The sequence below is a fragment of the Somniosus microcephalus genome, chromosome 3 (genome assembly GCF_052327205.1).
Source record: "Somniosus microcephalus isolate GS21.2 chromosome 3, FLI_Smic_1.0, whole genome shotgun sequence".
Lineage (NCBI taxonomy): Eukaryota > Metazoa > Chordata > Chondrichthyes > Squaliformes > Somniosidae > Somniosus > Somniosus microcephalus.
Genome location: NC_140989.1, coordinates 192,140,897 through 192,285,075, shown reverse-complemented (window position 1 = coordinate 192,285,075; position 144,179 = coordinate 192,140,897).

Sequence of the window (144,179 nt, the reverse complement as noted above, 5' to 3'; positions counted from 1 at the left end):
CTTCTGTGAGACTATTACAGCTTTTAAAATCTTGGTGAGGTGTTCGGGGAGAGGGGGAATGACATAACCAAAATGCGCAACGAATCACTGCAAATCCGTGAAATTCTCTTTTACAGTGAGGTGAACGGTGGAAGGTACAGGAATGGGGACAATTCGCGGTTGTGCCACTTGAACTTCAGCCCTGTGTTTGAAACAGAAGCTGCTGTCACTGACCGGACACCACCCGTGCTGTCCGTGGTGGTAGTGAGGCGCTGCAGTGGTAACACAGTATGTCCCACCTCCGATATATGCCACCTGCGGGGGCACATGGTCTTTTGCCATTGCCTCCATGGTGCAATTTATCGGCTTCGCGCTAGCGGCTCTGAGCCCGCACTGTGGTTTCAAAAAGGCATTCAAGTGCTGGGGACACAGGATGATGTGTGCTCCCCGGCTCCGACACCCCGAGAGGTCGGTGCCTGTCATCGTATGCTCCCATCTGATGACATAAGGCGGGACCACTGCATAACAAATGTGCGCACCCCCCTGTATGACTCCAATGTTCTCCACCCTGTATACCGGGGCGGGCTTTGCTGTGGGACCCAACACCGGCATCCTTACCACTATTCCCATGATAGTGTGATTCGAGCGTCTGCAGTCCACTGGGACTGGGTACGCCTCTGCAGCTAGTCTGAGCTGGCGCGGACTTAATGCATTCTCAAAAGGGTGGAGCGCTTGCAAGTGCTTGTTGCTGATCCAGGACGGGACCAAACCTTGTTTTAAATCCTCCAGATTACTGCAGCCCTCGCCCAGTAACCACGCCCCGTATAGCACACAAGCCTCGTTCTGCGCAGTCTGATCGGACGCATTCCGATCCTCCCTAATGAGTGCATTTACCATTCTAGCGTGTTTCTCCAGCTCAGCGATTATTTCTTTTAAGTGTAGTGTCATGGCCTGATCCTCATGTAGCTCAGAACCCACTACCTTATTTTCGTTTGTCAGTATGTTCCTTAACTGGGCCTTTAAACCATTGACCTGTGTCTGCAGCTCCACGTTGTCTAGAGCGTTGACAACAGACGTCCCGGTATTAAAAGCAGTGAAAATGTCATTTACAGTACCCCTCCTTTGCCTCCCTACCCGATCCAAAACTTCCTGTGGTGTAGTGTACAATTTTGCCTTGTCGATGTCGGCAAAGTCAAACTCGTAAAATTGTCTGAACATTCTTGTTAACAGGACCTGGTACAATTGTTCCATTTCCTTGGGACACCACTCCGGCAATCGTACCTCAGTGAGGTTTAAAATCATTGAGGCCATTGCGTAGTGTACCCCTTGGTACAGCATCTGACCGGTGGGTACCAATACTAAACCATTCCCGGGTCCCGTTGTGGTGGCGGGGCACCCTTCTTTCTGGGCTAGTGCTACCGGAATCGTGGGCAGGGGCTTTCGTGGGCGGGTGATGAGTTCAGTGGCGTTTACCGGAGTCGGGGAGAATGGGACTCCGCACGCCCGGGTGCTGACGTCCCACCTCATCCCTTTCCCTGCATCCTGCCACTGCCTCTGGAAAAAGATGGATATGCCCTTGGGGCAAACGCGCTTCGAACCCCACATGCAGACATATATCCCTTCATCTGGTTCCCACCATTTGTCCCAACACACACGTAATTGTCCATGAGTCCCCGTAATTGTCCGATGGGTATTGTTACCCAGTCGCTCCCACTCGATTGTAGAGTTCTTCATATTCTTTCCCAGCTTTCGGAGCCACCACCATCTATTTAGCGGTACGTCCCCATTACACACCAAACAGATCCTCTTTCCCACGGTAACGCTGACTCTGGGTGCAAGGATCCTCACCCGAGGACACAGTAACGAAGTCTCTTGGTAGGCAAACCCGAAATTGCTGGAGTATTCTGTAGAATTCGACCCCAGCCATCCTGGCCATCTCCCTTGGTGGAAGTAGGTGGCGGTTTCCTCAACCTCTCGCTTCCCCGTCCCATCCGTCGCGACGGGGGCTGTGTCCCCGGAGCATCCGAACACGATGATGTCCTTGGTGCGGCCTCGGTAGGCCAGCCCGCACCCGATCGCCACGAGCACCACAAGAATCCTCTCCATTGTATTCCTGGTTTCTGTAACCGATAAGATGATGTAGCCAGGCTCCCAATAGGTGCTGGCTTAATTAAACTGACGTCCGGGTCCCCTGACCCTGCTTCCAAACAAACACACATACTGGGCAGACTTAGAAAACTACCTATTAAAACATCCCCATCATCTTAAACTTTACATACCTTAAACTAACATTAAAAGTACTTAACTTAACCTACCTAAACCTAAACTTAAACATACCTAAACCTATGTACAGCGCCGCCCTCCTTCGGGCGGCCTACCTAATTCCTGTGAGGGCTGCAGCGTGCCGCTCCCTGTGGCGGGGCTGCACTGACCTTCGGCTTTGATCCCCCGCAGCCTGTCGCTGCTGAACGGGAACCGTGTCTTCCTGGGGCTACCCTGGACCGAGGTTGGGGAAAATACGGAGAATCTGGCCAAGTCTTTCTGGGCTGAGGCATCCGAACCGACCTACGAGGGGGCGCCTTGGGCGAGGCTCCCAGGGCTAACGGACCGGGGATCGGGACCTTCACCATCACAGCCTGTGGTCCCACCACAGCTGCCGGCTCCGGCTCCCTTTCCTCAGGCTCCGCCCCCCCGGGGCCGGGATCTGTGGCATCCGACTCCACCTCACCTGTCCCTACAGGTGGTGAGTCTCCGCCCCCAATCCCTACCTCCCCTAAGCTTGAGTCGAGGGCGGGATCTTCGTCCTCCGACTCTTCCTCCTCCGTGATCGGGTCAAGGGCGGGGTCGAGCTGTTCGGGCTCTTCCTCGTCCGAATCCCAAACTAGAGGGGAGACCTCCCACTCCGATGGGATGACTCCTCCCTTCACGCAGGCTACAGTTCCAGCCTGTGTGGTCTGTGACTCTGTTGCAGGCTGAGGATTTTTGTCCTCAGACCTGGCCCCTGTTGTTGGCCCTTGTGCACCCGGCTTAAACAGTTTACACCACTTCCCACTAAACCACTTGTTGCGTCGGGACACCTCCACTGTGCGAGTGGCGTAGACCGGCGGATTTTGCACCGATTCCGGCTCATCCTCTTGGTCTACGTTTCTCTCGCCAGCGCATAGGGTTAGACCGAAGAATTTTACTTCTCGCCGGCCAACCCGTGCCTTTGTAGGGGTTTCCTTAACACTCTCTATCTCCTCCACACTCGTACCCCCTCCCCAGGGACAATGATTTCTCAGGTCCACGTGGATCCCGTGGGCTACCAAGAAATCAGACCCCAGGACTCCCGCTCCACCTCCCGCCTCCCACTTCATCAGGATACACTTCCACGTGGTGCGGAGTGGCCCTAAACAAATGGAGAGGGGAGGGGAATGTGCGCCAGCCTGTTCTTCGCCCGTGAAGCCCAGCAGACGATATGGGACCCCGGTGGACAGAGGCGAGGCGGTGGGGTTATCTGTGTGAATTATGGTGCACGATGCTCCCGTGTCCAACAGATAGGTTTCCTTCACCTCCTCTACCTCCATCTCTACGAGGGGTCGTCTCCATGCATCATAGCGGAGCAGACACAGGTAGACGGGCTGCGCCGACTCTAGTCACTTGGGTACAGCGATCGGAGTTTCGGGAGCGCCAAGGCCGGTGGCAACAGCTATCTTCCCCTGCGAGGCCATTAGAGACCGCATTGCCTCTAAAACCGACTCGATCGCATCGGGATGGATCGATACATCGGCTCCTTTCTCCCGGATGAGCGTTTGGGCTGGGGCTGAGGGAGTTTTTCCCTTTAAATCCTTACAGGGATTTTTACAGTCCCAGTGCCAATGACCCTCCTTCCCACACCCGTAACAACTGCTCTTGGCTTGGGGAGGGCGATTCCCCTCCTGATGCCATTCCTTTTTAGCAGGAGCTGCAGGCCTCGCTTCATGCACCTTTCCCTTTGAGGAAGGCACATCCCTACTCTTGTTGTTCCTGTAAACTATCGTGAGCTGATCAAGTACTAGTTCCTCTGTGGAGCGGGGGTTAGTGGGGTCAAACCATGTTTTGGCCTGCTCCCTCACCTGTGGCAAGCAATTGGCGACCAGGCACCGGAGCCAATGAGCCCTTTGGTCATTATTCAGCCCGGCCCGGGCCGGCCCGCCCTGGCAGCTACGCCGATACACTGGCCACAACCTTACGGCGAAAACCCGTGGGCGTTCTCCCTCTAGCTGTATCGTCCTTTCCAATCGGAGGAACGGACTTCCGTCACCCTCCCCTATAATCTCCAGGATCTCGTCCCGTAACTCCTCATACGCCTTGTGCCCTCTCTTGCTCTCGTCAGAGAGACACTGGAGGAGCGAGCTGTCCAGGGAGAACAACAGCATTTTGGACTGTTCAACCCCGTCGCAGTCATTAACTGCTGCGGTCTGCTCCACGTCCCTAAAATGGACGGAGTAACCCTTTTATCTGGGCTGTCTGTGCTCCAACGACTTGGCCCAAAAGCTGGACTTGCTTCTTGTAGCACATCAGCCAGACCGCCTTTTCTACAGATCTTTTGTGCTCTTTGCCTTCTGTCCATTTGATGGCTGTGTCTAGCGGGCGCCTATCTCTTAATAGGTCAGATATCCACTGTTTTGTAAGGTTTACCTTCCCAAAAACATAGTCCGCTATTCTCTCATCCATCACATTTCGTTTATTCAGACCGCGATCTAAAACACTACATTCCTGCTGCCAAGGTCCTGCCGCGGACGCCATCTCTGTAGGGGGTTTCTCATGCTTGCTCTGGTCTCCTGCCAGGCTTCTTGCAATAATTACCCTTGAGTGGTTCGACCCACTCTTCCCTACGGTTGTAGACCTTGGACTTAGGTGCAGGGAACTGTAGTGCAGAGAAAACTCAATAGGCCAGGTTGAATAGCACGAAATGGATGCTTTTATTGAACAGTTTGCAGCATTATAAAATACATGTCATATGCACAGATTAAAGCAACTACAAGCATGCACACATCTATAAACTTAACTCTATGGAAATGGGGAACACTCGGCACATCGTAAAAGGGGTAACACATTACAACTACCCTTAACCCCCTCCCCTAGACCTAACTAAGTTTCGATTTGAGGAACTCGGGATCATGCTCACCACTTTCAGAATTGCGAAAAGGGGTTCACAGCCTTTTTGGCACAGCTTTCCGTCGTCACGTGGATTTGGAAACTTCTGGCGCACCTTGTTTTCCTCTTGGTTCTCCCGTGATGAGGCTGCCGATACAGCCTTGGTGAGCGCTCGCCACGGATGAATCCGTTACCGACGTGACTTTAAGAACTGGATGCACATGGGTGAATCCATTACCGATGTGATGTTGAGACACTGGAGTGCTGGGCCCGGAGTGTCCTCTTTCTCCGGCCTGGATCGTCATTTTCCCCGAGGGTGTCTTCTCCTTCGGCCTGGGTCGTCGATGATCTCCCGACAAAAGTACCCGGGCCACCCTCGTCGTCTTCCCGTCGTGGCCGAGCCTTGCCTGGCCGAACGCCGACCACGTTCCGAGACCGAAGTGCTGCCTTAACCGAAGAGTCTGTCCCGAAGCGTTGAAGAAAATGAAAACCGAAGTGAAGCCCCGTAGAAGTTCCGAAGCTACTCCCAAGCGTTGGGCGTACTGATGGACTTTTTCAATCCATAGTTATACCTTTTTGGAACATTCTTATCTCCCGCCAGATCATAGTCCTGTCTTTGTAATAATTTTGGCGGGCAGAATTCTCTGCAGGAGTGTTTTGTCTTCATAACGGGAGCCGGTGATAGTTTAACTGGCCTTCCTGGGCTGATAATGTCTTTGCTTTGTCACCGTAACTTGGTTTGTATATTGATCGGTCTGGAGATTGCCCTTGATGGTTGTTAAACGGCTTTTCTTTGTACAGTAAATGGGTTTAAGTGTTCGTTCAATTGTCCGCCCATTTCTTGATGGGCCTCATCCTGCTACCCAAAACTGTCCTGTACTTATAATCTAATCAATATGTATGCTCAGTTCCCTGAGTTTCGGTTTCCCGAAACTGGTTTTCGCGGGCTTAATGTCCTCAATCCACAAGCCTGTCTGGCTTGCAGTAACAGAAATTCAAATGGTCCCAGAAGCTGGTCACGAGGTCCGGCGGCCATTTTGTGTGCCCTTTTATCAAAGGTTTCTCTGTACAAGCTTCTTTTGGTCAATAAAACTGTCTTATTAACCCAATTTTACTCCGTGATTATTAATGAAAATTTCGAATCTTACACTACCAATAAATCATAGTTAACTTTGTGGCAAAGGAGAAATTGCTCTTTACTTACTCTAGTTACAAAAAACAGTGACGTTTTTGTTGTTATCTTCCAAGGGAACTTCATGTGTGCCAATTCTATTCCATTCAATTTAAGTCAAGTATCTCCCCTGCAGTAGGTAGATTTAAAAACATGATAAATTTCCTGGCACAGGTTATTCAGCTGTGTGAATTTGTATTGCACATTTTAACAAAAAATACACCAATCAGCAAATGGTGACTCCAAATTACTAAAGTAAAAGTCTAGATTTTACAATCAAAGGAATGGGATAGAGTTCTATTATCAACTCCCCACCCCCACGTCCCTGCCTCTGCACTTGCTTAAAACTTTGTTATATCTCTAACTTCTCCAGCTCTGACGAAAGGTCATCCACCTGAAACGTTAACTCTGGTTCTCTTTCCACAGATGCTGCCTGACCTGCTGAGTATTTCCAGCACTTTCTGTTTTTTATATTAGAGATCCATTATGCTGGCTATTTACCTACTGTTGTGTCTACCTCATTTCTACTGTCGCTTGCAGTGGCCACAGTACCTGCTCACAGTTCAGTGTAAATAAGATGAAAATGATGTTATGTGCCCCACTTTCCATTGTTTGTACCTCATTTGCACTATATCCTGTTCTCGTCAATATAAAAACACCAGTCAGGGTTGCTTGCTGTTGTGTATGTCCCTTTAAGGGAATAACTGGTCTCAGACTGCAGTACCGGCAGTGACCATCCCTGTATAAAAGGCCCTGGTAGGCTTCTGTAGTTTCAGTTTCCAGATTGTCTCCATTCAGTAAAGACTTGTTAAACCAATTCCTGCATTCCATGTCTCCATTAACACACGGATTTAATACTGGCGACGAGTAAGAAACGAACTTACCTGCAACTCGGCAGCACCTCAGACGACGTTATTGAAGGTCGAAGCCAGAAAAGAAAAAAAAAAATAATCCAAAGAAACTCGAGAAACGGGCGTCGACCGTGGGCAACCGCCCTCCAAATCATCGGATTGAAAACTTGCAGGGGAGACTGTCAAGAGCCAGGCTTGGTTCCCCAGTCTGTGGTTTCCCAGCTAATCGGGCTGGTGGCAGGTAGTGCACTGATCCTTCCTGGGCTGCGGCGGGCTAGAGCTCGATCGGGTGGCTCTGCAATGGGGCCGGGCAGTGAGTCAGGAAGCAAAGAGAGAGAGAGAGGGTGGAGCACACAGGGCGCGGCCGGTGCTTCGCAGCCGGGCAACGTTTGGACCTAAGAAGAGGGAGGGAAGTGTCCCAGAGGGTCCGCTCCACGACGGGAACAGTTAAAAATAAAAATACCGCGGAGAGCGGCGTTGACAGCAGCGGCAGCGGCGGGAAAGCGCGGGAGGCGCCATCTTAACTCGGCGGGGAAGAAGGAAAAGCGCGGGAGGCACCATTTTGATCCATCGGGGACGAAGGAAAAGCGCGGGAGATGCCATCTTAGGTTTTCAAGATGACAAAGACTGGCGCTATCACTGCCTTCGATAATGCAATAGAAGACTGGACCACGTATATGTAAAGAGTCGAGGTATATTGCGAGGCAAACAAAATAGCCGATGAGAAAAAGGCATCGGTATTGCTAAATTTAATGGGTGCAAGAATGTATGGCCTGTTGTGGGACCTGATTACTCCAGCCAAACCGAAGGCGAAGAGTTTTAACGAATTGTTGCTATCCTACAGGAACACCTAAATCCTACACCGCTGCTGATAGCAGAAAGATTTAAATTCCAGAGGAGAAATCAGCATAAAAATGAGAGCAATGCTGATTACCTTACGGAACTACGCAAGCTATCAAAGCACTGCCAGTTCGGAGCAGGACTGGCAGATACCTTACGGGACAAATTTGTCTGTGGACTCCTGAGTGAAGGAACCCAGAAGAGGTTACTCTCAGAGAAAGAGCTGACGCTAGATAAGGCTTTCAGTGTGGCAGTATCGTACGAAGCAGCAGCAAGGGGAGCTGTAGAAATACAACAAAAGCCACAGGAATACGGCACCCACAAAATGACACGGGGATTTGCAAAATGTTATCGCTGCGGCAGAACAACCCATGACCAGAAGGACTGCTGGTCCAAGGACAAAATATGCAGGCAATGCGGAAAGATGGGACACATTGCACGAGTTTGCAGGTCTGAGAAGAAGACCAATGACAATAAAAAGGCTACTAAGGAACCGTACAGGAAAGTACAAAAGATGACGGACAGTAGTTCCGAAGACCAGATGAGCGATAGTGAATCCGGGAACAAGAGACTAAGCTGTCTCAAACTTCACAACGTAATCGCAAAAGAGGATCACCGAACCATTTGGGTCACCCTCACGATAGCAGGGTCTCAATTCAAAATGGAATTGGATACAGGATCAGCTCTAACCGTCATGAATCGACGAGACTACGAGCGGCTATTCTCACACATACCCTTGAGAGAGACATCCATTGTCTTGAGGACGTATACGGGGCAAAAAGTATACCCCAGAGGAAAAATAAGGGTGCCTGTCGAATACAACGGCAAGAAAATACGGAAATTGTATCTCTACATTCTGCAAGATGGTGGACCACCGTTATTGGGACGTGAATGGATCAGAAAGATAAGTTTAGACTGGCACTCCATTCAGGCACTGACGGTGGCTGGTAAAAAGGATGACGACGTCACTCCTGGACAATTGTCAACAATCTTAGCTGATGCCAAAGAGGTATTTCAACAAGAACTGGGCACTCTTAAAGGGGTAACCACCTTGATAAAAATAGAGGAGAATGCAATTCCCAAGTTTTTCAAAGCAATTCGCCCAGCCGTCGAGGCAGAGCTGGAGAATCTGGAGAATGCAGACGTGTTATCTAAGGTAGACTGGAACGAGTGGGCGACACCCATCGTTCCTGTCATGAAGAAAACGTTAAACAATAAGTCTGAGGAGCCAAGGAAGGTTCGCATCTGTGGGGACTTCAAGGTGACAGTGAACCCAGTCCTTCACACAGGACAATATCCTCTTCCAAGGATAGAAGATATCTTCACCTCACTATCCGGAGGGAAGCGTTTTACAAAAATTGACCTAGCACAAGCATATTTGCAGATGGAGGTTGAAGAATCCTCTAGGAAGTATCTCACGATAAACACTCACAAAGTATAATCGACTGGTATTCGGAGTAGCATCAGCTCCGGCGATATGGCAAAGAGCGATGGAACAAGTCCTGCAAGGGATTCCGAGGACTCAGTGTTACTTGGATGACATCCTAGTGACAGGTGAAGATGACAGTGAACACCTTGCCAACCTAGAGCAGGTGCTCACTAGACTACGTGAACATGGGTTACGAGCCAATTGCCCCAAGTGCGAGTTTTTTAAGAAACAGATATCGTATTGTGGCCACGTGATTGATGAAGAGGGGTTGCATAAGTCCCCTGACAAAATTGAAGCAGTAGTTAAGGCTCCAGCGCCTGAAAATGTGTCACAACTGAGGTCATTCCTCGGATTGGTGAATTACTACCATAAGTTTTTGCCGAATTTTCCCACAATTCTGCATCCACTGAACGCCCTACTACAAATGGGAGTAGCATGGAAATGGAGCAATGAATGTAAGCGGGCCTTTCAGAAGAGTAAGGACCTAATCACTTCAAGAGAAGTATTGGCTCATTACAGCCCATCACTACCGATAAGACTGGCGTGTGATGCGTCTCCCTACGGCATTGGGGCGGTACTGTCACATAAATTCCTTGATGGTTCTGAGAGGCCGATAGCTATTGCGTCACGCTCGTTAACTTCAGCCGAGCGTAACTACGCCCAGATTGACAGAGAGGCCCTCAACCTGGTATGGGGGGTGAAGAAGTTCAATCACTACCTGCACGGTCAGAAATTTACTCCACTAACTGATCACCAACCTCTCATCTCCGTTTTCAACCCTCAGAAGGGCGTACCGATAATGACGGCACAACGGCTACAGAGGTGGTCCCTTTTCCTAGGGGCACACCAATATGACATCGAGTACAAAGGAACTAAACAGCATGGGAATGCTGATGGATTGTCGCGCCTACCGTTGCCGACAGTGGAAGAAGAACTGGCAGTGGATCCAGTGGAGTTATTCCACTCGACTATTGTCGATTGTCTCCCTGTGACGAATGCAAACATAGAAAAGGAAACACGAAATTACCCGACACTCTCCTGGGTCTATGATTTAACGGTGAAGGGATGGCCAGCACATGGCGAACCACTGCTGCCAGCATTCTCGCCGAGAAGAGAACAGCTGTCAGTGTGCAGAGGAACCTTGATGTGTGGATCCAGAGTAGTAATTCCACCCAAATTGAAGGATAGAGTGCTCAATGAGCTTCATGAGGATCATCTGGGAGGGGTATAAATGAAGAACTTAGCCAGAGCGTTTGTGTGGTGGCCGGGAATCGATAGAGAAATCGAAGAGATGACCAAGAGCTGTACAGGATGCCAGAAGGTCCAAAACGCCCCACCACAAGCCCCTCTACATCCATGGGAGTGGCCCTCATCTCCATGGCAAAGGGTGCACATTGATTTTGCTGGTCCCTTTATGGACTCGATGTTTTTAATTGCGGTGGATGCATATTCAAAGTGGCCCAAGGTAATAAAAATGTCCTCAACCACCATAGAAAAAACTATCACAGTCTTACGAACCATATTCGCCAGGAATGGGCTGCCTGAACAGATTTGCTCTGACAATGGACCACAGTTTGTTTCTGAAGATTTCCGGAGGTTCTTAAAGAACAATGGTGTTAAGCATTACACATCCGCCCCATATCATCCAGCCACTAATGGATTGGCCGAGAGGTTTGTTCAAACATTCAAGAAGGCTATCAAGGCAATGTGTAATGAAGATATACCCCTACAACACAAGATGGATAACTTCTTGTTTGCCTACCGGAATGCGACACATGCGGTTACCAACCAAACTCCAGCCATGATGTTCTTCAATCGAAGACTACGATGCCGCTTGGATTTGGTTAAGCCAAACATCAGAAGAGATGTGGAGAACAGGCAGTTTCAGAATATGAATGAAAGGCCGACCAGTAGTTTTAAGATAGGTCAACCAGTTTTGGCCCGGGACTACCGCACAGAGAAATGGCAGCCAGGAACGATCTGTACACAGCAAGGACCACTAATATATACCGTGGACGTTGGAGAAAGCATTGTAAGACGCCATGCTGACCAGATTCTAGAGTCACTGGAAAACCTCAACTCCACACCACGATCTGATACACCCGCCGATGAAACCGAAGTAACAATTGCATCTACCGCAGAATCGGTGACATTGGAAGCAGACGAACCAAACAAAGACATTGATCCCGACTCAACCTTGCCAGAAGAACCTAATATCCCAAAGAGGCATTATCCAGACAGAATCAGGAAGCCTCCTCAAAGACTGAACTTATAATTGCTTAACTTCAACTAATGTATCTAGCAACCGTAATTGTAATTGTAATTAGTTATTATTTAGTTGTTAAATGAATGTTATGTACTGTTTATCTAAAAGGGGAGGAATTGTTGTGTATGTCCCTTTAAGGGAATAACTGGTCTCAGACTGCAGTACCGGCAGTGACCATCCCTGTATAAAAGGCCCTGGCAGGCTTCTGTAGTTTCAGTTTCCAGATTGTCTCCATTCAGTAAAGACTTGCTAAACCAACTCCTGCATTCCGTGTCTCCATTAACACACGGATTTAATACTTGCCACTCCAGAGAAGGTGGAAGAGCATCTAAAGAGTGGCAGATATAAATAATTTGGACCTGCTTTTGATATTTTTTTCAACTTTTTCCTGTAGCCAAGTACATTTGTTAGCTGTCTTTATGTCATTTGGTGTCATTTTTCCTTCCAACTGTTTACACTGAGCACAATGACTTTCCTATTGGGAATTTCCTTTGTCTCGCTTTCAGTGGCAATGTATGAAAAAAGGCAAAGAAGTGGATTTTAAGGAAGGTCTTCAAGAAGAAGCGAATTCCAGAGTGTAGGGCCTATACAACTGAAGGTGCAGCTGCCAGTGGTGGGGCGAAGGGAGGGGGCATACACAAGAGGCCGGAGTCATAGGAGCAGAGATTTCAGGGGAGTTGTAGTGCTTGCGTAGGTTTATGAAATAGGGAGCTGTAGTGTATGTACTCATCTACCTTTAAGGGAACTATTGAATGTAACCGTTCACCTTTAAGAGGACTACTTTCGGGTGGCACTATTTGGTTGGCTTCTGTATACTGTAATACCGATAGTGGCCACACCAGTATATAAGTGTTGTGGCATGATTGCTGGGGCAGATTCGCCCGGACCTTCGAATAGTAAAGACCTGTTTGTTTGTTACTTCTGAAGTCTGTGTATTTATTAACTGCACAACCCACAGACTTTACAGTGGCGACGAGTCCGATCGTACCCTGTGGCAAGATTACCAAAAGCAGCGAAGAACGTCGAAGAGAGACAACCGCCCTCGTCGTGCCACCAAAAGAAAACACGAGGCTGCAACAACAGAAAGCAGGAAGACTAACAACAAAAGCTGTATCAGCAACAGGCACTGACTACCCTTCTGCCACGGTGCGGAGTGAGCCGACCAGCAAGAAACAAGGCGGCCGAAGAGACTGTGAGTAGGGGAAGGGGTAGAAGTATCCGGAGGATAAGGGCAGAGCACTCGACCTTGGTCGAGGGGGAGCTGTGCCGGCCAAAAGTCGGGTCCAACGGCGTCGGGTGACAGCCGGACCGCGATCGGCGGGAACAATCCGGGCAGCGACCGCAGCCACGAAGCGCTGAGCCTGCGAGTAGGCGCGGGAAGAGAAACCCAGCCGCAGCCGGGGAGGGAAACACCGGTCTGCGAGAGGGCTGGGGAGGTGAACGGGAACCGTGCGGGTGAGAGCCGGGTGCGGAGAGAGAGACTGCGAGGAGCCAGTCCAGCGGCTGAGCTGTTCTCCACCAACGGGGTACTCAGAGCCAGCAAATCCGAACGTGCGGGAGTGAGAGAGAGACACAGCCGAAAACGGGGTGAGAGACTGCGCGAGAGCCAGTCCAGCGGCTGAACTGTCCTCCGTTAACGGGGTGTACCCAGCGCCGGTAGAGCCGTGCGGGCGGGAGGAAAAGACAGAGCCGAGTAAGGGGAGCTGTGCGGAAGCCAGCCCAGCGGCTGAACCTGTCCGCTGTGGGGAAAGCGTTCCCCTTCCACCAGGGAAGAAACGCGGGAAGCCGCCATTAGGCGGGGAAGACGATTGAAGTGGGCGGGGCGAGAAGGAAAGAGCGGGAAACAGCCATTTTCGCAGGAAAACCGCCATCTTAGAAATAAACAAATAAATAAGAATACTTGAAGAAATACTTGTGTTGTACCCAAGGAAAGAAAGATGCCTAAGCGGGCGGACATCAACGAGTTCAATTCGGAGATAGAAGACTGGGCCACGTACGTAGAACGTATTGAGATACATTGTAAGGCTAACAAAATAGCTGAGGAAAAAGCTTTAACCTTACTTAACATGATGGGTGCGAAAACATTCGGGGTGTTGAAGAATCTTCTCTCACCAGCTAAACCGGCAGATCAGACTTTCGATGATATTGTAGCAGTGCTGAAGGATCACTTGAACCCCACACCGTTGATGCTGGCTGAACGATTCAAATTCTACGCAAGAACGCAGAGGAAAGACGAAAGCAACGCGGAATACTTGGTCGAACTGCGTAGGATAGCGAAATACTGCCAGTTTGGAGGGAATCTGACAGAGGCACTGCGGGACAAGTTCGTATGCGGATTGTCCAAAGAAGGAACGCAGAAGCGACTACTGGAAGAAAATGACCTCACACTGGACAGGGCTGTCCTCATAGCTGCATCGCATGAAGCCGCAGCGAAAGGAACGGCGGAAATGCAGCTAAAGGCGGCGGCACTAGGGGTGGACCAAATTACTTCGAGCACAACAAAATGCTACCGTTGTGGGAAGACAACACACGACCAGAATCAATGCTGGGGTAAAAACCAAGAATGCAGGAAATGTGGCAAGATCGGGCACATAGCTAAGGTATGCCGGTCAGGAGCAACGCACAACAATAAGAAGTCACCACAAAAATGGTACGGGAAGGTACAAGAGGTGACTAAGAAGAGCCTGAGGGAACAGAAGTCGGTCTCACACTCCAAATGCAAAGGACTGGACAGCCTGAGAATTCACAACGTGAGCAATGAAGCTGACCGACAAACTATCTGGATAACGCTACAGATTGCAAAGGTCCAAGTAAAAATGGAAGTGGACACCGGATCGGCGTTGACGGCCATGAATAAGCATGACTATAAGAAATTTTTCAAGCATATTCCACTACGGGATACGGAACTAGTACTACAGACATACACGGGGCACAAGGTATTCCCCATCGGCATGATAGAAGTCAAGGTGAGATACAAGGATAAAGATCATCACCGGTTGGACCTGTATGTATTGCCTGAGGGAGGACCACCACTTCTGGGACGGGAGTGGATCTGAAAAATAAAATTGGACTGGCAGTCACTAAACACCATGACGGTGGATTCCGAAAAAGAGGATGTCAAACCTGAACGGTTGTCCAGAATATTGGACGAAGCTAAGGAGGTATTCCAGCAGGGACTGGGAACACTGCGAGGGATTAAAGCAAAGGTTAAGATTGCAGAAAATGCAAGCCCAAAGTTTTTTAAGGCCAGATCAGTACCTTACGCAATACGACCAGCTGTGGAGGCAGAACTGGAAGAACTTGAACGATCAGGGGTTCTGTCAAAAGTGGACTGGAGTGAGTGGGCCACGCCCATTGTTCCCGTCATGAAGTCCTCACCGAGTAATAAGCCAGGGGGACCGGGGAAGGTCCGTATCTGCGGAGATTTCAAGATTACTGTGAATCCGGTGCTTCACACGGTACAATACCCGCTTCCGCGGATTGAAGATATCTTTGCTTCGTTGGCTGGAGGGAAACATTTCACGAAAATAGATCTGGCTCAAGCATATCTACAGATGGAGGTCGAGGAAGAGTCACGCCAGTACCTCACCATCAACACTCACAGAGGCTTGTATCGCTACAATAGACTGGTCTTTGGGGTAGCTTCGGCGCCAGCAATTTGGCAGAGGGCCATGGAACAGGTGTTACAAAGAATTCCAAGCACGCAGTGCTACTTAGATGACATTTTAATCACGGGAAAAGATGAGGAAGAACACCTCACGAATTTGAAACTGGTACTCACCAGGTTGAAGGAGTATGGCCTTCGGGTTAATCGCAAGAAGTGTGAGTTCTTCCAAAAACGGATCTCATACTGCGGTCATGTCATTGACCGAGAGGGACTGCATAAGTCACCCGAAAAGATTGAAGCAGTTGTGAAGGCCCCCGCTCCAGGAAACGTATCTCAGTTAAGATCATTCTTGGGGTTGATTAATTACTATCACAAGTTTCTGCCGAATTTATCCACGGTACTGCATCCGCTGAATGACCTGTTGCGGAAAGAAACACCATGGAAGTGGAGTGAAGAATGCAAAAAGGCTTTTCGCAGGAGCAAGGAGTTGATTACCTCTGAAGAAGTGTTGGCTCATTTCAACCCAGCATTACCCCTTCGTCTAGCTTGCGATGCTTCCCCGTACGGAATTGGGGCAGTACTCTCGCACAGGCTACCAAATGGCTCGGAAAGGCCAGTGGCTTTCGCGTCCCGATCATTGACACCCGCGGAGCGAAATTACGCCCAAATAGATAGGGAGGCCCTCAGTCTTGTGTGGGGTGTGAAGAAATTCAACCATTACCTACAATGTAAAAAGTTCACATTGTTGACAGACCACCAGCCGTTGGTGTCCATATTCAACCCAAATAAGGCCGTTTCCACCATGACAGCACAAAGGTTACAAAGGTGGTCCGTGTTACTTGGGGCACACCAATGCGAAATTGAGTACAAAAGGTCTAAACAGCATGGAAATGCTGATGGGTTGTCACGCTTGCCATTGCCGATGGTAGAAGAAGCGAGTATAGTGGACCCAGTAGAGTTGTTCCACTCATCCATAGTGGAGTGTCTACCGATAACAAACTCAAAGATTGAGAATGAGACAAGGAATGACCCGACTCTTTCACGAGTCTATGATGTAACGGTGGAGGGATGGCCAGCACAGAGCGACCCAACACTGCAAGCATTTGCACAGAGGAAAGAACAACTGTCTGTGTGTCGAGGAACCCTGATGTGTGGATCTAGAGTGGTGATTCCACCCAAACTCCAAAAGAAGGTGCTAAAGGAGCTGCACGAAGGACATCTGGGGGGAGTAAAGATGAAAAATCTAGCAAGAGCGTTTGTGTGGTGGCCAGGCATTGATGGAGATATAGAGGAGATCACGAAGAACTGCCTAGGATGTCAGAGGGTTCAGAACGCGCCACCCCAGGCTCCTCTGCATCCATGGGAGTGGCCCTCATCGCCTTGGCAAAGAGTACACATCGACTTTGCTGGTCCATTTATGGACTCGATGTTTCTAATAGCGGTGGATGCCCACTCCAAGTGGCCGGAAGTAATTAAGATGACCACCACCACGACGGAAAAAACCATCGCAGTGTTAAGGACTATGTTTGCTCGGAATGGCCTGCCGGAACAGATCTGTTCTGATAATGGACCACAATTTGTGTCCGAAGAATTCAAGAAATTCTTAAAGAGCAATGGGATTAAACATTACATGTCAGCCCCATACCATCCCGCCTCCAATGGATTGGCTGAAAGGTTTGTCCAGACCTTCAAGAAGGCCGTAAAGGCCATGAGTAATGAAAATATAGGTCTGCAACATAAGGTGGATAGCTTTTTGTTAGCATACCGAAATGCGACACATGCGGTCACAAATCAAACTCCCGCAATGATGTTCTGTAATAGTCGCCTAAGATGCCGGCTGGATTTACTAAAACCAAACGTCAGAAGAGACGTAGAGAACCGGCAATTCCAGGGCATGAACGACAGGGTCACTAGATCTTTCCAGATCGGTCAACGAGTTTTGGCCCGGGACTACCGTACTGAGAAATGGCAGCCTGGAACTATTGGGAAAAGGCTGGGACCATTGATGTACACCGTGGACATTGGAGACAATATAATAAGGCGCCATGTTGACCAAATCATAGGGTCCACCACAAATGGGCCACCGACTTCACCACCTTATCCGGGTAATGTTGAAACTGAGATACCCAGAACACCTACTTCCGATCTAGTGATACTGGAGTCAGCTGAACCTGACACGGCTTTTCAAGCCGAATCGACCTTGCCAGAAGCACCTCCTAGCCCGCCTGAAATGACGACACCACTGCGGCGTTATCCTGACAGAATCCGGAAACCCCCGGAAAGACTGAATCTATGAACTGTCTTACATAAACCTGTATATATGTTAGAATGTATGTTCACTATGGACTTAGTAAGTAATAAGCTAAAAAGGGAGGATTGTAGTGTATGTACCCGTCTACCTTTAAGGGAACTATTGAATGTAACCGTTCACCTTTAAGAGGACTACTTTCGGGTGGCACTATTTGTTTGGCTTCTGTATACTGTAATACCGATAGTGACCACACCAGTATATAAGTGTTGTGGCATGATTGCTGGGGCAGATTCGCCCGGACCTTCGAATAGTAAAGACCTGTTTGTTTGTTACTTCTGAAGTCTGTGTATTTATTAACTGCACAACCCACAGACTTTACAGGAGCGGCAAGGCCATGGAAGAATTTAAACACAAGGATGAGAATTTTAAGTTTGAGTCTTCTGGGGACCAGGAGCTAACATCGATCACTGAGGTCATGGGTGATAGATGAAAAGCACTTGGAGCAGGATAAGATATGGGCAGCAGAGTTTTGGATGAGATGATGTTTATGGAGGGTGAAAGAAGGGAGGTCAGCAGGAGATCATTCGAATAGTTGTTTACAAGTGACAAAGGCCTGGATGAGACTTTCAGTGACAGATGGGCTGAGGTAGGAGTGGAGGCAGGTGATGTTACAGAGATAGAAGCAGGTGGTCTTTGTGATCGACGGGGTATGGGGTTGAAAGCTCAGCTCTGGGTTGAATCAGATACCAAAGTTGCAAACAGTCTTGTTCAGTTTGACACAGTGGCAAGGTAGGTGGATCAAGTCAGTATCCAGGGTATAGACTTTGTGGTAGGAGCTGAAAATGATGGCTTTGGTCTTCCCAATGCTTTGCTGGAAGAAATTGTGGTTTATCCAAGACTGGATGTTGGGCAAGTGGTCTGACAGCTCGGAGACATTGAAAGAATCAAAAGAGGTGGTGGAGAGGCAGAGCAGGGTGTCATCACCATACATGTGGATGCTGACCTGATGTCTGCAGATAATGTCACCAAGGAGCAGATGTAGCTGAAGAAAAGGAGGGGACCAAGGATGGATCCAGGTTGTGGTGCAGGGGCAAGAAGAAAAGATATTGTTCGAGATGCTCTGGCTCTGATCAGATAGTTAAGGATAGAAACAAGTGAGAGCAGTCCCACCAAGCTGAGCAACAGAGGGAGGCATTGAAGGTTGATGGTGTGCTTGACCATGTCAAAGGCTGAAAAGAGGTCAAGGATGCATAATGCGCCCTGGTCACAGTCATAGAGAATGCCGTTTGTGACTTGGGTTAGGGCTATTGTGGGAAGGTAGAAACCTACTTGGAAGGATTCAGACAGGGAGTTGCAGGAGAGATGGAAGATGACAACATGTTCAAGAACTTTGGAGTGGAAAGGGAGTTTGGTGATGAGGTGTTAGCTTTCAAGGACAAAGGGTTGAGGATGGGTTTTCTGAGGAAGGGGATGATAACAATGGTATTTAAAGGGAGAGGTACTGCTTCAGAAAAGGAAACCATTTATGTCAGCTAGTATGGGGGCTAGGAAGGAAAGTTGGGTGATCAGCAGTTTGGTGCGAATGGGGTCAAGGGTGCAGGAAATGGGTTACATGGCTGAGAATGGCTGATAGAGGGCATTGGGGGAGATGGGAGAGAAATTAGAGAGGTATGGAGGTTTAGAGTTATGCAATATGGAGGTTTGACCTGGTGGGCAAAGGGAAGGCGTGAAGCATCAAAGGCACCAGATGATCTCTGTCTTGGGGATGAATAAATCCTTCTTGCACCTGTTGTTAGGAGGTGACAGTGGAAAGGGGGAAGGAGGAGACACTTAGGAGGTGGTTGATTGTGGAGGAAAGAAACCAGTGGTTATCTTTTGTCTCCAGGATGATCCTAGAGTTTACAGTAGTTTGGGGAGTTTGAAAATGCAGTTGTAAGCGACTTGGGGAGAGATTTCTCCAGCGGCAGACGAAGAACAAAGTGGGCATAGAAGATAGTAGGGGGAATGTGCATGGTGAGGGAAAAGGAAAGTGGTCAGCGATGGCCTTGTCAGTGAGGTCATAGGAAATAGCAAGGTTGAGGGGGCAGCCATGAATATGGAACTATCATGTTTCATAAAATACCTTATATGTTGATCTATAGAATCCCATTCCTCATCTGATATTTACCCCGCTCTGAGTCAGAAGAATCATGGATTCAAGCCCCATTCCAGAGATCTGAGCACAAATTCTAGGTTGACAATTCAGTGCTGTACTGAGGTAGTGTTGTCAGATGACCCTCTCAAGTGGACGTAAAAGATCCCGTGGCAGCATTCAAAGAAGAGCAGGGGTGTTCTCCTGGTATATTGGCCATTATTTATCTCTCAACCTACAACACTAAAACTGATTATCTGGTCAGTTATCTCATTGCTGTTTGTGGTTCCTTGGTGTGCACAAATCAGCTGCCATGTTTGCCTACATTACAACAATGACTATACTTCAAAAGTATTTTGGGACATCTTGAGGATGTGAAAGGCACTATATAAATGCAACTTCTTTCTTTCTTGGGTTTAAGAAGTAAAATATGTAAAATCAAGTATGAATTTGCTTGAATAGTAGGCAGAGTAATTCCTGATAAAGCCATGTACTGTGGTATGGACAGAGGTTTAATTTAATCAATCTCCCCTATGTTTCACATTTGGAGCATGTTTTATGCTACCTTTGATTTGTCCATTGATATTCCAGTGCAATTTCTTCAAAGCTTGTTTCTTCTCCTACCAAACGCCTGCATAAAATTCATCAATCATGTGTTCTTGTTCCAATTACCTAAGTTCATCCAGCATACCAAAATAGTCTTACGAATGGAGAGTGTAAAGGGGTCAATTTCTGCAGGGGTTCTTGCACTCATCCACCAGAACACCATTTCTCTGGTGTTCCCACAGCTCTTCTGCTGATGTTACAGTGGGCGAGCAGGAGAAACCCCCACAGAAATGTAACACCTTGATGTGTAGGGAGGAAGAAGGCTTTTCTTTATATTGAAACAGCAGATAAGTGAACCTAGTTGTGGTAAAGCAATTTTGACTATTTGTGTTGCTGTCTAGTTTTATGCCTGAACAGTGGCTGTCATTTGGGTTGCAATTACTGTGCTATTGTCTGATCCAGCTGGTTGATTAATCAAACATAGTGCCATTAACAATGTTACACTATGACTGTATCATCACAGCATGAATAAAACCATATGCCTATACAAAGTATAGACTATTGAGTACAAATGTTCTTCAGGTAAAATGAATTAGATATTTAACAGTGTGGCAGTGCCACCAAGGGACTCTTATATCGATGTACATAATTATCTGTAACAGAATGAATCTGTACCTGTATTCGTTTTACTACATGTAAATAGCGCGGTCCCTAGAGGGTTAAGACCAAACGTGATGACGTCACCACGTGGGTCACGTGACGTTCCCAACGGCGGGAAACGTGCTGACGTCATGATGTCAGAGGGAGGAGCTCTCTCTCTCTGTCCTCGTGGAGCCAGCATTGAGCATAGACCTGTTTGTTAGTTCTCCTGCGTTTGATTGTTACTTCTGCAAAACAGTATTAAACTTCATTTGGTTAACAGACTGACTCGATCTCAGTCTTTTGATTAGGAATCTGACAATTCCTACAATAGTATATTTCAAAGGATGAGTATGCCAGAGTTTATTTTAAAAAAGTAATTATTTTCTCAGTGATGGAATCAAAAAAATTACATATTTTACATTAACATGATTCAATTTTCTCATTGAATTATCTTTTAGTATCTTCATTAAAGTTTTTACTTCAAATCCTCAAGCTGTCTCTAAAGCCTGGGCTTTGACTGGATGTTGGAAAAAGGATTTGACCACATTGACTTTACAGCATACAATATGTGCAACAATAGGAGGATTTGAGAGTTTATTCACTTTTTCCAAAAGACTGAAAGAAATTAGCGTTTAAATTCGCAAAACTCATCCTTAAATACTTTAAAGTAGGAATGCGAGAATGGGTGCTAGCAATGGTGGGCGAGTATCTGAGGGTGCAAAAGGAGCTGCAAATGAATCGGGGGAGGAGGCTGATGGGTGAGAGCATGGTGGGAAGGTGCTGTTTAATGGTCTAAAAGGGGGCTAGGGTAGCTTAGGTCACATTCTCCTGAGCTGCTATAACATGCGCCCCTCTATAATGCCAATGTCAGATCATCACAATTCTCCAATAATGCAGACTCTGCCTCCCAATGCTCCAAAACCCCTTCCCCAGACTTGCTGGATGCCAGCCAAACTCAGACTGTCCCTTTCCCACTCCCAGGGTTTGTCTCCGTGCTCACAAATCCCTCAACCATATTCCCAGTACTCTATGATCCCAGGACCACCCACGGTGCTCCCAGATCTTGAAACCCTCCCCACCCAAATCTTCCAGATCTCAGGACCCCTTCTCCATGTTTGCAGATCTCAGGGGTTGTCCCAGTGTTCCTGGAACTGCCCCCAGCAAACCCATTACAGGGCTCCGACACTAAAACCTCCTTAAAATACTGCTCGACTCTCAGACCCCGTCCCAGTACTGCCAAAGCCTCAGCCTGCAACGATATGCTGTCAGAATTCAAGGCTGTCCTCAAGTAGCGACAAGTCAGAGTCCCTGGTAATACTACTTGACACATCACCGGTATTCATGTAAAACCTCTGACTCACTGTGAGCAATGCCATGAGACATCTGCCAGTAATTGGTGGTAAAATAAAAAAGTGGTGGTAAAAATGTAGTATTAGCAATTCCACTGTAAGTAAGGGAGGCATATGCTCCTTTGAGGATATTAACCAGATATTTTTGTTGCCCTCATTTTAAGAAAAAATGCTTTGTTAGAACAAGTGTTCCTGTTAAACTATAAAATAAACAATTTGTCCTCTAATTTTCTCCCTTTATCTCCTTTCCACTTTGGATGGTTTCTGCCTCATGGTCAGGTACAATTTCTTGGGTGCAGGTACCAGATCCAAGAAGCCATTCTTCATGTGTGAGCCTGAGCAGTGAGCAGGACAGACTGTTTGATTAGACAAGCAAATGCAATCCTATTCCCTGACATACACAAGATGTGCAATTTCCAGAAAGGGGCACTTGATAATGGCCAGGGCCTAGAACCCTGGCTGACATTCTGCCCCTCCCCACCCCATGGATAGGGAGGACAATTGTAGTGCCCCACCAGTACCCTGACTGAGATCAGCGAACTCAGCACACAGGAATCAAACCTAGGCCTGTTGGGTCAGGATCACATCAGCCACCTTCTTGTCAAGTGGTAAAATATAATTTCAATAACATTATGGCTTAACTCTAAATTAGAAATCATCAGTTTATAGAAAAGACAAAAAAAAAGAATTTATATAGCGCCTTTCATGACCACCAGATGTCCCAAAGTGCTTTACAGCCAATGAAGTACTTTTTGGCATGTAGTCACTGTTGTAATGTAGGAAACACGGCAGCCAATTTGCGCAAAGCAAGTCCCCACAAAAAGCAATGTGATAATGGCCAGATAATCTATTTTAGTGATGTTTATTGAGGGATAAATATTGGCTAGGACTCCTCCCCTGCTCTCCTTCGAAATAATGCCATGGGATCTTTTACATCTACCTGATGCCTCAGTTTAACATCTCATCCGAAAGACGGCACCTCCAACAGTGCAGCAACCCCTCAGTACTGCACTGGAGTGTCAGCCTCGATTTTTGTGCTCGAGTCCCTTTAGTGGGACTATGAACCTACAACCCTCTGACTCAGAGGCGAAGATGGTGCCTGTAAGAATTTGCAATAATTTACAGTTCTGAAGATTAATTTTTTTGATTAAAGAATCCCTGGGCATTGTGCTTTTAAATTTCCAGGGATAAAAATGGCTTTCACCACATGGCCGAAGACAAAGGGCAATGCTTTGTTTACAAAGTAATTGAATGCTATTAGCATTTGTTTGTATATCGAGTGGATACATCTAAACTGCAGAAGAGACTTTTGGATCTTGAATGGGAACCGTTTAAGAACTGAATGGGCTTAAATCACCTAGCATTCTGGACAATAGAGCAGTTGTATTTCCCTTTTGTTTCAGCCCAGGGAGCTCCGGAAGACACATTAACCCAGTCCAACCACTCTGAGTTAGCCAATCACAGCTTTCTCTTGTGTATTGGAACCTTTGGGTGGGAATTTTGCACACAGCCCTGGCAGGGCAGAACAGCAGGAGCTCACCAGGTATATAAGATAGCTGCTGAGAAGCTATCACTCTTTTTACTTCCTGGGATCACAGGTGAGCCTCTCTCTCTCTCTCTTTTTTACTTCGCTGGACCACAGGTGAGCAGGGTGTTCTGACTCCTCAACAAGGCAACCTAGCAGGAGTTTGGGGTGGTGATTTAAGGGAATTGCTAAGATTGTTTAAATAACATTGTAGTCATTTTATCCCTCGTTTTCGCCGTCTGCAACCCCCTGTTATATAGTTTTACTGTAATTACTGTGTTCGTGTGGTATAGTTTATTCTTTTGATCGTAGCTTATTTAGGTAATAAAACTTGATTTTTCTCTCATCCAAACCACTTGTCCATTTTAATATAATTAATTATAAGTTCCTCCACTCAGAACTGAAGGAGGGGTAGTGATTCGAAACCGCTGTTTGTAAATTGGTTTAGAGTGCAGCAGCAAAAGGCTGCTGACCAGGTGAATTGCCGTAAACCAGGTGAAAGGTTGGAATTGGTCAGAGCTCAGAGGCAAAGGCTGCTGGCCAGGTAAATTACCATAAACCAGTTAAAAGATGCCCCCCTTACAGTGCCAACTAAGCCACACCTGACACACAGATAATGACAATTAAAAGTTTAGATTTAAAACAACTGAACAGAAAGTAGAAGTAAAACAATTCCCATAGACTTGTTGAACTGTCCACTTAATTTCCCTCAAAGTAAATATGCTAGTTATGCTGGTACTAATTTGCTATTTGCTCACTTAGAACTGGACCCTTACTTTCAACTAGGACAGCATTTTATGAAGTGGGCTCTGGTTCCCAATTCACCACAGTAAACATTGTAATTCATTAATCTCTTTTTTTGCTCTTTCAAAGCTATGCTAAATCACTACACAAGTCACTCCCCAGTGCTGTGTCAAATAGTATTACCAGGGACACTGACTTGTCGGTACTTGAGGACAGCCTTGAATTCTGACACGCATGGTTGCAGGCTGAGGCTCTTGTTATCCCTTATCTCCACCCATACTGATTCGACTTCCGAGCCGAGATCCTTTCTCTACTGTCCTTATGTCATCCTTTATTATCAGGGCTACTCCCCCACCTTTTCCATTCTGCCTGTCTTTTCAAAACGTCAATTACCCTGGAACACTTAGTTCCCAACCTTGGTCACCTTGCAACCACATCTCTGTAATGGCTAGCAGATCAAACCCATTTATCTCTATTTGTGCCATTAGTTCATCTATCTTGTTATGAATGCTTCATGCATTCAGATAAAGGGCCGTTAATATACATTTTTACCATTATTCCCTGCTTTGACTTTATTCCCTGCTGCACTGCTATGGTTAAATGCTCTGTCCCTTCCTGTCCCACTCTGCTTATTTTTACCCAAATCGCTACACTGCTCTATTGCCTTGACCGTTCTCTTTAGATTTCTAAATTTCCCCTCACCTGACCCCGCTCCCCCTTTTTTAGTTTAATCCTAGATCTCTACTACAGAAAACAGTATTATCAACATGCCACATTGAAGTTCGACCCAAGATTCCAAAATAAACAAGTAGACTTATAGAAGAAGGTACAACCCAAGCATAACAGCACAAGCTATGTATAATGACACCGATAAAGGTCATGGCCCAATTTTTTTCCCTCTCTCTACCTGAGCACAACTTGTTGTTACACTGTGGGAATGCTGTCTGCCTGAATACACCTGAACCTGTCTGTATTTAGTTCAGGTCATTTAGATGCCCTGGATGTTCGTGCCCCACCCCATACCCTCCCCCACCCCCTCCACTCATTAGAATAGGTGTGCACCAAAACTGGAGGATGAATCTTGACTGTGGGCTTTACGGTCTTCCACCTGCTGATTTTGGACAGTGGCCAGATAGCCTACAGTCCCGTTGAACATCCTTGCTGATCTAAAATAAAAAATAAACTTACCTGTCTGGAGGTTTCTGGCAGCCCCTTCTCCGAGGCTGGGTGCTACCTCAAAGGCCCGCTTGCAGCTGCTTTCTGGGAATCCGCCAGGTGGAAAACCTTCAAAAATGAGACAGAGTTATCATTTTTGGCTCATTTGCTTACAGGAGAGATGCATAGAGTTCAAGAGAAATATATTCTACTAAAAAATAAGAACAAATTAGCCAAGAATGAGATGCCATTGATAAATAAAGAGATGAGGATAAGATTGAAGCTAAAGAAAAAGACACAGGTAAGAAATTCGTTACAGCCAAGGAGTGGGCAGTGTTTAGACCCCCAGCACCCCTTCCCCTTCGCCTGACACCTTCCCATGCAAGCGCAGGAGATGTAACACCTGCCCCTATACCTCCAGGGCCCCAAACACCCCTTCCAGGTGAAACAGCGATTTACTTGTACTTCTTGCAATTTAGTATACTGTATTCACTGCTTACGATGCGGTGTCCTCTACATTGGGGAGAACAGACGCAGATTGGGTGACCACTTTGCGGAACACCTCCGCTCAGTCCGTAAGGGTGACCCCGAGCTTCTGGTCACCTGTCATTTTAATTCATCGCTCCATTCCCACTCGGACCTCACCGTCCTTGGCCTCTTGCATTGTTCCACGGAAGATCAACGTAAACTCGAGGAACAGCACTCATCTTCCGATTAGGCACTTTATAGCATTCCGGACTCAATATCGAGTTCAACAATTTCAGATCATAACATCGGCCCCTATTACATTTTTACTTATATTTTTTATCCACCCCTTTGTTTTGGTTTTTCCCTCCCCCCATTCCTTTTTTTTCTCTCTCCCACATGGCAACTGTCTCTCATTCTGCCAGAACCTTTCACACCTAATCTGAGCTGTCTTTTGTCTCCACTAGTCCTATCACCATCTCGTCTCATTTTGAATACCTCTTAATGTCTCTTCACTTCTTTTGTTCTCTCAGCCCTGCCTTTCGATCTATTTCATTTCCTTTCCAGTTTTGAAAAAGGGTTAGACCCGAAACATCAACTCTAATTTATCTCCACAGATGTTGCCTGGCCTGCTGAGTTTTTCCAGCATTTTCTGGTGTTTAGACTAAAAATGGTTAAGTAGCACAAGTTGAAAATCATCTAGTCTGCACGCAAAATTCATCCTCACTCATTAAAATGATTGCAGTCATGATTCTCATCTAAAAGCCCAAGCTTATTGACATGACACTGAAAAGATGGACCAATATCGGGGGCAGTCTAAACACAAGTAATGATTACCACAGGCTTTTTTCACTGCTTGAAGGAGAGGTTCATTGATGTTGCAGCATCTCATTCTCAGCATTGTTGGGTGTGCAGCGGCCTCAACAACCATAAGAAGGACAAGGAGAAGGAGCACTTATTTTCAAATCCTGATAGCTGATCGTCGCCCCAGGAAGAGAGCCCGGAGGTTTTCCGAGGAAGCTTGGAAGGCATTGGTTTTAGCGGTGGAGAGAAGGCGGGCGGTCCTGTACCAACTGGCAGGAGGCCCTCACCACAAACCTGCCGGACTATGTGGAGGGAAGTGGCACACCACGCCATGGGCAGCACTGTGGTCCCCAGGACTCTCACACAGTGCAGGATGAAGTTTAACGAGCTCACACGGGTGGTCAGGGTGAGTGAAGGCTTCAACAAATGCTACATGCCACCACCTGTACCACAAACTTCACACACTGCTCAATGCACCACACCCCCAGCACTCACCCACCAACAATTTCTACCTAGCAAGACTCACACCTTGCACACAATGCCAGCTATTCAACTTTGGCAAGCACAAGAACACAACAAATAGGAGCAGGAGTAGGCCATTCGGCCCTTTGAGCCTGCTCCGCCATTCAATGAGATCATGGCTGATCTTCTGCCTCAACTCCATTCACCGGCCCTATCGCCATATCCCTTGATGCCCTTACTAGTCAGAAATCTATCGACTTCTGTTTTGAATACACCCAATGACTGAGCCTCCACTGCCCTCTGGGGTAGAGAATTCCAAAGATTCACCACCCTCTGTGTGAAGAAATTTCTTCGCATCTCAGTCCTGAATGTTCTATCCTTTATCCTGAGGCTGTAGCCCCTGGTTCTAGACGCCCCCACCAAGGGAAACATTCTCCCAGCATCCACCCTATCAAGCCCTGTAATAATTTTGTATGCTTCAATGAGATCCCCTCTCATTCTTCTGAATTCAAGAGAATACAGCCTAGTTTACTCAATCTTTTCTCATACGACAGTCCCACCATCCCAGGAATCAATCTCGTGAACCTTCGTTGCACTCCCTCTATGGCAAGTATATCCTTCCTTAGGTAAGGAGACCAAAATTGTACACAGCACTCCAGGTGTGGCCTCACCAAGGCCCTATATAATTAGAGTAAGACTTCTTTACTCCTGTACTCAAATCCTCTTGTAATGAAGGCCAGCATACCATTTGCCTTCCTAATGGCTTGCTGCACCTGCACATTCACTTTCAGTGACTCATGTACAAGGACACCCAGGTCCCTTTGAGCATCTGCATTCCCCAATCTTTCACCATTTAGGAAATACTATGCCTTTCTGTTTTTTCTACCAAAGTGGATAACTTCACATTTATCCACATTATATTCCATCTGCAATGTTCTCGCCCACTCACTGAGCCTGTCGAGATCCCCCTGAAGCCTCTTCACATCCTCTTCACAACTGACACTGCCACCTGGCTCTGTATCATCAGCAAATTTGGAAATGTTGCATTTAGTCCCCTCATCCAAATCATTGATATAGATTGTGAATAGCTGGGGCCCAAGCACCGATCCTTGCGGTACCCCACTAGTCACAGCCTGCCATCCTGAAAAAGACCTGTTTATCCCTATTCTTTGTTTTCTGTCTGTTAACCAATTCTCAATCCATGCTAGTATATTACCCCCAATTCCATGTGCCCTAATTTTGTTCACCAACCTCTTGTGTGGGACCTTATCGAAGGCCTTCTGGAAATCCAAATACACCACATCTACTGATTCCCCTTTGTCTACTCCACTAGTTACATCCTCAAAGAATTCCAATAGGTTTGTCAAACAGGATTTCCCTTTTATAAATCCATGTTGACTCTGCCCAATCTTACTATTAGTTTCTTCCATGAAGGGTCAGTAGTTATTAGAATTCATGTGATATGTGTGATATGTTTTTAAATAAATGTATTAATTGTGTTTAGAATATTTTGTGGGCTCTCTCATTTCACCTTTGTGCCCAGGAGGACGCTGTGATATGGCATGAGACAGGATTGTATGATGGGGATGTGGTGAGCTACGGGGATCTGGGGTTTCATGCATGTGAATCAGCATCTGATGAGCCGGTCATGGACAGCCCAGTTGGAAGGCCGATTGTCTCACTGCCTCCACTGTAGGTCCTGGAGCATGACGTCCACTGCCAGTACAGCCCCCAGACTTTTCATAAGTGCTGTAGGTTGGAGCTTTTCAGAAATAATTATGGAGTTTTGTACTTGCCACAACACTCCCTGATACCAAAGAACCTTGAAATGAATAAAGAAAACTTTTCCAGTAGCAGGAGGTAGCACACAGCCACTCAAACTTCAAAACCCTGTCAGGTCCACGTGATTAGTGATGATCCCTTTAAAGGAGCCAGCTTCTTGCTGCTGCACACCACCTCAACCTGTCATTGTTTTCTCCAGCCGGTAATTCATTGTCTGTAGCGAAGTTGCAAGATCGGGCATCAAGTGAGCATTGCACACTCACTGATGTCACAATCTCCATAATGACGAGGTCCCCGGTGATCACGTTCGGCAGCAGCACTACCGGTAACACCGATATGGCATGTGGCACTGGAACCGACATCAGGTGGCGTTAAAGCTCTCAATGGCATTTTAGCGCCATCTCATGGTGCTAATGTGTACCACAAACCACACAAGTAGACAGGAGAAATGCAGTTGATGTGGTATACTTGAACTTGAGTGTGTGGAGTCAGGGGCCAGGAGGCAGATGGATTGAAAGATGACCAGGAGTTAAAGTAATTTATCAGACTGGCAGAAAATGGGGAGTGGTATCCAATAGAGATCTGTGCTGGGAACACTGTTGTTCGTCATATATATATAAATGATTTGGACTCAGAAATTTAGGTATGGTGTTGAAATTTGCAGGTGATAACAAATTGAGGAGGGTAATATTGGAGGACTGCCCCAAAATACAAGAAGACATCAACAGGCTTGAAAGGTTGGCTGGTAAATGGCAAAAGAAATTCAATGTAGCAAAGTGTGAGATGGTTCATTTTGGTAGGAAGAATAAAGAGACCACTCAGTCGTTGGAAGGCAAGGAACTAAATGGGGTAGAGGAGCAAAGAGATTTGGGAATACAGATAAATAAATTGATAAAAGTAGCAACACAAGTTGATAAGGCCATAAAGAGTGCAAACAAAGTACTGGGGTTCATTTCTAAAGAAACAGAATACAAGAGCAGGGAGGTTATATTCAAATTTACATAGAATCCTAAAATTTGTGCATGACCATGTTTGGGCGTGCAGGGGGACACAGTACAATCCCTGCACCTGAATGGTGAGGCCCAGGTCACACCCAATATTGGGCCTCGGGCATCATTTCCATGGAGCCGGTGTGCTGCACAGGGCTCTCAGCGAATCATAACTGAAGGTCAGGCCATTGCTGGCGGTGCAGCGGCCCTCAGGTAAGTGAGGAAAGGTGGGCGATTGTGACTCAGGCCGGCCAGGGGTGCTCGATGGAGCATTGGTAGCCAGGGGGAGTGACTTGCGTTCTGTTAACATGGAGTCAGGAGGAGCAGTCCTGCTCTCCCCTGTAATGATATCAGCAAATAGTGATATTATTTGCCTGTTTGATTATGATGCCTTAACAGCATGTTTGCAGGTATTGATTACTTATGCCTGACCAGCAGAGGTCATGTGACCAAGACAAGCAAGGCAGTTTAGTTTAGTTTCAGTTTCGTTCTAGATGCATCACTAGCATCGTGTCTCCTGTAAATGCTGTATAAAGAGTTGAACAGACTTTAGATTAAAACTCATTCTCTTTCATGAATGTCTCATCATTGAACCCACAAAGAAATCAATACATGGTGTCAGAAGTGGCTGAAAGAGATGAAGAGAAAAAATCTGAAGTTAAATCAGCTCTCCACAAATTAGCAAGCCAAAAGAGAACATCGTTGCTTACCATTGGAGAATAGCTAACAAAGTGAAAAAATGGAAGGTTTACACCCACCGGTGACGCTTCAGTTGACAGGTAATGTGGCTGAAAATTGGAGGAGATTCAAACAAAGTTTGGATTTGTTTTTATCAGCAATCGGAGCTGACGAGAAAGGTATTAAAAGGAAATCGTCACTGTTCTTACATGTCGTGGGTGATGAAGCGATGGAGGTGTATAATAACTTCACATTCGCTGCTGATGGAGACAATATGAAGCTAGATAAAATAATGGAACAGTTTGAGGCCGACTGCATACCTAAATGAAACGTGACGTTTGAGAGGCATAGATTTTTCACATGTGTACAGAAAACGGGTGAGACTATTGATCAGCATGTGACTGAACTGAGAAACCGAAGCAAAACACGTGAATTTGGGGGACTGACAGACTCGCTGATAAAAGACAGACTGGTGTGTGGTATTCCAGATAATGGTCTAAGGGAAAGACTGCTAAGAGAGCAAGATCTAGACCTGGGAAAAGCCATAGCACTGTGTAGGGCTACAGAGACTATGAAGTTGCAGGCAAAGGAGCTGTTCAGTGACAATAGCTGCAACGTGGATGCAGTGAGAATGAACGGACATAAACCGTTTAACAAAAAGAGCGCCAATGTGAAAAAAGAGGCATGGCCAGCGAACGAAAATGAAAGGGACAATCGAAAGTCATGTAGTCGATGCGGTACACAGCATCCACCAAGAAAGTGTCCAGCATATGGTAAAACATGCAATAGTTGCAACAAGAACAACCATTATGCCCATTGCTGTAAGAACCAAGCGCAACAAAGCAAGGTCCATACAGTAGATGAAAGCGAGATAGAGGAGTTCAATGTAGATGTTGTGTCTGAAAACAAAGAAGAAGAAAGAGACTGGATGTTGAAACTAAAAGTGAATGACATACATATTCCATTTAAATTGGATACTGGAGCACAAGTTAATGTGATATCAGAGAATGATTTTAAGAAAATTAGACCCAGACCAAAGATACATGGAATAAAAGTGAAAGTGACAGGATACTCAGGTACTGATATACCAGTGAAAGGAAGATGCATTGTCAAAGTAACACACAAGGGCAGAGAGCACACGCTAGCATTAATCGTGGTGCCAAAGGATGTGCAAGCCATACTTGGTTTAAAAGCCTGTGAGAGACTGAACCTGTTAAAGAGAGTCCTCGTTGTAGAAAGCGAAGGAGAGACAGTCTATGATGAACTGAATGTTGCGTACACACCGGGTAAGCTGATGTAAACAGCAGACACGTTGTCCAGAGCTGTTGACCCAGGAGAGCCCGCAAACACAGTGTAAAGACTGATGTACAAGGCAAAAGACAGTGGAACTGACTTCTACCAGAGCATGCTTGTATACCGCACAATGCCGCTCGAGTGTGGTATGTCACCAGCCCAACTCCTGATGGGACGTCGGCTAAGGTCAAACCTACCCATCCCGGAAAACCTCCTGAAAACAAAAGAGGTGGAGAAAGCGAGGAAGTTCAAAGAACAACAGAAAGAAAAGCTAAAGTACTACTGTGACAGAGGAACACAAAACCTACCTGAACTCCACACTGGTGACCAAGTAAGGTTCAAAGACAAAACAAACACATGGACTCAGAAGGGAACTGTCCTGAGTGAAGTTCAACCAAGATCATACACCATTCAGACAGATGAGGGTGCTGTTCTGAGAAGAAATCGTCGAGATCTTCTCATGGGACCAGCCACAGCAGGTCAAGAGACTGATACTGTTGAACAACCTGATCACACAGCTGAGAACCAATCATCTGAGGCAACAACTCAGATTCAAGGACAATCAATCAGAAAATCCTCAAGACACGTGAAGCCTCCTGAGAGACTCATTGAGCAAATTTAAGGACTATTGTTAAAGAAGGAAGTAATGTTATCTTATTCTTTCTTCAAGTTCTAGTGTATTTACATATTTCATGTGAACACACAAAGCAAGGTTAAAAAACCTTGATCATGATAATGATAATGTAAGTTCATTAAGTGTTACAGTTAAAATGCAGATTAATACAAAGAAAACATGTTGTTAGTTAAAAGTAAAATACTTTTGTTTTAAGAAAAGGAGATGTAATGATATCAGCAAATAGTGATGTTATTTGCCTGTTTGATTATGATGCCTTAACAGCATGTTTGCAGGTATTGATTACTTATGTCTGACCAGCAGAGATCATGTGACCGAGACAAGCAAGGCAGTTTAGTTTAGTTTCAGTTTCATTCTAGATGCATCACTAGCATCGTGTCTCCTGTAAATGCTGTATAAAGAGTTGAACAGACTTTAGATTAAAACTCATTCTCTTTCATGAATGTCTCATCATTGAACCCACAAAGAAATCAATACATCCCCAGCTCCACCTTCAGCCAAGTATGGGAACCTTCCTGCCAGTTTTATCGTACGAGTAATGCGCTGGGACATTCGAAAATTGAGAACGCGTCCTGCAAGCAGCGCAGGAATTCTCCAGCCGCTGAGCACACCCACATTATTACAATTAGGCTGACCATAGAAATTCACCCAGGGTCAGCACTCTGCATGTTGGCTGGGTGCAAATCACACACCACCTAATATCTGGTTTGGCGTACACCAGAAAATTAAATTTCATATACCGTTAGCCTCCAAAAAGTGGACTCTGACCTCAAAAAATACAAAAAGGGCACAATCTATATCCTTGATTACACTCTGCCAGAAAGTGGACTCGTGCCTCCAAAAATAGAATGTGGGTGTGCACAGTACACCCTCTGTTGCACCCTTTCTGTCAGGGAAACTGAGAAATGAAAAGCTGCTGCACTATCTCAATTGCAACAATTTGCTTTCCAGTTGCCAATTCTACTTCACAGAAAAAAACTAGTAATACTCTGAATTTTATGGTGCAGAAATAGAGCAATTCTTTCAGTGACTGGCACAAAGTGTGAGCAGTAACTCTCATTTCCAGAACAATCAGAAGGGCAGGTCATCTGGGTTTAATGCAATGCTGGCATCTTGTGATTTATCTGATAAACTGTTCGACTGGATATTTGGCATCCTCAGATCATCAGAAGTGGACGTTTTTCTTCTTATTGCAGGATCTATCTAACAGTCCCTCAGGAAAGCATCCCTTGCCAGAGATGTTCATCTCCATCAACTTCATGCATGGCATCAGAACTTAGTTTTCTGAGTAATATAAAAGAAATAAACTTACTTATTCAGTGCCCCATAACTCTTTTGATACAAAACTGCAAGTGTTATTATTGCTGCCTTAATTGTTTTTAATATCACAGTTATGCATGAGCTTGAAACCAATAATGGTTTACATCTATGGATACTGAAGGCATTCACGGGCCTGGTTCTTTATGTAGTCTAGCTACATTGTCAAATTGAAACAAGAGTTTTTGCATTTTGCAATGTAAGGTTCCAGACTCACCTATTAGCAATCCAGCACACATTCCTCAAGTCTCACTGTCACTTATTTTTAGGCACCTACCATTGTTACAATTCCCTACTACCGTATTTTGTTGTTATGGCGCTTTAATGTCAAAAGGATTGCTGTCTTCACCTTCTGATAACAGCAAAAAATGCACTCACATGTAACACATGTATACTAGCACAGACAGATTACAAGACTAGTGTTCAGACACGAGGATAATCTCAGCTCAGCCATTGATGAGAGTGTGCCATTGTGAAAAAAATTTTTTTTTTTTCATAATTCACGATAAGGTTCATCAAACAATTCAGACAGAGGCATGGAAGGTCAAGTGATTATAGATTATTCTTAGTGCTCGATTAGCTTCATTAAAGCAGATTTGTATTGAAAGGCTATGAAACAACAAGTGAAAAAGGAGATTAACTTTATTAGGAGACTACTGTGGGCGGACCTGGTTGGAGCGGCGGTGAGTTTAAAAGGCGGCAGCAGCAGGCAGGCCCCACAGCGGTGGCGGACCTGGTTGTAGCGGCGGTGAGTTTAAGAGGCGGCAGCAGCAGGTAGGCCGCACAGCGGCGGCGGACGTGGTTGGAGCGGCGGTGAGGTTAAGTGGCGGCAGCAACAGGTAGGCCCCACAGCGGCGGCGGACCTGGTTGGAGTGGTGGTGATTTAAGTGGCGGCAGCAGCAGGTAGGCCCCACAGCGGCGGTGGACCTGGTTGGAGCGGTGGTGAGTTTAAGAGGCGGCAGCAGCAGGTAGGCCCCACATCGGCGGCGGACCTGGTTGGAGCGGCGGTGAGTTTAAGAGGCGGCAGCAGCAGGTAGGCCCCACAGCGATGGTGGACCTGGTTGGAGCGGCGGTGAGTTTAAGAGGCGGCAGCAGCAGGTAGGCCCCACAGCGGCAGCGGACCTAGCACATAGGCTTACCAATCTCCGAGGGAGGGAGAGAAGTAAAAAGTAATCGAAGTGTGATGTCACCAGAAAGCAGGTAAGTGATTGGTTGGTGAGCATTTCTCTCTTTCTCCTTTTTTCCAAGCTTAAATTTTGTGGTTTATAGTTTATAGGGTGTTTGTGGTGTTGCGGGGACTGCTGGTAAACCAGGGCCCTTAAGTATATCATTTAATTGTAATGTAATTGGTGGGATTGATTTGATTTAATTTAATTTGAATTAATTACAGGGTAAGTCATGGCAGGAGAGCTCGGCCCTGTGGTATGCACCTCCTGTGCTATGTGGGAAATCAGGGACACTTCCTGTGTCCCTGACGACCATGTGTGCGGGAAGTGTATCCAACCGCAGCTACTGACAGACGGCATTGCGGCGCTGGAGCTGCGAGTGGATACATACTGGAGCATTCGCGATACTGAGGAGGTTGTGGATAACATGTTTAGGGAGTTGGTCACACCGCAGGTAAAGTCTGCACAGGCAGGAAGAGAATGGGTGACCACCAGGCAGAGTAGTAGGTGCAGGCAGGTAGTGCAGGGGTCCCCTGTGGCTATCCCCCTCTCAAACAGATATACCGCTTTGGATATTGGTGAGGGAGATGGCTTATCAGAAGAAGGCAGCAGCAGCCAACTTCCTGGCACCGTGGGTGGTTCTGCTGCACAGGACGGGAGGAAAAAGAATAGGAGAGCTATTGTAATAGGGGATTCTATTGTAAGGGGAATAGACAGGTGTTTCTGCGGCCGCAAACGAGACTCCAGGATGGTATGTTGCCTCCCTGGTGCAAGGGTCAAGGATGTCTCAGAACGGCTGCCGAACATTTTGGAAGGAGAGGGTGAACAGCCAGTTGTCGTGGTGCATATAGGTACCAACGATATAGGTAAAAAACGGGATGAGGTCCTAAAAGCTGAATATAGGGAGTTAGGAGGTAAATTAAAAAATAGGACCTCAAAGGTAGTAATCTCAGGATTGCTACTAGTGCCACGTGCTAGTCAGAGTAGAAATAGAAGGCTATTTCAGATGAATACGTGCCTAGAGGAATGGTGCAAGGGGGAGGGATTCAAATTCCTGGGACATTGGAACCGGTTCTGGGGGAGGTGGGACCAGTACAAAACGGACAGTTTGCACCTGGGCAGGACCGGGACCAATGTCCTAGGGGGAGTGTTTGCTAGTGCTCTGGAGGAGGGTTTTAACTAAAATGGCAGGGGGTTGGGAACCTGAGCAGTGAGACAGAGGAAAGGGAAACAAGGATAGAAGCAAAAGAAAGGAAGAAGAAAACAAAGGTGGCAGTCAGAGAAATCAAGGGTTTAAATCAAACATGGCCACAGTAAATAATCATTCTAAAAGGTGTAAGAGTGTTAAAAAAACAAGCCTGAAGGCCTTGTGTCTTAATGCGAGGAGCAGTCGTAATAAGGTGGATGAATTAGCTGCGCAAATAGAGGTAAACGGATATGATGTGATTGGGATTACGGAAACATGGCTCCAGGGTGACCAAGGCTGGGAACTCAACATCCAAGGGTATTCAATATTCAGGAAAGATAGGCAAAAAAGAAAAGAAGGTGGGGTAGCATTGCTGGTTAAAGAGGGAATTAACACAATTGAAAGGAAGGATATTAGCTCTGATGATGTGGAATCTGTATGGGTAGAACTGAGAAATACCAAGGGGCAGAAAATGTTAGTGGGAGTGGTATATAGACCTCCAAACACTAATGCGGAGGTTGAGGATGGCATTAAATGGGAAATTAGAGACGCGTGCAATAAGGGCACAGCAGTTATCATGGGTGACTTTAATCTACATATAGATTGGGCTAACCAAATTAGTAACAATACTGTGGAGGAGGAATTCCTGGAGTGTATATGAGATGGTTTCCTGGACCAATATGTCGAGAAACCAACTAGAGGTCAGGTCATCTTAGACTGGGTATTATGTAATGAGAAAGGATTAATTAGCAATCTTGTTGTGCGAGGCCCCTTGGGTCAGAGCGATCATAATATGATAGAATTCTTCATTAAGATGGAGAGTGAAGTAGTTGACTCAGAGACTAGGGTCCTGAATTTAAATAAAGGAAACTATGATGATATGAGGCGTGAGTTGGGTCGGTTTGATTGGGGAATGTAACTTAAAGGGTTGATAGTGGATAGACAATGGCAAACATTCAAAGATCGCATGAATGAACTACAGAATTTGTTCATCCCTGTTTGGCATAAAAATAAAACAAAAAAGGTGACTCAACTGTGGCTAACAAGGGAAATTAAGGATAGCATAAGATCCAAGGAGAAGACATATAAATTGGCCAGAAAAAGCAGTAAACCTGAGGATTGGGAACAGTTTAGGATTCAGCAAAGGAGGACAAAGGGATTAATTAAGAGGGGGAAAATCGAATATGAGAATAAGCTTGCAGGGAACATAAAAACTGACTGTAAAAGCTTTTATAGATATGTGAAGAGAAAAAGATTGAAGAAGTCAAGCGTAGGTCCCTTGCAGTCAGAATCAGGGGAATTTATAATGGGGAACAAAGAAATGGCAGACCAATTAAATATATACTTTGGTTCTGTCTTCACAAAGGAGGACACAAATAACCTCCCAGAGATGTCGGGGAACATAGGGTCTAATGAGAGGGAGGAACTGAAAGATATCAGTATTTGTAGGGAAATTGTGTTAGGGAAATTGACAGGATTGAATGCCGATAAATCCCCAGGGCCTGATAATCTACATCCTAGGGTACTTAAGGAAGTGGCCCTAGAAATAGTAGATGCATTGCTGGTCATCTTCCAAAATTCGATAGACTCTGGAACAGTTCCCATGGATTGGAGGGTAGCTAATGTTACCCCACTATTCAAAAAAGGTGGTAGAGAGAAAACGGGGAATTATAGACCGGTAAGCCTGACAGCGGTAGTGGGGAAAATGCTAGAGTCTATTATAAAAGATGTAATAGCAGAGCACTTGGAAAACAGTGACAGGATCGGACAAAGTCAACATGAATTTACAAAAGGTAAATCGTGCTTGACTAATCTACTGGAATTTTTTGAGGGTGTAACTGGCAGAATAGATAAGGGAGAAGCAGTGGATATGGTGTATTTGGACTTTCAGAAGGCTTTCGATAGGGTCCCACATAAGAGATTAGCGTGTAAAATTAAGGCACATGGGATTGGGGGCAAGGTACTGACTTGGATAAAGAAGTGTTTGGCAGACAGGAAGCAAAGAGTTGGAATAAACGGCTCTTTTTCTGAGTGGCAGGCAGTGACTAGTGGGGTACCGCAGTGATCGGTCCATGGACCCCAGCTATTCACAATATATATAAATGATCTAGACGAGGGAACTAGATGTAATATCTCCAAGTTTGCAGACGACACAAAGGTGGGTGGACGTGTGTGCTGTGAGGAGGATGCCGAGAAACTCTAGTATGATTTGGACAGGTTGGGTGATTGGGCAGAAGCATGGCAGATGCAGTATAATGTGGATAAATGCGAGGTTATCCACTTTGGTGGCAAAAACAGGAAGGCAGATTATTATCTGAACGGCAATAGATTGGGAGAAGGGGAAGTGCAATGAGACCTGGGTGTCCTTGTGCACCAGTCGCTGAAGCTAAGCATGCAGGTGCAGCAGGCGGTTAAGAAGGCAAATGGTGTGTTGGCCTTCATAGCGAGAGGGTTTGAGTACAAGAACAAGGATGTCTTGCTGCAGTTGTACAGGGCCTTGGTGAGACCACACCTTGAGTATTGTGTGCAGTTTTGATCGCCTTATCTGAGGAAGGATGTTCTTGCCATGGAGGGAGTGCAGCGAAGATTCACCAGACTGATACCTGGGATGGCAGGAATGACGTATGAGGAGAGATTGGGTCTGATACACCTATCAATTCATCCAATGAAAAGCGACGAGTTAAGATAGTAACTATAGGTTTTTATTGGCTAAATAACAGAGCCCACCCTCGTGGGTGATTGGGTCCAACAAGGAGGAATACCAGCCAGTCGACCACCTTTATACCTGGGCAAGCAGGCGGAGCCATGGGCGGAGTCAGCTGTGGTCAGCCCAGGTATAACAGCGTGACAAGAGGTGACCTTGTGTAGTGATACAACAGTGTAAACAGTGATAACCATAGTGTAACGATATAAACAGTGATAACCATAGTGTAACGATAGTGAACGATAAAAGTGGTTTACCACATTCACCCCTTGTTTAGATTTGAGTCCGGCGGGGTGAAGTGTGCTACCAGTTCGGGTATGTCAGTCTGTCCGGAGGCCTCGTAAGTCTCTCTGATCGGCGCAGCAGCGGCGGCGGTGATGCAGTATCCGATGTTAATGCTGGTGTCTGCGTGGTCGGCGAAGGCTCGTGGGGTTCCGGCATGCTGTCTACCTGGGGTGGATTTGGGGGGGTGGTGGGGGGTAACGGTGGTGTCTCAGGGGTGCCCGAGGGTGCAAGGTCTCGTAAGGAGACTGTGCCCTCCCGCCCATCTGGGTATGCCACATAGGCGTACTGGGGGTTGGCGTGCAGGAGGTCCACCCTCTCGACCAGGGGGTCCATTTTATGGGCCCTCACGTGCTTTTGCAGCAAGACGGGCCCCGGAGAAGTCAGCCATGTTGGTAGCGAGGTTCCCGTAGTCGACTTCCTGGGGAAAACAAACATTCGTTCATGGGGGGTGGCGTTAATGGCCGTGCAAAGCAGTGACCGGATGGAATGCAGCGCTGCCGGGAGGACTTCCTGCCAGCGAGAGGTTGGCAGGCCCTTAGACTTTAAGGCTAAGAGAACGGCCTTCCAGACAGTCGCGTTCTCTCTTTCCACCTGGCCGTTCCCTCGGGGGTTGTAGCTGGTGGTCCTGCTTGCAGCAATGCCTCTCGCTAGTTGGAACTGGCGAAGTTCCTCGCTCATGAAGGATGAGCCCTGGTCGCTATGTATATAGTTCGGGAACCCGAACAAGGCGAAGAGGTCGTTCAGGCATTTGATGACCGTGGTACTGGTCATGTCTGGGCAGGGGAAGGCAAAGGGGAAACGGGAGTACTCATCAATGATGTTGAGGAAGTACACATTACGGTCAGAGGACGGGAGGGGCCCCTTAAAATCGATGCTCAAGCGCTCGAAGGGGCGGGTGGCCTTGATCAGGCTTGCTCTGTCCGGCCTAAAGAAATGCGGTTTGCATTCGGCACAGGTTTGGCAGTTCCTGGTCATGGTCCTGACCTCCTCAATGGAGTAGGGCAGGTTGCGGGCCTTAATGAAGTGGTAAAGTCTGGTGACCCCGGGGTGGCAGAGGTCGTTGTGGAGGGTCTGCAGTCTATCAATTTGCGCGTTGGCGCATGTACTTCGTGATAGAGCATCTGGGGGTTCGTTCAGTTTACCAGGTCGGTACAAGATATCATAATCATAGGTGGAGAGCTCGATTCTCCACCTCAAGATCTTGCCGTTCTTGATTTTGCCCCTCAGCTTGTTATTAAACATAAAAGCGACTGAACGCTGGTCGGTGAGGAGGGTAAATCGTTTGCCTGCCAGGTAATGCCTCCAGCGTCGTACTGCCTCCACGATCGCCTGGGCCTCCTTCTCGACCGAAGAGTGTCAGATCTCAGGGCCCTGGAGGGTCCTTGAGAAGAAGGCCACAGGTCTCCCCACCTGGTTAAGGGTTGCTGCTAGGGCGAAGTCGGATGCATCGCTCTCCACTTGGAAAGGGATAGACTCATCCACCGCGTGCATTGTGGCCTTAGCAATGTCTCCCTTTATGAGGGAGAAGGCTGCGCACGCTTCTGCCGTCAGGGGGAAGGAGGTGGACTTCATGAGGGGTCTGGCTTTGTCCGCATAATTCGGCACCCATTGGGCATAGTAGGCGAAGAGCCCCAGGGTTCTCTTCAGCGCCTTTGGACAGTGGGGGAGGGGTAGCTCCATGAGGGGGCGCATTCTTTCGGAGTTGGGGCCGATGACCCCGTTCTCTACTACGCAGCCGAGGATGGCGAGACGCGAGGTGTTAAACACACATTTCTCCTTATTGTAAGTGAGGTTCAGCCGTTCGGCTGTACGGAGGAATTTCTCCAGATTAACATCGTGGTCCTGCCGGTCGCGGCCGCAGATGGTGACGTTATCTAGATAAGGGAACGTGGCCTGCAGCCCGTTCTGGTCAACCATCCGGTCCATCTCCCTTTGGAAGACCGAAACCCCGTTGGTGACGCCGAAGGGGACCCTAAGGAAGTGGTAGAGGCGGCCATTCGCCTCGAAGGCGGTATACTGGCGGTCCTCAGGGCGGATAGGGAGTTGGTGATAGGCCGACTTAAGGTCAATGGTGGAGAATACCCAGTACTGTGCAATCTGATTGACCATATCAGCTATGCGGGGAAGTGGGTATGCGTCCAGCTGGGTGTACCGGTTTATGGTTTGGCTGTAGTCGATGACCAGGCGGTTTTTATTGCCGGTCTTAACGACTACAACCTGGGCACGCCAGGGGCTGTTGCTCCTCTCGATGATGCCCTCCTTCAGGAGACGCTGCACCTCAGAGCTAATAAAAGCTCTGTCCCCGGCGCTGTACCGCCTGCTCTTGGTGGCGATGGGTTTACAGTCACGGGTGAGGTTAGCGAACAGGGAGGGGGGCGGGACCTTGAGGGTGGATAGGCCGCAGGTGGTATGCGGTGGGCGGTTTAAAGGCTGCTGGTTGTCGACTGTGAGTGGGGGGAGGGGTCCACCGTATGCCAAAGTGACACTTTGAAGGTGGGATTGGAAGTCCAGCCCTAGGAGGACGGCAGCGCAGAGCTGGGGCAGGACGAGGAGTTTAAAATTTTTATACTCCGTGCCCCTAACCGACAGGGTCACAACACAGTAGCCGCTGATGTCTGTAGAATGGGACCTCGACGCCATCGAGATCCCGTTGCGCGTTGGCCGGACAGTGAGGGAGTAGTGGCTCACCGTGTCTGGATGGATGAAACTCTCCGTGCTTCCGCTGTCGAACAGGCAGGTCGTGGCGTGGCCGTTTACTTTGATGTCCATCATGGACTTGGACAGGTGATGCGGGCGAGCTTGGTCCAGTGTGACGGAGGCTAGTGTATGGCTGAGCGAGCTGCTGTAGTCTGCGGGTGAGGCGGTGGTCGAGTCTGGAGGCAAGGTGGCGGTCGAGTGTGGTGGACAAAATGGCGGCGCCCACGAGGTTGAATAAAATGGCGGAGAAGATGGCCGCCCCCACAACTCACATGAGGCACTGCTGGTGTCGGTGGCCTTGATCAAAGATGGCCGCCCCCACAACTCGCATGAGGCACTGCTGGCGTCTGTGGCTCTCCCCCTGCAGGCCTTAGCGAAGTGGCCTTTCTTGTGGCAATCGGAGCAAGTCGCGTTTCTTGCAGGGCAGCGCGTCCTCGGGTGTTTCGCCTGGCCACAGAAGAAGCAGCCGGCGGCCCGATCGCGGGGCTCCGATGTTGCAGCCGATACCGGGGGTGGCGGTCCCGATCGGTTCTGGGACGCCGACGCTGAGGTAGGTCCCAGAGGCGGCGGTGCAAGGGGCATTGCGGCCGGGGTCGGGCCGGAGTCCCAGGGTCGCGCAGCACAGTACCTGGAATACGCCTCGAGGTCCCGATGGGCCACTTCCAGAGAGCGAGCGAGGGCTGCAGTTGTATTCAGGTCGAGGTCCTTTGATTCGAGCAGTCTTTGCCGTGAGCAGTCGGACCGAAGGCCTTTCACAAAGGCATCCCGGATATTCCCTTCAGTATTTTCTGCAGCCGTTACAGCTTTAAAGTCACAGTCCCTGCCGAGTGTTTGTAGCGCCCGTAAAAATTCATCTACAGACTCTCCTGGCTGTTGCGAGCGGGATCTTAGGAGATGCCTGGCATACATAGAGTTTACCGGGCTCCGGTACTGGTCTTTCAGCAGGTTGAGGGCGTCCTCATATGTAGTAAGGTCCTGGATGATTGCAAATACTTTAGGGCTCACTTGGGCGGTCAGAACTCTTAGTTTGGATCCCGGAGGCACGCCGGATTCTCCCAGGGAGGATTCGAAACAGCTCAGCCAGTGTTTGAAGTCGAGGGCTGAGTTCGCTGCCTGTGGGTTTAGATCCAGGTACGGCGGTCGGAGGGCTCGCAGCCAGGCCGGCTGCTGTGGCTGTTGTAGCTGGCCGTTTGGCTGGTCGTTTGGCTGCTCCGGTCCACTCATTTCAAAATTTAGCCAATAAAATTGATATACCTATCAATTCATCCAATGAAAAGCGACGAGTTAAGATAGTAACTATAGGTTTTTATTGGCTAAATAACAGAGCCCACCCTCGTGGGTGATTGGGTCCAACAAGGAGGAATACCAGCCAGTCGACCACCTTTATACCTGGGCAAGCAGGCGGAGCCATGGGCGGAGTCAGCTGTGGTCAGCCCAGGTATAACAGCGTGACAAGAGGTGACCTTGTGTAGTGATACAACAGTGTAAACAGTGATAACCATAGTGTAACAATATAAACAGTGATAACCATAGTGTAACGATAGTGAACGATAAAAGTGGTTTACCACAGGGTCGATTGGGCTTATACTCGCTGGAGTTTAGAAGAATGAGAGGGGATCTCATTGAAACTTATAAAATTCTAACAGGACTAGACAGACTGGATGCAGGAAGGATGTTCCCGATGGCTGGGTAGTCCAGATCCAGGGGTCACAGTCTAAGGATAAGGAGTAAGCCATTTAGGACAGAGGTGAGGAGGAATTTCTTCACCCAGAGAGTGGTGAACCTATGGAATTCTCTGCCACAGAAGGCAGTAGAGGCCAATTCATTAAATATATTCAAGAAGGAGTTGGATATATTTCTTAAGGCTAAAGGGATCAAGGGATATGGGGAGAAGGCAGGGCCAGGGTACTGAAATTGGATGATCAGCCATGATCTCATTGAATGGCGGAGCAGGCTCGAGGGGCCGAATGGCCTACTCCTGCTCCTATCTTCTATGTTTCTATGTTTCTATGTTTACAAGGGATTGTTCAATAGCTCCTATTTTTTATTAACACTGCTATTATTAATACAACGATTTTGCATTGTTGCAAGCGGTTAGCATTGCAGGCTGATACCATAGCGACAGCATAACCCTGTAGTGGTCAGTGAATGCATTTTTAAAAATTTTGTTCTTGGAATATGGAAAATGTACCAAGGCTGCATGTATTGCCCATCCTTAATAGCCCTGAGAAGGTGGTGGTGGGCCCACGTTCTTGAACCATTTCAAGCCCTGTCGGGATGGTGCTCCACAATAGTGTTATGTATGGAATTCCAGTATATTGTCTCAGCAACAGTGAGGGAGCTATGATAGATATCCAAGTCGGGCTGCTGAGTGACTTGGAGGGGATCTAGGATGTGATATTGTTTCCACAACATTTCCGCTATTATCCTTCTCAGTGTTAGAGACCATAGAGCAGGGAACTGCTGTGGAAGGGCCTTGGTGAGCTGTTCTGTCCTGGATGCTGTCGAACATCTTTAGTGTTGTTGCAGTTGCAGCCATTCAGGCAGGCGGTGCATATATTCTATCATATCCCTGACTTGAACCTTATAGATGATGGGGAGGAGTTGAGGGATCATGAGGTGAGCCACTCATCACAAAGTACCCAGTCTGTGCCCTGCTCTTGTAACTACGGTATTAATGTAGCTGGTCCAGTTCTGTGTCTGGTCAGGGATGACCCCTAAGATGCTGATGATGGAGGAACTCAGCAATGGCAATGGCGTGTAAGATGAAAGGTTGGGCTATCTTTTGTTCAAGGTGGTCACTATCTGGTACTTATGTGGTGTGAATGTTACCTGCCATTTATCAGCCCAAGCCTGGATGTTATCCAGGTACTGCTGTAGGCTGCCATGGGCTGCTTTATTATCAGAGGAGGTGGGAATGAAGTTCAACACTGTGTCATCATTAGCAAACAGTCCCACTCCAGACTTTATGATGGAGGGAAGATCATTGATGAAGCAACTGAAGATGGTCAGGTATGAATCCAGTGTTAGCCCTTTGCATTTCATTGGCTGTGAAGCACTTTGGGACGCTACGGTGGAGAAATTCCCCTCCTTTGCACCTCCTGTGGGGGGAGCTAATGGGGCGCAAAAGCCTTTTCACCCGGGCGCGGCACTGACCCGTCTCCCGCATAATTCCACGGGAGGTTAGGGGCAGTGCTACCTGGTTGCACCCCGATCTCATGCGCCCGCTGATCGTGATGTCATCTCCGGGTGCATCGCCCCGGCGCAAAAATTCCCCTTTGCCCCCTGCAGCGGTGCTGGCCGATGGCGTCAACTGCTGCAGGGGACGTGAGCAGAGCGGCCGGCCGCTAGTTGGGCGGAAGTTAAAGGTAAGGTGGGTGGCCGGCTTGAAAAATAAGTTGGATTTTTAAAAAACTTTTTTTGCGCCTCCGGACGCAGGGTCCATTCCGCGATCGGTCAGCCCGGCACTCTGCTCGAGTGCCGGGCTGATCGCGCAACACCTCTGCTCCCCGATGGTCCAGGTAAATTTAATTCAGGGAAGAGCCCCAGTAATGCGGCAGCGCCACGCTTGACCACTCATGGCGCTGCTAAGCACATCACCTCAGGTGCACCCCAGGTCATGAACTTCCCCTCCTCTTGCGCTCCAAGAAGGAAGGGGAGTGCTTGGCTTGTTTTAGCATTCCACTTCCCTCTTGGAGCAAAAAATGGGAATTTCAGAGAGGTTGGAAGAGGTTAGTGCCTGGCGCTAACTTTTCCAGCTTTTCTGATTTAGTGCCCCAAATGGGATAACAACGGTATGTCCATCCCTACTCCTCCTTCTCACATCCCACTTCCCCCTCACCCCATAAGTGTTTCGCTCTTTCCAGCTAATCATGCTGTATGCATGCATTTCTCCCTTCCTGCCCCCTTCACCTCACCTTAACCCGATTCTTGTGTCTTTATGCTTTTAGATAATGAGCAAGTACCTGAGCAGCCTGTCCCTGAGGGCACTGTAGAGAGCGAGGTGGGAGAAGAGGAGTAGGAAGAACACACCGCGTCACTGCATGTCTCACCCGCAGGTACCAGCTCAGATACTGGCACTACGCGTCCTTTAGAGGCTAGTATAGTAGCAGGATCTGCACAGGGTGAGGCATCGGGGACAAGTGGGCTGCATCAAGGCCAGGGGGAAAGGGTAGCTTGGGGGTCAGCTCCCTGGAGGGTGAGTTCTGCTGCACAGGACTCAGATGAGGACCTCGATGGGGAGGCGTTTAGAGAAAGGGTGATGGGCATACAAATGGAGATGGTAGGTGCAATGGCAAGGGTCCCCAAGAGCCTCTCGGCAATGATAATGAGCGTGGATGAGTCCGCCTCCAACATTGCACAAAGCTCTGCGCACACCATGGAGCCCATCATTTCCAGTCTGCAAAGGATGGTAGACTCCCAGAGAGACCCAGGTGACCCAGGGCTGATGGGCAATCTGGCAGCTTCCATTGCAGCACAGGCGGAAGCGACAAAACGACTTAGTGCTGTAATGCAGTCTATGGTTGGTGGCACCCAATTTCATACTGCTCTCATGCAGTCTCGGCTTGATGCCACGCAAGCTCTGACTGCTGCCACCGTGGCTGGGCCTATCAATGTCGACTGGGGCTTTCACAGTGTTGCAGCAGGCCAGAAATCTGTGCTCCCCGGGGGAGTGGCAGTGGGTCAAGTGGAGTAGGAACCTGCTGTTGTCACTCACAATGATAGCATTCCTGCTCCCACCACTGTCACTCCACCAGTGCTCTTGTTGCTGCCTGTCATCCAGCCAGCACAGACCGCAGCCACCCATGCTGAGGTGGTGCAGTCTACAGCTGGGCCTTCCAGGCCCAGAGCTGGTCGGGAGAGTCCTGCAAGGCCATCTGAAGTCTCCCGCACGGACACTCAGCAGCCTTCCACCAGCACTGCTGCATCCACTGGATGAATACTTCATAGGAGCACTGGAGTAGGCAAAGTCACAGTAACGAGACACACTAAGGGATTGCACAAGGGTGAATAGTTCATACTTTTTTGTAAATATGTGTTCACTGATTTTTGATAAATGTATTAATTCAGTTTGGATTCTTTTGTGGTGTGTCTCATTTCAGCTTTGAGCTCTGATATGGCCTGCGACAGGGATGGAATGATTGGGATATGGTGGGCAATGGGGATCTGGGGTTTAATTCATTCGAACCACAGCCCGATGTGGTGATCATGGACCACCCTTCCGGAATGCTGATTGAGTGGCTGCCTCCTCCCTCGCTCATGTTCCTCCTCCTCCTCGTCTTCCTCCTCCTGAAGTGGTCCCGCAATCCCTGGTGGCAAGGGCTGGGCCCTCACGATGGCCAAGTTGTAGAGCATGCAGCAGACTCTGCCGAGTACTGGAGGGCTCCTCCCGAGCAGTCAAGGCAGTGGAACCGTTGCTTCAGCAGGCCGATGGTCTGCTCGACGATGTTTATGGTGGTGGCATAGCTCTCATTATATGAGTGCTGGACACGAGTGTTGGGGCTGTGGAGAGGAGTCATGTTCCTTTGCTGACTGACAGAACATGAGCTTCGCCAGGGCTCTGAGGTAGCGAGTCACTCCTCATCATTAGCGCCTTAAGAGAGGTGTATAGCACCTGATTTAGCACTCCAATCACCTCCAAGGGTGATAGAAGCCAAGTTTGCAGTCGGAGGTGATAACTAGTGCCAGGTGCTAAACTTTGCGCCCGGCCTATAATTGCGCCCCAAATGGGGCGATACTGAATTTCTCCCCCTCTATGACCTCCCGGATGCAGTGATGGATGATAAACTGCAAGATATTAGCTATGCCTCCTGTTGCAGATTGAAAGGATTCACTGGCGAAGAAATTGAGGGCAACGGTGACCTTGACTGCCACTGAGAGAGCCATGGTTGCCCTGATCTGAGGCTGGAGGTCTGGTTGCAGGAGGTGGCAGAGTTCTGTAACCACCTCCTTGGTGAAGCAGAGCCTTCTAATACACTGCTCCTCACTTAATTAGAGGTAGGAGAAGTGCTCTCGGAATACCCTTGGAGGGTAAGGTCTCATGTTGAGAACCCTGTTGGCCCTCCTCCCTCTAGGCACATGTTCCAGTCTTTACTGCTACCTCCACTCACTCCATGTAGATCCTGGAGAGCGAAGTTGACTGCCAGTACAGCCCCCATTAATGTAACCAAGTGTAGCAGTTTGATTTTTTTAAGAATAAATGTAGCTATTATTTAGTTCCCACAACACTCCTGATACAAAATAACCTTGAAATTACTGAATGAAACTGTTGGACCATGTGAAACAGACAAGAAAGCACTGAAACTCCACTGACCTGACAGTTTCAACTCATTACTGATGATCCCTTTAAATAACATTCCTGGAGCCAGCTTCCTGCTCCTTCACACCAGCTCTCCCTGTCGCTGTTTCTTTCAGGCGCTAAGGTAGGTGGTGACAATCAATTTTGCAGATCGGGTGGTCAGTGAGTGTTGAATACTCACTGGCATCACGATCCACCTGGCATTGAGGCTTGCGGCACAGCAGGGGTGTACGGCAGTGGATTCGCCTCGTCACAGCGATAATGCTCTAGCACCCTGTTAACACCATCTGCTGGCGCTAATGGGAGGCGCTAAGGTTCCAAATTTTTACTCCTATCTTCAAAAGGACTGTCCACTGGTCACTTCTGTCAATGCTATTGTGGACAGACCTGCCTCCGACTCATTACTGATGATCCCTTTAAATAACATCCCTGGAGCCAGCTTCCCTTACCATCTGTCACAGGTCCAGTCTGGCAGCTATATCCTTAAGGATCTGGTCATTGTTGGTATCACAGAGCCGCTCTTGATGGTGGCTGTTGAAGCACCCCACCCAGAGTACATTCTGAGTCTTTGTTTCCCCCAAATAATGTTCAAGATGGAGGAGTACTGATTCATCAGTTAAGGGAGACAGTAAGTAGTGATCAGCAGGAGGTTTTCTTGTGTCTTTTTAACCTGAAGCTATGATACTTCTGGAGTCAATGTTGACGACTTCCAGGGCCACTCCTACCTGTTTGCGTATTAGTCTGTACCCACCTCTGGTGGGTCTATCCTTCCACTGGGTCCCAGGGATGGTGATGGAGCAGTCCGGAACATTGACTGATATGATTCTGTGAGTCTGACAATGTCAGGCTGTTATTTAGCAGCTCTTACAGCTTGGGCACCAGTTAATGATAAAGACTTTGATGGGATTGCGTTACTCTTATCCTGATACGATGCCGGAATCGTTACCGCTTGGTCCATCTGATTTTCTTATTATTGAACTTTGTTTAGAATGGCCACTTCAGAGGGCATTAAGAGTCAGCCATGTAATGTGGGACTTGGGGTCACGTGTAGGCTAGACCAGCTAGGGTTTTTTTCCCGACAATCTGAATGCTTTCACGGTTATTTATCTGATGCACAAATTTCATAACTTGCTGTGATGGGATTTGAACTCATGGCCTCTGGGTTGTTAGTCTAATCCCATAACCACTCAGCTACCATAACTCTTCGGTTAAGAACAATAATTATTTTGATTATATATTGGTTGATTTGCACCTGCATCTTATGTGCCTAATTCACAGATTACCACTCAAATGTAAAACTGAAATCTAGGTCGATGCCATCAAGAAGACACGGTGTACAAACATAATATAAACTTATGTCAGTAAAACTGATTTAAAAAAAAACAAGTATCAGAAGCAGTCATTTTATACAGAAAATGACTTTGTGGTTTCAAAAGATGACTAAAAAGCATGATATAAAATAATGATGTCAGGCCCAGTAAAGACATTGGAGAACTCTTCTGAAATGCAGCCTGTTTGCCACCTTCAGTTCAGTAGCAGTTCTGCAGCCATAGCACTTCCTGACGTTGTCTATCAAAGGTTGCAGATCAGCACATCGTAAAGTCACTCCTTTTACCCTTGTTTTAATTGGGCAATCTTTATTGGTTCCTTCTGCCTAAAGAATAATGCTCAACTTTCAAGGCATGTGCCATATTTCAGATGAGACACAGCAGATCCAAAGAAGCTGTAATGTTTCAGGTGTAGAGCAGTTGTCGACTCTTCGCTCACAGATGCTGACTGACCCACTGTGTCTTCTTAGGATTTTCTGTGTTCATTTCAGTTACCAGTGGTTGAAGTGAATAGTATAGATGCACTTAAGAGGAGGCTAGATAAGCATATGAGGGAGAAGGGAATCGAGGGTTATGCTGATAGATTTGGACGAAGAAAGGCAGGAAAGGCTCAATTGGAGCATAAATGCCGGCATGGACTAGTTGGGCAGAATGGCCTGTTTCTGTGCTGTGTATCCTATATAATCCAGCATTTGCTGTTTTTTTCTCTTTTTATCACCACACCACAAATCTGTGTTTAGATGTGAGGTCAGTTGCTATTCTCCCACGACAAAGTTGATAGCTGGACGCAAGCTAATTAAAACCTATTCTGAACTTCCTCCATGTGTAAAGAGGAATTTTCCAACTTTGTGCTCCTGGTGAGGAGCCTTGGCTGGCTGCAGCACATAACAGAAATTTGGACGGGATCTGTGTGTGGCTTTCTGACCTGATGGTCACAGCTCATACCTACATGTCCAATAGGGACTGCCATTAGCTGAGGCTCTCCACTGGTAGCATAAAATCAGAAAAAATAGCCCAACAGACCCACTTTGCCTGCTGCCAAACTCACAGAATGCTGCGCCGCGCATATAAAACCTTTTGAGCGAACATCATTTGCGACTTGGTAATCCACGGAGCAGGATGTGTGTTAGAATCGCTGACACCCCGCAATGCTATTGTCTTGATCAACTAGCTAGGTGTTTGCAACAGCAGAGGTGCAAAGCTAAAACAAAGGAGGAAGTACTAAATGAAGACAACAGATTTGGATTAAAAGGGTACTAAATATACAAATGTCTCTCTCCAACTATAAATAGTGTATCACATGCTGAAATATGAGAAACTCTGGTTCTCACAATTTAGAAAGACTGCCTAACAGTTTTTTTAAGGGAAAAGTGGTGACAGTTGAAGTTCTTTCATGGTGCATAACATTATCAAAAATGCACTTAAACAAAAATTGTTCCACTACAGATTTTAACTTCTTCGCTATTACTCAATTGATTCACAGCAGTGAACTGTAAAACACAGTACATTTTATTCTTCACACCAAACCAAGCTGTGATAGGGGACAGACACCTCAGTGGGAAACTTGAGATATTCAAATTATGGCATTAATTATCTTAATATTGTTGCTGAGGAAGGACATACTTGCCTTAGAGGCGGAGCAATGAAGGTTCACTAGATTGATCCCTGGGATGAGAGGGCTGCCCTATGAGTAGAGATTGTGTAGAATGGGCCGATACTCTCTGGAGTTTAGAAGAATGAGAGGTGATCTCATTGAAACATACAAGATTCTGAGTGGGATTGACAGGGTAGATGCAGAGAGGTTGTTTCCCCTGGTTGGAGAGTCTAGAACTAGGGGGCAGAGTCTCAGGATAAGGGGGTCGGCCTTGTAAGACTGAGATGAGGAGGAGTTTCTTCACTCAGAAGGTTGTGAATCTTTGGAATTCTCTGCCCCAAAGCGCTGTGGATGCTGAGTCATTGAATATATTCAAGGCTGAGATAGATAGATTTTTGGACTCCAGGGGAATCAAGGGATATGGAGATCAGGCAGGAAAGTGGAGTTGAGGTCGAAGACCAGCCATGATCTTATTGAATGGTGAAGTAGGCTCGAAGGACCGTATGACTTACTCCTGCTCCTAATTCTTATGTTCTGAAAAACACGACATGAGAATTCTTACAAAACATATCAGTGACTTAACTTCAAAATAATTAATTTGATTGTGAAGTGCTTTAGGGTGTCCTGATGATATGAACTGTTCTGCTGTACTTTTGGAAGTGTGACATTAAATCAAGGCTCCCCCCGCCCCCCGCCCAACCTGTTGAGATGGAAATAAAAGATGACACTATTTGAAGAAGAGCACAGAGTTCTCCTGGTGTTCCGACCAACATTATTCCCTCAATCAACACCACCGATAAAATAGACAGGAGAGACGTGAGCTTGTTGGAGTTAGAGACACAAAAAATGTGTAGGAGGTTTATCTGTTCCATTAATTTTTTTTCTAGTTTACTCCCCTGTCTTCTTCTCCAGATGTTGACTCTCTTACTGTAGTACAATTCCACAGACAGCAGTTTCCCTTTGGATCCTAATGCAAATGGACTTTACTCACGTGTGACCCACGACAGTATCGGCAGAGTGTCCAACCTTGGAGGATCTCACAGTGAAACATAATTCAATCCTTGTCTAGCATCTACACGTGCACACTTCAAGCAGGGGTCATTGTACGGTGATCACAAGTGGCAGGCCGGGCCAGTTTCCCATCCCTAACCCAGATGTTGCTACTATTGCCTCTACTGCTCCCGCCAGCTGAGATCACCGAGCTCACCACAGACCAGGGAACAAACCTAATGGTGACTAAGTGTCAAATTTGTTCAGCTGGTACTACCCTCACATCTGAGTCACAACGTTCTGGGTTCAAACCCCATTCCAAAACTTGAACACATAATCTAGGATGATACTTCAATGCAGTCTTGAGGGAGTGCTGCATGTTCAGAGGTACCGTCTTTCTGATGAGATGCTATATTGAAACCACCTCTTCTCATTCAGATGGATGTAAAACATGCCATGGCATTATTTAGAGAAGAACAGGGAAGTCAACATTTAATCCTCAATCAACGCCAACAAAGCAGATTAACTGTTCATTTGCTATTTGTGGGACCTGGCTGTTGCCTTTCCCCACATAAAAAAGTGAGTACACTGCAGAATAATTAATTTGATTGTGAGGTCGAGAAAGGTGAGGCGGGATAGTGCAACATAGTCACAATCTCAGAGGATGTCATTTGTGACTTTAATTAAGACTGTTTTGACTGGTACACATACACAGCAACAGTCATTGCATTCCAAAATGTCATTCATTAGTTATTCAGTGTTTTGAGACATTTTGAGGACATGATAAGGCACTATATAAAGGTAAGTTCTTTCTTTACCTAGGAACTATTTGGGGGGGGGGATGTCCCTGAGCCAATGTTTATTTGCTTATTATACTAAAGTTTGCAACAACAGAATCTGTGCAGTTTAATTTTAGTATGAAGTCATTAAAAGTGCAGTTAGGAACTTTTGCATCCTCCCCTCCCTTCATCGCATTATTGGCAGCCGTGCTTTCAGCCGCCTAGGCCCCACGTTCTGGAATTTTCTCCTTTAAAACCCTGTTGGACTATAACCTGGTGTTGTGTGAATTCTTACATTTGTCCACCCCAGTCCAACTCCGGCATCTCCACACCATGGCTTCTTAAAACCCACCTCTTTGACGAAGCTGTCGCTCACCCCTCCTAACATCTCCTCCTTTGTCTCGGGGTTTATTTTTGATAAAACCTCTGCGAAGTGCTTTGTGATGTATTTCAATGTTGAAGGTGCAATTCGTAGTACCAGTAGTAAGATTGCCGATCTTCAGGCGATATTCTCACGCCCGTTTGATTTTCACTTCCACTGCACTACAAGTCCAGCCCACTGTGAAGCAAAGTTTAACAAGATTTCAGATTACAATTTGATTATTTTTTTGCTAGCAGATTGCAGGCAAACTAAAATTTAACCAGAGTACAGAGCTCTCTTTTAGCTGGACAAAAGGGGGTGGGGGTGCCAATGATATTACTCAAGCCAGCCAGCCCCAAGTGTCTCAAATGTAATATCATGATGCTTGTAAAAGTACTGTTTAAGTTGTACAAACTGAATAAATGGCCAAGAGGGCACTGGAAAAGTCAGAATTTATGTTCTCTTGTAAAGCAATAGCAAGAAACCTTTAACTGTGCAGGGTTGCCAACTCTCATTTAATGTATTCCTGGAGATCTGATCATGTGACGTTTGATCACGTGACATTTGCCCACTGCATTGCATTTACCTTAGTTGAGTGTCTAGTATCACAGAGCCCCGAATAAAATATTTGATTTTTTGTTTTATACTGAGATGAATAATGTTAGACCCGTGGTTCAGTGGATAAGCTATTATTAAATAATCACACGGATGCTGTACATTTACAAATAACAGGTCTTTACTGGAGGAGGGTAGTTTCTAGACTGGGGGTACAGAGGCATGCGCAAAGCTTATATACCGGTGTGGTCACTGCCGGTACTACAGTATACAGGAGCTGTAAAAGTAGTTCTGAATTAAAGACACATACACTACAATTCCTCCCCTTTTAGATTAGTAATACCCCTAATATTCAAATAACAATTAACATTTCAACATGTACATTAAACAACAAAAGTCCATTTATAGATTCAGTCTTTGGGGCGGCTTCCTGACCCTTTCGGGATAGCACCTTTCCAGAGGTTCTTGTTCTTGGTGCAGAGGTGATTCTGACCCCTTTTCATCGGGTAGTTCATCGGGTTCCACTGCTACTGGGTCTGAAGTAGATGTCGGGTTCATCCCCAGGTACTCGAGACATGGGGTTGACGCGTTCCTGTGACGCTAAGATCTGATCGACGTGGCGTCTCACAATGTTCTCCCCGACATCCACTGTGTACATTAATGGCCCCTGCCTTGTACATATCGTTCCGGGTTGCCACTTCTCTGTTCGGTAGTCACGGGCCAAGACTGGTTGCCCTGCATTGAAGCTCCTTGTCGCCTTCTCATTGACGTGCTAGAATTGTTTGTCCTCAACATTTCTTCGCACATTTGGTCTGAGCAAGTCCAGACGAGATCTCAACCTTCGGTTAAAGAACATCATGGCCGGGGCCTGGTTGGTAACTGCATGTGTCGCATTTTGGTAGGCTAATAAGAAATTGTCCATCTTATGCTGTAGTGGAATTTCATCGTCGCACATGGCCTTTATCGCCTTCTTAAAGGTTTGTACGAACCTCTCAGCCAATCCATTTGTGGCTGGATGATACAGGCCGGATGTGTAATGCCTTACCCCATTCCTTCTCATGAATTTATTGGAACTCGTCGGACACAAACTGTGGTCCATTATCAGAGCAAATCTGCTCTGGCAAACCGTTTCTGGCAAATATGGTCCGTAGGACTGCAATCATTTTCTCTGTAGTGGTTGAAGACATTTTTATCACCTCAGGCCACTTTGAATGAGCATCCACTGCTATTAAGAACATTGAGTCCATGAATGGACCAGCGAAATCAATATGCACCCGTTGCCATGGAGAGGAGGGCCACTCCCATGGGTGTAGAGGGGCATGTGGTGGTGCATTTTGGACCTTCTGGCATCCTAAGCAGTTCTTAGTTAGGACTCGGAGCAGCCGGAGCAGAGGAGGAGCAGTCGGGTATAAAAACCCACGACCAGCGAGGCCCGAGAGCACTCGGAGCAGCGGGAGCAGAGGAGGAGCAGTCGGGTATAAAAACCCACGACCAGCGAGGCCCGAGAGCACTCGGAGCAGCGGGAGCAGAGGAGGAGCAGTCGGGTATAAAAACCCACGACCAGCGAGGCCCGAGAGCACTCGGAGCAGCCGGAGCAGAGGAGGAGCAGTCGGGTATAAAAACCCACGACCAGCGAGGCCCGAGAGCACTCGGAGCAGCGGGAGCAGAGGAGGAGCAGTCGGGTATAAAAACCCACGACCAGCGAGGCCCGAGAGCACTCGGAGCAGCGGGAGCAGAGGAGGAGCAGTCGGGTATAAAAACCCACGACCAGCGAGGCCCGAGAGCACTCGGAGCAGCCGGAGCAGAGGAGGAGCAGTCGGGTATAAAAACCCACGACCAGCGAGGCCCGAGAGCACTCGGAGCAGTGGGAGCAGAGGAGGAGCAGTCGGGTATAAAAACCCACGACCAGCGAGGCCCGAGAGCACTCGGAGCAGCGGGAGCAGAGGAGGAGCAGTCGGGTATAAAAACCCACGACCAGCGAGGCCCGAGAGCACTCGGAGCAGCGGGAGCAGAGGAGGAGCAGTCGGGTATAAAAACCCGCGAGGCCCGAGAGCACTTGGAGCAGCAGAGAGCAGCGAGGAGGAGCCCGGCTTAAAAACCGGCGGCAGTTGCGAGGCGTACCAAATCAACAGCAGAGGAGAGGGGTAAATAGTAATCAGTGTGTGACGTCACCAGGGAGCAGCTGGTGCAGTCGGGAGAGCAGGAGGCCAGTAACTCTTATATAGGTGGAGCTGTTGCTAAACCCGAAACACTACAGTGTAGTGTCTCCCACCCTTCCACCTCCTCTAACCTTTTAGGGGTTAGGGGAAGTTGAAAAGGTAGGTTCAATTTATTTTATTTCAGGAGCCTAACCTAGGTGGAAAAGGTTCCAGGACAGGAGGCGGCAGTGAAAATACAACACCAGAAAACAGGTAGGTGACTGGTTGGTGAGTACTTTCACAAACTTATTCTAAGTAGAATTCAATAATTAAGCTAAATCGTAGTAAATAAAAGGGTCTTGTAAGGGTTAAGTCATGGAAGGGCAGCTCAGACCCGTGTCATGCTCCTCCTGTGCCATGTGGGAAATCAGGGACACTGTCCCTGACAACTATGTGTGCAGGAAGTGTGTCCAGCTGCAGCTCCTAGCGGACCGCATGGCGGCGCTGGAGCTGCGAATGGACTCACTCTGGAGCATACGCGATGCTGAGGATCTTGTGGATAGCACATTCAGTGAGTTGGTCACACCGCAGGTAAAGGCTAGCTCAGACAGTAAATGGGTGACCAAAAGGCAGGGTAAAGGCAGGAAGGTAGTGCAGGAGTCACCTGCGGTCATCTCCCTCCAAAACAGGTTTACCGTTTTGGGTACTGTTGGGGGAGATGACTTATCAGGGGAAGGCACCAGCAGCCAGGTTCAGGGCACCATGACTGGCTCTGCTGCACAGAAGGGCGGGAAAAAGAGGGATAGGGCTATAGTGATAGGGGATTCAATTGTAAGGGGGATAGACAGGAGTTTCTGTGGCCGAGACCGAGACTCCAAGATGGTATGTTGCCTCCCTGGTGCAAGGGTCAAGGATGTCTCGGAGCGGGTGCAGAGCATTCTGAAGGGGGAGGGGGATCAGCCAGTTGTCGTGGTACATGTAGGTACCAACGATGTAGGTAAAAAGAGGGAGGAGGTCCTACAAGCTGAATTTAGGGAGTTAGGAGCTAAATTGAAAAGTAGGACCTCAAAGGTAGTAATCTCTGGATTGCTACCAGTGCCACGAGCTAATAAGTTTAGAGAGAGTAAGATAGATAAGCTAAATACGTGGCTTGAGCAGTGGTGCAAGGGAGAGGGATTTAAATTCTTGAGGCATTGGAACCAGTTCTTGGGGAGGAGGGACCTGTACCAAGGGGACGGTCTACACCTGAACTGTGAGGGAGCCGATGTCCTCGGGGTAATATTTTCTAGGGCGGTTCGGGAGGATTTAAACTAATTTGGCAGGGGGATGGGAACCTAGGTAGTGGAAAAGAGGGAAGTCATATGAAGTCAGAAATAGATGGTAGAAAGGTGAGAAGCAATAAGCAAAGGAGAGAAACACAAAGGGCCAAACTAATTCATAATGAGAGTGTGAAAAAAGCAAGCCTGAAGGCTTTGTATCTTAATGCTAGAAGCATTAGGAACAAGGTGGATGAATTAGTTGTGGAAATAGAGGTAAACAAGTATGATTTGATTGGGATTACAGAAACGTGGCTGCAGGGTGGGCAAGGCTGGGAACTTAACATCCAGGGATATACAATATTTAGGAAGGATCGGCAAAAAGGTAGGGGAGGTGGGGTAGCATTGCTGGTAAAGGAGGGGATTAATGCAATGGAAAGGAAGGATATTAACTCGGAGGAAACGGAATCTGTATGGGTAGAAATGAGAAATAGCAAGGGGAGGAAAACGTTAGTGGGTGTGATATATAGGCCTCCAAATAGTAATATGGAGGTGAGGGAAGGCATAAAAAGGGAAATTAGAGAAGCGTGCGATAAGAGCACAGCTGTCATCATGGGTGACTTTAATTTACATATTGATTGGACTACCCAAATTAGTAAAAATTCTGAGGAGGAGGAATTCCTGGAATGTTTTCGGGACGGTTATCTGGACCAATATGTCGAGGAGCCGACTCGAGATCAGGCCATTTTAGACTGGGTATTGTGCAATGAGAAGGGACTTATCAGCAATCTTCTTGTACGAGGCCCCTTGGGTCAGAGCGATCATAATATGGTCAAGCTCTCAGTCGAGATGGAGAGTGAGGAAATTGAATCAGAGACTAAGGTCCAGAACTTAAATAAAGGGAATTACGAGGGTCTGAGACGGGAATTGGGTAAGATTGATTGGGTGGTGTTTCTGGGGGGATTGACAGTAGAGAGACAATGGCAAGCATTCAAAGATAGAATGGAAGAATTCCAGAACATGTTTATACCGGTTTGGCATAAAAATAAACCTAAAAAGGTGACTCAACCGTGGATAACGAGGGAAATTAGGGACAGCATAAAATCAAAAAAAAGGGCATATCAACTGGCAAAAAAAAGCACCAGACCGGAAGATTGGGGGCAGTACAGGATACAGCAAAAGAGGACAAAGGGATTAATCAGGAAGGGGAAAATAGAATACGAAAGTAAACTTGCAGCAAACATAAAGACAGACTGCAAAAGCTTTTATCGGTATATCAGGAGGAAAAGACTGGTAAAATCCCAAGTCGGTCCCTTGCAGTCCGATTCGGGAGAATATATAATGGAGAATAAGGAAATGGCAGACCAATTAAACTCATACTTTGGTTCTGTATTCACAAAGGAGGACACAAATAACCTCCCAGGAATATCGGCAAACATGGGGACTAATGAGAGGGAGGAGCTGACAGAAATTAGTATCTCTAGGGATATGGTGTTGGGTAAGTTGAGGGGACTGAAGGCCGACAAATCCCCGGGGCCTGATAAACTACATCCTAGGGTACTTAAGGAGGTGGCCCTGGAGATAGCAGATGCTCTAAGGATCATCTTCCGGAACTCCATTGACTCGGGAACAGTACCCGTGGATTGGAGGGTAGCTAATGTTACCCCAATATTTAAAAAGGGGGGTAGAGAGAAAGCAGGGAATTATAGACCAGTAAGCCTTACATCGGTTGTGGGCAAAATGCTAGAGTCCATTATTAAGGATAAAATAGCGGAGCACTTGACAAATGGGGAAAGGATCGGACAGAGTCAACATGGATTTACAAAGGGTAAATCGTGTTTGACTAATCTGCTGGAATTTTTTGAGGAAGTAACTGCTAAAATAGATGGGGGAGAGCCAGTGGATGTGGTGTACCTTGACTTCCAGAAAGCCTTCGATAAGGTTCCACACAAAAGATTATCATGCAAAATTAAGGCTCATGGAATTGGGGGCAAAGTATTAACGTGGATAGAGAACTGGCTGGCGGATAGAAAACAGAGAGTTGGAATAAACGGCTCGTTTTCGGAGTGGCAGGCAGTGACCAGCGGGGTGCCGCAAGGATCTGTCCTGGGACCCCAGCTGTTCACAATATATATAAATGATCTGGATCAGGGAATTGGATGCAATATTTCCAAATTCGCTGACGACACTAAACTAGGAGGAGGGGTGGGCTCTGATGAGGATGTCAGGAGGCTACAGTGCGATTTGGACAGGTTGGGGGAATGGGCGGATACGTGGCAGATGCACTATAATGTGGATAAATGCGAGGTTATCCACTTTGGGGGTAAAAACAGGAGGGTAGATTATTATCTAAATGGCAATAGATTGGGAAATGGGGAAGTGCAGAGGGACCTGGGTGTTCTTGTGCACCAGTCACTGAAGGAGAGCATGCAGGTGCAACAGGCGATTAAGAAGGCAAATGGTATGTTGGCCTTCATATCAAGGGGGTTCGAGTATAGGAATAGGGATACCTTACTACAGCTGTACAAGGTGCTGGTGAGACCGCATCTGGAGTATTGTGTACAGTTTTGGTCGCCCCATCTGCGGAAGGATGTTCTTGCCATGGAAAGAGTGCAGCGGCGATTCACCAGGCTGATACCTGGAATGGCGGGAATGACCTACGAAGAGAGATTAAATAGTTTGGGCTTGTACTCACTGGAGTTTAGAAGATTGAGAGGGGATCTCATCGAAACATATAAAATTATGGCAGGCCTGGACAGGCTGAATTCAGAGAGAATGTTTCCAATGGCCGGGGAGCACAGAACCAGGGGCCACAGTCTAAAAATAGCGGGCAAATCATTTAAAACAGAGATGAGGAAGAATTTCTTCACTCAAAGAGTGGTGAGCCTGTGGAATTCCCTGCCACAGAGGGCTGTGAAGGCTAATTCAATAAATATTTTCAAGAGAGAATTGGATATATTTCTGAAGGCTAAGGGGATTAAGGGTTACGGAGAAAAGGCGGGGACGGGGTACTGAACTGGTAAGATCAGCCATGATCTCATTGAATGGCGGAGCAGGCTCGAAGGGCCGAATGGCCGACTCCTGTTCCTATCTCTATGTATCTCTATGTCTTCGATTTGTTGATCGATTCCTGGCCACCACACATAAGCCCTAGCAAGGCTTTTCATTTTCACTCCCCCCAGATGACCTTCATGTAGCTCATTTAGCACTCTCTCCCTTAACTTGGGTGGAATCACCACTCTGGATCCACACATCACTGTCCCCTGGCATACTGACAGCTGTTCTCTTCTGGATGAGAATGCTGGCAACAGTGAGTCGCCATGTGTTGGCCATCCCCTCACCGTCAATTCATATACCCGTGACAGCGTTGGATCATTGCGGGTCTCCTTCCCTATATCCGCGTTTGTTACTGGCAATCGTTCAATTATGGACGAATAAAATATCTCGATAGGGTCCACTGCTGGTGCTTCCTCCACAGTAGGCAGTGGCAGGCGCGATAGCCCATCAGCGTTCCCATGCTGTTTCGTGCCTTTATATTCTATTTCATATTGATTCGCCCCTAGAAACAGGGACCATCTTTGTAACCGTTGTGCAGTCATCACTGGAACGCCCTTCTTAGGATTAAAGATGGAGACAAGTGGTTGGTGGTCAGTCAGCAAGGTAAACTTCTGCCCATGCAGATAGTGGTTGAATTTTTTTACTCCCCATACTAGGCTGAGGGCCTCCCTGTCAATCTGGGCGTAGTTGCGCTCGGCTGAGGTTAGTGACCGAGATGCAAAGGCTACTGGCCTCTCCAACCCGTCTGGGAATTTGTGCGACAGCACCGCTCCAATACCGTAGGGTGATGCATCACATGCCAAACGAATTGGTAGTGCTGGGTTGAAATGGGCCAACACCTCTTTTGATGTGATCAATTCTTTACACATCTGGAAAGCTTGCCTATGTTCGTCATCCCACTTCCATGGTACCCCTGTTTGCAGTAGTGTGTTCAGCGGGTGTAATACCGTAGACAAATTTGGTAAGAACTTGTGGTAGTAGTTTACCAGCCCGAGGAACGACCTCAGTTGTGACACATTTTCCGGTGCTGGAGCCTTGACTACTGCCTCAATCTTGTCAGGGGACTTATGTAACCCCTCTTCATTGATGACGTGGCCACAATACGAGATCTGTTTCTGGAAAAACTTGCACTTGTGGCGATTAGCTCGTAGCCCATACTCCTTTAATCTGGTGAGCAGCTTCTCCAAGTTGGCAAGGTGATCACCGTCATTTTTGCCCGTGACCAAGATGTCGTCCAAATAACACTGAGTCCCTGGAATCCCTTGCAGGACCTGATCCATCGCCCTTTGCCAGATAGCCGGAGCCGAGGCTACTCCAAACACCAGCCGGTTGTATTGATAGAGACCTTTATGAGTGTTGATCGTAAGGTAATGTTTCGAAGCTTCTTCTACCTCCATTTGCAAGTACGCCTGGGCTAGATCAATTTTGGTGAAGCGTTTTCCTCCAGATAGCGAGGCGAAAATATCCTCAATTCGTGGAAGAGGATATTGCACCGTGTGAAGGACTGGGTTCACTGTCACCTTAAAATCCCCACAGATGCGGACCTTCTTTGGTTCCCCAGGCGTATTACTCAACGACCTCTTCATTACAGGAACGATGGGTTTAGCCCACTCGCTCCAGTCCACTTTGGACAGTACTCCTGAATGTTCCAACCGTTCCAGCTCTGCTTCAACAGCTGGCCTGATCGCATAAGGCACTGGTCTGGCCTACAGAAACTTTGGGCTTGCATTTTCCTCTATTTTAATGGTTGCTGTTATTCCTTTTAGTGTTTCTAGTCCCTCCTGGAACCCTTCTTTTGCGTCAGTTAGCATTCTTGGCAGTCGTCCAGGTGTGACGTCGTCATCCTTTTTGGCCTCAACCTTCAGTGCCTGTATGGAATGCCAATCTAATTGTATCTTCCGGATCCATTCACGCCCTAGCAGTGGTTGTCCTCCATTTGGCAATACATATATATCCATTTTAGGTATTTCCTGGCCTTTATATGTCACTTTCACCCTTATTTTTCCTTTGGGGTAGACTTTTTGCCCCGTATACGTCTTCAAGACAATCTCTGTAGCTTTCAAGGGTATGTGTGAAAATAGCCGCTTGTAGTCTCTTTCATTTATGACTGTTAGAGCTGACCCTGTGTCCAATTCCATTTCCACTTGGACTCAGTCTATCTTGAGTGTAACCCAGATAGTCTGGTGATCCTCCATTTTGGTTACCTTATGTAGTTTCAGACAACCCAGCTCCTTGCTTCCGGAGTCTGTGTCACTTTTCTGTTCGTCTGAACCACTGTCCATCACCTGGTGTACCTTTTTGTACTTCTCCTGTGGAGATTTCTTACTGTTGGTTTTCTTCCCAGACCTGCAGACTCTTGCTATGTGTCCTGCTTTCCCACACTGTCTGCACACTTGGTCCTTGAACCAACAATCTTTCTGGTCATGTGTTGTTCTGCCGCAGCGATAGCACTTCCCTGTTCCATAGGACATTTCATTGGTGCCATATTCTTGCGGTCTCCGTTGTATCTCTGCAGCGCCCCTTGCGGCTGCTTCATGTGATACTGCCATACTGAAAGCTTTGTCCAGCATAAGGTCCTTTTCTGATAGAAGCCGTTTCTGGGTTCCTTCACTTTGTAGCCCACACACAAACTTGTCCCTTAACGTGTCTGCTATTCCCGCTCCAAACTGGCAGTGTTTCGATAGCTTGCACAGTTCCGTTAGGTACTCAACATTGCTTTCGTCTTTGTGTTGGTTCCTTTTATGGAACTTAAATCGTTCTGCTATCAGCAGCGGTGTGGAGTTTAAATGATCCTGTAGGATTTCTACTATGCTTTCAAAATTCTTGTTTACCGGCTTCTCTGGGGTTATTCAATTTCACAGTAACCCATAAGTTTTTGCACCCATGGAATTTAACAGAACCAGTGCTTTATTAGCATCTGGCACTTCATTCGCCCTGCAGTACACCTCAATACGTTCCACATATGTCGCCCAATCTTCGACTTCATTGTCGAATGTAGAGATACTGCCACTCTTCGGCATCCTTGGGTGTGCATTAACTATCACAAATGGCACCTCCCGCGCTTCCCCTTCTTCTCCGCTGGCACAAAATGGTGTCTCCCACGCTTTCCTTCCTTCCCGCGCTCGCCCTTCTCCTGCAGTAAGTGTTGGCTGCTCGAGGAACTCCGGCTCCGTGTTGAAGAGCTGGAGTCCGAGCTTCAAACACTGAGACACATCAGGGAGGGGGAGAGTTACCTGGGCTCTGTGTATCACGAGGTAGTCACACCAATTAGATTAATTAATTCAGATGTAGTCCGTGGCCAGGGTCAGGATGGTGTGACTAGAAGTGAAGCAGGTACGGGGATCCAGGAGATAGTGTTGGAGGAGCCGCAGCCCTTGCACTTGTCCAACAGGTTCGAGGCTCTTACTCACTGTGAGGATGGGAACAGGGACTGCGGGGAGGATGAGCAACCTGACCACAGCACCGTGGAGCAGGGGGCCATTCAAGTGGGGGGAGCTAAAAGAAATGTTGTAGTGGTAGGGGATAGTATCGTTAGGGGGATAGATAGTGTTCTTTGCAGCCGAGAGCAAGAGTCCCGAAGGCTGTGTTGCCTGCCCGGTGCCAGGGTTAAGGAAATCTCCTCTGGACTGGTGAGAAACTTGGAGTGGGAGGGGGAGGATCCAGTTGTCGTGGTCCATGTTGGTACCAACGACATAGATAGGACAAGGAAGGAGGTTCTGCTGAGGGAGTTTGAGCAGCTAGGGGCCAAATTAAAAAGCAGAACCACAAGGGTAATAATCTCTGGATTATTACCTGAGCCACAAGCGAATTTGGCTAGGACAAATAAAATTAGAGAGTTAAATGCGTGGCTCAAAGTCTGGTGTGGGAGAAATGGGCTTTGCTTCCTGGGACACTGGCACCAGTACTGGGGCAGGAGGGAGCTGTTCCGTTGGGACGGGCTTCACTTGGCCAGTGCTGGGACTAGAGTCCAGGCAGATCATATAACTAGGGCTGTAGAGAGGGCTTTAAACGAACTAGTGGGGGGGAGGTTCCTAGAGAGCAAATAATAAAAATGACAACAGAGAAGGTCATAGACTTAGGTAGCAGTGGGGAAATTAAAAACCAGAGCGTGTCAGGAAGGGGCAGAAGGTATGGAGTAAAAGGTAAAGTAATAAAAAGGGCAAAAGCAGGAACTAAGTGTCACAAAACATATTTGAAAGTTCTCTATCTGAATGCACATAGCATTCGTAACAAAATAGACGAGTTAATGGCACAAATAACTACATATGGGTATGATCTTGTGGCCATTACAGAAACATGGCTGCAGGGTGACAATGCCTGGGAATTAAACATACCAGGTTATTTAACGATCAGGAAGGACAGGCAGGAAGGAAGGGGAGGTGGGGTGGCTATGTTAATGAAGGAAGGAATCACTGTAATACAGAGAAATGATATTGGGTCAAAAGATCAGGATAATGAAACAGTTTGGGTGGAGGTAAGGAATAATAAGGGGAAAAAAACACTAGTGGGCCTAGTCTATAGGCCTCCGAACAGTGGCAACTCTGTTGGACGGAGTATCAATCAGGAAATAGTTGAGGCTTGTAATAAGGGAACATCTATAATTATGGGGGATTTTAACTGTCATCTTAATTGGACAAATCAAATTGGGCAGGGCTGCCTTGAGGATGAGTTCATTGAGTGTATTAGGAATGGGTTTCTTGAGCAGTATGTAACTGAACCGACCAGGGGGCAAGCAACCTTAGATCTGGTACTGTGTAACGAGACGGGATTAATTAAAAATGTCCTAGTAAAGGATCCCCTTGGAATGAGTGACCATAACATGGTTGAATTCCATATTCAATTAGAGGGTGAGAAGGTTGGATCTCAAACAAGCGTGCTAAGCTTGAATAAAGGAGACTATGAAGGTATGAGAGCGGAATTGAGTAGAGTGGATTGGGAAAATAGATTAAAGGGTAAGGCGATACATGATCAGGAGTTATTTTACAACTTCCAAAAAGAATATATTCCACTGAGAAGAAAAGGGTGTAAAAGAAAAGACAGCCATCCGTGGCTAAGTAAAGAAATTAAGGATAGTATTCGACTAAAAACAAGGGCATATAAGGTAGCCAAATCTAGTGGGAGGATAGAGGATTGGGAAAACTTTAAAAGACAGCAAAAAATAACAAAAAGATTGATTAAGAAAGGGAAGATAGATTATGAAAGTAAATTAGCAAAAAATATAAAAACAGATAGTAAGAGTTTTTATAGTTATATAAAAAGAAAAAGGGTGGCTAAAGTAATTGTTGGTCCCTTAGAGGATGAGACCGGGAAATTAATGGTGGGAAATATGGAGATGGCAAAAACACTGAATGAATATTTTACATCAGTCTTTACAGTAGAAGACACTAAGAATATCCCAACACTGGAAAAACAGTGGGCTAAAGGGGGGGAGGAGCTAAACACAATCAAAATCACTAAGGAAGTGGTACTCGGTAAAATAATGGGACTCAAGGCGGATAAATTGTTAAGTCTGTGTGTCCCAGTTATTGCTTATTATAAATCAGTGGACACAGACCCCAAGAATAACTTTTAACAGGTCTTTACTATTCGGAGGTCAGGGCTGAACTGCCCAGCAAATCCCTACACAACACTTATATACCGGTGTGGTCACCACCGGTATTACAGTATACAGCAGCCAAGAGAAAGTAGTACATCTCTTAAGGTAGTTCTCTTAAGGTGGAACAGGTTACATACACCACATAAATCACCTGGGCCTGATGGCTCACATCCTAGGGTCTTGAGGGAAGTGGCAATAGGGATTGTGGATGCATTGGTAATAATTTTCCAAAACTCCCTGGACTCGGCAAAGGTCCCGGCAGACTGGAAAACTGCTAATGTAACACCCTTATTTAAAAAGGGCAGTAGACAGAAGGCTGGAAACTATAGACCGGTTAGCCTAACATCTGTGGTAGGTAAAATTTTGGAGTCCATTATTAAGGAGACAGTAACAGGACATTTGGATAATCATAAATTAATAGGACAAAGTCAGCATGGTTTTATGAAGGGGAAGTCATGTTTGACAAATTTGCTGGAGTTCTTTGAGGAAGTAACATATAGGGTGGATAAAGGGGAACCAGTGGACGTAGTGTATTTAGACTTCCAAAAGGCATTTGACAAGGTGCCACACAAAAGATTATTGCTTAAGATAAAAAATCTCGGGATTGGGGGTAATATTCTGGCATGGATAGAGGATTGGCTATCTAACAGAAGGCAGAGAGTTGGGATAAATGGTTCATTCTCAGACTGGCAATCAGTAACTAGTGGTGTTCCGCAGGGGTCAGTGCTGGGTCCCCAACTCTTTACAATCTATATTAACGATTTGGAGGAGGGGACCGAGTGTAACATGTCAAAGTTTGCAGATGATACTAAGATGGGAGGGAAAGTAGTGAGTGAGGAGGACATAAAAAACCTGCAAGGGGACATCGACAGGCTAAGTAAGTGGGCAGAGATTTGGCAGATGGAATACAATACTGGAAAGTGTGAGGTTATGCACTTTGGCAGGAAAAATCGTAGAGCAAGTTATTATCTTAATGGCAAGAAACTGGAAAGTACTGAAGTACAAAGGGATCTGGGGGTCCTGGTGCACGAAACTCAAAAGGTTAGTATGCAGGTGCAGCAAGTGATTAAGAACGCCAATGGAATGTTAGCTTTCATTGCTAGGGGGATAGAATATAAAAATAGGGAGGTATTGCTTCAGTTGTACAAGGTATTGGTGAGACCGCACCTGGAATACTGCGTACAGTTTTGGTGTCCATACTTAAGAAAGGACATACTTGCTCTCGAGTCAGTACAAAGAAGGTTCACTCGGTTAATCCCGGGGATGAGGGGATGGACATATGAGGAGAGGTTGAGTAGATTGGGACTCTACTCATTGGAGTTCAGAAGAATGAGAGGCGATCTTATTGAAACATATAAGATTGTGAAGGGGTTGTATCGGGTGGATGCGGGGAAGATGTTCCCGATGATGGGTGAAACTAGAACTAGGGGGCATAGTCTTAGAATAAGGGGCTGCTCTTTCAAAACTGAGATGAGGAGGAACTACTTCACTCAGAATGTGGTAGGTCCATGGAATATGCTGCCCCAAAAAGCTGTAGATGCTACATCATTACATAAATTTAAAACAGAAATAGACAGTTTCCTAGAAGTAAAGGGAATTAAGGGTTACGGGGAGCGGGCAGGAATTTGGATATGAGTCTAGGTTCGGATCGGTCATGGCCCTGTGGGTAGCGGAGCGGGCCCAGGGGACGTGTAGCCTGATCCTGCTGCTATTTTGTGTGTCTAATTCTGTTAGATTCAGGAGATGGTTCTGTGATAGTGGATTGTCGGTTAGGATCAGATCAGCCATGATCTTATTGAATGGCGGAGCAGGCTCGAGGGGCCGATTGGCCTACTCCTGCTCCTAATTCTTATGTTCTTTTGTTCTTATGTTCTCCGCTGCGGCTTCTAAAAATTGTGCCTCCCGCGCTCTTCCTTCTTCTCCGCGGCTCAATGGCGTCTCCCCTTTCTTCGCCCCGCGGACCCTGTTCAGCCCGTGAGCACTGGCTGTGCTCTGCGCTTTCTTCTTTTTATATTTTTCGACGCCGCTCAGTCTAGAACCCGGCTGTTTCTTACCCTCTCTCTCTCTGGTTTGTTTTATTTTTCTTGACGCCGCTCGGTGTTCAACCCCCGGCTGCGCCCTGCGCTCTTCACCCTCTGTCTTACCCCGTCGACGCTGCTCAGCTTTCTCTCCGCCGTCGGTCGGCTCCAGCCGCCGCTGCTCGGGAAGGGTCTGCGCTGGACCTGTCGTCGGTCTCTTACTACTCGTTGTGGCTGGGGAACCAAGCCCGGCTCTCCACAGCCTCCCCTGCGAAGTTGGATCTCTGCCTGACTGCTGGGCGGTTGCTCGTGGTCGACGCCCGTGTTCCTGGACTCGACTATTTTTTTTTTATGTTGCAGGTAGATTCGAATCGACACTCGTCGCCACTGTTAGATCCGTGGTTCAGTGGATATGCTATTATTAAATAATCACATGGATGCTGTACATTAACAAATAACAGGTCTTTACTGGAGGAGGGTAGTCTCTGGACTGGGGGTACAGAGGCATGCGCAAAGCTTATATACCGGTGTGGTCACTGCTGGTACTACAGTGTACAGGAGCTGTAAAAGTAGTTCTGACTTAAAGACACATACACTACAAATAACATCAGTAATAAATCAAAGAAAGAACACAAAAACAGTAAGGATAAGTAATGTTTAAATAAAAACTACTTCTGTGATGTTTCTACAGTATCGATCGCAATGAGAAACACCGAGTAAATACCACTAATTCAACAAAAACATCAATATAAGTAACCGCTAGCTAAAGTTTCCGTACAATTTTATGACTTTTTACAATACACAGCAAGTTATAAAAATAATCAAAAACCATAGAATCATAGAATGGTTACAGCACAGAAGGAGGTCTGTCGAGCCCTTGCTGGCTCTCTGCAAGAACACCTCAGCTAGTCCCACTCCTCTGCCCTTTCCCTGTAGTCCAGCAAATTCTTTTTCCTTCAAGTACGTATTCAATATCTTTTTGAGAGCCACGATTGAATCTGCCTCCACCATCCTTTCAGGCAGTGCATTGCAGCTCATAAACATTCGCTGCATAAAAAAGATTTTCCTCATTTCGCCTTTGGTTCTTCTGCCAATCACATTAAATCTGTGTCCGCTGGTTATCGACCCTTCTGCCAATGGGAACAGTTTCTCTCTAGCTACTCTGCCTAGACCCCTCATGATTTTGAACACCTCTATCAAATCTCCGCTCAATCTTCTCTGCCTTAAGGAGAACAACCCCAGCTTCTCCAGTCTATCAATGTAACTATATCTATTCTGCGCTCTCTCTAAAGCCTTCACATCCTTCCTAAAGTGCGATGCCCAGTGTTGGACACAATACTCCAGTTGAGGCCAAACCAGTGTTTTATAAAGATCCATCAAAGCAACCAAAACCAAACCTAATTCAATTCATTGACTCCAAAGCACGACCACTGAAGCCCAGCTTCAGGGAGGTCAAGCTCAGCCCTCAGAGAGAAGCACCAAAGCTGCCTGACTTCCAGAACAAAACACATTGTCCAACAGCACACATCACAGGCCGAAATTATCTCCTTCGCCCTACAGTTTGTGTTTCTCTCTCTTGCTCACTCCTCAGCATGTGTTTCTCTCTCTCTCTCTCTCTCTCAGTTGGTGTTTCTCTCTCTCTCTCCCAGTTTGTGTTTCACCCCCTCTCACTCCACAGTTTGTGTTTCTATCTCTCTCTCCCCAGTTAGTGTTTCTCTTTCTCTACACCCAATTTGTGTTTCTCTCTCTCTTCCCAGTTTGTGTTTCTCTCTCTCTCTCTCTCCCCAGTTTGTGTATCTCACTCTCTCTCTCCCCAGTTTGTGTTTCTCTCTCTCTCCCCAGTTTGTATTTCTCTCTCTCTCTCCTCAGTGTGTGTTTCTCTCTCTCTCCCCAGTTTGTATTTCTCTCTCTCTCCCCAGTTTGTGTTTCTCTCTCTCTCTCTCTCCCCAGTTTGTGTTTCTCTCTCTCTCTCCCCAGTTTGTATTTCTCTCTCTCTCTCCTCAGTTTGTGTTTCTCTCTCTCTCCCCAGTTTGTGTTTCTCTCTCTCTCTTTCTCCCCAGTTTGTGTTTCACTCTCTCTCTCCCCAGTTTGTGTTTCTCTCTCTCTCCCCAGTTTGTGTTTCTCTCTCTCTCTGTCTCCCCAGTTTGTGTTTCTCTCTCTCTCCCCAGTTTGTGTTTCTCTCTCTCTCTGTCTCCCCAGTTTGTATTTCTCTCTCTCTCCCCAGTTTGTGTTTCTCTCTCTCTCTTTCTCCCCAGTTTGTGTTTCACTCTCTCTCTCCCCAGTTTGTGTTTCTCTCTCTCTCTGTCTCCCCAGTTTGTGTTTCTCTCTCTCTCCCCAGTTTGTATTTCTCTCTCTCTCTGTCTCCCCAGTTTGTATTTCTCTCTCTCTCCCCAGTTTGTGTTTCTCTCTCTTTCTCCCCAGTTTGTGTTTCTCTCTCTCTCTCCCCAGTTTGTGTTTCTCTCTCTCTCTTTCTCCCCAGTTTGTGTTTCTCTCTCTCTCTCCGCCAGTTTGTGTTTCTCTTTCTGGGGGAAAAATTCAGTTGGTAGCGCCACCCGTTAGCACCTTCAGAGGGTGCTAAGTGGGGCGCAAAGCAACTAGCGCCCGGGCGCGGCGATGTCTGCGCCTCTCGCGAAATTGACCGGACATTTTGCGGCGGCACTAAACAATACCGGCACGATCTCTTGCGCTGGCAGATCGTGATGTCAGTTGAGTGTGCAACGCCCCATTAGCGCCACGGACTGGAAATTGAGTGGCGCACCCTGCCTTACCGCCTACCGCTAGCAACGACAGGTTGAGGGGAGCGTTCTGCTGTTAGAAAGGGACTAGGGGAGCGCTATTTAAAGGTGACCACTTCCTGCCTTTTTTTGTCGGTGACGTTTTTGCACCACACATTCTGAGAGAGAGAGAGACTTCTGGAGAGATTCAACGCTGTGTGAAGGAGTTTTGGGAACTGAGCAGCACTTTGCAGGTTGGTTTTGATTTGCCCTTTCTTGTATAGATTTAGAAGAGACTATGGGGTCTGCACTCTGAGCTCTTCCCCTGGTTCTCTCCAGTGTTCTTTCCAGCAGATTTGATGTACAGGTCTCTCCAGGCTGAGATTCAGGCTGAGATTCAAGGCTGCAATGAGCAGGATGTGGATGGAGAGCAAGATCAACCCTCCCCTTTAAGATAAAAACAGAAAATGCAGGAGAAACTCAGCAGGTCAAGCAGCATCTGTGAAGAGAGAAACAGATTTAACGTTTCAGGTCGATGACCATTCATCAGAACTCCCCTTTAAGAACTGTCCGGCGCCAGTGTGTCTGTGTTCCATTGCTGACTGAAATCACATGAGCTTCACCAGCGCTGTGAGGTAGCGCCTCGCTCCTCTGCCTCAGCGCCTTAAGAGAGGTGTGTAGCGCCTGATTTAGTGCTCCAATCACCTCCAGGGGCGATAAAAGCCAAGTTTGCTGTCGGAGGCGATAATTAGCGCCAGGCGCTAAACTTCGCGCACCGCCAGTAATAGCGCCCCAAACGGGGCGATACCGAATTTCTCCCCCTCTATGTCTCCCCAGTTTGTATTTCTCTCTCTCTCCCCAGTTTCTGTTTCTCTCTCTCTCTCCTCAGTTTGTGTTTCTCTCTCTCTCTCCAGTTTGTTTCTCCCTCTCACCAGTTTGTGTTTCTCTCTCTCTCTCTCCCCAGTTTGTGTTTCTCTCTCTCTCTCTCCCAGCTTGTGTTTCTCTCTCTCCATCAGTTTGTGTTTCTCTCACTCTCCCAGTTTATCTTTCTCTCTCTCACTCTCCAGTTTGTGTTTCTCTCTCTCTCCCCAGTTTGTGTTTTTCTCTCCCTCCCCAGTTTGTGTTTCTCTCTCTCTCCCTAGTTTGTGTTTCTCTCTCTCTCCTCAGTTTGTGTTTCTCTCTCTCCCCAGTTTGTGTTTCTCTCTCTCCCCAGTTTGTGTTTCTCTCTCTCCCCAGTTTGTGTTTCTCTCTCTCTCTCCCCAATTTGCATTTCACTATCTCCACAGTTTGTGTTTCACTCTCTCTGACCCTAGTTTGTGTTTCTCTGTCACTCTCCCCAGTTTGTGTTTTTCTCTCTCTCTCTCTCCCCAGTTTCTGTTTCTCTTTCCCCCAGTTTGTGTTTCTCTCTGTTTCTCCCCAGTTTGTATTTCTCTCTCTCCGCAGTTTGTGTTTCTCTCTCTCCCCAGCTTGAGTTTCTCTCTCTTCCCAGTTTGTGCTTCTCTCTCTCCCCAGTTTGTGTTTCTCTCTCTCTCCCCAGTTTGTGTTTCTCTCTCTCTCCCCAGTTTGTGTTTCTCTCTCTCTCCCCAGTTTGTGTTTCTCTCCCAGCCCAGTTTGTGCTTCTCTCTTACCCCAGCTTCTGTTTAGTCATAGTCATAGGGCAGGATTTTCATTGGGCTGTGGAGGCGGGATTGGAGGCGTGTGGGTGTTTAAAATTGCAAAAGCTGGCGGGCGGGCACAACACCACCAAAATTCGTGTCTAATGTTTCCGTCTCTGTCCCGCCTCCAAGAGGAGGGATCGGCTGTTAAGGCCCTTAACAAGCACTAAATTGCCTCTATAATGCCATTTTGAATGGCCATTGCGATTTTAACCCTTTTCCCACATGAAACACGCCTGTTCTGAAACACGACGGTGAAACCTGGCGGGAGCACAATTGGATTGCTGACTATCAGCTGCAGGTCAACCATTAAAGAGGTGATTTGATCAGCCATCATTTGCAGGTGGCAGGACTTTGTAGTCTCAGGTCTGGGGGAGCTTTTAGAAGGCATAACCACAGCTGTGGAAATTTGGAGCCTGACATCCATCTCCAGTGTAACCTCCTGGGAAACCCCTCTTGCCACCTTCACTGAGCGCTTCCTCCACTGAGGCATCTACCAGAAGCTTGGGAACAATTTATGTCCTTCCCTTCTGGATATTAGATGAGGCCGAACAACAGCAGCATCAACAACAGCAGCCCCAACTGCAGCAGCAACAACAGGCGCGCCAGGCTGCTGCTCACCCACCTGAAGATGCACAGGCCAGAAGGGGCCAGCTCATGGAAGCCCGTCAGCGCAGGAGATACCCCCCAAACAGGGTCTACAGACACAGGGTCAGCTATCTCAACATGTCTGAGCAGCAGTGCCAACGGCGGCTCCGACTTTCGCGAGAGGTAGTGACTGACATCTGCGCAATGCTGCAACAAGACCTGCAGGCCAGAGGACCAGGTGGACAACCCTTACCAGTGGCCGTCAAAGTCACCACCGCACTCAACTTTTTTGCCTCAGGCTCCTTCCAGGGATCAGCAGCAGACATCAGCGGCATCTCCCAGGCGGCCGCACACACTTGCATCACGCAGGTAACCGATGCTCTCTTTGCCCTCGCGCACCATTTTATCAAGGATCGAGCAAGTGTCACGGCACGTGCGGTTGGATTAGCTCATCTGGCAGGCTTTCCAAGGGTGCAGGGCGTCGTTGACTGCACGCATGTGGCCCTTAAGGCACCCCATCGCAATCCAGGTATTTTTGTCAATCGCAAAGGCTTACACTCCCTTAACGTTCAGCTGGTGTGTGGCCACAAGAAGGAAATTTTGCATGTTTGTGCCAAGTATCCCGGCAGTTGCCATGACTCCTTCATACTGCGCCAGTCTAGTGTGCCTCCGCTATTCAGTCCACCAGACCAACTTAACGGATGGCTACTTGAAGACAAGGGCTATCCCCTGAAGACGTGGCTAATGACGTAGTTGAGGAGCCCATCCAATGAAGCTGAGGAGAGCTACAACTCCAGCCACATGTCCACCAGAGCCATAATCGAGCAAACCATCAGTTTGCTGAAGATGCGCTTCAGATGCCTGGATAGATCCCTGCAGTACTCAGCAGCCAAGGTCACCAGAATCATCATAGTTTGCTGTGCAATTTTGGGAGGACTCGTAAAAATCAACATTTCATTGTGCAGTACACACGTCTGCTGCATATATGACAAATAAAATTGAATTGAATTGAATTGAATTGCACTTCACAACATGGCACAGCGTCGTGGCTTGCAGATTCCTGAGGACCAAGTGGCTCCTCACATATCCTCCTCAGATGAGAAGGAGGAGGAGGAGAGCGAAAATGAACATCCTGCAGAGGCCCATCAACCAGCGGCAGCATTACGCGAGAATATAGCTGCCCGGGATGCAAGGAATGCCCTCAGCTTGGCCAGATTTGCTTAGCCTAGACACTCAAGCACTTTTGCCTTGCATCTTCTTACCTGAGCATCGACAATGGCCATGAACCAGCTGTTTCCTAGCAATTTGACCACCATACTGACAATTGAAAGTAATCCTAAGCCCTCAATGTGGAAGTCCCATTCGCGAAATGACACACGCCACAACTACAGCAGTAGCCATCAGATTTTTTACGTGCATGATTTGTTGGATTGCAAAAATAGGCCTGTGAACCAAAGCCTGAATCCTCTAGTCTTTAAATATATTAACCAAATCTGTAGGGCGGGCTGTAGTACTAGAAGTCATATTCAAAGGATATTTAGCTTCGTGTATTAGGAAATATATATATAAAACATACATGTAGCATTTAGGTAGCTGCGAAGCATGATGGGATACTTGACCATCATATTAACCTTCTTTAACTAAGTACTGTAGAAACAGCATATTTACTAGACTGTTGGGCCCCGATTTTCCCGAAGGTGCGGGGAATTGTCGGGTTCCCGGAATGTCAGGTTCCGACCCGATTCTAAATGGGTCAGCCAGCTGCACGCAATTTTCCCTCAATTGGCCAATTAATTTCCAACGTGTGGGCACCCTGTGTCCAATTCCAGTCAGAAAGCCCCAAATTTATGATGTCATAATTCGTGGTGCTTTTAAAGTCTCCAGCAAGCGTCTCAACCTCTGCAGGATTCCTAACCAGTCGGACAGAATGGCAGAGGAGCCTGCACCAGCTGCTGCCAGCGGCAGAGGCCGAGCTGCCGCCAAATTTGATGAGACCTCATTGCAGACTTTGGTAGATGGGGTTAGGGCCCACAGGGAGGTCCTCTTACCTAGCTCAGGGAGGAAGAGGCCTCCCAAAAAGACCAGGGCTGCATGGATGGAGGTGGCTGCAGAAGTCAACTCTCAGGGAGTCACCCGTCGGACCTGGATGCAGTGCAGGAAGCGCTTCCATGACCTTCACCGTACAGGAAAAGTAAGTATGAAGTTTCCATCACCCTCAACCTGATCCCCATTGCCTTTCCCCAACAGCACTCAGCTTCAGCACTCTCTTCCTCCACATCCCACTTCACAGTCACATCCATGCACCCTTACCCATTCCCTCTCTCTCTATGCTCACATTCACAGAACTATTCCACCATGCAGCCCTCACACTGCCTCTCATTCTGATGCTTGGAACACAACTGACAACACACAGGGAGGGCCCTTGGTCTTGCAGCCTCACGCCATCTTTGTCTCCTTCGAAGTATCTATGCTATGCAATCTCCTGCACTCTCACTCAAACTCCACTTGTCTCCCTCATTGCAGGAAAAGGGAGCTCACAATAGGAGAGAGTGGGTGAGGACTGGAGGAGGACCACCCTCAATCGCCCACCTGAGCCCCTGGGAGGAAGCAGTGATGGAGATTGCTGGGGCTGACGTGGCTGCGGATGCTGGGGCAGGAGAGAGAGGAGCAAGCCCGCAAGCTGGTGACAGAATAGTTTCCCATTTCTCTCATTGACATAGCATGAGTCGCTGATATGATTCTGAAGCTACATCATTTGGACTTATGAGCATCTGCCAAATCCAATGTGCAATTGGCATCAGATCTCTAACTCTTTCCTTTACTCCCCCACAGGACCATCCGGAGCCCCCGTCGCCACTGTCGAGGAGGAAGAGGCTTTGCAGCCAGACTTCTCAGAGGAAGCTCCAGCCTCTGAGGGCACAGCGTCAGCAGAAGTAAGCGCACCCAGCACCAGCGCAGACACTCACACCTCGGGAGGGGCCTTCGGGACATAGAGTAGTGTTGTCAGCTGGTGTTTCACAGCTCACAAGTGAGCATCAGCAGATTGTGGAGACAGGGACAGCAGTGGAAAGCCCTCGTCGGAGGGCGCAGGCCTCTGCCAGCTCAGCTCAGCTGCATGTCGACCCGATTCCTCTGGGTCCATCCGCAAGAGAGGAGGTGATGGATCTCCATGCACAGATGCAGGAGTCTCTGGCAGGTTTTGTCTCCAGGGTCACTGCAAGTGTGGAGCGAATGGATGAGTCCATGGCGAGCATGAGCACAGCATTATTGGAGTCATTGGCGCATGAAAGCATCACCACGGAAAGGATGGCTACCTCTGTGGTAAGGCTGGCTACCGCCGAGAAGAGGAGGGCTGCAGCCAAGGAGAGGAGGGCTGCGGCCGAGGAGAGGAGGGTTGCGGCTGAGGAGAGGAGGGCTGCAGCCGAGGAGAGGAGGGCTACGGCCAGGGAGGAGCATAGTCGCCAGGGTATCGAAAACATGGTGAGTGCTCAGAATAGAATGACATCTCTTGAGGAGCGATGGGCAGCTATTGAGCACTGAAACCAGACCTTCATGGAAGTCCCTCTGAGCAGGACTTCCAGTGCAGAGACGGGTCCCCATGGCCCCCCTGATGTGCAGCAAGGTGCTCTCCAGTCACTTGCAGGCGCTGAGGGGGAGCTGACCCATGAGAGGGAGGTTGTTAGCACACCTCAAGGAAGTGGGGGCTCCTCTCCACGCGCTCACACTTCCATGCCACTTCAGAGCCCTCGGTCAGAGCCCCGGTGGAGTCCACACCCAAGTGAGATAGGAGTCTCAACCCCTGCACAGCCGTAGGAGCAGCAGACTGCTGGCGAGCCCTCACAGGCTCGCCACCCCAGAGGACGCCTGCCAAAGGTGTCGAGACAGGAGCAGCAGGAAAGTGAGTAAGGGGCCTCCACATCTGCTGAAGCCACAGGGGTACCACTGCGTAGGAGCACGCGTCAGAGAAAAATAAAGCACCACTAATCACAAGGGTAGTCACTTGGGTAAAAAGACTTGTATATAGTTTTAATGCCATCAGTTTCCTGTACATTAAAAATCTGGTGGCAACTGCTGCAGTTATGGCGTCTGTCATTTGGCGAATGGGGATATCACATTGAGGCCTTAGGTTTACTTGCAGATGTCAACAAGATGGTCAAATAGGTAGAAATGCGCAGGCATGGGCCAATGTCCATGGTCAGCTAAGAAGCAGCGAGGCTACAGTGTTTGATGTACCAAGCTACGCAAATCTGCCCAGGATGAGTGCGTTCCTTGCATTCCGCCCAGCAATGTTCTCGCGCACTGGTGCCGCTGGTTGACGGGCCTCTGCAGGATGCTCATTTCCGTCCTCCTCCTCCTCCTCCTCAGCATCATCCTCAGCATCATCCTCATCTGAGGCAGCTCTGTGAGGAGGAGGTGGTCCTGCGGAATCGGCAAGCCACGACGCTGTGCCATGTTGTGAAGCACACAGCATACCACGACGATTTTGGAGACCCTGGCTGAGGAGTACTGTAGGGCTCCACCTGATCTATCGAGGCATCTGAAGCGCATCTTTAGCAATCCAATGGCTTGCTCAATAATGCATCTGGTGGAAATGTGGCTGGAGTTGTAGCGCTCCTCAGCTTCGTTGGCTGGTCTCCTCAACGGCGTCATTAGCCAAGACCGCAGGGGATAGCCCTTGTCTCCAAGTAGCCATCCCTGAAGTTCGTTTCGCGGACTGAATAGCAGAAGCACAGTAGACTGGCGCAGTATGAAGGAGTCAAGGCAGCTGCCAGGGTACTTGGCACAAACATGCAAAATCACCTTCTCGTGGTCACACACCAGCTGAACGTTAAGGGAGTGGAAGCCCTTGCGGTTGACCAAAACTCCTGGATTGTGGTGGGGTGACTTAAGGGCCACATGTGTGCAGTCAATGACGCCCTGAACCCTTGGAAAGTCTGCCAGCTGAGCTAATCCAAGCGCTCGCGCCCTCACACTTACGCGATCCCTGGTAAAATGGATGTGATTGTGCGCGAGGGCAAAGAGGGCATCGGAGACCTGTTTGATGCAAGTGTGTGCGGCCGCCTGGGAGATGCCGCTGATGTCTGCTGCTGATCCCTGGAAGGAGCCTGAGGCATAAAAGTTGAGTGCGGTGGTGACTTTGATGGCCACTGGTAAGGAGTGTCGACCTGGTGCTCTGGGCTCCAGGTCCTGCTGGAGCATTGCGCAGATGTCAGTCACTACCTCTCGCGAAAGTCGGAGCCGCCTTTGGCACTGCTGCTCAGTCATGTTGAGGTAGCTCACCCTGTGTCTGTAGACCATGTTTGGGGGTATCTCCTGCACCGACGGCATTCCATGCGCTGGCCCCTTCTGGCCTGTGCTGCCTCAGGTGGCTGAGCCGCAGCCTGTCACTCCTGCTGGTGCTGCTATTGTTGCTGGTGCTGCTGCTTTTGCTGGTGCTGCTTTTGTTGCTGGAGCTGCTGTTGCTGGAGTTGCTCCAGCCTCCTCTGCTGTTGGAGATCCTCTAATGCCAGGAAGGGAAGGAACAAAAGGCCTCCCATGCTTCTGGCAGATGCCTCCGTTGAGGAAGTGCTGAGTTAGGGTGGTGAGAGGGGCTTCCCAGGAGCTCACACTGGAGAAGTGTGTGAGGCTCCAACCTGCCACAGCTGCGCCTAAGCCTTCAACAAGTTGCCCCAAGCCTGGAGCAACAAGGTCCTGCAGCCTACCAATGCTGTCTGATTAAATCTCTTCATTCCTGATTGACCTGCAGCTGAAAGTAAGCAAGCCAACGTTGGTCACGCCAGGTTTCATCAGCGGTGTTCCCACCAGGCGTGATTTACGTGGGGAAAGGCTGAAAATTGCAAGGGCCCCTTAAAATTGGATTACAGCTGCCCATTATTGATCATTAGGCTCCCGCCGACCAGTCCCGCCTGCTGCGGGCGGGACTGATTCGGGTCGCGCTGAAACACTGGGGCGAAAGTCGGGCGGGGTGGGAAATTGGGCGGGGGGGTGTTTGTGACCCCCAATTTCTGCGATTTTCAGCCCCCGCCCGCCTGAAACCCCGCCCGATGGCTCCGGGAAAATCGGGGCCTTAGTCTCTGTCTTTGTTGTTATCAGTGTTACAGAAGCAGTGTTTAACGCAGCTGGCTTTCTGAGAGATAAGTGAAACTGAACTTCATAGGGAGTCAGCCATTTCTATCTCTGCCTCCAACACTTTATCTTCCTTTGTAATGTCTGCTCGCAACCAAAAGCGGACATTGTTTATCATCTCAAGAGTTAAATGACCTTGCTCACAGAAGCTGGAAACTAGGGGGAGAAATTCGGTTGGTTGTGCCACCCATTAGCGCCTAAAGAGGCTGAGAAGTGGGGCGGTAACCAACTAGCACCCAGGCACAGCGAACCCTGCACTTCTTCCCATATTGAGCGGACATTTAGCGCCGGCGCTAAATCTTAGCGCCCGCTCACGGGCGCAGGCAGCTCATGACGTCATTTCAGTGTGCAATGCCATTTGGGCGCCCCGGACCGGAAATTCAGTGGCGCCCCCCTCCGTTCCGCCTGGTGCTAATAAGGACAGCTTACCTGGAATGTTCCCCAGTCGCTGTCGGGCTGGGGGGGGGCGTTCTTTAAAGGGGACTGCTGTAGGGGTTTCACAAATTTCCCCTATTTCCCTGAAGATTGAAAATATTGGTCCACATCATGGATGAAGAATGGGGTGATGTGACTGGTCTACAGTGTTTTAAAATGTGCCGAGAACCCCAAAAGACTGCTCTGAGATGGAAAGAACGTGGACAACACGGGAGTCGAGGAGCTCTGTGGAAAATATTCACACACCTTGAGACAGTACATCTTAATAAAGTCACTGACAAGGGTGGTGCTGTTGTTGTTTCGCGCACTGACCTCTACCTAGTGGAAGCTGAACGCCAACTCTCCGACACCTCCTCCTACCTTCCCCTGGCCCATGACCCCACCACCGAACATCAAACCACCGTTTCTAAGACTGTCACTGACCTCATCTCCTCTGGAGATCTTCCCCTCGCTGCCATCAACCTCATAGTTCCCCAACCCCACACAGCCCGCTTCTACCTCCTTCCCAAGATCCACAAACAGGACTGCCCTGGTAGACACATCGTTTCAGCCTGTTCTTGCCCCACGGAACTTATCTCTTCCGATCTTGACTCCATCTTTTCTCCCCTTGTCCAGTCTCTTCCTACCTACATCCGCGACTCTTCGGATGCCCTCCGCCACTTTAACAGTTTCCAGTTTCCTAGCCCCAACCGCTTCCTTTTCACCATGGACGTACAATCCCTCTACACCTCCATCCCCCACCCGGATGGCCTGAGGGTGCTCCGCTTCTTCCTTGAACAGAGGCCCGACCAGTCCCCATCCACCACCACCTTCCTCCACCTGGCTGAACTTGTTCTCACGTTGAACAACTTCTCCTTTAACTCCACTCATTTCCTCCAAATCAAAGGTGTTGCCATGGGTACCCGCATGGGTCCTAGCTATGCCTGCCTTTTCGTGGGCCATGTGGAACAATCTTTGTTCCAGTCCTACTCGGGTCCTTTCCCTCACCTCTTTTTCCGATACATTGATGACTGTATCGGTGCAGTTTCCTGCTCTCGTCCCGAACTTGACAATTTCCTTCACTTTGCTTCCAATTTCTACCCTTCCCTCACCTTCACATGGTCCATCTCTGACTCTTCCCTTCCCTTCCTCGACTTCTCCGTCTCCATCTCTGGGGATAGGTTATTGACCAACATTCACTACAAGCCCACTGACTCCCACAGCTACCTGTACCACACTTCCACCCACCCCGCTTCCTGTAAGGACTCTATTCCATTCTCCCAGTTTCTCCGTCTCCGCCGTATCTGCTCCGACGATGCCACCTTCCACACCAGTGCTTCAGACATGTCTTCCCTTTTCCGCAACCGAGGATTCCCCTCTACCGTGATTGACACTGCCCTCGACCGTGTCAGTTCTATCTCCTGCACTTCTGCCCTCACCCCTGCCCCTCCCTCCCGGAACCACGATAGGGTTCCCCTTGTCCTCACCTTTCACCCCACCAGCCTCCACATTCAATGGATCATCCTCCGGCATTTCCGCTACCTCCAAAGTGATCCCACCACCAAACATATCTTCCCCTCCCCTCCCCTTTCAGCATTCCACAGGGATCGCTCCCTCCGAGACACCCTAGTCCACTCCTCTATCACCCCAAACAGCCCTTCCCCTTCGCCTGGCACCTTCCCGTGCAAGCGGAGGAGATGTAACACCTGCCCCTATACCTCCCCCCTTCCCACTGTCCAGGGCCCCAAACACCCCTTCCAGGTGAAACAGCAATTTACTTGTACTTCTTGCAGTCTAGTATACTGTATTCGCTGCTCACGATGTGGTCTCCTCAACATTGGGGAGACCAAACGCAGATTGGGTGACCGCTTTGCGGAACACCTCCGTTCAGTCCGTAAGGGTGACCCCGAGCTTCCGGTCGTCTGTCATTTTAATTCAACGCTCCATTTCCACTCGGACCTCACCGTCCTTGGCCTCATGTATTGTTCCACGGAGGCTCAACGTAAACTCGAGGAACAGCACCTCATCTTCTGATTAGGCACTCTGCAGCCTTCCGGACTCAATATCGAGTTCAACAATTTCAGATCATAACCTCGGCCCCTATTTCATTTTTTCTTGTAATTTTTCCACTCCTTTCCCCCCCCCTTTCCTTTTGTTTCGCTCTCACACCTGGCAGCTATCCCTTGCCCTGCCAGTACACTTTACATCCAATCTCAGCCTATTACCATCTCGTCTAGCTTCTAACACCTTTTATTGTCTCTTTTTTACTTCTTTTGTTTCTTTTATTCTTTTGTCCGATCGCAGCCCTGCCTCCGATCTATCTTTTCTTTCCAGTTTTGAAGAAGTGTTCAACCCGAAACGTCAACTCAAATTTCTGTCCACGGATGTTGCCTGACCTGCTGAGTTTTTCCAGCATTTTCTGTTGTTATTTCTTAATAAAGTCGTTCCCTGGATTTTGGGAAATCACAAAAGGTTTTAAAATGGCAGAGAAAGCATGGCAAAAGGACAAGCAGCTCGAGTTGCCTGTGTGTATAAAGTGGGAGGATCTAGCAGTGGCTGTGAGTCATACCTGCCAGTCAAAGGGAGGTTCCCTTCAGAAGCACTTGAAGTTGTTTATTTACTTAAGAGATTAGCCCACTTGAGAAAACCGCAGGACAATCGAATTGAAACTGTTTCTGTTTACATAGCCATTCAAAGCATTCACAGTCAATGAGACATTGAAACCATGGAACCGGATCTTGAATGGGAACCATTTAAGCATTGAATGTATTTAAATCACCCATCATTCTGGACAATAGGGCTGTTGCATTCTCTTTTGTTTCAGCCCAGGTAAACTCCGGATGTGGGCGGGAACATTTCGGCCCCACAGTGCAGACACACTAACCCAGTCCAACCACTTTGAGTTAGCCAATCACAGCTTTTCTCTTGTGAATTGGAACTTTTTGGGTGTGAATTTTCCAGACAGGCAAACAGCAGGGGGGGGGGGGGGGTTGCTCACAAGGTATATATGATAGCTCCTGAGAAGCTATCGCTCTCTTTACTTCCTGGGACCACAGGTGAGCTTCTCTCTCTCTCTCTCTCTCACTTCGCTGGGCCACATGTGAGCAGAGTTTCTGACTCCTCAGCAAAGCAACCTAGTAAGGAGTTGGGGGATGGTAATTAAGGGGATATTGCTAAGATTGTTTAATCAACATTGTAGTCACTTACCCCTCGTTTTTACCATCTGCATTCCCCCATTTAAGCAATTTTACTGTAATTACTGTGTTCGTGTGGTATAGTTTGATATTTGATTATAGTTTCTTTTAGTTAATAAAACTTGATTTTTCTCTCATCCAAACCACGTGTCCGTTTTAATATCATTAATTATAAGCCCTGCAGTCAGAACTGGAAGGTGGGGTAGCGATTCGAAACCGCTGTTTGAAAATTGGTTTATTTGGAATTGGTCAGAATGCAGGCAAAGGCTGCAGACCAGGTGAATTACCTTAAACCAGTTAAAAGAAGCCCCCCCTTACACTGCTGTGGTATAAAAGCGGCAGCCATTTTTGGAGCACAACTTCTTTGAGAGTTACAGAGAGTTGCTGAGCTGCACACTGAGAGCCATTTCACCACTGAGCCAGTGCTGGCAGAAGAACTTCAGCCTTCTGACCATCACCTTGCTGTTGGTGAGCATTTCAAACAGGGAAACTTTCTGTGCGCACTTATTATGGGGGCTGCATTGGAGGGGAACGTCCTGCTGCTGAATCATCTGGAAAGTGCACAGAGATGCAGGGAGAGAGGGGCAGGCATGGCCAGACGGAGGAGGGCCAACAGACGTTGCCACACCAGACCTTACGCTGCCAGGGTTTTCCGACAGCAGTTTTCCTACATGAACATGTCGGAGGAGCAGTGTATCAGAAGGCTGCGCTTTAGAAAGGAAGTGGTGACTGAGCTGTGCCACCTGCTTCAGCCAGATCTGCAGCCTCAGATAAGGTGCAGGACATCTCTGTCAGTGGCTGTGAAGATGACTGTTGCCCTAAACTTCTAAGCAAACGGCTCCTTTTAGGCCACAACTGGGGACATAGCCAACAATTCGCAGTTTACGGTGCATTGCTGCATCCGTCAAGTGACTGATGCCCTGTTTAAAAGGAGGCAGCAGTACATCTCCTTCCCAATGACCCCGGACAAGCAGTGGGAGCGCGCAGAGGGCTTCACAGCAATAGTGGACTTCCCCATGATGCAGAGTGCCATTGACTGCACGCACGTGGCTTTGCAGGCGCCTGTATTGAATCCGGAGGAGTTCCGCAACTGCAAGGGGTTCCATTCCTTGAATGTCTAGCTGGTCTGTGACCACCGACAGCTGATCCTCGCAGTGAATGCGCAGTTCCCAGGCAGCAGCCATGACGCCTTCATCCTACGCCAGACTTCTGTTGCAGACCTTTTCGAGGCCCCGGCTCACCCAGGAGGCTGGCTTTTTGGGGACAAGGGCTAACCTCTGTGCCCATGGCTGATGACCCCGCTCCATTCGCCCAGCACCCCTGCTGAAGAACGCTAAAATGCGAGCCATCAGGCGACGAGGAACATTGTGGAGCACACAATCGGCGTGCTGAAACAGCGGTTCCGCTGTATGGACCATTCCGGAGGAGCCCTGCAGTATCCCACTTCGTGGTTGTATGTTGCATGCTGCATAACCTTGCTATCCTACGTACCCAGCCAATGCCACCAGACATTGAAGCAACAGCAGAGGAAGAGGAGGAGGAGGAGGAGGAGGAGGAGGCAGAGGACCAAGATGGGAGGGATGCACAAACTGGAAGGGCTGTCCATCAGAGGCTGATCGGAAGTCGCTTCTAGGCCCCTCTCACGGAATGCTTGCTGCCATTCCAAGAACAGGAATGGAACCGTTCTGATACCCCAAAGCCTGTGAAGGGCAAAATGCATGTAAATAGCAGACATGGCCATTGTAAATAAAGAAAGTTGTTTATTGTACAAAATGTGCTTCCTTCCAACAAAACAAAGCAATGGCAACAGAAAACAAACCTAACACACTGACACATAACTGCCGCTCACACACCTGGGAGACTGTCCAAAACATAACTAACATTCAGACCAGCATCCTCGGCCTTGATTTCAACAAATAAGACATTTCAGCAGCACCTTCTACTCTTTCCCCCTTGATGGTGATCTGCTTCTCTTGCGAGATTGGCCCCTTCCCTCCCTGCAGCTCCTCTGTAATTTGACCCCAGTGGCTGCAACAAGGCTGGGGGAGGCCTGCTGACTGTCCGAAAGTGCAGATGCCCCTGAGTAACAGCCTGGACGACCTCTGGGCCTGGACAGCCCGGCTGCTGACTGCTCCAACTGTGCATGGGTGGAAGCAGTCTGTCCTGCAGGTGGTGGCAGCTGCAGTGGAGACGTGCCAGCAGTGGCATCAGGAATGCTGTCATCCTGAGAGCGGACAGCAGCTCCCTGGTCAGCCAACACACTGGCACTCTGATGGGGCAGCACCGCAGCATGCACAGCAATCGGATGGTCCACAGATTGCTGGCCTGCTGTGGTGCTGCAAGGGCCCCGGGTAATCCTGCCTGATCCAGCGAGGGCGGCAGCAGTCAGTGGTCGCATGGCTGCAATCTGCATCTGCATGAGACCAGCGAGTGACTGCGTGGCAGCACTCGGCAGTTGTGTGGCAGGTGCCAGTGCTTCGGTGAAGCCCTGGACAGTCCTTTCCAGTGCTATCCCGAAGCCCTGGACAGTCCTTTCCAGTGCTGTCCCGAAGTCCTGCGCACTCCGGGCCTGTGCTGCGCCGAAGTCTTGGACACTCCTTGCCAGTGTCTCGATGGATTCAGGCATCCTTGCCACTTCAGCCATGAGCTCAGTGTGCCTCAGCCCAGCCTGGGCGCTCATTTCTGCGAGGGCACGCACCTCTTCTGCGCTCTGTGCAGCAGCACTCGCAGCCTGACTCGTCCTCCGGGGAGACGGCCCCCGAGCTTCCCTACCCCCCTTGCATTGCTGCAGCCCGCTGGTTCCTGGAGCTGGGTCCTCCTCAGAGCATTCCCCCCCGCTCCCCTCCAGGGAAGTAGTCTCCCCAGTCTGCAGATGGGCTGGCTTGCCTGAGGGTGGTAGGGATGGTCCAGATTCCTCCTGCTCATCACCTCCAGAGTCAGTGGCAGCGGCAGCTTGAGGGCCCGGCTCCCGAGCTGGTGATGCAGCATCTGAAAGCAGGGAGGATGAGGAGTGGCTTTCGTGAAAGGACAGGGTGGCAGCAAGGGATGCATGAGTGCTGCAATGCACTGACTTGGGTCCAAAGTGAAAAAGCATGCTGGTGGGGGGAACAAGTGGAAGGAGAGAGTTCAAAAAGGTGATGACCTTACCATCACTGTGCACAATGGGGTCGGCAGCTCCAGAGGTAACAGGACCACTCATCCGGCTTCCAACAATCTGGTGGACTCGCTCCTCGAGGTCTGTGAGGGTCTGCAGGTGAGGCCGGCCTCCTCCGGTACGAAGCTGTTCCCTACGGTTCCTGGCCAGCTTGGCCTGCAGGAGAAAGGACGGGAAGTGATGAAACATGCTGCCCTGAGCTGACATTACATGCCCCCCATGGTAGAATAGCCCTTACATTATGCACTGAGCTGAATGTGCATGTGTGTTTCCAGAAAGGGCCATGGGTGCTGGCTGGCAGATGGCCATTGGGGCTTCGCGCACCCTTTGGCCATAAAGTCAGGTGCAGATGGAGGGATGAAGATGATTGTGAAAAAGGCACTCACCCTAACGACCCGAGTGAGGTTGTTGAACTTCTTCCTGCATTGCACAGGAGTCCTGGGCACCATGCTGCTGGAGGTGACTCTTTGGGAAACATCCCTCCAAGCTCTGCGGTATTCGCTCTGATGAGGCCTCCTGCCATTCTCGGGGTACAGCACAGTTTGCCGGCGCTCCACTGCGCCAACCAGAGCATCCAATGCCCCATCGCTAAAGCGCTCCGCTCTCTGCCTGACCCTCTCCATGTCTTGGAAGTTTTGAACGCCACAGGTAGGTCACCGCCGATTTTGAGGCCTACAAGGCGCAGAGTGTGGCTGCTGATGTTAATTGACATGCCCCTTTAAGTGCTGGCCGGCGCCAGCGTGTCTCAGGGAAATCGATTATTGACAGCACCTACGCTGCGCCCGGCCGCCGAGAAATTGAGTAGCGCTGCCGGGTTAGCCCCTTAAGAGTACTGTGCAGCGCCTGATTTAGCACCGCAATCACCTTCAGGGGCGCTGCAACCCAATATTGCTCGAGGTGGCGATAAATTGCGCCTGGCGCTAAACTTTGCGTACCGCCAATACTAGCGCCTCAAACGGGGCGATACCGAATTTCTCCCCCCAGGTGTTATGCTGTATGTCAGAACACTTCAGGGCGGCCCCCAACATTGAGTGACTAATCACGCCAACCAATAAGGGAGTAACGGTAGTGATGCTGTTTGTATGTGTACGCCTACTTTTGCAACCTAATGGGCATTACTTATTGAAAGGTATATTAATGCTTGTATGCTGTATTTCCTTTGAGAGATAGGTGCGAGTCTGAGGAGGCTCCCTCCTCTCCCTTGTGCACAAGGCCTTCCGGCCGTTTTCTAATAAATTTTAACTTTGTCAGCAGTTCCGTCTCTCCATCTGGTTTTACTCTAAAATTCGAATCTACTAGTTGGTGTCAGAAGTGGGATACTGGATTGCAGGTTGCAGGTAAGACGTAGCTTGGTCTGCGTTGGAGGGCAGCGATATGAGACTCTGGAGTCTCGGTAAGAGACAGTTGAGTCAGGTTTCTCCTGTGTAACTCGAAGCAGGGGTGGACCCAAAAATAAAGGGCCCCTGGTCAAGTCCCTCGAGAGCGAGTCGCACTCGCCACGGAAGCACCTGTCACAGTATTAAAATTATCCATGTAGTTAAATTACTCCTCACGGAGACCACGGATTGACGGAATTGACTAGACCTGCAAGTGTATTTCTAATTTAGAGTATAAGTTCATCTAGAGTATAAGGTGTTACGTTTGTGCGGATTAAAGTATAAGATTAATGTAAAGTAATTTAAAGCATAAGATAGAGCATAAGGAAATATAAATGAGTGACGAGGGGAAATCCTTTTCACCGGACGTTCCGGCTATGGCCACCAGTGTCACTGTTGTAAAATGGGTCCAAGAGGCAAATTTGAAATACCAAAGTGAAATGGTTAAAATGGATGGGAAGAAACAAGTCCGTTAGTTGATCAAATTGTTAAGGCCATGAAAGCCCAACAAAACAAGACCCCACAACCTACATGCCCCCCCCACCCCGAATATAACCATATCTGCCCTTCAGCACCGCCTCAATCTGGGGCCGGGAAATCCAACCCCATGGCTGGCCACGGTCCGGATGAATTCGGGAGTGAATGCCAACAATGGAGAAATAGGTGGGAGGGGCGAGTCCCAGCCTTTCACACCCCAAGAAAGATTTAGCGTTGTCCTTGTAAGGGGTTTTAGATCACAGAGGTTTCTCTCTCTAGAGGCCTCTCTCTCTTGCACAGTAAAACCTTGAGTGGTTCGACCCACTCGCCCCTTAGGTTCTAGACACTGGACTTTGATGCAGGAACTACAATGTAGAGAATGCTCGATAGGCCAGATTTAATGGAAACGAAATGGAATTTTATTGCAAAGAGAAACACAAATCAAATGCAAGTCAATAAAAGGTACATGGGAGGGAAAAACAAATTCATAATACATTACTAACTGAGATAGATACAGGCATATTATACTTTACAAAGGTCATCATGAAATGGGGAAACACACAGAACATCGAGGGATAACAACTCATTGTTAAAATTACCCTTTAAATGCCCACCCCCTAAGCCTATCTAGATCAGATTGTGAGGGGCCAGAAACATGCTCACCCATCCAGTTGGAAAGTATAGAGTTTTGAAGCAGGTCTGCGTTTTGATCCTTTCAGGCGTCCTGTCTCCACGTGGTCAGCGGAACGCAACGGGCTGCGACACACCTTCTCCTCCCTCGAGGTGAAGATCACGGACAGGCTGGATGCCAGCAGGCCTGGAAGTTGATGCGGGGCGAGATCTACTGTTTGACCATTTTCATATAGGTCTCTTCCTGTCTCGTCAGCATCCCAGGGTTGGTCGATGATCTCCCGATAGTTACCCCGGGGCTAGATGCTAACTTGATCTCCCATCTCGAACCTCGTCGTCCCCACCCGAACTCTGCACCAAACAGGGCTGCATTGTCGATGGCTGGCGATGCTCTTCCTTCTCCAGCCCTTCCTAGCTGGCGATCTGCGAAGGATGATTCCCCCAGCTGAAGCAACCGGTCCTGTGAACCTGCTCAGCACCTCGATCTTTCTCAGAACATCGATCGCTACCTCGGGTCTCCAGATATACTTCTCAAAGAAACCGTTATCTCCCGCCAAATCAAGGTTAGTCATTGTTTAACTTTTGGCGGCTTGTAGCACAGCGCGGTAGTTATTATATTTAAACTGCTTTCGGGATGGCCGGTGATGGCCATCTCTGGTCTGGAATGACCTGGCATTGTTTTGAATGTCTTCTTGATGTCTTTAATGGGTCTTTGATGCTCCCCCTATGAATATAAAACTGTTTCCCTTTGTCTGGGTAAACATTTAGATGGCCTTTATCTACAGGCCGATCTGACTGGATCTGCATCCAATCCATGTGTATGTGGTTCTGTCTGGTTTCGTTTTCTCCGAAACGGCCTTCCAGAACTTACTGTGGGCTGAATCCACAAAGGCTGCCTGGGGACTGCAGGAACCATTTTAAAGCTGGTCACGGGGTCTGGCGGCCATTTTGTATGCCCCTTTTTCTGGGCTTCTTTTAAAACAGTCTTTTAAAATCAAGGCCTCTTCTGCCAAGGGACCCTTAACTGGCAATATTCAATTTTGCGCATCTTTCATCCTTCTCCCGAGAAGGTTCAAGCACCTTTACAAATGCCACGACCTGCGGAGCGTGATGGGGATTGTTCAACTACTGCCGCACATACATAGCCGACTTCACTGAATTGGCAAGTCTCTTAAATAACCTCCTAAAGGGAGGGCCCCCGGGAGAGGCAAGACTGGATTGGACACCAGAGGCAGTCGAAGCCTTTGATATGGTCAAAACCACGTTGGCCAATGCACCTGCCCTGGGTCGCCCAGACCCTGCAAAACCCTTCCACTTGTGGAACTGGGTGGGCAACCGGGCGTATAGTGCGGTGGTTGGACAATTCCGGGACAATCACATACGGCCAGTAGGATATTATTCTTGCCCAGTACCGCCCTCCCCACAATTCTTTGGGGCATACGAGCCACACCCGCCAAAAGCACTGGTTTAACCGAGTTCGAGCTAATGACCAGACGAGCAATGGTGTTACCCCAAGACGCACCCTCGCAAGATACGGGGGACACCTCTCAATTCCAGACTACCCTCCTGACGTACCTACGTATGTTCAGTGAGGCCAATCAGGCCAATCACTTTCGGGTTCAACACTTACAGGAGGCACAGGATGCCAAAAAGATTGGAGGGTGGGGGGTGCGGGGGGGGGGGGTTTCTAAAACACCCCCGTGTGTGGGACAATGGGTTCGAGGTATTTTTGAGTCATGGATCCTCCTTAGTACAGGCACCTCAGTTTGCTTGAAGGAAAAATTTGATGTAAGGTGGAGACACTGGAACCAGACTAAGCCTGTGCTGATGCCCAGGGAAGAAATTTCCCCTAACCCTCAGGACCCCTAGGGCTGAGGATAAAAAAACCCTGCCGATGGTGTTCATTCATCTGTCTCTTTAAAAGCCTGTGCTTCCCTCTTCAAGGTCACAGGCTGCACGCTCTCTCTCTCTCTCTCTCTCTCTCTCTCTCTCTCGAGATTGTGACTGCTGCTTGAAGTTGTGATTGAAGTTGCGTGGAGTGTGTGTGTGTGTGAACTAATGTGCGATGAATTGTGAAATGAAAATGACCCTATGGTTAAGAATAATGTGAGTTAACTTTCTTTCCTTCCCAATATTAGGTTAGGACCAAGTTCGGAGGATTAAGTCGATTCTTCGGGTTGTTATTTACCTCTCTCTTCATTAAAGATGTCCGGGCCTGGCCTCAGTACTGTCACCACTTCCAGGGATATCGACTTTTCAACAGCTCAGTTTTTCAATTTACCCAGTGATCCTGCTCACCCTGATCGTTATACGACCCTGACCTGTCCCAGGACATACCCCTGACTTTTGAGTTCTGAGTATCTCCCCTTTGTGGTTGCTATGGTGAAGCCTTCCAAAGCAGTTTGATTTGATTTGCTTAAATGTGAGAAACTAATTTTCCTCCAGTTATATTCAATGTTTTTACAGTATTTTGGAAAGACATCTGAAGAAAGGACAATAAGGAATATGACGTAATTTACTGTTTTCTGCAAGAATGTGTTATTTTGTTTTGTTTTATTTGTTCACAGTTTTACAAAAGATAAGCTTCTGCCTTAAAGTTACAGTTGCCAATGTGCTTAGAAGGAAATTAATTTGAATGTTTACAAGATCTGGATTAAATTGGAGTTATGAGGTTAATTAACCTATTAAAACCAGACATTCATTGTGGCCACGGTGAAATTCTGGTTGGTGTAAATCTGTGTGCACCGCATTGAATAAGATAAATCCGCTCCGCGAGAACATCCAATAGCTGCAGAGTCCATTACAAAGACTTACTTAGTTTGTGAACTTTGCTCAATCCCATCTTTCTTCACTGTCCATATTACCTCCATATTTGTGTTTAGTTAAAGTGTGAAAACACAACTGTCTTTTGATCGGGAAAGTTTTTTTTTGATTTACGTGAATTGACGCAATTGCGTGCATTTGATAATGTTTTGCTCCACCTTCTTAAAAACCTGCAAAGGATTAAACCCTTTCCACTGACAGCTGTTTAAGTTCACCAAGCAACAACTTTAGTATGAAATTTAAAGATATTAGACATTATTAAATTTAAGTTTCTTAATTTTAAGATAATATTTCTCCACAGTGACAGAAGGAAATTTATGATTTGATGAATTAACCCCTTGGGCTCTAAGCAGAGTCACAATGGATTTGCCTCTTTCTTTTGTTATATGGAAGCTACCTTGTAAACTAATTGCAGCACTTCTGTCCCTAAATGTTAAAACACTGTGTAAGCCACCTAGTCTGAGAATCACTTGTTTCTGAAATTGGAAATGGAAGATAAATTGATAGAAATGAAATTGAACATTGACAAAACCTGTCAAATGTACTGCTATTTGGATTTTGGGATAATTTTGTAGTAACAAAATGGACTCAGGCACTATATACTGTATTTGGTTACTTTTGGGGCAAAAAAGATCCTCTAAAATAATGATAAATAAAAAGTGTTAATAACTTGGATCAAGTGAGAACATTTACATAGATACATAGAAGATAGGAGCAGGAGTAGGCCATTCGGCCCTTCGTGCCTGCTCCGCCATTCGATGAGATCATGGCTGATCCTTTAATTCAGTATCCCGTCCCCGCCTTCTCTCCGTAACCCTTAACCCCTTTTGCCCGTAGAAATATATCTAATTCCCTCTTAAATATATTTAATGAGCTGGCGTACACTGCCCTCTGTGGCAATGAGTTCCACAGGTTCACCACTCTCTGAGTGAAGAAATTCCCCCTCATCTCTGTCCTAAATGGTTTAGCCCTTATCCTTAAATTATGTCCTCTAGTTCTGTTCTCACCCGCCAAGGGAAACATTCCTTCTGCATCCAGTCTGTCTAGACCTGTCAGAATTTTATACACTTCTATGAGGTCCCCTCTCAATCTTCTAAACTCCAGTGTGTACATCCCTAAACTACATAGTCTCTCCTCATAGGTCATTCCCGCCATTCCTGGTATCAGCCTGGTGAATCGCCGCTGCACCCCCTCCATGGCAAGAACATCCTTCCTCAGATGAGGCGACCAAAACTGTACACAGTACTCGAGGTGTGGTCTCACCAGTGCCCTGTACAGCTGCAGCAAGGTATCCCTGTTCCTGTATTCTAACCCTTTTGCTATGAAGGCCAGCATACCGTTTGCCTTCTTGACCGCCTGTTGCACCTGCATGCTCGCCTTCAGTGACTGGTGTACAAGAACACCCAGGTCTCTCTGTACTTCCCCCTCTCCCAATCTATTGCCATTTAAATAATAATTTGCCCTCCCGTTCCTGCACCCAAGGTGGATAACTTCGCACTTGTCCACATTATAGTGCATCTGCCATTTATCCGCCCAATCGCCCAGTCTGTCCAAATCGCTCTGGAGCTTCCTGGTCTCTTCCTCTGAGCCCACCCCCCCTCCTAGTTTAGTGTCGTCTGCAAATTTGGAAATGCTGCATCCGACTCCCTGATCCAGGTCATTAATGTAAATTGTGAACAGCTGGGGGCCCAGGACAGATCCCTGTGGTACCCCACTTGTTACTGCCTGCCATTCAGAAAATGAGCCGTTTATTCCAACTCTCTGTTTTCTATCTGACAGCCAGTTCCCTATCCACGCCAAAACTTTCCCCTTTATCCCATGAGCCTCAATTTTCCATGCTAATCTTTTATGTGGGACCTTATCGAAGGCCTTTTGGAAGTCCAGGTACACCACATCTACTGGCTCTCCCCCATCTATTCTACCAGTTACTCCCTCAAAAAATTCCAATAGATTAGTCAAGCACGATTTACCCTTTGTAAATCCATGTTGACTCTGTCCTATCCTGTCCCCATTTGCTAAGTGCTCCGCTATTTCATCCTTAATGATGGACTCCAGCATTTTGCCCACAACTGATGTAAGGCTTACAGGTCTGTAATTACCTGCTTTTTCCCTACCCCCCTTTTTGAATAGTGGGGTAACGTTAGCTACCCTCCAATCCATCGGTACTGTTCCCGAGTCTAATGAATTCTGAAAAATCATCCTTAGTGCATCCGCTATCTCTAGGGCCACCTCCTTCAGTACCCTAGGATGCATGTTATCAGGCCCTGGGGATTTGTCCACCTTCAATCCCTTTAGCTTCCTTAACACCATATCCTTAGAGATATTGATTTGCGTCAGTTCCTCCTTTGCCAATGTCCCTATTTTTCCCGATATCCCAGGGAGGTTTTTTGTGTCTTCCTTCGTAAAGACTGACCCAAAGTATGCATTTAGTTGATCTGCCATTTCCTTATTTCCCATTATATATTCCCCCGTATCTGACTGCAATGGACCAACTTTGGTTTTCACCAGTCTTTTCCTTTTGATATACTTATAAAAGCTTTTGGAGTTAGTTTTTATATTTTCCGCCAGCTTGTTTTCGTAAGCTATTTTGCCCCTCTTGATTATGCCCTTTGCCCTCCTTTGCTCTATCTTAAACTGTTCCCAATCTTCCGCTCTGGCGCTTTTTTTGGCTATTTTATACGCCCTATCTTTGGATTTTATGCTGTCTCTAATTTCCCCTGTTATCCACGGTTGAGTCACCTTTTTAGATTTCCTTTTATGCCAGATTGGTATAAACAATTTTTGCAATTTTGTCATTCTATCTTTAAATGTTTGCCATTGTTTATCTACCTCCAGTCCTCCCAGGAACGTTGTCCACTCAGACCTACTCAGTTCCCGTCTCATGGCATCATAATTCCCCTTGTTTAAATTCAGGACCTTAGTCTCTGAGTCAATTTCTTCGCTCTCCATTTCGAGTGAGAAATCGATCATGTTATGATCGCTCTGACCCAAGGGTCCCCGTACAACAAGATTACTGATTAGTCCCTTCTCATTGCACAGTACCCAGTCCAATATAGCCTGTTCCCGAGTTGGTTCCTCGACATATTGATCCAGATAACCATCCCTCAAACACTCAAGGAATTCCTCCTCCTCATTATTTTTACTGATTAGGCTAGTCCAATCTATATGTAAGTTAAAGTCACCTATGATGACAGCTGTGCTCTTATTGCACGCTTCTCTAATTTCCCTCGTGATGCCCTCCCTAACCTCTATTTTACTATTTGGAGGCCTATATACCACTCCTATTAATGTTTTTCGCCCCTCGCTATTTCTTAGCTCCACCCATATAGATTCTGTATTAACTGAGTTAATATCCTTCCTTTCAATTGCATTTATCCCCTCTTTTACTAGCAATGCTACCCCTCCTCCCTTTCTTTTTTGTCGATCCTTCCTAAATACTGAATACCCCTGTATGTTAAGCTCCCAGCCCTGCTCACCCTGCAACCATGTTTCCGTAATCCCAATTAGATCATAATTATTAACCTCTATTTCCACAGCTAATTCATCTACCTTGTTCCTGATGCTTCTCGCATTAAGGTATAAAACCCTCAGGCTTTTTTTATGCTCACATTTTTTATGAATTAGTTTGGCCCTTTGTTTTTTGTTCCTCACCCTTTTATCATTTATTTCTGTCTGCCTTTCACTTTCCTCTATTTCACTACATAGGTTTCTAGCCCCCTGCCATACTAGTTTAAATGCTCCCGAACTGCTTTATCAAAAATTACCCCGAGAACATCAGTTCCATCTCTGCACAGGTGTAGACCGTCCCTTTTGTATAGGTCACACCTACCACAAAACTGGTTCCAATGCCTCAAAAATTTAAAACCCTCCCTCTTACACCACTGCTCAAGCCACGTATTTAGCCTAACTATCCTGTTCTCTGTACTCTTACTAGCACGTGGCACTGGTAGTAATCCAGAGATTACTACCTTCGAGGTCCTGCTTTTTAGTTTGGCTCCTAACTCCCTAAATTCTACTTGTAGGACCTCTTCCCTTTTTTTAGCTACGTCGTTGGTACCAACATGTATCACGACAACTGGCTGTTCCCCCTCCCCCTCCAGAATGTTCTGCACCCGCGCCGAGACATCCTTGACCCTTGCACCAGGGAGGCAACATACCATCCTGGAGTCTCGGTCGCGACCACAGAAACCCCTATCTATTCCCCTTACAATCGAATCCCCTATTACTATAGCCCTGCCACTCTTTTTCCCTCCCTTCTTTGCAACAGAGCCAGTCATGGTGCCATGAGCCTGGCTGCTGGTGCCTTCCCCCGATGTGTCACCCCCCCCGACAACAGTACCTAAGGCGGTGAACCTGTTGCTAAGGGAGACAACCCCAGGGGATTTCTGCACTACCTTCCTGCCCTTGCTCTGCCTTTTGGTCACCCATGTACTGTCTACGCTGGCCTTAACCTGCGGTGTGACCAACTCACTAAATGTGCTATCCACACCCCTCTCAGAATCGTGGATGCTCCAAAGTGAGTCCACCTGCAGCTCAAGGGCCGTCATGCGGTCCCACATGAGCTGCAGCTGGACACACTTCCTGCACACATAGTCGTCAGGGACACAGGAAGCGTCCCTGATTTCCCACATGTTACAGGAGGAGCATGACACAGGTCCGAGCTCTACTGCCATGACTTAACCCTTATATTACTTTTAATTTTCTAGTTTTAGTTTATTTATCGACTTTTGTTTTCCCGAAGCTTACTTAGACCAATGTATACTGTACTCCTCTTATTCCTTTTTAAACTAACCAAATCCCACTAGTTTTGGTTTTACTTTCTAGGAAGGTTTGAGGAAAGTACTTACCAGTTAGTCTTACCTCCCTGGTCTTTCGCTGACTTCCCGGTCTTGTGTCCCCTTGGTCCTACGCCGACTTCCCGCTCCTCCCGGTTCCTGCCCTGCTGAAAAGAAACTGAGACCAAAAAATTTGTGACCTCTGTTTTTAGACAGCTGCTAAAAGACTACTAGGTTAGAGGAGGGGGGCGGTGGGGGTTCCTACTCTGTAGGAACTCGGGTTTAAGCCACCACCCTCCTTAAATACCTTTCACCTGGGTGCTTCCCACCAGGTCCGCTTCTGAAAAAAAGCTCAAGAGCTGGACTTCCGCCTCAGCTGTTTTTTAAATGGCCCCGAGTCTCGCCGACTGCTGCCTCTCCGCTCCGCTCTCCCGAACTGGTCGGGCCTCTGCCTTCGCGCCGGTTTTTAAGCCGGGCTCCTCCTCCGCTGCTGCTCTCTCCCGAACACCTCCCAGGCTCCGTGCTCCGACTGCTCTCAGGCCTCGCTGCTCTCCGGTTTTTATACCGGCTCCTCACCTCCCAGGCTCCGTGCTCCGACTGCTCTCAGGCCTCGCTGCTCTCCGGTTTTTATACCGGCTCCTCACCTCCCAGGCTCCGTGCTCCGACTGCTCTCAGGCCTCGCTGCTCTCCGGTTTTTATACCGGCTCCTCACCTCCCAGGCTCCGTGCTCCGACTGCTCTCAGGCCTCGCTGCTCTCCGGTTTTTATACCGGCTCCTCACCTCCCAGGCTCCGTGCTCCGACTGCTCTCAGGCCTCGCTGCTCTCCGGTTTTTATACCGGCTCCTCACCTCCCAGGCTCCGTGCTCCGACTGCTCTCAGGCCTCGCTGCTCTCCGGTTTTTATACTGGCTCCTCACCTCCCAGGCTGATCTATGTTTTCAATTTTAAATATTGTACTGGACAGTAAAGTTCCTCCAGGACTCATGAATGAGATATGAATGGTATTTAAGGGTGTGAGATTGAAACAGGAGAATTACATCACCAATTGAGAATTTTTCAAAATTTTCTAGTGAAGGTCAGGGAAGTGTCATTAAGAATAGTAAATTGATAGCTTTCTCTTGGAGACATTTGTGTCCCTGCCTTTAATGAACTTTTTAAGAAAACTGAATTTGATAGCCTGGCCACTACCCAAGACATCGGGAACATGCAGAGGAAGATGAGCAAAGATCTTCAGGCGACTACAATCTTTTGATAAGATACCTGAAAGCCCGAGAAAGGCTTGTATCGGATGGCACGTGTGGCATAATATGGAGATACCGGTATTAGTGTGCAAATGTGATTCGTTATGTATGAGGTAATTACCATCCAGGAATGTATGGCGAGTTTGCACTGAAGAACAGGTCTCAGACATGCTCAGTTACTTGACAACAGCAAGACAGACATGAAATAGTTAAGGTGGCTCAGGAGAGTGAGACAACCTTTTAAAGCATTTACACATACTCCATCGAGAAACTATCTAATAGAGTTAAACACACTGGTACCTGTTAGAGGGATTGAAATTGAAGTTGAAGTGGAGAGTTACATGGAATTTGGATTGGGAGAATTGAGGGCTAAGGAGATGATGTGCCTCAATAATTCCGAGACTCGATGTTAGCGAAACAAAACAAGGCTTTTATTAACTTAGAAGGTAACATGTAGTGGAGAGAGGGATCTTCCATCTGGAGGGCTGCAGTACTGGATATGAGGCCAGACTGAGCTTGCTTACATAGGGGCCAGGTATGGGCGGAGCCCTACACACAACACATTCCAATATACAATACAATGGTGAGGAAACGGAACTGGGGGAAGGGAAATGAAACTGAAACTGACCACAGTCACAGGCAGTGATGAATGGAATATTTCATCACATTCACCCCTTCTATAGATTTAGTCTGTTCGGGGGTTTGATAGTCCTCTGCGACCGACGTGGCTGTTGCGGTGCCGCGGGTGTCGGCTGGGTGTCCCCGGTAGCCTCCTGGGCCTCTGCCGGGGGTGCCGCCAGGGTTGTTGAAGGGGTAGTTGGTGGAGGTGCCGTTGTTTGATGTTCTTCCGGGGGTGATGAAAGAGTAGTGGGTGGGTAAGAGTTGCTGCGATCGTTGTCGCTGCTATTGCCGTGGTTGTTGTCGTTACCGGCTGGGGCGATGTCTTTTATGGGCACGGTGTCCTCCCTTCCATCGGCCTGCCGGACATATGCGTATTAGGGGTTGGCGTGGAGTAGGTACACTGGCTCCACGAGAGGGTCCATCTTGTGGCCCCTCACATGCCTTCGCACGAATACCGGACCTGGGGTGGAGAGCCATGACGGCATGGATACGCCTGAGGTGGATTTCCGGGGAAAGACAAACATTCGTTCATGAGGCGTGGCATTAGTGGCAGTACACAATAGCGACCGTATCGAATGGAGCACACCCGAGAGAACTTCCTGCCAGCGGGAGATAGGGAGGCCCTTGGTCCTTAGAGCTAGAGTGACTGCTTTCCATACTGTCCCATTCTCTCGCTCCACTTGGCTGTTACCCCGGGGGTTGTAGCTGGTGGTACGGCTCGTGGCGATCCCCCTGGACAGCATGTACTGGCGTAGCTCTTCACTCATGAAGGATGCCCCCCTATCCGTATGGATGTAGCTCGGCATACCGAACAGGCAGAACAGGCTGTTGAGGCATTTAATGACCGTGGCGCTGGTCATGTCTGGGCAGGGGAAGGCGAATGGGAACCGGGAGTATTCGTCCACAATGTTCAGGGAGTAAACATTGCGGTCGACGGACGGGAGGGGGCCCTTGAAATCTAAGCTGAGCAGCTCAAAGGGCCGTGTAGCTTTGATTAAGTGGGCTCTATCTGGGCGGTAGAACCGAGGCTTGCACTCAGCGCAAGTGCGGCAGTTCCTGGTCAGAGACCGAACTTCCTCAATCGAGTAGGGTAAGTTATGGGACTTTATGAAGTGGAACAGCCGCGTGACCCCTGGGTGGCAGAGGTCGTTGTGGAGGGTCTGTAGCCGATCTCCGGTGGCGCTGGCACACGTCCCTCATGAGAGGGCGTCAGGGGATTCGTTAAGGGCCCCTGGCCGGTAAATGATGTCATACTCGAAGGTGGAGAGCTCGATCCGCCACCTAAGAATCTTATCATTTTTAATCTTCCCCCTCTGTTTATTATTGAACATAAACGCTACCGACCGCTGGTCGGTAAGTAGGGTGAAGCGTTTGCCGGCTAGGTAGTGGCACCAGTGGCGCACTGCCTCCACGATGGCTTGGGCCTCCTTTTCCACGGAGGAGTGTCTGATCTCGGGCCCTTGGAGGGTCCTCGAGAAGAAAGCTACGGGCCGCCCCGCCTGGTTGAGGGTGGCCGCCAAGGCAAAGTCAGACGCATCACTTTCCACTTGAAATGGAGTGTTCTCATCCACTGCCTGTAGCGTGGCCTGCGCAATATCCTGCTTAATGCTTTTGAAGGCAGCGTGGGCCTCAGCAGAGAGCGGAAAAGAGGATGCTTTCAAGAGGGGGCGGGCTTTGCCGGAGTAGTTGGGGACCCATTGGGAATAATAAGAAAATAACCCCAGGCGCCTTTTCAGGGCTTTGGGAGTGTTGGGCAGGGGCAGCTCCCATAGGGGGCGCAATCGGTCGGGGTCTGGTCCGATTTCCCCATTCTCCACCACGCTGCCTAGTATGCAGAGGCGCGTGGTGTTGAAAACGCACTTGTCCTCGTTGTAGGTGAGGTTGAGTTTTTGTGCGGTTTCCAGGAACCTCTCGAGGTTCGAGTCGTGATCCTGCTGGTTGTGACCGCAGATGGTGACGTTGTCGAGGTAGGGGAAGGTTGCCTGCAAGTTGTGGTCATCGACCATGCGGTCCATCTCCCTCTGGAAGACCGAGACCCCATTCATCACCCCAAAGGGGACTCTGAGGAATTGGTAGAGGCGTCCGTTCGCCTCGAAGGTGGTGTACGGGCGGTCCTCTGGTCTGATAGGGAGCTAGTGGTACGCTGACTTAAGGTCGATGGTGGAGAACACCCGGTATTGGGCGATTTGGTTCACCATTTCTGATATGCGGGGTAGCGGGTAGGCGTCTAGTTGGGTGTACCTGTTGATCGTTTGACTATAGTCGATCACCATCCGTTTCTTCTCGCTACCCCTTACCACTACCACTTGGGCACGCCGTGGGCTGTTGCTGCGTTCAATAATGCGCTCTTTCAGGAGCCTGTCTACCTCGGTCGCGATAAACCGCCTGTCCTCCCAGCTGTACCTCCTGCTTTTGGTCGCTATTGGCTGGCAGTTAGGGGTAAAGTTCGCGAATAGCGAAGGCGGCTTTACCTTCAGGGTAGCCAGACCGCACACTGTGAGGGGCGGCTGGGACCCACCGTACTTGAGCGTGATGCTTTGGTGGTTGCACTGGAAATCCAGGCCCAAGATCACGCTCGCACATAGATTCTTCATGATTAATACTTTAAAATTATCATATACAGTTCCGTTAACGGACAATTGTACCGTGCAGTAACCCAGAATGGTCGATGTCTGGGTTTTATCAGCCATAGAGATGGTACCCTGAGTAGGGACCACCTTTAGGGAGAGTTGTTGTGCCAGTTCAGGGTGGATAAAACTCTCCGTGCTTCCACTGTCAATTAAACATTTAACCCTGCACCCGTTTACCTCGATGTCCACCATTGATTTGGATAGCGGGTGCGGCCTGGTCTGGTCCACTGTGACCGATGACACTGTAGGGCCCTGATCGAGACAAGATGGCGTCCACGCTGTCTGCTCATAAGGTGGCGGACCCCACGAGGTCGGGCAAGATGGCATCCAAGATGGCCGCTCCCACGGCGCGCACGCGGCGGTGGCGGGTTTTCCGGCGGTTGGTTTTCCGGCGGGGTTCCCTCTGCACACCTTCCCGAAGTGCCCCTTCTTACCGCACTTAAAGCAGGTGGTGCCTTTCGCCGGGCACAGGTTTCTGGTGTGCTTTGGCTGCCCGCAGAAGTAGCAGTTGGGTCCCCGACGTGTCGCGGCTGTCATAGGGCTTCTGGGGGGAGAGCGGGGCCCCGACGGTGTCGGGCTGCCGGGCGGGGAAGATGCCTTCCAAGATGGCGGCGCCCTTGGTGCACACGTGGCGGCGTGGATGGCGCGGGCTGAAGAGTAGACGTCCGAGTTTCTCTGGGCCACATCCAGGGATCGCGCGGTGTCCGCAGCCTGTTTCAGGTCCAATCCCGTTTTTTCCAGCAGTCTTTGCCGGATGTAAGTGGAGCTGAGACCTGTGATAAAGGCATCACGAACAAGCTCGTCAGTGTACACTGCGGCTTTTACATCTCGGCACTTGCAGTCTTTGCCAAGCATTTTCAGGTTGCCTAGGAACTCCTCCACCGATTCCCCAGGTCGCTGTGCGCGAGGAGCGAGCAGATGCCTAGCATACACCTCATTCGTAGGCTGCTGGTAATGCGCCTTTAAGATGTCGCAGGCGGCCAGGTACGTGTCGGCGTCTTGGATGAGGGGGTAAACCCGGTGGCTTACCCAATTCCGCAGAATTCCGAGTTTCATACTCGCAGCGTCCGTAGCGTCTTTGATGGCTGCGGAATTGTCCAGGAAGAATTCCATACACATAAAACAGTGTCCGAAGCGTGCTGATGCGTCCGGAGCATGCTGATCCAAATCCAAACGTTCGGGTTTCAGGAGTTGATCCATTGTGTTGAAAAATAAGTTAATAAAATTGATGTGCCTCAATAATTCCGAGACTCGATGTTAGCGAAACAAAACAAGGCTTTTATTAACTTAGAAGGTAACACGTAGTGGAGAGAGGTATCTTCCATCCGGAGGGCTGCAGTACTGGATATGAGGCCAGACTGAGCTTGCTTACATAGGGGCCAGGTATGGGCGGAGCCCTACACACAACACATTCCAATATACAATACAATGGTGAGGAAACGGAACTGGGGGAAGGGAAATGAAACTGAAACCGACCACAGTCACAGGCAGTGATGAATGGAATATTTCATCACAGGAGAAATCATATTTAGTGAGAATTATCCACAAGACGGATAAGAGTAAAAGGGAGATCTGGAGAATCTTCTAAGTCCATGATTTGTTTATTAGATGTTAAAATGTAATGTCACTTGAAATGATTGTAAGTTTGAATTTAACTGTGACTGTAATAATTGTGTTTTGTAGGTAACAGAGCGTGGGGAAAACCAGTACGAATCCAGCATGAGATGATCAACCAACACGTTTTTAAGTAAGAGCTGCACAATTGTGTGGCACAATTCGGATACTCAGATACGACATTCCCCTGTTGTTTGAGGGTTTCAGTGAGCTCATGATGTGACTGAACTCCTCCCTAAAGCATTTTTATGTTTTGGGGTAAGACAACTCGAGAATGTGACAGCATAGAGGACAACTCACACTGGTGAGATATTGGGCTTAATATATCAGCGCACCCTTAGATTTGTATTATTTCACATGCTCTGGTAGTTAGCATACTTTGATACATAAGTCAATTGGGTACTCATGCCCATGACTGACAAATTAATTGAGCACACCGGAAGAGAAGATCCGAAGCAATGTAGAGGATACCCCAGGCGGGGTAACATCAGGAAAGATAGAAGAAACAGAGGATACCCCAGGCGAAGCACAATCGGAACACCGGAAAACCCATGGATCAGACTGATTTCACACATATTAGTCATGGTGCAGTTAATACTGGTTTTGAGTTTGCTATGTATGGCATGTAAGAAATGTAAATGGGCTAAAGCGAAACACTTTGCAAAACAAAAGGTTAAGACAGTTAATGCATGCACTGCTCCTCCTACACAAGTTTCGGATGACTTCGGTCGTTTGCTGGAGAGATCAAGCGTATGAATTTTGAGATAGTAGTGTAATGAATCGGGAAACACTTTAATTTAAATTTAAATATTAACCATACTCATCTGATGCATACCTGGTGCCCACCTCGACAGGATTCACACCAGGCCCTATGCAACAGATGGGTGGTCTTCCTGGAGTAACCAGAGGTCTAGGGGGGGAGGTGAATAATAAAGTAGGCCTTGTAACCGGAAGAAACCTTAATCATTCACGCTCTTGGTTTCCCAGCATGTTATATCAGCTGCTCGTAGGTGTGCACACTTTCCAATCAGCCTCAAAGTTCCCTTTCGGGGGGGTTGGAGGGGAGGACTTTGGATTGCAAAAATAGGCCTGTGAATCAAAGCCTGAATCCTCTAGTCTTTAAATATATTAATCAAAGCTGTAGGGAGGGCTGTAGTGCTATAAATCACATTCAAAGGATATTTAGCTTCACGTATTAGGAAATATATACAAAACGTACATGTAGCATGATGGGATACTTGACCATCATATTAACCCACTTTAACTAAATACTGTAGAAACAGCATATTTACTAGACTCTTAGGGCTAGATTTTCGTGGAGCTGTCAGGCGGGGTTTCAGGCGTGTGGGGCGGGGGGGGAAATCCCGAATTTGGGGGTCCCGACACCATCCCGCCCAAAACCCCGCCCCACGTAAGTTTCAGGGGCGGCGGGTACCTGCCCCGCACTGGGACCCGCCAAAACCAGGCGGGAAGGGATTAGTGCCAATTAACTGCCTGTTAACAGGTAGTTAACAGGCAGTTTTTAGCCTAATCCCTATTTTGAGCGGTTTTGTGTAGGTTTCCCGACGGCTCCAAACCACGCCAGGTTAGAGCAGGCGGGCCGTCGGGTTGAAGGAGTTGGAGGGGTCGCGATGTTGGCGCTCAGGTGAGTGATGGGTCCATGAGTGTAAAGGTAAGTGTGTTTGGTGTGTCTAAAGTTTGTAAAGAACGTTTATTTACCTGTACTTACCTTCACAGCCTTTCAACCTGTAGCCGTCGGGAGCGCATCACTCAGCCGGAACCGAAAGCTGAACGGCTGCGATCTGTGAAAAGTGACAGCCTTCAGCTTTGAGTGCTGCTGAGAGTTACATAAGAAGTAGGAGCAGGAGTAGGCCATACGGCCCCTCGGGCCTGCTCCGCCATTCAATAGGATCATGGCTGATCCGAACTTAGACTCACGTCCACTTCCCTGCCCTCTCCCCTTAACCCCTTATTCCCTTATCAGCTAGGAAACTGTCTATCTCCGTTTTAAATTTATTTAATGTCGCAGCTTCCACAGCTCTCTGAGGTAGCAAATTCCATAGATTTACCACCCTCTGAGTGAAGAAGTTTCTCCTCATCTCAGTTTTGAAAGGGCAGCCCCTTATTCTAAGATTATGCCCCCTAGTTCTAGTCTCACCCATCAGTGGAAACATCCTCACCGCATCCACCCGATCAAGCCCCCTCACAATCTTATATGTTTCGATAAGATCGCCTCTCATTCTTCTGAATTCCAATGAGTAGAGGCCCAACCTACTCAACCTTTCCTCATAAGTGAACCCCCTCATCTCCGGAATCAACCAAGTGAACCTTCTCTGAACTGAATCGAGAGCAAGTATATCTTTTCTTAAATATGGAAACCAAAACTGTATGCAGTATTCCAGGTGTGGCCTCACCAGTACCCTGTATAACTGCAGCAAGTCTTCCCTGCTTTTATACTCCATCTCCCTTGCAATAAAAGCCAAGATTTCATTGGCCTTCCTGATCACCTGCTGTACCTGCATACTAACCTTCTGTGTTTCATGCACCAGGACCCCCAGATCCCTTTGTACTGTAGCACTTTGCAGTTTCTCTCCATTTAGATAATAACTTGCTCTTTGATTTTTTTCTGCCAAAGTGCATAACCTCACACTTTCCAACATTATATTCCATCCGCCAAATTTTTGCCCACTCACTTAGCCTGTCTATGTCCTTTTGCAGGTGTTTTATATCCTCCTCACTCACTGCTTTCCCTCACATCTTTGTATCGTCGGCAAACTTGGATACGTTGCACTCGGTCCCTTCCTCCAAATCGTTAATATAGATTGTAAAGAGTTGGGGTCCCAGCACTGACCCCTGCGGAACACCACTAGTTACTGATTGCCAACCCGAGAATGAACCATTTATCTCAACTATCTGTTTTCTGTTAGATAGCCAATCCTCCACCCATGCCAGTATATTGCCCCCAATCCCGTGATTTTTTATCTTGTGCAGTAATCTTTTGTGTGGCACCTTGTTAAATGCCTTTTGGAAGTCCAAATACACCACATCCACTGGTTCCTCTTTATCCACCCTGTTTGTTACGTCCTCAAAGAATTCGAGCAAATTTGTCAAACATGACTTCCCCTTCGTAAAACCATGCTGACTCTGTCCGATAAAATTATGCTTATCCAAATGTCCTGTTACTGCTTCCTTAATAATGGACTCCGGCATTTTACCAACCACAGATGTTAGGCCAACTGTTCTATAGTTTCCAGCATTTTGTCTGCCTCCCTTTTTAAATAAGGGCATTACATTAGCAGTTTTCCAATCTGCTGGGACCTTTCCTGAATCCAGGGAGTTTTGGAAAATTACCACCAATGCATCCACAATCCATACCGTTACTTCTCTCAAGACCCTAGGGTGTAAGCCATCAGGTCCAGGGGATATATCCGCCTTTAGTCCCATTAGCTTACGGAGTACCACCTCCTTAGTGATTTTAATCATGTTTAGCTCCTCCCCCCTTATGGCCCCCAGTTTGTCCAGTGTTGGGATATTTTTAGTGTCCTCTACTGTAAAGACTGATACAAAATATTTGTTCAGTGTTTTTGCCATCTCCATGTTCCCCACCACTAATTTCCCGGTCTCGTTCTCTAAGAGACCAACATTCACTTTAGCCACCCTTTTTCTTTTTATATAACTGTAGAAACTCTTGCTATCTGTTTTAATATTTTTTGCTAGTTTACTTTCATAATCTATCTTCCCTTTCTTAATTAATCTTTTAGTTATTCTTTGCTGGCTTTTAAATGCTCCCCAATCTTCTATCCTCCTACTTGATTTGGCTATTTTATATGCCCTTGTTTTCAGTCGGATACTATCCTTTATTACTTTACTGAGCCATGGATGGCTGTCTTTTCTTTTATGCCTCTTTTTCCTCAGTGGAATATATTTTACTTGAAAGTTGTGAAATATCTCCTTGAATGTACATCACTGCTCATGTACCGTCTTACACTTTAATCTATCTTCCCAGTCCACTTTAGTCAACTCTGCTCTCATACCTTCATAGTCTCCTTTATTTAGGCTTAGTACGCTGGTTTGAGATCCAATTCTCTCACCCTCCAACTGAATTTGGAATTCAACCATGTTATGGTCACTCATTCCAAGGGGATCCTTTACTAGGACATTTTTTACAAATACTGTCTCATTACACAGGACCAGATCTAAGATTGCCTGCCCCCTGGTTGGTTCAGTTACATACTGCTCAAGGAGCCCGTCCCTAATGCACTCTATGAACTCTTCCTCAAGGCTGCCCTGCCCAATTTGATTTATCCAGTCAATATGAAAGTTAATATCCCCCATGATTATAGCTGTTTCCTTATTACAAGCCCCAACTATTTCCTGATTTATACTCCGACCAACAGAGTTGCAACTGTTAGGAGGCCTATAGACTATGCCCACTAATGACTTTTTCCCCTTATTATTCCTTATCTCCACCCAAACTGTTTCACTATCCTGATCCTTTGATCCAATATCATTTCTCACCATTGCAGTGATTCCATCCTTTATTAACATAGCCACCCCACCTCCCTTTCCTTCCTGTCTGTCCTTCCTAATTGTCAAATACCCCTGGATATTTAGTTCCCAGTCATGGTCACCTTGCAGCCATGTTTCTGTAATGGCCACCAGATCATACTCATGTGTAGTTATTTGTACCGTCAACTCGTCTATTTTGTTATGAATGCTGCGTGCATTCAGCTAAAGAACTTTTAAATATGTGTTGTGACAATTTATTCCTGCTTTTACCACCTTTGCTACTCTACCTTTATCTTTATACATTCTGTCCCTTCCTGACACTCTCTGGTTTTTAATTCCCCCACTGCTACCTTGCTCTATTGCCTTCTCCGCTGACATTTTTATTATTCGCTCTCTTGAAACCTCCCCCCCACTAACTAGCTTAAAGCCCTCTCTACAGCCCTAGTTATTCGATTCACCAGGATTCTCGTCCCAGCACTGGCCAAGTGAAGTCCGTCCCAATGGAAGAGCTCTCCCCCATCCCAGTACTGGTGCCAGTGTCCCATGAAGCAAAACCCATTTCTCCCACACCAGACTTTGAGCCATGCATTTAACTCTCTGATTTTATTTACCCTAGCCAAATTTGCTCGTGGCTCAGGTAGTAATCCAGAGATTATTACCCTTGTGGTTCTGCTTTTTAATTTGGCCCCTAGCTGCTCATACTCCCTCAGCAGAACCTCTTTCCTTGTCCTATCTATGTTGTTGGTACCAACATGGACCACGACAACTGGATCCTCCCCCTCCCACTCCAAGTTTCTCTCCAGCCCAGAAGAGATGTCCTTAACCCTGGCACTGGGCAGGCAACACAGCCTTCGGGACTCTCGCTCTCGGCTGCAAAGAACCCTATCTATCCCCCTAATGATACTATCCCCTACCAGTACAACATTTCTTTTTTACTCCCCCCACTTGAATGGCGCTGTGGCCAGGTTGCTCATCCTCCCTGCAGTCACTGTTCCTGCCCTCACAGAGAGTAAGAGCCTCGAAACTGTTGGACAAGAGCAAGGGCTGCGGCTCCTCCAACACTACCTGCTGGATCCCCGTACCTGCCTCACTCATAGTCAGACCCTCCTGTCCCTGACCACGGAATTCATATCAATTAGTTAATCTAATTGTTGTGACTACTTCCTGGATCACAGAGTCCAGGTAACTCTCCCCCTCCCTGATGTGTCGCAGTGTTTGAAGCTCGGACTCCAGCTCATCAACACGGAGCCGGAGTTCCTCGAGCAGCCAGCACTTTCTGCAAATGTGATCACCGTGAGTATCAGTGGTGTCCACCAGCTCCCACATATTGCAGCAGTAACACATCACCGGCTCTGCCATTCTATGTAATTAATTACATTTATTATTATTTTTAAATACCCTCTGCCCCGATTCTACATGATGAATATCACGCCTCTATTTAATTGAATTTTCCAACTTAAAGGTTTAAAAGGGAAGGAAAAGTTCTCACCAACCAGCCAATCACCTACCAGCTTGGCTGTGATGTCACTTTTGAATTCTGGCCTCCCTTTGGAATGTTGCCTGTGGAGCCTGTTTAGGCTGCCTCACCTCGCTGCTCTGACTCGACACCGGCTGCTGCTCCCGGCTGCCTCGACTGGGCCTCGCCTCGCTGCTCCACCTCCGCGATGTCTGCTAATCCAGAGACTGGCAGGAAAAACAAGACAATAACAAAACAAAAACAGCACCTCACACCCCACTTACCCGAACTCTCTCACTTACCCAAACTCTCAAAAGGCACTCTCTGCTGCTAGCATTCCAGTTCTAACTGAGTCTGTGCAGAATGACTCATGGTAGAACTCAGGCTGTTAGTGTTTCTCTCTCCCCAGTTTGTGTTTCTCTCTCTCTCCCCAGTTTGTGTCTCTCTCTCTTCCCCAGTTTGTGTTTCACTCTCTCTCTCCCCAGTTCATGTTTCTCTCTCTCCCCCCAGTTTGTTTTACTCTCAGTCGCTCAATTTTTGTTTCTGTCTCGCCCCCAGCTTGTGTTTCTCTCTCCCTCAATTTCTGTTTCTGTCTCGCCCCCAGTTTGTGTTTCTCTCTCCCTCAATCTCTGTTTCTGTCTCGCCCCCAGTTTGTGTTTCTCTCTCCCTCAATCTCTGTTTCTCTCACCCCTAGATTGTGTTTCTCTCTCCCCAGTTTGTGATTCTCTCTCTCCAGTTTGTGTTTGTCTCTCTCTCTCCCCAGTTTATGTTCCTCTGTAACTCACCCAAGTTTGTGTTTCTTTCTCTTTCTCCCCAGTTTGTGTTTCACTCTCACTCCCAGTTTGTGTTTCTCTCTCCCTCAATTTGTGTTTTCTCTCTCTTCCCCAGTTTGTGTTTCTCTCTCTCGCTCCCCAGTTTATGATTCTCTCTCCACCCCCAGTTTGTGTGTCTTACACTCTCACAAGTTTGTGTTTGTCTCTTTCTCTCCCCAGTTTATGATCCTCTCTTCCCAGTTTGTGTTTCTCTCTCTCTCCCCAGTTTACTTTTCTCTCTCGCTCTCCCCAGTTTGTGTTCCTCTCTCTCTCCCCAGTTTGTGTTCCTCTCTGTCTCCCAGTTTGTGTTTCTCTCTCCTCAGTTTGTGTTTCTCTCTCTCCTGAGTTTGTTTTTCTCTCTCTCCTCACTTTGTGTTTCTCTCTCTCGCCCCCAGTTCCTGTTTCGCTCTCTCTCTCCACAGTTTGTGTTTCTCTCTCCCCTGTTTGTGTTTCTCTCTCCCAAGTTTGTGTTTCTCTCTCTCCCCAGTTTGTGTTTCACTCTCTCTCCCCGTTTGTGTTTCTCTACCTCTCTCTCTCTCCCCGGTTTGTATTTCTCTCTCCTCAGTTTGTGTGTCTCTCTCTCCCGAGTTTTTGTTTCTCTCTCTCTCCTCAGTTTGTGTTTCTCTCTCTCCCCCGTACATGTTTCACTCGCTCTCTCCTCAGTTCGTGTTTCTGTCTCCCCAGTTTGTGTTTCTCTCTCTCCCCAGTTTGTTTTTCACTCTCTCTCCCCGTTTCTGTTTCTCTCCCTCTCTCTCTCCCCGGTTTGTATTTCTCTCTCCCCAGTTTGTGTTTCTCTCTCGCTCTCCCCAGTTTCTGTTTTTCCCTCTCTCCTCAGTTTCGGTTTCTCTCTCCCCAGTTTGTGATTCTCTCTATCTCTCCAGTTTGTGTTTCTGTCGCTCTCTCCCTAGTTTGTGTTTCTCTCTCTCTCCTCAGTTTGTTTCTCACTCTCTATCTCTCCGCAGTTTTAGTCTCTCTCTCCCTCTCCACAGATTGTGTTACTCTCTCTCTCCCCAGTTTGTGTTTCTCTCTCTCTCTGGCCAATTTGTGTTTCTCTCTCTCTCTCCCCATGTTGTGTTTCTCACTCTCACTCCCCCAGTTTGTGTTTCTCTCTCTCTCCTCAATTTGTGTTTTCTCTCCCACTCCCCCAGTTTGTGTTTCTCTCTCTCTCTGGCCAATTTGTGTTTCTCTCTCTCTCTCCCCATGTTGTGTTTCTCACTCTCACTCCCCCAGTTTGTGTTTCTCTCTCTCTCCTCAATTTGTGTTTTCTCTCTCACTCCCCCAGTTTGTGTTTCTATCTCTCTCATCTGTTTCTGTTTCTCTCTTATGCTCCCCAGTGTGTTTCTCTCTTTCCCAGTCTACATTTCTCTCTCTCCCGAAAGTGTGTGTTTTCTCACTCTCTGTCCTCCAAGTTGTGTTTCTCCCTCTCTCCCCAATTTTTTTGTCTCTCTCCCTCCCGGTATGTGTTTCTCACTCTCCCCAGTTTGGGTTTCTCTCTCTCTCCCCAGTTTTTGTTTCTCTCTCTCCCCATTTTGTTTTTCCCTCTCTCTGTCTCTCCAGTTAGTGTTTGTCTGTCTCTCCACAGTTTGAGTTTCTCTATCTCCAATTTTGGTTTTTCACTCTCACTCACCCAGTTTCTGTTTCTAACTCTCATTCCTGTTTGTGATTCTCTCTCTCACTCTCTCCCCAGTTTGTGTTTCTCTCTCTCCCTCTCTCTCCCCAGTTTACTTTGCTCTCTCGCTCTCCCCAGTTTGTGTTTCTCTCTCGCTCCCGAATTTGTGTTTCTCTCTCTCTCCTCAGGTTGTGTTTTTTTCTCTCTTTCTCTCTCTCCCAGTTTCTGTTTAGCTCTCTCTCCTCAGTTTGTGTTACTCTCTCCGCAGTTTGTGTTTCTCCCTCTCGAGTTTGTGTTTCACTCTCTCTCCCTGTTTGTGTTTCTCTCTCTCTCTCTCTATCCCTGGTATGTATTTCTCTCTCCCCAGTTTGTGTTTCTCTTTCACTCTCCCCAGTTTCTGTTTCTCCCTCTCTCCTCAGTTTCTGTTTCTCTCTCCCCAGTTTGAGATTCTCCCCCTCTCTCCAGTTTGTGTTTCTCTCACGCTCTATCCCCAGTTTACTTTTTCTCTCGCTTTCCCCAGTTTGTGTTCCTCTCGCTCTCCCCAGTTTGTGTTTCTCTCTCTCTCCCAAGTTTGTGTTTCACTCTCACCCTATCCCTAATTGGAGTTTCACTCTCTTTCCCCGTTTGTATTTCTCTCTCTCTCTCTCCCCGTTTGTATTTCTCTCTCCCCAGTTTGTGCTTCTCTCTCTCTCTCCCCAGTTTACATTTCTCTCTCTCTCCCCCAGTTTCTGTTTCTCTCTCGCCCCAGTTTGTGTTTTTCTCTCTCTCTCCAGTTTGTTTTTCTCTCTCTCTCTCCCCCAGTTTCTGTTTCTCTCTCTCCCCAGTTTTTGTTTATCTCTCTCTCCCCAGTTGTGTTTCTCTCTCTCTTCAGTTTGTTTTTCTCCCTCGCTCCCCAGGTTGTGTTTCTCCCTCGCACCCCAGTTTATGTTTCACTCTCTCTCCCCAGTCTGTGTGTCACTTTCTCCCCAATTTGCGTTTCTCTCTCCCTCAGTTTGATTTCTCTCTCACCAGTTTGTGTTTCTCTCTCCCCAGTTTGTGTTTCTCTCTCTCCCAGTTTGTGTTTCTCTCTCTATCCCCAGTTGTGTTTCTCTCTCTCTCCCCAGTTTGTGTTTCTCTCTCACTCCCCAGGTTGTGTTTCTCCCTCTCCCCCAGTTTATGTTTCACACTCTCTCCCCAGTCTGTGTGGCACTTTCTCCCCAGTTTATGTTTCTCTCTCCCTCAGTTTGATTTTATCTCTCAGCAGTTTGTGTTTCTCTCTCTCTCCCCAGTTTGTGTCTCGCTCTCTAACCCAGTTCATGTTTCACTCTCTCTCTCTTCCCAGTTCATGTTTCTCTCTCTCTCCCCCAGTTTGTGCTCCCCTCGCTCCCCATTTTGCGTTTCTCTCACCCCAGATTGTGTTTCTCTCTCTCTCCCCAGTTTGTGTTTCTCTCTTGCTCTCTCTCTTAGTTTGTTTCACTCACTGTCCCCACTTTGTGTTTCCCTCTCTCTCCCTCCCCAGTTTTTGTTTCTCTCTTTCTCCCCAGTTTGTGTTTCTTTCTCTCCCTAGCTTGTGTTTCTCTTTCTCTCACCAGTTTCTGTTTCTCCCTCTCGCTTCCCAATGTGTATCTCTCTCTCCCTCTTTCCCCAGTCTGTGTTTCTCTCTCTCCCAAAAGGGTGTGTTTCACTTTCTCTGTCCTCCATGTTGTGTTTCACTCTCTCTCCCTGATGTGCCTCAATAATCCCGAGACTCGATGTTAGCGGAACAAAACAAGGCTTTTATTAACTTAGAAGATAACACGCAGTGGAGAGAGGTATCTTCCATCTGGAGCTCTGCAGTACTGGATATGAGGCCAGACTGAGCTGGCTTACATAGAGGCCAGGTATGGGCGGAGCCCTACACACAACACATTCCATACATTCCAATATACAATACAATGGTGAGGAGAAACCTGAAACCAACCACAGTCACAGGCAATACAATGGTGAGGGGAAACCTGAAACCAACCACAGTCACAGGCAGTGATGAATGGAATATTTCATCACATTCACCCCTTCTATAGATTTAGTCTGTTCGGGGGTTTGGTAGTCCTCTGCGACCGACGTGGCTGTTGTGGTGTCGCGGGTGTCGGCTGGGTGTCCCCGGTGGCCTCCTGGGTCTCTGCCGGGGGTGCCGCCAGGGTTGTTGAAGGGGTAGTTGATGGGGGTGCCGTTGGTCGATGTTCTTCCGGGGGTGATGAAAGAGTAGTGGGTGGGTAAGAGTTGCTGTGGTCGTTGTTGCTGCTATTGCCGTGGTTGTTGTCATTACCGGCTGGGGCGACGTCTTTTATTGACACGGTGTCCTCCCTTCCGTCGGCATGCCGGACATACGCGTATTGGGGGTTGGCGTGGAGTAGGTGCACTGGCTCCATGAGAGGGTCCGTCTTATGGCCCATCACATGCCTTCGCACGAATACCGGACCTGGGGTGGAGAGCCATGACGGCATGGACACGCCTGAGGTGGATTTCCGGGGAAAGCTAAACATTCGTTCATGAGGCGTGGCATTAGTGGCAGTACACAATAGCGACCGTATCGAATGGAGCACATCTGAGAGGACTTCCTGCCAGCGGGAGATAGGGAGGCCCTTGGTCCTTAGAGCTAGAGTGGCTGCTTTCCATACTGTCCCGTTCTCTCGCTCCACTTGACCGTTACCCCGGGGGTTGTAGCTGGTGGTACGGCTCGTGGCGATACCCCTGGACAGCATGTACTGGCGTAGCTCTTCACTCATGAAGGACGCCCCCCTATCCGTGTGGATGTAGCTCGGCATACCGAACAGGCAGAACAGGCTTTTGAGGCATTTAATGACCGTGGCGCTGGTCATGTCTGGGCAGGGGAAGGCGAATGGGAACTGGTAGTATTCGTCCACAATGTTCAGGAAGTAAACATTGCGGTCGACGGACGGGAGGGGGCCCTTGAAATCTAAGCTGAGCCGCTCAAAGGGCCGTGTAGCTTTGATTAAGTGGGCTCTATCAGGGTGGTAGAACCGAGGCTTGCACTCAGCGCAAGTGCGGCAGTTCCTGGTCAGAGACCGAACTTCCTCAATCGAGTAGGGTAAGTTGCGGGACTTTATGAAGTGGAACAACCGCGTGACCCCTGGGTGGCAGAGGTCGTTGTGGAGGGTCTGTAGCCGATCCCCGGTGGCGCTGGCACACATCCCTTGTGAGAGGGCATCTGGGGATTCGTTAAGGGCCCCTGGCCGGTAAATGATGTCATACTCGAAGGTGGAGAGCTCGATCCGCCACCTAAGAATCTTATCATTTTTGATCTTCCCCCTCTGTTTATTATTGAACATAAACGCTACCGACCGCTGGTCGGTAAGTAGGGTGAAGCGTTTGCCGGCTAGGTAGTGGCACCAGTGGCGCACTGCCTCCACGATGGCTTGGGCCTCCTTTTCCACGGAGGAGTGTCTGATCTCGGGCCCTTGGAGGGTCCTCGAGAAGGAAGCTACGGGCCGCCCCGCCTGGTTGAGGGTGGCCGCCAAGGCAAAGTCAGACGCATCACTTTCCACTTGAAATGGAGTGTTCTCGTCCACTGCCTGTAGCGTGGCCCGCTCAATATCCTGCTTAATGCTTTTGAAGGCGGCGTGGGCCTCAGCAGAGAGCGGAAAAGAGGATGCTTTCAAGAGGGGGCGGGCTTTGTCGGAGTAGTTGGGGACCCATTGGGAATAATAAGAAAATAACCCCAGGCACCTTTTCAGGGCTTTGGGAGTGTTGGGCAGGGGCAGCTCCCGTAGGGGGCGCAATCGGTCGGGGTCTGGTCCGATTTCCCCATTCTCCACCATGCTGCCTAGTATGCAGAGGCGCGTGGTGTTGAAAACGCACTTGTCCTCGTTGTAGGTGAGGTTGAGTTTTTGTGCGGTTTTCAGGAACCTCTCGAGGTTCGAGTCGTGATCCTGCTGGTTGTGACCGCAGATGGTGACGTTGTCGAGGTAGGGGAAGGTTGCCTGCAAGTGGTGGTCATCGACCATGCGATCCATCTCCCTCTGGAAGACCGAGACCCCGTTCGTCACCCCAAAGGGGACTCTGAGGAATTGGTAGAGGCGTCCGTTCGCCTCGAAGGCGGTGTACGGGCGGTCCTCTGGTCTGATAGGGAGCTGGTGGTACGCTGACTTGAGGTCGATGGTGGAGAACACCCGGTATTGGGCGATTTGGTTCACGATTTCTGATATGCGGGGTAGCGGGTAGGCGTCTAGTTGGGTGTACCTGTTGATCGTTTGGCTATAGTCGATCACCATCCATTTCTTCTCGCTACCCCTTACCACCACCACTTGGGCGCGCCACGGGCTATTGCTGCATTCAATAATGTGCTCTTTCAGGAGCCTGTCTACCTCGGTCGCGATAAACCGCCTGTCCTCCCAGCTGTACCTCCTGCTTTTGGTCGCTATTGGCCGGCAGTTAGGGGTAAGGTTCGCGAATAGCGAAGGCGGCTTTACCTTCAGGGTAGCCAGGCCGCGCACTGTGAGGGGCGGCTGGGACCCACCGCACTTGAGCGTGATGCTTTGGTGGTTGCACTGGAAATCCAGGCCCAAGATCACACTCGCGCATAGATTCCTCATGATTAATACTTTAAAATTATCGTATACAGTCCCGTTAACGGACAATTGTACCGTGCAGTAACCCAGAATGGTCGATGTCTGGGTTTTATCAGCCATAGAGATGGTACCCCGAGTTGGGACCACCTTTAGGGAGAGTTGTTTTGCCAGTTCAGGGTGAATAAAACTCTCCATGCTTCCGCTGTCAATTAAACATTTAACCCGGCACCCGTTTACCTCGATGTCCACCATTGATTTGGATAGCGGGTGGGGCCTGGTCTGGTCCACTGTGACCGATGCCACTGTAGGGCCCTGATCGAGACAAGATGGCGGCCACGCTGTCTGCTCACAAGATGGCGGACCCCACGAGGTCGGGCAAGATGGCGTCCAAGATGGCCGCTCCCACGGCGCACACGCGGCGGTGGCGGGTTTTGGTTTTCCGGCGGGGTTCCCTCTGCACACCTTCCCGAAGTGCCCCTTCTTACCGCACTTAAAGCAGGTGGTGCCTTTCGCCGGGCACAGGTTTCTGGTGTGCTTTGGCTGCCCGCAGAAGTAGCAGTTGGGTCCCCGACGCGTCGCGGCTGTCGTAGGGCTTCTGGGGGGAGAGCGGGGCCCCGACGGTGTTGGGCTGCCGGGCGGGGAAGATGCCTTCCAAGATGGCGGCGCCCTTGGTGCACACGTGGCGGCGTGGACGGCGCGGGCTGAAGAGTAGGCGTCCGAGTTTCTCTGGGCCACATCCAGGGATCGTGCGGTGTCCGCAGCCTGTTTCAGGTCCAATCCCGTTTTTTCCAGCAGTCTTTGCCGGATGTAAGTGGAGCTGAGGCCTGTGATAAAGGCATCGCGAACAAGCTCGTCGGTGTACACTGCGGCTTTTACATCTCGGCACTTGCAGTCTTTGCCAAGCATTTTCAGGGTGCCTGGGAACTCCTCCACCGATTCCCCAGGTTGCTGTGCGCGAGTGGCGAGCAGATGCCTAGCATACACCTCATTCGTAGGCTGCTGGTAATGCGCCTTTAAGATGTCACAGGCGGCCAGGTACGTGTCGGTGTCTTGGATGAGGGGGTAAACCCGGTGGCTTACCCAATTCCGCAGAATTCCGAGTTTCATACTCGCAGCGTCCGTAGCGTCTTTGACGGCTGCGGAATTGTCCAGGAAGAATTCCATACACATAAACCAGTGTCCGAAGCGTGCTGATGCGTCCGGAGCATGCTGATCCAAATCCAAATGTTCGGGTTTCAGGAGTTGATCCATTGTGTTGACAAATAAGTTAATAAAATTGATGTGCCTCAATAATCCCGAGACTCGATGTTAGCGGAACAAAACAAGGCTTTTATTAACTTAGAAGATAACACGCAGTGGAGAGAGGTATCTTCCATCTGGAGCTCTGCAGTACTGGATATGAGGCCAGACTGAGCTGGCTTACTTAGAGGCCAGGTATGGGCGGAGTCCTACACACAACACATTCCATACATTCCAATATACAATACAATGGTGAGGAGAAACCTGAAACCAATCACAGTCACAGGCAATACAATGATGAGGGGAAACCTGAAACCAACCACAGTCACAGGCAGTGATGAATGGAATATTTCATCACACTCCCCAATACTTTTTCTCTCTCTCTCCCACTTTGTGTTTCTCACTCGCTCCCCAGTTTGGGTTTCTCTCTCTCTCCCCCATCTGTGTTTCTCTCTCTCTCCCCACTTTGTGTTTCTCTCTCTCTCTCCCCAGTTTGTTTCTCTCTCTCCCTCCCCATTTTGTGTTTCCCTCTCTCTCTCTCTCCAGTTAGTGTTTGTCTGTCTCTCCACAGTTTGAGTTTCTCTCTCTCCAATTTTGGTTTTTCACTCTCACTCACCCAGTTTCTGTTTCTAACTCTCATTCCTGTTTGTGATTCTCTCTCTCTCTCCAGTTTGTGTTTCTCTCTCTCACTCTCTCCCCAGTTTGTGTTTCTCTCTCTCTCCCTCTCTCCCCAGTTTGTGTTTCTCTCTCTCCCTCTCTCTCCCCAATTTACTTTGTTCTCTTGCTCTCCCCAGTTTGTGTTTCTCCCTCGCTCCTGAATTTGTGTTTCTCTCTCTCTCCTCAGGTTGTGTTTTTCTCTATCTCTCTCTCTCCCAGTTTCTGTTTAGCTCTCTCTCTCCTCAGTTTGTGTTTCTCTCTCCGCAGTTTGTGTTTCTCTCCCTCTCCCCAGGTTGTGTTTCTCCCTCTCCCCCAGTTTATGTTTCATGCTCTCTCCCCAGTCTGTGTGTCACTTTCTCCCCAGTTTGTGTTTCTCTCTCCCTCAGTTTGATTTTCTCTCTCACCAATTTGTGTTTCTCTCGCTCTCCCCAGTTTGTGTCTCTCTCTGTTCCCCAGTTCGTGTTTCACTCTCTCTCCCCAGTTCATGTTTCTCTCATGCTAATTCCCCAGTTTACTTTTTCTCTTGCTCTCCCCAGTTTGTGTTTCTCTCTCCCCAGTTTGTGTTTGTCTCTCTCTCTCCCCAGTGTGTGTTTCTCTCACTTGCGCCCAAGTTTGTGTTTCTTTCTCACTCTCCCCAGTTTGTGTTACACTCTCACTCCCAGTTTGTGTTTTCTCTCCCTCAATTTGTGTTTTCTCTCTCTCTCCCCCAGTTTGTGTTTCTCTCTCTCTCTCCAGTTTGAGATTCTCTCTATACCCCCAGTTTGTGTGTCTTTCACTCTCACAAGTTTCTGTTTGTCTCTTTCTCTCCCCGGCTTGTGTTTCTCTCTCTCCCCAGTTTACTTTTCTCTCTTGCTCTCCCCAGTTTGTGTTTCTCTCTCTCCCCAGTTTGTGTTTCTCGCTCTCTCCCCAGTTTGTGTTTCTTTCTCCTCGGTTTGTGTTTCTCTCTCTCTCTCCTCAGTTTACTTTTCTCTCTTGTGCTCCCCAGTTTGTGTTTCTCTCTCTCTCCCCAGTTTGTGTTTCTGTCTCCTCAGTTTGTGTTTCTCTCTCTCCTGCGTTTGTGTTTCTCTCTCTCTCCTCACTTTGTGTTTCTCTTTCTCACCCCCAGTTCCTGTTTCGCTCTCTCTCTCCTCAGTTTGTGTTTCTCTCTCCCTGGTTTGTGTTTCTCTCACCCAAGTTTGTGTTTCTCTCTCTCCCCAGTTTGTGTTTCACTCTCTCTCCCCGTTTTTATTTCCCTACCTCTATCTCCCCGTTTGTATTTCTCTCTCCTCAGTTTGTGTTTCTCTCTATCCTGAGTTTGTGTTTCTCTCTCTCTCCTCAGTATGTGTTTCTCTCTCCCTCAGTTCCTGTTTGACTCGCTCTCTCCTCAGTTTGTATTTCTCTCTCCCCAGTTTGTGTTTGTCTCTCCTGAGTTTGTGTTTCTCTTTCTCCCCAGTTTGTGTTTCACTCTCTCTCCCTGTTTCTGTTTCTTTCCCTCTCTCTCTCCCCGGTTTGTATTTATCTCTCCCCAGTTTTTGTTTCTCTCTCGCTCTCCCCAGTTTCTGTTTCTCTCTCTCTCCTCAGTTTGTGTTTCTCTCTCCCCAGTTTGTGATTCTCTATATCTCTCCAGTTGGTGTTTCTCTCGCTCTCTGTCCCCAGTTTGTGTTTCTCTCTCCTCAGTTTGTTTCTCACTATCTCCCCATAGTTTTTCTTTCTCTCTCTCTCCACAGTTTGTGTTACTCTCTCTCTCTCTCTCCCCAGTTTATGTTTCTCTCTCTCACTCCCCAGTTTGTGTTTCACTCTCTCCACAGTTAGTTTGTTTCTCTCTCTCTCTCTCTCCCCCTATTTGTGTTTCCCTCTCTCTCCTCAGTTTCAGTTTCACTGTCTCCCCAAGTTTGTGTTTTTCTCTCTCTCTCTCCAGTTTATGTTTCTCTCCCTCCCCAGTTTATATTTCTCTCTCTCTCTCACCCAAGCTTTTGTTTCACTCTCTCTCCCCGTTTCTGTTTCTCTCTCTCTCTCCCCAGTTTTTGTTTCTCTCTCTCCCCAGTTTTTGTTTCTCTCTCTCCCCAATTTGTGTTCCTCTCTCTCTCTCCCCAGGTGGTGCTCCTCTCTCTCTCTCCCCAGTTCGCGTTTCTCTCAATCTGTCCCCAGTTTGTGTTTCTCACTCTCACTCCCCCAGTTTGTGCTTCGCTCTCTCTCACCAGTTTGTGTTTCTCTCTCTCTCCCAAGATTGTGCTTCTCTCTCCCCAGTTTGTATTTTTCTCTCCTCCAGTTTTTGTTTCTTTCTCGCTCTCTTCCAGTTTGTTTGAATCACTGTCCCCACTTTGTGTTTCTCTCTCTCTCTCCTCAGTTTGTGTTTCTCTCTCTCTCCCCAGTTTAGGTTTCCCTCTCGCTCTCCCCAGTTGGAGTTTTTCTTACTCTTCAGTTTGTGTTTCTCTCCCTCTCCCCCAGTTTCTGTTTCTCTCTCTCCCCAGTTTGTGTTTCTCTCTCCCCAGTTGTGTTTCTCTCTCTCTCCCCAGTTTGTGTTTCTCTCTTGCTCCCCAGGTTGTGTTTCTCTCTCCCCCCAGTTTATGTTTTACTCACTCTCCCTCAATTTGTGTTTCTCTCTCTCCCCAGTTTGTATTTGTCTCTCTCTCTCCGCAGTGTGTGTTTCTCTCTCTCTCACCCAAGTTTGTGTTTCTTTCTCTCTCTCCCTGTTTGTGTTTGTCTACCTCACTCTCTCTCCCTGGTTTGTATTTCTCTCTCCCCAGATTGTGTTTCTCTCTCTCTCTCTCCCCCCGTTTGTATTACTCTCTCCCCAGTTGTGATTCTCTCTCTCCCCAGTTTGTGTTTCTCTCTCCCCAGTTTACGTTTCTCTCTCGCTCTCCCCAGCTTGAGTTTTTCTTACTCTTCAGTTCGTGTTTCTCTCTCTCTCCCCCAGTTTCTGTTTCTCTCTCTCCCCAGTTTGTGTTTCTCTCTCTCTCCCCAGTTGTGTTTCTCTCTCTCTCCCCAGTTTGTGTTTCTCTCTTGCTCCCCAGGTTGTGTTTCTCCCTCTACCCCAGTTTATTTTTCACTCTCTCTCCCCAGTCTGTGTGTCACTTTATCCACAGTTTGTGTTTCTCTCTCTCTCCCTCAGTTTGATTTTCTCTCTCATCAGTTTGTGTTTCTCTCTCTCCCCCCAGTTTATGTTTGACTCTCCCTCCCTCAATTTCTGTTTCTCTCTCTCCCCAGTTTGTATTTGTCTCTCTCTCTCCCCAGTGTGTCTTTCTCTCTCTCTCACCCAAGTTTGTGTTCCTCCCTCTCTCTCCCCAGTTGGTGCTCCTCTCTGTCCCCAGTTTGTGTTTCTCTCAATCTGTCCCCAGTTTGTGTTTCTCGCTCCCACTCCCCCAGTTTGTGCTTCTCTCTCTCTCCCCAGTTTGTATTTCTCTCTCTCCAGTTTGTGTTTCTCTCTCTCTCCCTCAGTTCCTGTTTCTCTCACTCTCTCCCCAGTTGGTGTTTCTCCTCAGTTTGTTTCTCACTATCTCTCCACAGTTTTTGTTTCTCTCTCTCTCCACAGTTTGTGTTACTCTCTCTCTCTCTCCCCAATTTGTGTTTCTCTCTCTCTCTCCCCAGTTTATTTTTCTCTCTCTCACTCCCCAGTTTGTGTTTCACTCACTCCCCAGTTAGTGTCTTTCTCTCTCCCCAGTTTGTTTCTCTCTCTCTCTCTCTCCCCCTATTTGTGTTTCCCTCTCTCTCCTCAGTTTCAGTTTCACTCTCTCCCCCAGTTTGTGTTTTTCTCTCGCTCTCCCCAGTTTATATTTCTCTCTCTCTCTCACCCAAGATTTTGTTTCACTCTCTCTCCCCATTTCTGTTTCTCTCTCTCTCTCCCCCCAGTTTTTGTTTCTCTCTCTCCCCAGTTTTTGTTACTCTCCCCAGTTTTTGTTTCTCTCTCTCCCCAGTTTGTGTTTTTCTCTCGCTCTCCCCAGTTTATATTTCTCTCTCTCTCTCACCCAAGATTTTGTTTCACTCTCTCTCCCCATTTCTGTTTCTCTCTCTCTCTCCCCCCAGTTTTTGTTTCTCTCTCTCCCCAGTTTTTGTTACTCTCCCCAGTTTTTGTTTCTCTCTCTCCCCAGTTTGTGTTCCTCTCTCTCTCTCCCCAGTTGGTGCTCCTCTCTCTCCCTCCCCAGTTCGTGTTTCTCTCAATCTGTCCCCAGTTTGTGTTTCTCGCTCCCACTACCCCAGTTTGTGCTTCGCTCTCTCTCCCCAGTTTGTGTTTCTCTCTCCCCAGTTTGTTTTTTTCTCTCCTCCAGTTTTTGTTTCTCTTTCGCTCTCTTCCAGTTTGTTTCAATCACTGTCCCCACTTTGTGTTTCTCTCTCTCTCTCCTTCCCCAGTTTGTGTTTCACTCTCCCTCTCCCCAGTTTGTGTTTCTCTCTCTCTCCCCAGGTTGTGTTTCTCTCTCTCTCCTCAGTTTGTGTTTCTCTCTCCCCAGTTTGTGTTTCTCTCTCCCGAGTTTGTGTTTCTCTCTCTCTCTCTCCCCAGTTTGTGTTTCACTCTCTCTCCCCGTTTGTGTTTCCCTCTCTCTCTCTCTCTCTCCCTGATATATATTTCTCTCTCCCCAGTTTGTGTTTCTCTCTCACTCTCCCCAGTTTCTGTTTCTCCCTCTCTCCTCAGTTTCTGTTTCTCTCTCCCCAATTTGTGATTCTCCCTCTCTCTCCAGTTTGTGTTTCTCTCACTCTCTCTCCCCAGTTTACTTTTTCTCTCACTCTCCCCAGTTTGTGTTCCTCTCTCTCTCCCCAGTTTCTGTTTCTCTCTCCCCAGTTTGTGTTTCTCTCTCTCCCAAGTTTGTGTTTCACTCTCACCCTCTCCCCAGTTGGAGTTTAACTGTCTCTCTCCATTTGTGTTTTTCTCTCTCTCTCTCTCCCCCCGTTTGTATTACTCTCTCCCCAGTTGTGATTCTCTCTCTCCCCAGTTAGTGTTTCTCTCTCCCCAGTTTATGTTTCCCTCTCGCTCTCCCCAGTTTGAGTTTTTCTTACTCTTCAGTTTGTGTTTCTCTCTCTCTCCCCCAGTTTCTGTTTCTTTCTCTCCCCAGTTTGTGTTTCTCTCGCTCTCCCCAGTTGTGTTTCTCTCTCTCTCCCCAGTTTGTGTTCCTCTCTTGCTCCCCAGGTTGTGTTTCTCCCTCGACCCCAGTTTATTTTTCACTCTCTCTTCCCAGTCTGTGTGTCACTTTATCCACAGTTTGTGTTTCTCTCTCTCTCCCTGATGTGCCTCAATAATTCCGAGACTCGATGTTAGCGAAACAAAACAAGGCTTTTATTAACTTAGAAAGCAACACGTAAGAGAGAGAGGTATCTTCCTTCTGGAGACTGAGGCCAGACTGAGCTAGCTTACAAAAGGGGCCAGGTATGGGCGTAGCCCTACACACAGCACATTCCAGCACATTCCAATAAACAATACAATGAGGACTGGGGGAAGGGAAATGACACTGAAACCGGCCACAGTCACAGGCAGTGATGAATGGAATATTTCATCACATTCACCCCTTCTATAGATTTAGTCTGTTCGGGGGTTTGATAGTCCTCTGCGACTGACGTGGCTGTTGTGGTGCCGCGGGTGTCGGCTGGGTGTCGCCGGTAGTCTCCTGGGTCTCTGTCGGGGGTGCCGCCAGGGTTGTTGAAGGGGTAGTTGGTGGGGGTGCCATTGGTCGATGTTCTTCCGGGGGTGATGAAAGAGTAGTGGGTGGGTTAGAGTTGCTGTGATCATTGTTGCTGCTATTGCCGTGGTTGTTGTCGATGCCGGCTGGGGCGACGTCTTTTATGGACACGGTGTCCTCCCTTCCGTCGGCGTGCCGGACATATGCGTATTGGGGGTTGGCGTGGAGTAGGTGTACAGGCTCCATGAGAGGGTCCGTCTTGTGGCCCCTCACATGCCTTCGCACGAGTACCGGACCTGGGGTGGAGAGCCATGACGGCATGGATACGCCTGAGGTGGATTTCCGGGGAAAGACAAACATTCATTCATGAGGTGTGGCATTAGTGGCCATACACAATAGTGACCGTATCGAATGGAGCACATCCGAGAGGACTTCCTGCCAGCGGGAGATAGGCAGGCCCTTGGTCCTTAGAGCTAGAGTGACTGCTTTCCATACTGTCCCGTTCTCTCGCTCCACTTGGCCGTTACCCCGGGGGTTGTAGCTGGTGGTACGGCTCGTGGCGATCCCCTTGGATAGCATGTACTGGCGTAGCTCTTCACTCATGAAGGACGCCCCCCTATCCGTATGGATGTACCTCGGCATACCGAACAGGCAGAACAGGCTGTTGAGGCATTTAATGACCGTGGCGCTGGTCATGTCTGGGCAGGGGAAGGCGAATGGGAACTGGGAGTATTCGTCCACAATGTTCAGGAAGTAAACATTGCGGTCGACGGATGGGAGGGGGCCCTTGAAATCTAAGCTGAGCCGCTCAAAGGGCCGTGTAGCTTTGATTAAGTGGGCTCTATCTGGGCGGTAGAACCGAGGCTTGCACTCAGCACAAGTGCGGCAGTTCCTGGTCAGAGACCGAACTTCCTCAATCGAGTAGGGTAAGTTACGGGACTTTATGAAGTGGAACAGCCGCGTGACCCCTGGGTGGCAGAGGTCGTTGTGGAGGGTCTGTAGCCGATCCCCGGTGGCGCTGGCACACATCCCTCGTGAGAGGGCGTCAGGAGATTCGTTAAGGGCCCCTGGCCAGTAAATGATGTCGTACTCGAAGGTAGAGAGCTCGATCTGCCACCTAAGAATCTTATCATTTTTAATCTTCCCCCTCTGTTTATTATTGAACATAAACGCTACCGACCGCTGTTCGGTAAGTAGGGTGAAGCGTTTGCTGGCTAGGTAGTGGCGCCAGTGGTGCACTGCCTCCACGATGGCTTGGGCCTCCTTTTCCACGGAGGAGTGTCTGATCTCGGGCCCTTGGAGGGTCCTTGAGAAGAAAGCTACGGGCCGCCCCGCCTGGTTGAGGGTGGCCGCCAAGGCGAAGTCAGACGCATCACTTTCCACTTGAAATGGAGTGTTCTCGTCCACTGCCTGTAGCGTGGCCCGCTCAATATCCTGCTTAATGCTTTTGAAGGCGGCGTGGGCCTCAGCAGAGAGCGGAAAAGAGGATGCTTTCAAGAGGGGGTGGGCTTTGTCGGAGTAGTTGGGGACCCATTGGGAATAATAAGAAAATAACCCCAGGCACCTTTTCAGGGCTTTGGGAGTGTTGGGCAGGGGCAGCTCCCGTAGGGGGCGCAATCGGTTGGGGTCTGGTCCGATTTCCCCATTCTCCACCATGCTGCCTAGTATGCAGAGGCGCATGGTGTTGAAAACGCACTTGTCCTCGTTGTAGGTGAGGTTGAGTTTTTGTGCGGTTTCCAGGAACCTCTCGAGGTTCGAGTCGTGATCCTGCTGATTGTGGCTGCAGATGGTGATGTTGTCGAGGTAGGGGAAGGTTGCCTGCAAGTGGTGGTCATCGACCATGCGGTCCATCTCCCTCTGAAAGACCGAGACCCCATTCGTCACCCCAAAGGGGACTCTGAGGAATTGGTAGAGGCGTCCGTTCGCCTCGAAGGCGGTGTACGGGCGGTCCTCTGGTCTGATAGGGAGCTGGTGGTACGCTGACTTGAGGTCGATGGTGGAGAACACCCGGTATTGGGCGATTTGGTTCACCATTTCTGATATGCGGGGTAGCGGGTAGGCGTCTAGTTGGGTGTACCTGTTGATCGTTTGACTATAGTCGATCACCATCCGTTTCTTCTCGCTACCCCTTACCACTACCACTTGGGCGCGCCACGGGCTGTTGCTGCATTCAATAATGCGCTCTTTCAGGAGCCTGTCTACCTCGGTCGCGATAAACCGCCTGTCCTCCCAGCTGCACCTCCTGCTTTTGGTCGCTATTGGCCGGCAGTTAGGGGTAAGGTTCGCGAATAGCGAAGCCGGCTTTACCTTCAGGGTAGCCAGACCGCACACTGTGAGAGGCGGCTGGGACCCACCGTACTTGAGCGTGATGCTTTGGTGGTTGCACTGGAAATCCAGGCCCAAGATCACACTCGCACATAGGTTCTTCATGATTAATACTTTAAAATTATCGTATACAGTTCCGTTAACGCCCAATTGTACCATGCAGTAACCCAGAATGGTCGATGTCTGGGTTTTATCAGCCATAGAGATGGTACCCTGAGCAGGGACCACCTTTAGGGAGAGTTGTTGTGCCAGTTCAGGGTGGATAAAACTCTCCGTGCTTCCACTGTCAATTAAACATTTAACCCTGCACCTGTTTACCTCGATATCCACCATTGATTTGGATAGCGTGTGCGGCCTGGTCTGGTCCACTGTGACCGATGCCACTCTAGGGCCCTGATCGATACAAGATGGCGTCCACGCTGTCTGCTCATAAGATGGCGGACCCCACGAGGTCGGGCAAGATGGCGTCCAAGATGGCCGCTCCCACGGCGCACACGCGGCGGTGGCGGGTTTTCCGGCGGTTGGTTTTCCGGCGGGGTTCCCTCTGCACACCTTCCCGAAGTGCCCCTTCTTACCGCACTTAATGCAGGTGGTGCCTTTCGCCGGGCACAGGTTTCTGGTGTGCTTTGGCTGCCCGCAGAAGTAGCAGTTGGGTCCCTGACGCGTCGCGGCTGTCGTAGGGCTTCTGGGGGGAGAGCGGGGTCCCGCCGGTGTCGGGCTGCCGGGCGGGGAAGATGCCTTCCAAGATGGCGGCGCCCTCGTTGCACACGTGGCGGCGTGGACGGCGCGGGCTGAAGAGTAGGCGTCCGAGTTTCTCTGGGCCACATCCAGGGATCGCGCGGTGTCCGCAGCCTGTTTCAGGTCCAACCCCGTTTTTTCCAGCAGTCTTTGTCGGATGTAAGTGGAGCTGAGGCCTGTGATAAAGGCATCGCGAACAAGCTCGTCAGTGTACACTGCGGCTTTTACATCTCGGCACTTGCAGTCTTTGCCAAGCATTTTCAGGGTGCTTAGGAACTCCTCCACCTATTCCCCAGGTCGCTGTGCGCGAGTAGCGAGCAGATGCCTAGCATACACCTCATTCGTAGGCTGCTGGTAATGCACCTTTAAGATGTCGCAGGCGGCCAGGTACGTATCGGCATCTTGGATGAGGGGGTAAACCCGGTGGCTTACCCAATTCCGCAGAATTCCGAGTCTCATCCTCGCAGCGTCCGTAGTGTCTTTGACGGCGGTGGAATTGTCCAGGAAGAATTCCATACACTCAAACCAGTGTCCAAAGCGTGCTGATGCGTCCGGAGCATGTTGATCCAAATCCAAACGTTCGGGTTTCAGGAGTTGATCCATAGTGTTGAAAAATAATTAATAAAATTGATGTGCCTCAATAATTCCGAGACTCGATGTTAGCGAAACAAAACAAGGCTTTTATTAACTTAGAAAGTAACACGTAAGAGAGAGAGGTATCTTCCTTCTGGAGACTGAGGCCAGACTGGGCTAGCTTACAAAAGGGGCCAGGTATGGGCGTAGCCCTACACACAGCACATTCCAGCACATTCCAATAAACAATACAATGAGGACTGGGGGAAGGGAAATGACACTGAAACCGGCCACAGTCACAGGCAGTGATGAATGGAATATTTCATCACACTCCCTCAGTTTGATTTTCTCTCTCACCAGTTTGTGTTTCTCTCTCTCCCCCCAGTTTATGTTTTACTCTCCCTCCCTCAATTTCTGTTTCTCTCTCTCCCCAGTTTGTATTTGTCTCTCTCTCTCCCCAGTGTGTCTTTCTCTCTCTCTCCCCCAAGTTTGTGTTCCTCTCTCTCCCACCCCAGTTGGTGCTCCTCTCTGTCCCCAGTTTGTGTTTCTCTCAATCTGTCCCCAGTTTGTGTTTCTCGCTCCCACTCCCCCAGTTTGTGCTTCGCTTTCTCTCCCCAGTTTGTATTTCTATCTCTCTCCCCAGTTTGTATTTATCTCTCTCTCCCCAGTTTGTATTTCTCTCTCTCTCCCCAGTTTGTGTTTCTCTCTCTCGCCCCAGATTGTGTTTCTCTCTCTCTCCCCAGTTTGTGATTCTCTCTCTCTCCTCCAGTTTTTGTTTCTCTCTCGCTCTCTCTTTTCCAGTTTGTTTTACTCACTCTCCCCACTTTGTGTTTCCCTCTCTCTCCCTCCCCAGTTTGTGTTTCTCTCTTTGTCCCCAGTTTGTGTTTATGCCTCTCCCCCAGGTTGTGTTGCTCTCTCTCTCCCCAGTATATGTTTCTCTCCCTCTCCCCAGTTTGTGTTTCTTTCTCTCCCTAGCTTGTGTTTCTCTTTCTCTCGCGAGTTTGTGTTTCTATCTCTCTCACCAGTTTCTGTTTCTTCCTCTCGCTCCCCCATGTGTATCTCTCTCTCTCTCTTTCCCCAGTCTGTGTTTCTCTCTCTCCCAATATGGTGTGTTTCTCTTTCTCTGTCCTCCAAATTGTGTTTCTCTTTCCCCAATATTTTGTCTCTCTCTCTCCCACTTTGTGTTTCTCACTCTCTCCCCAGTTTGTTTCTCTCTCTCTCTCTCTCTCCCCAGTTTGCATTTCTCTCTCTCCCCCAGTTTATTTTTCTCTCCCTCTCCCCTGTTTGTGTTACTCTCTCTCCCCCAGTTTATGTTTCTCTCCCTCTGCCCAGTTTCTGTTTCTATCCCTCTCCCCAGTTTGTGTTTCTCTCTCTCCCCAGTTTGTGTTTCACTCTCTCTCCATGTTTCTGTTTCTCTCCCTCTCTCTCTCCACGGTTTGTATTTCTCTCCCCAGTTTCTGTTTCTCCCATTCTCCTCAGTTTCTGTTTCTCTCTCCCCAGTTTGTGATTCTCTCTATCTCTCCAGTTTGTGTTTCTCTCACACTCTCTCCCCTGTTTGTGTTTCTCTCTCTCTCCTCCCTTTGTTTCTCACTCTCTATCTCTGCGCAGTTTTTGTTTCTCTCTCTCTCTCCACAGTTTGCATTACTCTCTCTCTCTCTCCCCAGTTTGTGTTTCTCTCTCTGGCCAATTTGTGTTCTCCCTCCCTCTCTCTGCCCAGTTTATGTTTCTCTCTCTCTCACGCCTCAGTTTGTGTTTCACTCACTCTCCCCAGTTAGTGTCTTTCTTTCTCCCCAGTTTGTTTCTGTCTCTCGCTCCCCCTATTTGTGTTTCTCTCTCTCTCCTCAGTTTCAGTTTCTCTATCTCCCCCCAGTTTGTGTTTCTCTCTCTCCCCAGTTTGTGTTTCTCTCTCTCTCCAGTTTGTGTTTCTCGCTCTCTCCCCAGTTTGTGTTTCTCTCTCACCCCAGTTTGTGTTTCTCTCTCTCCCCAGTTTGTGTTTCTCTCTCTCTCCAGTTTGTGTTTCTCTCTCTCCCCAGTTTGTGTTTCTCTCTCAGCTTGTGTTTCTCTCTCTCTCTCCTCAGTTTACTTTTCTCTCTCGCTCTACCCAGTTTGTGTTTCTCTCTCTCCCCAGTTTGTGTTTCTCTCTCTCCCCAGTTTGTGTTTCTCGCTCTCTCCCCAGTTTGTGTTTCTCTCTCAGCTTGTGTTTCTCTCTCTCTCTCCTCAGTTTACTTTTCTCTCTCGCTCTACCCAGTTTGTGTTTCTCTCTCTCCTCAGTTTACTTTTCTCTCTCGCTCTTCCCAGTTTGTGTTTCTCTCTCCCCAGTTTGTGTTTCTGTCTCCTCAGTTTGTGTTTCTCTCTCTCCTGAGTTTGTGTTTCTCTCTCTCTCCTCACTTTGTGTTTCTCTCTCTCACCCCCAGTTCCTGTTTTGCTCTCTCTCTCCTCAGTTTGTGTTTCTCTCACCCAAGTTTGTGTTTCTCTCTCTCCCCAGTTTGTGTTTCTCTCTCTCTCCAGTTTGTGTTTCTCGCTCTCTCCCCAGTTTGTGTTTCTCTCTGTTTGTGTTTCTCTCTCTCTCTCCTCAGTTTGCTTTTCTCTCTCGCTCTACCCAGTTTGTGTTTCTCTCTCTCCTCAGTTTACTTTTCTCTCTCGCTCTTCCCAGTTTGTGTTTCTCTCTCCCCAGTTTGTGTTTCTGTCTCCTCAGTTTGTGTTTATCTCTCTCCTGAGTTTGTGTTTCTCTCTCTCTCCTCACTTTGTGTTTCTTTCTCTCACCCCCAGTTCCTGTTTCGCTCTCTCTCTCCTCAGTTTTTGTTTCTCTCTCCCTGGTTTGTGTTTCTCTCACCCAAGTTTGTGTTTCTCTCTCTCCCCAGTTTGTGTTTCACCCTCCCCGTTTGTGTTTCTCTACGTCTCTCTCCCCGGTTTATATTTCTCTCTCCTCAGTTTGTGTTTCTCTCTCTCCCGAGTTTGTGTGTTTCTCTCTCTCCTCAGAATGTGTTTCTCTCTCTCTCCCTCAGTTCCTGTTTCTCTCGCTCTCTCCCCAGTTTGTGTTTCTCTCTCCTCAGTTTGTTTCTCACTATCTCTCCACAGTTTTTGTTTCTCTCTCCCTCCATAGTTTGTGTTACTCTCTCTCTCTCTCCCCAGTTTGTGTTTCTTTCTCTCTCTGGCCAATTTGTGTTTCTCTCTCTCTCTCCCCAGTTTATTTTTCTCTCTCTCACTCCCCAGTTTGTGTTTCACTCTCTCCCCAGTTAGTGTCTTTCTCTCTCCCAGTTTGTTTCTCTCTTTCTCTCTCTCTCCCCCTATTTGTGTTTCCCTCTCTCTCCTCAGTTTCAGTTTCACTCTCTCCCCCAGTTTGTGTTTTTCTCTTGCTCTCCCCAGTTTGTGTTTCTCTCTCTCCCCAGTTTATATTTCTCTCTCTCTCTCACCCAATTTTTTGTTTCACTCTCTCTCCCCATTTCTGTTTCTCTCTCTCTCTCCCCCCAGTTTTTGTTTCTCTCTCTCCCCAGTTTTTGTTACTCTCCCCAGTTTTTGTTTCTCTCTCTCCCCAGTTTGTGTTCCTCTCTCTCTCTCCCCAGTTGGTGCTCCTCTCTCTCCCTCCCCAGTTCGCGTTTCTCTCAATCTGTCCCCAGTTTGTGTTTCTCACTCCCACTCCCCCAGTTTGTGCTTCGCTCTCTCTCCCCAGTTTGTGTTTCTCTCTCTCTCCCAAGATTGTGTTTCTCTCTCCCCAGTTTGTGTTTTTCTCTCCTCCAGTTTTTGTTTCTCTTTCGCTCTCTTCCAGTTTGTTTCTATCACTGTCCCCACTTTCTGTTTCTATCTTTCTCTCCTTCCCCAGTTTGTGTTTCTCTCTTTCTCCCCAGTTTGTGTTTTTCTCTCTCTCCCCAGGTTGTGTTTCTCTCTCTCTCCTCAGTTTGTGTTTCTCTCTCCCCAGTTTGTGTTTCTCTCTCCCGAGTTTGTGTTTCTCACTCTCTCTCTCCCCAGTTTGTGTTTCAATCTCTCTCCCCGTTTGTGTTTCCCTCTCTCTCTCTCTCTCCCTGATATATATTTCTCTCTCCCCAGTTTGTGTTTCTCTCTCACTCTACCCAGTTTCTGTTTCTCCCTCTCTCCTCAGTTTCTGTTTCTCTCTCCCCAATTTGTGATTCTCCCTCTCTCTCCAGTTTGTGTTTCTCTCACTCTCTCTCCCCAGTTTACTTTTTCTCTCACTCTCCCCAGTTTGTGTTCCTCTCTCTCTCCCCAGTTTCTGTTTCTCTCTCCCCAGTTTGTGTTTCTCTCTCTCCCAAGTTTGTGTTTCACTCTCACCCTCTCCCCAGTTGGAGTTTAACTGTCTCTCTCCATTTGTGTTTTTCTCTCTCTCTCCCCCCGTTTGTATTACTCTCTCCCCAGCTGTGATTCTCTCTCTCCCCAGTTTGTGTTTCTCTCTCCCCAGTTTACGTTTCCCTCTCGCTCTCCCCAGTTTGAGTTTTTCTTACTCTTCAGTTTGTCTTTCTCTCTCTCTCCCCCAGTTTCTGTTTCTCTCTCTCCCCAGTTTGTGTTTCTCTCTCTCTCCCCAGTTGTGTTTCTCTCTGTCTCCCCAGTTTGTGTTTCTCTCTTGCTCCCCAGGTTGTGTTTCTCCCTCTACCCCAGTTTATTTTTCACTCTCTCTCCCCAGTCTGTGTGTCACTTTATCCACAGTTTGTGTTTCTCTCTCTCTCCCTCAGTTTGATTTTCTCTCTCACCAGTTTGTGTTTCTCTCTGTCCCCCCAGTTTATGTTTGACTCTCCCTCCCTCATTTTCTGTTTCTCTCTCTCCCCAGTTTGTATTTGTCTCTCTCTCTCCCCACTGTGTCTTTCTCTCTCTCTCACCCAAGTTTGTGTTCCTCTCTCTCTCCCCCCAGTTGGTGCTCCTCTCTGTCCCCAGTTTGTGTTTCTCTCAATCTGTCCCCAGTTTGTGTTTCTCGCTCCCACTCCCCCAGTTTGTGCTTCTCTCTCTCTCCCCAGTTTGTATTTCTCTCTCTCTCCCCAGTTTGTATTTCTCTCTCCCCAGTTTGTGTTTCTCTCTCTCTCCCCAGATTGTGTTTCTCTCTCTCTCCCCAGTTTGTGTTTCTCTCTCTCTCCTCCAGTTTTTGTTTCTCTCTCGCTCTCTCTCTTCCAGTTTGTTTTACTCACTCTCCCCACTTTGTGTTTCTCTCTCTCTCCCTCCCCAGTTTGTGTTTATGCCTCTCCCCCCAGGTTGTGTTGCTCTCTCTCTCCCCAGTATATGTTTCTCTCCCTCTCCCCAGTTTGTGTTTCTTTCTCTCCCTAGCTTGTGTTTCTCTTTCTCTCGCGAGTTTGTGTTTCTATCTCTCTCACCAGTTTCTGTTTCTTCCTCTCGCTCCCCATGTGTATCTCTCTCTCTCTCTTTACCCAGTCTATGTTTCTCTCTCTCCCAAAAGGGTGTGTTTCACTTTCTCTGTCCTCAAAGTTGTGTTTCTCTTTCCCCAATATTTTTTCTCTCTCTCTCCCACTTTGTGTTTCTCACTCTCTCCCCAGTTTGTTTCTCTCTCTCTCTCCCCAGTTTGCATTTCTCTCTCTCCCCCAGTTTATGTTTCTCTCCCTCTCCCCAGTTTGTGTTTCTCTCTCTCCCCCAGTTTATGTTTCTCTCCCTCTCCCCAGTTTATGTTTCTCTCCCTCTCCCCAGTTTGTGTTTCACTCTCTCCCCAGTTTGTGTTTCACTCTCTCCCCAGTTTGTGTTTCACTCTCTCTCCATGTTTCTGTTTCTCTCCCTCTCTCTCTCCCCGGTTTGTATTTTTCTCCCCAGTTTCTGTTTCTCCCTCTCTCCTCAGTTTCTGTTTCTCTCTCCCCAGTTTGTGATTCTCTCTATCTCTCCAGTTTGTGTTTCTCTCTCTCTCTACTCAGTTTGTTTCTCACTCTCTATCTCTGCGCAGTTTTTGTTCCTCTCTCTCTCTCCACAGTTTGCATTACTCTCTCTCTCTCTCCCCAGTTTGTGATTCTCTCTATCTCTCCAGTTTGTGTTTCTCTCTCTCTCTACTCAGTTTGTTTCTCACTCTCTATCCCTGCGCAGTTTTTGTTCCTCTCTCTCTCTCCACAGTTTGCATTACTCTCTCTCTCTCTCCCCAGTTTGTGTTTCTCTCTCTGGCCAATTTGTGTTTCTCCCTCTCTCTCTCTCTCCCCCCAGTTTATGTTTCTCTCTCTCTCACTCCCCAGTTTGTGTTTCACTCCCTCTCCCCAGTTAGTGTCTTTCTCTCTCCCCAGTTTGTTTCTGTCTCTCGCTCCCCCTATTTGTGTTTCTGTCTCTCTCCTCAGTTTCAGTTTCTCTATCTCCCCCCAGTTTGTGTTTCTCTCTCTACCCAGTTTGTGTTTCTTTCTTTCCTCCAGTTTTTGTTGCTCTCTCTTCCAGTTTGTTTCACTCTCTCCCCCCAGTTTGTGTTTCTCTCTCTCTCCCCAGTTTGCGTTTCTCTCTCTCCCCCAGTTTATGTTTCTCTCCCTCTCCCCAGTTTGTGTTTCTTTCTCGCTGTTGTGTATGTACCTCTAAGGGAAGAACTGGTTTTAGACTGCAGTACCGGCAGTGACCACCCCTGTATAAAACGCCCTAGCAGGCTTCTGTACGTTCAGCGCCGCGGGGACTGGAGTGCATCATCAATCCGGAAAACCTAATTTTAATTTGATTTTTTAAGTTTTAGTTGAACTTTTGTTCATTTACATTCCAATTTGGGTTTTTTTTTTGGGTCCAAACTAAAAGAGTGCCCTCCTGTTAAGTAAAGTACCTGTTAAACTGTTCTCCCGAAGTCTGTGTATTATTGAGGCGCGGACTTTACAGTGGCGACGAGTAAGTTTGAACTCACCTGCAGTGTGGCATCATCTCACGGGGATCTCGCCCTGAGAGGAGGGCTCTTGGAGGTCGTAGTCTGAGCAATGGGCGTCGACCGCGGGCAACCGCCCAAAGAATTCATCGGTGTTCGGAGAATTGCGGGAGAGACTGTGGAGAGCTGTGCTTGGCTCCCCAGTTAAGGTGTTCCAGCAAATCGTGCTGGTAGCAGGTAGCGCGCTGACCCTTCCGGACTGCGGCGGGCTCAAGCTCGATCGAGCGGCTCTACAAAACGGGCCGCGCAGCATCGCCGGGAAAAGAAAACAAGAGAGAGAGAGGGTGGAGCGCACAGGGCACGGTCGGTGCTCAAGAACCGGGCAGCGGAGAGAAAATAAATGGGGGGGAAGGAAAGCGAGACGCGCTGAAGCTGCGGGTCACCGCCATTACCCTGTAGAATGCTAGGAGCAGCGCGGCAGCAAGGGGAAGAAGGAAAAGCGCGGGAGGTGCCATTTTATTCCATTGGGGAAGAAGGAAAAGCGCGGGAGGCGCCATTTTATTCCATTGGGGAAGAAGAAAAAGCGCGGGAGGCACCATTTTAAATCACCCAAGATGCCGAAAAGTGGCAGTATCACTGCTTTCGACAACAAGGTAGAAGACTGGACCACGTATGTGGAAAGAATTGAAGTGTACTGCAAGGCAAATGAGGTGGCCAATGGAAAGAGGGCGTCGGTATTATTGAATTTGATGGGCGCGAGTATGTACGGCCTATTGCGGAATTTAATTACCCAGCTAAACCAATGGAGAAAAGTTTTGAGGAGATTGTTAATACCTTACAGGAACACCTAAACCCTACACCGCTGCTGATAGCAGAAAGATTCAAGTTCCATAAAAGAAACCAGAACAAAGATGAGAGCAATGCTGACTATCTTACGGAACTACGCAAGTTATCGAAGCACTGCCAGTTTGGAGCAGGACTGGCAGACACCTTGCGGGATAAGTTTGTCTGCGGGCTCCAGAGTGAAGGAACCCAGAAACGACTACTTTCAAAAAAGGACCTGATGCTAGAACAGGCTTTCAGCATGGCAGTATCCTATGAAGCAGCAGCACGGGGAGCTGTGGAAATACAACAGAAACCACAAGAATACAGCGCTAACGAAATGGCGTATGGAGCAGAAAAGTGCTATCGCTGCGGCAGAACAACCCATGAGCAGAAGGACTGCTGGTTTAAGGACAAAGTATGCAGGCAATGTGGAAAAATGGGACATATAGCAAGAGTCTGCAGGTTGGGAAAGAAAACCAACACGACAAGAACTACTAAGGAACAGAACAGGAAAGTAAAGAAACTGACAGACAGTAGTTCGGAAGATCAGGAGAGTGATAAGGACTCCGGGAGCAGGAGACTAAGTTGTCTAAAGTTACACAACATGATCGCAAAGGAAGAACACCGAACCATTTGGGTCACCCTCATGATAGCAGGGTCCCCAGTAAAGATGGAATGGGACACAGGATCAGCCCTAACTGTCATGAATCGACGAGACAATGAGCGGCTATTCTCACACATACCCTTAAAGGACACGTCCATTGTATTGAAGACATACACGGGGCAAAAGGTCTACCCCAGAGGAAAAATAAGGGCGCCAGTTAAATATAACGGCAAAGAAACACAGAAACTATACATGTATATACTACGAGATGGAGGACCACCATTATTGGGACGTGAATGGATCCGAAAAATACAATTGGATTGGCATTCCATTCTGGCGCTAACTGTGACTGACAAAAAGGATGATGACGTCGCACCTGGACATCTGTCACAAATTCTATCTGATGCAGAAGAGGTGTTCCAACAAGGACTTGGGACTCTAAAAGGAGTAAAGGCAACCATAATGATTGAGGATAACACAACCTCAAAATTATTCAAGTCTTGGCCCGCGACTACCGAACAGAAAAATGGCAGCCAGGAACGATATGCACACAGCAGGGACCACTAATGTACACAGTGGACATTGGAGAGAGCATTGTGAGGTGCCATGCTGACCATAAAAGTTGATTTGATTTGATTTGATTTGATTTGATTTGAGAAGGTGCACCTGGTAATCAACCTGAAGTACAGATTGCGTCTACCTCAGAAGCAGTGGTATGCGAAGCTGGCGAACCAACCAGTGACCATGAACCATAATCAGCTTCGCCGCAAGAACAGGATACTCGAGAAAGGCGCTATCCAGTCAGGATCAGGAAGCCTCCTCAAAGATTGAACTGAAAAATGATTATTTCAGTTGATGTATATAATATCCAGAAAGTTGTAATTAGTTATTATTTAGTTGTTAAATGAATGTTATGTACTGTTTATCTAAAAGGGGAGGAATTGTTGTGTATGTACTTTTAAGGGAAGAACTGGTTTTAGACTGCAGTACCGGCAGTGACCACCCCTGTATAAAAGGCCCTAGCAGGCTTCTGTATTTTAGTCTGACGTTGCCCTCCTGTTCAGACTTCATTCTCAGCATTGCTGGCTGTGCAGCTGCCTCAGGTCAGCAGGAGGAGAAGGAGCAGCCAAAGCAGGAGAGTGGAGAGTGGAAAGTGGTGGTCTCCTGACCAGGAAGAGGAGGATATCGATAGACCACCACCACCTCCACCTCCACCAACATCACAGCAACTGAGGTGCCTGGAGAGGACAGAGGAGGAGAAGGAGAAGGGAGGCCAGCAAAAAAACCAACCAGGGGAGAGGCCTTTCCTATCACTGCCTCCCCAAATTGGCCTCCATTCCAGGAGAGAGGGGAGAGGAACAACCAACAACCACCAACTGTTTGGAAGGAGGGAAGAACAACATCATTTTTCAGGTGGGTGTTATTTGGTGCACTCTCCCAAAGACTTTGTATTTTAGGTGGGGGGAGAAAAGAAGAAACAAGACCGGATCATCAAGGGGTGTCTGTGTGTGTGTGTGTGGCTCTTGTTAAAAACTAGGCCACGCACACCACTAATAAGCACCCCTTCTATTGCCTGGCCTGGGACAGCTGGAGCTGCCTAGGTGAAGTCTTTAATTCCATTAATTGCATCGTTAAGACCTGGTGCAGGACTGAGCCTGGGCATCTCCAGCTTTCCCAGGTGAAGACAACTTCTCCCCCTGCCAGAAGACCACCGCATTCAAAGAGTTTTAAATCCCATCGGAGAGTGCACCCCTGCCAACACCCACCCACCATCCTGAGTGGCAACACTGCCCTTGCGGCCTCCCTCCTTCCCACCCCCCTCTCTCTCTCTCTTTGTCTCTCTCTGCCTCTTTCTCTGAGGCACTCCAAGTTCATCTTTATTTATTAATTGCCTATTGAGCAGAGGGGAGAAGACCCCTCTCCCAATTTCAATCAATAAGGGGAGAGGTGTGCCTTCAATCTAATCAGCTCCCTCTGCTCAATAGAGGACCAAAAAAAATACTTGAGGCCATTAACACTTTCAGGCCTGTGACTTGGGGCGAGTTTAGCACTTCTAAAAACACCCCATAATGGCGACTGCATCTTCGCCGGTGGTGGGGCCAGCCAGGACTTATGCGGGAGTGGCAGCCACAGCCACAGCTGCTCCCGCTACTTCTGCTGCCCCATCACCCTTTAAACTTATAACAAAAAAGCTTGGGGTGAAGTGCTACACTCACCCCACTATGACCATTGAGGCCTGCGTTAAAGCCATGGCTGGGGTTGTCGGCCCCTCAGCCATCGACGCGGCCTCAAAAATGTATTGGAAGGCTGTGTTCTTCCTGGGGTCGGAGCGGGCGGTGTCCCTGGCTGTCGCCAAGGGGCTCACCGTGGGCGGGACCTTCCTGCCGGTGGATCCTCTCGAGGCCACCGCGCAGAGGATCGTCATGTCTAACGTCCCGCCCTATGTTCCTGGTGAGCTCCTCCTTCCCCATTTTCGCCAACTTGGGGAGGTGAGGTCGGGGATCACACCCATCCAGCTGGCGCGGGAGGAGGACACCGACGGGGCGTTCATCGTCCACCACGAGGGGAGCACGTCGGATGGTGTGCAGTGCCACACCTGGAAGGAGGTGGGGCACATCCGGAAAAACTGCCCCATCTCCAAGGCCGCCGGATCATCTCGTGCGACCGAGGCTGGCGCCGCGGCCGCTCCTCCCCCCGGATCTGCCCGCGCGTCGGGAACGTCTGATGCGCGGTCGACGTCGGGGGCCGATGCCACCAAGGCCTCCGGCGGGGGGGAGGGAGTGCATCCGGCCGGAAAGAAGGCGTGGCGAAAAAATAAACACCTAAGGCCGGGTCCCCCCGTGGAGGTCCAGCCCTTGCCCCTTAAACCCCTTACACCCGCGCTCCTCGTGGAGTTAATCGGGGCAGACGTGAGTGGGAGGGGCCTCGTGCCCGAGCCTGTGGCCACAACCGCCGCAGCGGTAACGCCAATACCTGCGGCCGGGCTCGGGCCCGAGGAACCCGACAAACCTGCTCCGCCAGAGGGAGCAGAGGAGGAGGCCTCTGCAGACATGGAGGTCTCCCTCGCTCCCTCCATGCTAAAAAGAAGGCGCGATCCCCTGGAAGAGGAGGAGGACCGGGAGGAGGAAGGTCCCTCCGAGAAGGGGGAGTCATCACCCGCCGCGGGTACTGCGCCCCCCCCCCGCTGTCGTCATCACCAGCGATCGGCAGGGGTCGCCTGTCCCTCGGGAGGCTGAGGCAGATGTGTCTGTCCGGCACGTGCCTCCCGGGGATGGGGACGAGACCCTGCCTGTGGGGGGGGGCGCGGAACAACCCGTGGCTATTGACATTCTATCGGTGCCATTACCCCTCATCGGGTCGGGTGGCCTGGGGTCTGGGTCGGACGAGCTCGAGGAAAATGTGCTCGCCCAATGCGACCCGTATATCTCCCAGGGGCTGCTTGACCTGGTGGAGGGTATAATTCGAAACAACCCATCCGCTGGGTCGGAGGTTGGTGGCGGGGAGGAGGATGGCCCCCTGGCTGCGTCTCTGGTGCCGGACGTACTGGAGGAGCTGGGAATTGTTCTCTCCCCGGTTTCTCCGGTCGTTCCGGTGTCTGGGGCGGAGGGGAGCTCTGAACCGCCGCCGTCTTCTGGCCCAGCGCCAATAGAGAAGCCCAGGGAGGAATCCTCTGCCACCGATCCTGGGGGTGGGATCCGGGCGGAGGCAGGGCTGGCTGGTGCGGCCGAGCCGTTAGCTGCGCATTGCGTGACGGACGGGTCGGCCGCTGGTGACGACCCCCTGGCGGAGGATGGGGACTCGGTGATGGGCACGGAGGACGATTCGGACTCCAGCGCCGACGAGGCGATGGATGACCACGTGCCCCTTGCCGAGTCTCCCCTCATTCCCGTAAGGGAACTCTGGGATTTTATGGCCACATGCCTGGGTCGGCGCAATAAGGTCCGGGTGGCCCTCGACAGGTGGTCGGAGCTGGCGCTGCTCATCGTGTCCATCCGCGCCGCAGTTAAGATCATGGGCGCGGACGAGGGTGTGAACCCGCTTGAGCTGCGTTGGCTCAGAATGTTCCTCACTGGGCTGCTGAGGAAGTGGCGGCTGACCAGCGGTTGTGCTTCCTCCCCCCGTTAGGTATAGGTCGAGGTTGCACTATGCTTCTGACATGAAGATAACCATAGCCAGCCTCAACATCTACGGCAGCAGGGAGGCACACCACAGATTCAATAACTTCTCGGTCCTGCGGGACGGGAATTAAGCGGTGTGCTTCCTGCAAGAAACCCACACTGTTCCGGGAGACGAAGCCACGTGGCTCCTGGAGTGGCAAGGAGGGGTCAGCATGAGTCACCTCTCCAACAATTCCAGCGGGGTGGCTATCTTGCTGGCTCTACATTTTCAGCCGGAGATCTTGGGGGTCAAGGAGCACGTGCTGGGCCACTTGCTCCAGGTCACTGTTCGCCTGGGAGGCGTGCCGCTCCATCTAGTGAACGTGTACGCCCCTCAGACAGGTGCGCAGCAAGTGCACTTCTTCAAAGAAGTGTCCGCTCTTTTGGGCTCCGTCGACGTGGGCAAGTGCGTCATACTTGGGGGGGATTTTAACTGCACCCTCGAGGCGAGGGACCGTTCCGGTCCCCCGCGAAGCCCGGTGGCGATGGAGAATTTGAGGGACCTGGTCGTGTCCTTCGATTTGGTGGACGTCTGGCGAAATCTCCACCCCGACTCCAGCGCCTTCACTAGCGTGAGGTCTGGGGGAGGAAGGTCCAGAATCGGCTGCCTCTACATTTCCTGGGCGTACGTCTCCTGCGTTCCGGCGGCTTCCATGCGGCCGGTGCCGTGCACAGACCACCACCAGGTGTGGGCGGAGCTCGCTCCGCTGCGCGCGCGGGGGGGGGTCCGCTTACTGGCATTTTAACAACCTGCTGCTGGAGGACGCGCGGTTCTGGGATTCGTTTCGTGGGTTCTGGGCCGACTGGAGAAGGAAGTGGGGGGCTTCCCCTCCTTGAGGCTATGGTGGGATGTGGGCAAGGCTCACATCCGTCTCTTCTGTCAGGAGTACGCGAAGGGGTCGACCAAGAGGCGTAAGGCCCGGGTCGGGCGGTTGGAGAAGGAGGTGCTCGACCTGGAGTCCCGTCTCGGTCAGGTCGTCGAGGACCCGGCCCTGCGGAGGGTGTACGAAGAGAAGAAGGGCGCGCTGAAGGACCTGCAGCTCGTCGGGTCCCGAGGCGCTTACGTGAGGTCGCGGATCCAGCCCCTGCGGAACCTGGACCGCGGCTCCCCCTTCTTCTACTCACTGGAAAAAAGACGGGGCGTCCGTAAGCAGCTCTTGGGGCTGCTGGCCGACGACGGATCTCTGGTCTCTGATCCGGAGGGAATCAGCGCGGAGACCCGCGTCTACTACAGAGCTCTGTTCTCTCCGGATCCGTCCAGCGAGGATGCGCGCAGAGTTTTGTGGGAGGACCTGCCGAAGGTCAGCCCGGAGGGCGCCAAAAAATTGGACGCTCCGCTAAGCCTGGCGGAGCTGACCGGCGCCCTCCACCACCTCTCTAGGGGAAAGTCCCCGGGGCTGGATGGGCTGACCGTGGAGTTCCACAGGATGCTCTGGGACGCCTTGGGGGGCGACTACGTGCAGGTCCTGCGGGAAAGATTGGCGACCGGGGAGATGCCCCTCTCTTGGCGCAGGACGGTCATTGTCCTGCTGCCTAAGAAGGGCGATCTCCACCTTCTTAAGAACTGGCGCCCGGTCTCCCTCCTCAGCACGGACCATAAAATCTTTGCCAGGGCCATGTCTGCTCGCCTTGGCACCGTGCTGGCCCACATGATCCACCCCGACCAGTACTACACGGTCCCGGGCCGGACCATCCACGATAACATCCATCTGGTCCGGGACCTGGTCCACCACTCCCAGAGGGCTGGTCTGTCGGTCGCCTTCCTTTCCCTGGATCAGGAGAAGTCATTCGACAGGGTGGATCACGAATATCTCTTCGGGACTCTGCGTGCATTCGGGTTCGTGACGCATTTCGTCGCCCGGATCTGACTTCTGTACGCCGCCGCGGAGTGTCTGATTAAAATTAATGGGTCCTTGACGGCGCCCCTTCGCTTCAGGAGGGGGGTGCGTCAGGGATGCCCCATGTCCGGTCAGTTATACGCCGTTTGCGTGGAGCCATTCCTGCGCCTCTTGAGGAAGAGGTTGACGGGACTGGCTCTGCAAGGGCCGGGCGTGGAGGTGGTCCTCTCGGCTTACGCCGATGACGTGCTCCTCACGGTCATGGATCCCGCTGACTTGTGGAAGATGCGGGAATGCCAACAGATTTACTCGGACGCATCCTCCGCCAAGATCAACTGGGAGAAATGTTCCGGACTCCTGGTGGGTCAGTGGCGGGTGGACTCCCTGCCAGAGGAGTACAGGCCTTTCGCCTGGAGCACCACGCACCTCCTCTATTTGGGAGTCTACCTTAGCTCTGCCGAGGATGCCTGGCCGGAAAACTGGCAAGTGCTGGAGGCCAAAGTCACCGCTAGCCTAGGATGCTGGACAGGACTGCTCCATGTGTTGTCCTACAGGGGTTGAGCGCTGGTCATAAACCAGCTGGTGGCCGCCATGTTGTGGTACCGGTTGGTCACTTTGATCCCTCCCCCTGCATTTGTCGCCAAGATGCAGAAGAAGCTCATCGACTTCTTCTGGGACAAAAGGAAGCACTGGGTCTCTGCCGCGATTCTGTGTCTCCTGCTTAGGGAGGGCAGTCAGGCGCTGGTGTGCCTTCGCACCCCGGCTGCGACTTTCCGTCTTCAGATGCTGCAGAGATACCTGTACGTCGAGAATCCTCCGAGATGGTGTGCGCTGGCGACGTATTTCTTCCGCCAGCTGCATGGCCTCAATTACGACACGCAGCTCCTGTTTGTGAAAGTGGGCTGCAGGCATGCTGGCCTGCGGGAGCTGCCTGTCTTCTACCAGGAACTGCTATGGGTTTGGAACTACGTCGCTTCCAGGCGGAGCTCTCCCCCGTCAGGAGTGGCGGCTCTCCTTCAGGAGCCGCTGCTCAGGAATCCGCACCTCCACGACCGCGGGTTCGGGCGGCTGGCGGAGAGCAGGGCTGTGCCTGGCAAGGTGACCAGAGTCAAGGACCTGCTCGATGGCGGAGGAGCGGGCTGGATGGCGCCGGAGGAGATGGCGCGGTGCCTGTCCTGGGCTAACGTCCGGCTCACGGTCGAAGCCATCGAGTCGGTGAAAATGCCACTGGGTCCCGACTCCACTATGTGTATCGAGGCGGCTCAAGCACGTGGGGCGATCCCGTCCGAGCTTACCCCCGTTCGGACGGAATTCCTCATCGGCGCCTGGCCCCGAAACTCCCCTCGGGAACCGGCACCTCACAACTTGAGCCGTCTCGAGGAAATACCCTCCATGCCTTTTCCTTCTGCGCGGAGGGGTTTCCTGTACGGGCTGCTCCTGTACACTCTCCACTTTGCCATCTTCGTCTGCCGTCCGGACACGCCTTGGCGTGGTGTCTTGCCGACCGGTGGAAGCGGAGGTCCCCAATGGAGGGCTCTCAACATGGGAGTGCTCCCTTGTTCCATCGGGGACTTGGCCTGGAGGGTGTTGCACGGAGCGGTCCCGTGCAATATGATTTTAAGTAGGTTCACGGACTCGCAGGCCGTCTGCATTTTTTGCGGCCTGGAGGAGTCCGTGTTTCACGTTTATGTCGAGTGTGAGAGGTTGCAGCCCCTCTTTCACTACTTGAAGGGGCTGCTCCTCGATTTTTGGTTGCACTTCAGTCCCACGCTCTTGATCTACGGTCACCCTGTGCGGAGGGGAGCGGGCAGGTTGGAGGACCTCCTTGTAGTCCTGCTCCTGGGCCTGGCTAAAAGAGCCATCAATTGGTCCAGGCAGTGGGCGGTCGAGGGGGTCGTCCGGCCGGATTGCCTGCCTCTCTTCCGCGGCCATGTTCGCACCCGGGTGGCCCTGGAGATGGAGCACGCGGTGTCCGCCGGCACGCTTGAGTATTTCCGCAACCGGTGGGCGCCGCGGGCACTGGAGTGCATCATCAACACGAAAACCAAATTTTAATTTGATTTGTTAAGTTTTAGTTGAACTTTTGTTAATCTACAGTCCAATTGGTTTTTTTTGGGTCCAAACAAAAGAGTGCCCTCCTGTTCAGACCTCATTCTCAGCATTGCTGGCTGTGCAGCTGCCTCAGTCAGCAGGAGGAGAAGGAGCAGCCAAACCAGGAGAGTGGAGAGTGGAAAGTGGTGGTCTCCTGCCCAGGAAGAAGAGGATATCGATAGACCACCACCACCTCCACCTCCATCATCATCACAGGAACTGAGGTGCCTGGAAAGAGAGGAAAGAGGAGGAGAAGGAGAATGGAGGCCAGCAACAACACCAACCAGGGGAGAGGCTTTTCCTATCACTGCCTCCCCAAATTGGCCTCCATTCCAGGAGAGAGGGGAGAGAAACAACCAACAACCACCAACTGTTTGGAAGGAGGGAAGAACAACATCATCTTTCAGGTGGGTGTTATTTGGGGCACTCTCCCGAAGACTTTGGCCTAGAAATTCGGTCGGCTTAGCGCCGCTTTTGAGGCGCTAGAGGACCTAGCGCCGGAGTTATGGCCAGTTTGGAAATTGAGTGGGTCCCTAAATCGGCGTTAGGCCATTAGCGCTGCGCCGGCACCGATGACGTCATCGGTGTGCGCAGCGTCCCGGTTGCCATGGTAACCCGCCCGAACTCCGAAATTGACTTGCGGCCACCTCGCCCGTGGCAGCCGCAAGCAACGTTCTGGCAGAGGTGCCTTACTGGACTTTGCGCCGGCGCATTAAAGGCCCCGTGGCGGCCGGCCGCTTTCCCGCCGGCTGCCTGGCCGCAGCTCCCTCCACGGACTTCTCCCCCCCCGCCCCGGGACAGATGCAAGCCCGGCACTTGTCCGAGGTGCCGGGTTCATTTTTACAATGATTTTCGCGGGCCGCGGCTGGGTGCAGGCAGCTCCTCCTTAAGGGAAGGAGGAGGCCTGCACTTCCCGAACCTGCCGCACCGCAGCGGGCGCCGCAGCGCCGGAATAGCGCCGCAATTCAGCGCGTAGCGCCAGTTTTCAGGCGCAAACAGCTTTCAGCAGCGCCGGCAGCCGTTTGGGCGCAGAACTAGTGAATTTTTGGCCCGCCCAGCGCGACTTAGCTCCGGCACTAACTTCCGGCGCTAAAGCCGTCGCTGCGCCAAAACCCAATTTCTAGGCCTTTGTATTTTAGGCGGGGGGAGAAAAGAAGAAACAAGGCCGGATCATCAAGGGGTGTCTGTGTGTGTGTGTGGCTCTTGTTAAAAACTAGGCCACGCACACCACTAATAAGCACCCCTTCTATTGCCTGGCCTGGGACAGCTGGAGCTGCCTAGGTGAAGTCTTTAATTCCATTAATTGCATCGTTAAGACCTGGTGCAGGACTGAGCCTGGACATCTCCAGCTTTCCCAGGTGAAGACATCTTCTCCCCCTGCCAGAAGACCACCACCATCAAAGACTTTTAAATCCCATCAGAGAGTGCACCCCTGCCAACACCCACCCACCATCCTGAGTGGCAATACTGCCCTTGCGGCCTCCCTCCTTCCTACCCCCCTCTCTCTCTCTCTTTGTCTCTCTCTGCCTCTTTCTCTGAGGCACTTCAAGTTCATCTTTATTTATTAATTGCCTATTGAGCAGAGGGGAGAAGACCCCTCTCCCAATTTCAATCAATAAGGGGAGAAGTGTGCCTTCAATCTAATCAGCTCCCTCTGCTCAATAGAGGATCAAAAAAAATACCTGAGGCCATTAATACTTTCAGGCCTGTGACTTTGGGTGAGTGTAGCCCTTATAAAAACACCCCATAATGGCGACTGCATCCTCGCCGGTGGCGGGGCCAGC